This window comes from Hemitrygon akajei, chromosome 14 (assembly GCF_048418815.1).
Source record: "Hemitrygon akajei chromosome 14, sHemAka1.3, whole genome shotgun sequence".
Classification (NCBI taxonomy): Eukaryota; Metazoa; Chordata; class Chondrichthyes; order Myliobatiformes; family Dasyatidae; genus Hemitrygon; species Hemitrygon akajei.
Genome location: NC_133137.1, coordinates 61,151,492 through 61,295,670, shown reverse-complemented (window position 1 = coordinate 61,295,670; position 144,179 = coordinate 61,151,492). Strand labels below are relative to the sequence as shown.

Sequence of the window (144,179 nt, the reverse complement as noted above, 5' to 3'; positions counted from 1 at the left end):
GAGCAAAGCAGAAGTTGGGTATCTAATTACAACAAGTTACTCATTGTCTGACACCCAAAGCCTTTCCACACTTTGTAAGGCATGCCAGAAGTGTATTGAAATATTCTCCAGCTTTCAGGATGAGTGCAAGTCCAGCAACGTTCTGAAACGTGACCTCACTTTATTGGTACTCAACCCACCAGCCTTAATGTTCATTGCCCCATCATTAGAGCAGAGGGGTTGCAGCGTGTACTGGCCCTGCCAGGGGAATATCTCACTGCTCAATGTCACTGGGTCTAAATCCTGGATCTCTCCGACCAGCAACACCATGGAATCACCTTCACCAGAAGTACAGCAGCAAGATGTTTACATTTTACTTTGGAACCTCACTTTATTGTCAGGAGCAAATTGGGTTGCAGATTCAACACTGGCCTTCTTAGTGACACTTACATCCCCAAAAATAAACAAACTAAAACAAAATTACAACTTTATGACACAAATCATTCTCAGAGTAACATCCAATTTTAAGAAGGGAGTTGAGTGTCACAGGTCTAAAGTGTAACTTAGCTGAATCAATCACACCTGAACAATACAGAGGATACCAGTGCTCTCTGTTAAGAAATTATTGTCAGCATCTTCCAAAAGAAATACAATCACAAGCAAAGGAGGAATTCTAAAGGTTATGCTCTGATCCATCAGTAGTTGTGCTATTGCATTACCTGACAGCAAAGAAGCTATCAGAGAGTTGGTCTGTAGCACCTGCTGACTGGTTATCCACACACCAAAAAAGATAGGGACAAACGTACTGAGCAATGTAGAGTTTCACTGCATGCTACTTCCTGCCAAATATCTCTGACCTCTTATTAAATTTTGCAAGCATGTGGGGATCTTCTAATATCCAGGCATTCCTTTTTTTTTTCTTTCTTTCTTTTTTCTTTCAATAGGGATGTTAGGGGGGAGGGGTTAAGGGGAGGGGAGATGGGTAACACATATTTTCTTTTTCACACACTTTTATTCTGTAACTATTTGAAAACACAATAAAAAAAGTTTAAAAAAAAAAGATTGTTTTCTGTCATACTTCAGTACACTGGTATAAATGAGAACAAAATAATTGTTACTCTGGATCGGAGGTGTCATAAAAACATAAAGAATGCAATAACAAATAAAGCAAATAAATATAAAAGCAATCCTATAAAACATAATATACAATATATAATATAATATATAATATATATTATTAAATACATAGAATGTATGTAGATAAAGTGATGCCTCATCATGAAACCATTAAGTGAAGAAACCATGGAGCCCTTTCCATCAAAATTTCATTAATTTTAGAGACTTATCTTCTGACCTTCTCTCTCTCCCTCCCTCCCCCTCTCTCTCCCTTTCCCTCCTTTTCCCTTCTCTCCTCTCTCGTCCTCTTTCCCTCTTCCTTTCTCTCTTTCTCTCTTCTCTCAATTCCATGGTTTCTCTCCCAATGTTTGTTGTGTTATTTTTAGAACATTTAAATTTAATTTACAGTATATTGCCATGGATTAGGCCCTTAAGCTTCGAAGCTGGATTGCATAGTACAGTTTTATTTTTTATTCTTTGTCAGTGTCCTGCATTGATTGGAATTGAGATCAAAATTATCTGCTGCATTATAGCTTACCTCACAGCACAGCATCAACATGAATTATACAGTTTGGCACAGTTTCTGCTTTTTGTAGAAAGCAGAAATGACAGTAGAAACATCCTCTTATGATGTGATTATCTAGAGCTGATTTCCACAGCTATCTGTTCCCATTACCTTCTGAGTGTCTAGAGGGTCACTCCAGATGTTCTCTCCTTCTCTCTATTTCCTGTGTCACTGGCTACGGTGCAATATCAAAACCGCTTGGAACATCCTCCCTTCCAAACCATTCTTAAAGATTGATAGTCCATTCTGGCTTTTGGGGAAATATATTTTCACTTTGTTATAGCGTTTCCTTTGGCATTGGGAGCCGGTCCTAGACAGTCATTGTACTGGTTGAGCGATGCAGCCAATAAGTAGTGCAGTCTACAGACACAGGGATCTGGAGCAACAATCTGCTGAAGAAACTCCATGTGGTCAGACAGCATCTGTGGAAGGAAATGGCCAGTCAAAAATTCACTTCAGGACCCTTCAGCCGCACTGAAAGGCCGAGGGGAGAGTAATAGTGTGAATGGAAGGGGTGGAGCTAGAGCTGGCAACCAATAGGTGGGTGCGGGTGAGGAAGGGTGAAAGGCAGATTGAGGAGAGGACAGTAAAATCAGCAGCAGAAGCTGGGAGGTGATTGGCTGCAGATAATGGAATCTGTTTGGAGAGTTTGGTGGAGAAAAATTCAGATAAGGGAGCTCTCCGCTTTTAATACTAAATCAGCTTCCTTACGTCATTTGAAGGCTGTTAATGAATTCAAACTTAATTCAAAGACACACATAAGACCTAGGGATTCATCAATCATCTATTTGTGGCCACGCAGAGATAGAAATGGGAATCTGGGCAACATTACTGGATCTATTAAACAACAGTAGCTGCTGATTAATCAGACTTTCTCTCTGTACAGCTCCTATGCCTACTGCATGGGTATCTTGTGATATCCATTTCACTTATTCATGGTCCACCACAGACCATGTGAGGAACTTAATGATAACTTACACTGAAGTTTGTATCCAAAACCCATTATTTCTACCTGTGTTACCAAATGGGACAATAATCAAGGTTAAGTTTGTAGCCTTTTACCACATGCAGAGCTGCACACAATCAGCTGCAACACATAATTTATTTGATGTGGTATTTCAATGCAAAACCGTCTCCATCACTGTTTCAGCAATTCAGCTTTAACTTGCTTTGACTGTGTGGACCTTACATAGATAATTAAATGCATCAATACCACCCATGTAGAGCTGGCTTCTAATAGTTGGTGAAATCTCCAGAGGTACTTCATAAAATTCTGGCTATCATTTTTAGATCAAACTTCCTTGGACCGTAGAAGACTGAGAGGAGATTTGATAGAGGTATACAAAATTATGAGGGGTATGGATAGGGTAAATGCAAGCAGGCTTTTTCCACTGAGGTTGGGTGGGACTACAACCAGAGGTCAAGGGTTAAGGGTGAAAGGTGAAAAGTTTAGGGGGAAATGTCTTCACTCAGAGGATCACGAGAGTGTGGAATGAGCTGCCAGCACAAGTGGTGCATGCAAGATCAATTTCAACATTAAAGAGAAGTTTGGATAGGCACATGGATGGCAGCCGGTTAGAAGGCTATGGCACCATGCAGGCTGATGGGAGTAGTCAGTTTAAATGGTTCAGCATGGACAAGAGAGGCCAAAGGGTCTGTTTTGGTACTGTACTTTTCTATGACTCTAAATCTATAACAGAGAAGAGTTTAACAATGCCAGGCTCAGGAAGCAATCATGAAAAGAATCTAATTGTGTGTTAATTTTTTTACAATGCTAACGCATTCAACAATAGTTTTGAATGTAGGAAGGAGAAATAAAGTGTAAATATGGCCTACAGTGTCTGAACAGCTCAGTGTGCAGACCATTCTTTTTTGAGCAAGCCAAACAGATCAGCTAGTTGTTCATTTAAGTCCAGTAGTTCCAGACAGACTGCTGGCTGGCATAAAGAGAGAAATTGTAATGGAGGAGAAGGAAATGTGGACTTCTTTCTATGCTCACAACCTTTCCCACTTCAATATGGATGATACAATATGTTTCAGAGATCCCACTGCAGAAGCACCAAAGCATGATCTTAGGCTGTGTTTCCATAAAAGTCCAGGTCCAAACTATGTGGAATGAGTTGATGACGGAGTTAGTAGTTACCCTGCTCACCCATACTGGAATGTAAACAAAAAATTGAAGTGGGCTTTCAGACAGTTTTTCTAGTCCCCACTGGACACATTTCTATGGCACCCATCAAGCATAACACAGTTCCTGGAGCTTCAAATATTGTTCACAAACTACTGTGCATTTTCACATTCTTTCATGCACTGAACTTTTATCACATAACTTTGGTGTGGATGGAAGTATCAGCAAAGAAAATTGGCATCCAGTTATTTACAAAGCTTCAATCTGCCTCTTGCCTTGATCACTTTAACCACTGGCAGTAGGGTCTGAAGTAAAGATGCAATTCCCAAGGCCGCACACAGATGTAATGGAAGTAGACTTGCATATACTCTATATGCTCAACTCTAACTTGTAGGAATTCCCAATAATTTATTTTCACTACATTTTATTCTTTGCCCACTTTTATCAACTAATTGCACCCCCCCCCCCCCATTTTGCCACTGAGGGCAATTTACAGAGATCAATAACCCCAATAACCTGCCTGTCTTTGGGATGTGGGATGAAACTGGGGCACTCAGAAGAAACCGACCCTGGTCATAAGGTGAACATTGCAAACTCCACACAGTCAGCACCAGAGGTCAGGATCAAACCCAGGTCACTGAAGCTGTCAGACAGTAGCACTGCTCAGTGTGCCAGTTTGACTGGAATATGAAACTGAGAGAGATGGTTCTATTGCTGTCTAGAACTCAATGAATGAGTTATCCATTGTTAAGAATGATGGCCCTCATTCTCAGCTAGGCACAATCTGTGGACTCCAGAAGCTGTTTGAACAACCAGTAGTCACTGGTAAAGGTGCCCATTCAGGTCCATTCATACTAGCAGAGTATCCCAGAATTTTGGAAAATGGTGCTGGAGAAATAGTAATGGGAGACAAAGAAATGGTGGATGAACTGAATAAGCCTTCACTGTGGAAAACTCCAGCAGTAAGCTAGAGTGTAGCGGGCAGAAGATGGTGCCGTCGCCATTACTAAAGAGAAGGTGTTCGAGAAGCTGAAAGTCTAAAGGTAGATAAGTCACCTGGATCTGGTGGACTACAGCTCAGGGTTCTGAAAGAGGTAGCTGAAGACATTATGGAGGCGTTGGTAATGATCTTTCAAGTATCACTAGATTCTGGAATGGTTCCAAAAGACTTGGTAATTGCAAATTCCTCTCCACTCTTGAAGAAAAAGGAGAGACAAAAGACATGAAATTATATGCCACTAAGCTGGACTTCAGAGATTGGCAACGATCAGGCTGGCATTGGAGAGGATCTAGAGGAGATTCACGAAAATTATCCTGGGAATGAAAGGGTTAATGTGTGAGCAGCACTTGATATCTTTGGGATTGTACTCCATGGGGTTTAGAACAATGGTCGGGAATGTCAGTGACACCTAACAACTATTGAAAGGCCTAGACAGAGTGGATGAGCAGAGGATATGTAAAATAGTGGGGGTGTATAGGACCAGAGGCCAAAGCCTCAGAGTAGAATAACATCCCTTTAGGACAGAGATGAGGAGGATTTTTTTAGCCAGAGGATGCCAAATCTCTGGAAATCATTCCCAGAGATAGCTATAGAGGACAAGTAATTGGGTATACTTAAAGTGGAGGTTGGTAGGTTCTTAATTAGTAAGAATGTCAAATGTTACAGGGAGAATGGCATATATGACTATTGATATACATAGATAGATAGATAGATAGATACTTTATTCATCCCCATGGGGAAATTCAACATTTTTTCCAATGTCCCATACACTTGTTGTAGCAAAAACTCATTACATACAATACTTAACTCAGTAATAATATGATATGCATCTAAATCACTAACTCAAAAAGCATTAATAATAGCTTTAAAAAAAAGTTCTTAAGTCCTGGCAGTTGAATTGTAAAGCCTAATGGCATTGGGGAGTATTGACCTCTTCATCCTGTCTGAGGAGCATTGCATCGACAGTAACCTGTCACTGAAACTGCTTCTCTGTCTCTGGATGGTGCTATGTAGAGGATGTTCAGGGTTTTCCATAATTGACCGTAGCCTACTCAGCGCCCTTCGCTCAGCTACCGATGTTAAACTCTCCAGTACTTACATGTACAATATCTGAAATACATCTTATGGAAATGCTTGTTTGATGATGAACTTCAATAAAAAAATAAATTTCAAAAAAAAGAAAAATAAACCAGCCAAAATCAAATGGCAGAGCAGACCTTGGTGGGCCAGATAATCTAATTCTTTTCCTATGTCTTGCGGTCTAATAGTCTTAAATAACAAAAGCACAACAAGCAAAAGTGAGCTTTTCCCAAGGTCCCTTGAGACTTCTCCATAACATTCTTACTGCGGAGCCATTTGATCTGACTTGTGTTGATATGGGGGTGAGCTAACAGACAAAAGAGGTAGTGTGCATGTGGCTGGGAAAGCACCAGGTGTATTAAGAAAAATGGCAATCGGAAATGCCTGGTCCTCACTGGATTTCAGCCAGAAATTTTCTCCAGCACCATCTCTTCCGGTGAAGGTCAACACTGAACCAGATACCACCTAAAATGCGGGAGGCATGCATCCTAATTTCCAGGCCAAGTTTTGATCAAAATGTCAGGAGAATTCTGACTGTAAAAGGAGGCCAGTTAAATATTTTGAGAGAAGAGAACTTTATTTTAACAAAGATATGTTATATTGCTTATTATAATTCTCTCTTGGTCATTTTTTTTTGTTCTTAAAGCAAATTCAAAAACAAACCTGAAGGAGAGGAGCTAAAATTTAATAACAGTGTGTCAGTCTCAGAGACTTTGGGACAGAAAACTGTGGCTTCAGAATCCACATCAAGACTTAAATCTCTGAACTTCATTAGTATTCCAGTGTTGTACCAAAGGAATGCTGCACAGAATGAGATGCTACCTTTGAAATGAGTCATTAAACCAAAAGTCAATCTAAACTCTTAGCTGGATGTCAGTGTTCAGTGGGGCTATCTTATGGGGATTTCTGGTTTCCTGGCCTGTAATTAGCTTTCAGCTAACATCTACTGGTTGCTGCACGGCCTGATATGGAAACACCAATGCATTAGAATGGAAAAGCCTACAAAAAGTGTTGGATACAGCCCAGTCCATCATCAGAAAATCCTTCCCCACCACTGAGTAAATCTACAAGGAGCACTGCCCCAAGAAAGCAGCATCCAGCATCAAGTACCCTCACCTTCTAGGACATACTCTCTCCTTGCTTCTGCCATGAGGAAGGAGGTACAGGAGCCTCAGGTCCCACACCAACAGGTTGAGGAACAGTTATTGCCCATCAGCCATCAGGCTCCTGAACCAGAACGTGTTAGTTCACTCACCACAACTCTGATCTGATTTCACAACCTATGGATTGACTTTCAAGGACTCAGCAGCTCATGTTCTCAGGATTATTCATTTACTTTTTTTGTATCTGCACAGATTGTCTTCTTTTGCACATTGGCTGTTTGTCAGTCTTTGTAGTTTTTCATCGATTCTATTGTATTTCTTCGATCTACTGTGAATACCTGGAAGAAAATGAATCCCAGGGTAATAAATGGTGACATATACGTACTTTGACAATAAATTTACTTGATCTGAGATGCCACCTTTGTGATAAATTATTAAACCAAGAGTCTATATAAACTCTCAGATGGATGTTCAGTGGAGCTATGATGGGGAGTTCTGGTTTCCTAGCCAATACTTAACCCTCAGCTAACATCGACTTATTATTTTGCCATTTGTAGGTCTTTATTGCTCATTGGCTGTTGAGTATGTCACATTATAGGAGCAACAGCACTTAAGCAGTACCTCATTAATGTAAATCTCTTCAAGTTATGCCGAGAGCAGAAAAAATAAAAGTCTTTCTTCTTACACTGTCATATTAAAGCAGGGAAGTGTAGTTAATGTGCATTTGAATTGGGATTATCAACGCACTGCTGAGCTCCCAACATACAGTGTTGAAGGTAGTTATATCTCTGGCAAACAACTTATATTGCTTGTTCTTGAATTCCATGACAAATTGTGTTTGTTTGAATCTGTAAACATTGTCACGGATTGTTATAAAAATCTACATGAGAATGAAATAAACATTTCATGTTTTTTTCTCTGGAGAATATAGTGGACTATTTGGGAAGATTGGATGCTCATGTTGTTTTGATTACAGTCAGATAGCCTTTCGCCAAGATCCCAGTTAAATAGTTATTATCTGAGTCAAGCCAAACAAATAAAAGATTGGCTTGGAGTCCAAGACTTCAAGGAAGTGATCCCAAATGAATGAGCTTCTCATTCTTTCAATGTTCGGTTAAAGGTTAAGTAGGGTTTAAAACTTGCTTCATGAGGATCAATATATATATAGCAAAAAAATGTACAAAATACCACTGTAATAGAATGATTTTAGTCAGTAAGCTACTGATTATTATGGTGTAACTCCAAGAACATTCAGAATGCATTTAAATATAATTCACCTTTTCAGTGACAAATCAGTTAAAGTTAATTGTCCATCAGTTTAGGGAACAATTACAGATCCATTTCCAGATTAGGCACTCCTTTCAATCTTGTTTTATTTGTCTTTTCAATTTGTCTATTGAAAAGCAAGAGTAGTCAGATATTATCTGTGGTGGTTTGTAGCAGCTTTTGACTAATGTTACAGAGCACATTTCCCGCTTGCTAACACTAAGCCTCTGGTTATGTCAGCCTGCAATGACATATAACAATCAGTCCACCGGAAGGAAAAGGACCAAAATTGCTCTCATACAAGAGTGAAGTTAATTTAAACCTCACGCTAATGATAGGGAAGGTGGTTCTGAGGAGGAGATGAATAGACGAACATTAGTGTCTGGCAGCAGCCCATGTTATTCATGTAGGGCTGAAGGAAATACTCTGAAAATTGGGGACACTACGTTTTTTGCAGGTCCCTGCAGTGGGCACTTTAAGATTCATTGGAACTGCATGTAGACCTTGTTCTTCTGAACACAGACACATTTTCAAAATTCAAAGCACATTTATTATCAAAGTGTGTACTCTATATACAACCCCGAGATTTGTCTCCTTACAGGCAGCCACGAAACTGTGGTGAACTACATATACCTGTCTGGACTGCTCCTGTGGCTCCTCCCACAGACCCTGCTGACTGCTCCTGTGGCTCCTCCCACAGACCCTGCTGACTGCTCCTGTGGCTCCTCCCACAGACCCCTGTATAAAGGCGACTGAGGCCTGTTGCCCAGCCTCATTCCCCAGGATGTAATGTTGTTCATTCTTCCAGTCAATTAAAGCCGATACCTCGCTTCCTACGTCTCAGAGTGAGTTATTGATGGTGCATCAGAAACAAAGAAACCCAATAGAATCCATTAGAAAAGAAGACCACTAAATACCCAGTGTGCAGGGGGAAAAAGTCGTGCAGACAATAAAAGTAAGCAAATTGCATTCGGAACTGAAGTTCACGAAAGTGAGTCCACAGACATGAAGCTGGTATCCGATTCAGGAGCCCCGTAGTTGCAGGCCACAGCCTCAGTTCAGCGTAGAGACCTGACGGGGCAGTGAGCTGAACTGGCTCGTCTCTTGCTTCCAGGCCCGACACCCTGGCCTTTTCAGTCTGGCCCAGCGCTCATACCATCTAAACCTCTGGTCACTCCTTGCTCTCGGACCTAAGCCCTGCTGCTTCGATACTCTCTCAAGCCCGGGCTCCACTGCCTCACTTCAGCCCATATCTGACCTGGTGCTTAAATCGATCCAACCTCGGGTTTTTCTTGCTCTTAAGCTCAGACTTTACCTCGACTCTGCCTTGCCTCGCCTTGATTCCACTGGATTGAATCATCTCCATGTCCGCTCCAGCAATAGGCTTACTCCCAGTCAGTCAAAGAAAATGAGTTAATGAAAGGGGGCATCAAATAAACCTACCATCTCTTATCAGTACTTTACAAGTGCAAAATACTGATATTTGCTTCAGACAGTGAACAGTGGATGCCCCCTTTTTGTGTCTGTACAGGGCTATAGTTACTGGATTTAGCCTGAGACCTGGATACTGAGAGGTGACACCAAATTGTGTCACAACGCAATTATGCGTTATGACACAAAAATAACTCAATTACAATGGACATTTACAAAATGGAGAAGATAACAGCATCTGTTAATCATAAGCTGGAACAATTTGATTCATCCTGGGAAAAATGGTTTAACTACATAATGCCTCATAGGCCTGATTTTATTCTCACATATCAATGAATATGTTGTAAAAAAAGATCACTCCCTACTTGTACATAGTTTTTTCCTTTTGCTTGTTTTTTCTTTCCGCTCTTTTCTATAAGTGTATACATCAGATAAATACTTTGTGGAGATTCGTGATATATATGATTATATGACATATATGTACAATGTCTGAAATACATCTTATGGAAATATTTGTTTGATGCTGAATTTCAATAAAAAATAAATTACAAAATAAATAAATATGGACCTTAGTGTCAGTGAAGGAGATTGCAAAACTATTGGATTATCAGCTGATTGACTCATCTCTTTCAGGGCAGGACATCTGGGCTCTTCTGTGACTCCAGGCCTACAATGCAGCAACAGTTATGGACAGGGTATACTTGGCAACACAGCCAGAAATATCCCACTTCAGGCAAGGAAAGATAACCTGCTCAATTGCAGTATGGCAGAGAGTATATGTGTAGCGGTCCACCCCAGCTTAATAACACGTGATTTACAGTATGTACATATGAGCGCGTATTTGGGAGTAGTTGATAGACTTGCCGACTGCTCCAATGCTGCTTGCATCTTCTGCCATGCCAGAACTTGGTTTGTGGCAGCACTTCTGACTCTCACAGTACTTGGATTAACAGAAAGAAAACCTGCTGTAATAAAGGGAGGTCTTGTATGGGATTTCCCTGCTTTAGATGCCTTCGTGTTCACTTTAACCATGTAGAGCAGGGATAGTGTCATCCAATTCATTCACCCATGAGTTTTAAACAATGAACCTAATTAACTCTGTCTCTAATTACCTTCACCAGGCAAGGTTACCCTTTCCACTGTCGTCTTACGGTAGTGAAGCCCTTATTTATTAGAAACGTACAATCAGTCATGTTCAGAAAACCTTTAGGGGAAATTAATCTGATGGGAATAAAAGGTCTGTAATCAACATAAAAGTGACTGAATCGTGTTTTATTCTCATGACAATTCCAAATTCTAAGAAGATAATTGCAAGGTAAATGAGCTCCTGTAGGGTTCAGATGTTCTTCACATGACCCTTGTTAATTCCAAGTAGGAATAATGACATGAATATTAAATTGTACCTACAACCAATATTAATGCCTGTGCTTCACGATCACGTCGCCTGATCAATCTGCTCTAGCCTGGAAGTCTATGTGATGTGCCTGACACACCAGTAAAACAGCGGAGCATCTGCTGGAGTCCAGTGGGAACAATCCCAGCAGCAACGTAATTCTTCAGGGGTGGATCCCGTTGTGAGCCATGTGGAAGCTGCAACTGGGAAATACTGTATACTGTAACGGCTTTCATTCACACAGCGAACCACCGGGAGCATCACTCTCCTGATACAATGCTCTTATACTTCTTCAGCACAAAGATAACAATAAACAATTAATGAGTTTCAGTTGTAATATTCACCTACTTTAACATTGTGAATATAGTCGGATAGATTTACAGAATTACAAATTTTCACTGGTAGCACATCCTAACTAATAGAATCCCTTTAAGTATTTAATACTGGTCTCTGTCCCCAAAAGCCTCTGGATACAACCTACAGACGGCCAAAATAAACCCCTTTTGTAACATGGTTGAGGGATGGCTCTATGAATATACAAGCAGTAGTGGAAGGGTAAGTGATAAAACAGGACTGTGCATTAAGTGGCAGGTGTACACCTTTAACAGTGTGCTAACAAAATCTGAAATCTGAATTTGTTACGGATATATACCTATATAGCACCACTAAGCAGCATCATACCAGTGGAACACTGAGACAGCCTGGTGTGTGTGAAAATTGTTAGCATCAGTTTACATTTCACATTGTAGAAGTTTTAAATTCTAGTGGATATTTCTTCAAGATGTAAGAAGCCAATATTTTTGCATCTCAAGGGAAATCTATTTTTAAAGTGCTCTAACTTTATTATTTCAGGATCAGGTACATTGAAGAAAGAAACTTGCAGGACTCTGAAGACATGAAGACGCCCTGACACTCAGACTCCTACCTCTCTCCTCGAGTGAAGATGAACTGTTGCCTCTGCTGTTAGTGGGATTTTAAGGTGCTTCGGTGCCTTAAAAAGCAGCAGTGGCCCCACTTATAGCTCAGCACCATTCTGACCACGCAATCAGCAAGGGTGCTGCTCTCAGGTCAGGCAGCAGTCTGGTGTATCAGAGTCACAATCGGGTCTTCCTCCTCTCCAAGCAAAACCTCACAGTCACTCCTCTGTACAACATTATGGCCTTTTTCAAAGGGCCCACGGTTATTCTTGACCACATTTGCACTGAGATAGTTGGCAGGATGGCAAAATTGGCAATGGAGAGGTAGTAACGTGGGACAAAGAAATAGCAGATGAACTTAATAGGTATTTTGTAACAGCCTTCGCAGTGGAAGACACTAGCAGCATGCCAGAAATTCAAGAATGTCAGGGGGCAGAAATGAGTGTTGTTGCTACTACTTAGGAGAAGGTGCTAGGGAAGCTGAAAGGTCTGAAGGTAGATTAGTCACATCAACAGATGGACTACACCCCAGGGTTCTGAAAGAGTAGCTGAAGAGATTGTGGAGGCATTAGTAATGATCTTTTAAGAATCGTTAGATTCTGGAATGGTTCTGGAGCACTGTAAATTTGCAAATGTTACTTCACTCTTTAAGAATGGAGAGAGGCAAAAGAAAGGAAATTGTAGGCCAGTTAGACTGACCTCAGTGATTGGGAAAATGTCAGAATCCATTATAAAAGATAAGATTTCATAGTACTTGGAGGCACATGATTAATGAGCCAAAGTTAGCATGGTGTCCCTAAGGGGAAATCTTGCCCAACAAATCTGTTGGATTTTGCTAAGGGAATAACAGCCAGGAAAGACAAAGGAGAATCGGTGATTGTCGTTTACTTGGATATTTAGAAGGTGCCGCACATGGGGCTGCTTTACAAGGTAAGAGCCCATGGTATTACAGGAAAGACAGGCGTGGTTAGAAGACTGGATGACTGGCACAAGGCAAAGAGTTTCCTGGTTGTCTTCCGGTGACTAGCAGTGCTCTGCAGGGACCGCTTCTTCTCATTTTATATGTCATTGGAATTGATGGCTTTTTGACCAAGCTTGCAATCAATACAAAGATAGGTGAAGGGGCAGGTCATGTTGGGGAAGCAGGGAGTCTGCAGGACGACTTAGACAGATTGGGAGAATGCCAAAGAAATGGCGGCTGGAATATAGTGTAGGGAAGCAAAATTCAAAAATCAGAGGTCCAAAGGGGCTTGGGAGTTTTCAAGCAGGTTAATTCGTATAGGAAGACAAATACAATGTTAGCATTCATTTTGAGATGACTATATAAAAGCAAGGGTGGAATTCTGTGGCTTTATAAGGCATGGGTCAGACTGCACTGGGAGCTTTGTGAGCAGCTTTGGGACTTTTATTTAAGGAAAAATGTGTTGACATTGGAGATGGTCCAGGGGAGGCCACTAGAATGATTCTGGCAATGAAAGAGTTAATGTGTAATGAGCATTTGATGGCTCTGGGCCTCTGCTTGCTGGACTTTAGAAAAATGAGGGGGAATCTCATTGAAACCTATCTAATATTGAAAGGCCTAGATAAAGTGGATGTGGAGAGAATGTTTCTTATAGTGAGGGAGTCGAGGACCAGATGGCACAGCCTCAGAATAGAGGGACATCTATTTAGAACAGATGAGGAGAATAGTGAATCTGTGGAATTTATTGCCATGTCTTTATGTCTTCCATAGCCATCTAAGTCATTTGGGTAGATTTAAAGCAGAGGTTGCTTGGTTTTGATTAGTCAAGGCATCGAAGGTTACGGGGAGAAGGCAGGAGAGTGGGGATGAGAGGGATCATAAATTAGTTGAGATTGAATGGTGGTGCAGACTCAGTGAGCTGAATGGCCTAATGGTGCTCCTTTGTCTTTTGGTCTTATGGAAGCAACATTGGAAAGTCACAACTATTGTGAAGAACAGAGGTGGTATTGGGAGGGGGAGTTGCAAATGTTATTGCTGCTGATCTCACAGCTGTCTTCCACTGCTGTCTGCGTGGAGTTTTCCCGCAGCGGCCAGCGATTCCCTTCAGGTGCTCTGGTTTCCTTCCATGTCTCAAAGTTCAGAGTTACAGGGAAGTAGTTGCCACTAAGTTGCAGGAGGCAAGTAGCTGGGTGACTGTCAGGAGAAATGGAAATGTGGACAGGCAGTTAGCACAGAGCACCCCTGTGGCCATTCCTCTCAATAATAAGTATACCGTTTTGGATGCTGTTGTGGGGGATGACCTCCCAAGGGAATGCCACGGAGACTAGGTTACTGGCTCTGAGCCTGGGTCCATGGTGCAGAAGGGAAAGAGAGAGAAGAGGAGGGTGGTAGTGTTAGGAGACTCAATAGCCAAAGGAACAGACAGGAAGTTCTGTCAATGTTAACAGGACACCAGGGTCCCAGGTGCCAGGGTCAGGGACATCTTGGATCGCATTTACAGCATTTTGGAGAGGGAGGCAGAGCGGTCAGATGTCTTGGTACATATTGGTAGCAATGACATAGGAAGGAAAACCAAAGAGGTCCTGAAAAGAGAATTTAGAGAGCTAGGTAGAAATCTGAGAAGCAGGATCTCCAGGGTGGTAATTTCTGGATTGCTGCCTGTGCCACATGTCAGTGAGGGTAGAATCAGGATGATTTGGCAGATAAATGTGTGGCTGAGAAGCTGGTGCAGGGGGCAGGGCTGCAGGTGCTTGGATCATTGCAATCTCTTCCAGGGGAGGTATGACGTGTTCAAAAGTGACGGGTTGCACCGGAACCCGAGACGAGCCAATATTCACGTGGGCAGATTTGTTAAAGCTGTTGGGGAAGGTTTAAAATTATTTGGCAGGGGAATGGGAACTGGAGTGAAGGGATTCATGATAGGATGGATAGTAAAAAATCAAAGATAGTGTGTAGCCAGACTGTCAGGAAGGGTAGGCAGATGATAGGACAAAATTGCAGCCCGCAGCATGTGTATCAGTGCATTAGGGATGCAGAATCAAAAAGGGTAGCAAATAGAGTACTCAGAGTGTTATATCTCAATGCACAGAGTATCAGAAATAAGGTGGATGATCTTGTCACACTATTACAGATTGTCAAGTATGATGTCCTGGCCATCACTGAACCATGGCTGAAGGATGGTTGTAGTTGGGAGCAGAATGTCCAAGGTTACACATTATATCAGAGGCATAGGAAGGTACGTGAGGGGGGTGTGGCTCTACTGGTAAAGAATGGCATCAAATCAGTAGAAAGATGCAACATAGGATCGGAAATCTTTGTGGGTCGAGTTAAGAAACCACAAGGGTAAAAGGACCCTGATGGCAATTATATACAGGCCTCCCAACAGTAGCTGGGATCTGGACCACAGATTACCACAGGAAATAGAAAAGGTGTGTCAAAAAGGCAATGTTATGATAGTCATGGAGGATTTCAGCATGCAGGTCGATTGGGAAAATCAGGTTGGTAATGGAGCTCAAGAAAGTGAGTTTGTTGAATGCCTGCAGGATGGCTTTTTAGAGCAATTTGTCATTGAGCCTACTCGGGATCAACTATACTGGATTGGGTGTTATGGAATGAACTGGAGGCGATTACGGAGCTTAAGGTAAAAGAACACTTAGGAGGCAGTGATCACAATATGATTAAGTTCAACTTGAAGTTTGATAGGGAGGAAGTAAAGTGTGACATAGCAGTATTTCAGTGGAGTACAGGAAATTACAGCGGTACAAGATAGGAGTTGGCCAAAGTAAATTGGAAGGAGCTGCTGGCAGGGATGTCAGCAGAGCAGCAATGGTGTGGGTTTCTGGGAAAATGAGGAAGGTGCAGGATAGATGTATTCCAAAATCAAAGAAATACTCAAGTGGCAAGGAAGTGATTGACAAGAGTAGTCAAAGCTAATGTAAAAGCAAAAGAGAGGGCATACAAAAAAGCAAAAGTTAGTGGGAAGACAGAGGATTGGAAAGCTTTTAAAAACCTACAGAGAGCAACTAAAAAAATCATCAGGAAGGAAAAGGTGAAATATAAAAGCAAGCTACAAACAATATCAAAGCGGATAGTAAAAGCTTTTTCAAGTATATAAAAAAAAAGAGATGAGAGTGGATAGAGGACCACTAGAAAATGAAGACAAAGAAATAATAACGGGGACAAGGAGATGGCAGATGAACTTAATGAGTGGTAATGATGCCCTCACCCGCATCTCCTCCATTTCCCGCACTTCAGCCCTCACCCCATCCTCCCGTCACCACAACAGGGACCGAGTCCCCCTTGTCCTCACCTATCACCCCACCAGCCGGATCCAGCATATTATCCTCCGCAACTTCCGCCATCTTCAACAGGACCCCACCACTAAGGACATCTTTCACTCTCTACGCCTCTCTGCTTTTCGCAGGGATCGTTCCCTCTGCGACTGCCTGGTCCACACGTCCCTCCCCACAGATCTCCCACCTGGCATTTATCCCTGCAAGTGTAAGTGCTACACCTGTCCCTACACCTCATCTCTTACCACCATTCAGGGCCCCAAACAGTCCTTCCAGGTGAGGCAATACTTCACTTGTGAGTCTGTTGGGGTCATCTATTGCATCCGGTGCTCCCGGTGCGGCCTCCTCTACATCGGCGAGACCCGACGCAGATTGGGGGACCGCTTCGTCGAGCACCTACGCTCCATCCGCCACAACAGACAGGATCTCCCAGTTGCCACTCACTTCAACTCTCCCTTTCATTCCCATTCGGATATGTCCATACATGGCCTCCTCTACTGCCATGATGAGGCCAAACTGCGGTTGGAGGAACAACATCTCATATACCGTCTGGGTAGTCTCCAGCCCCTTGGTACGAACATCGAATTCTCCAACTTCCGGTAATTCCCTCCCTCTCCCTTGCCCACCTCTACTCTGTCTCCTCTTCTAGCTGCCTATCACCTCTCATGACTCTGCCTTCTTCTACTACCCATAGTGCTTTCCCCTTAGATTCCTTCTTCACCTCTCCTGCCTATTCCCTCCCTGCATCCCCTCCCCCACCCCTTGATCTTTCCTCTGATTGGTTTTCCACCCTCCCCCCATCTTCTTTATAGGGCCCCTGCCCCTCCTTCTTTAGTCCTGACGAAGGGTTTCGATCCGGAACATTGACTGCTTCTTTCAACGGATGCTGCCCGACCTGCTGAGTTCATCCAGCTTGTTTGTACGTCTTGAACTTAATGAGTATTTTGCATCAGTCTTCGTTGTAGAAGGCACTGGCAGTGTGCCAGATATTGAAGGGTATGAGGGAAGAGAAGTGAGTGCAGTTACTATCACAAGGGAGAAGATGCTTAAAAAACCACAAAGACCCAAGGGTACATAAGTCACCTGAGCCAGCTGAACTGTACACTAGGGTTCTGAAAGAGGTAGCGGTAGAGATTATGGAGGCATTAGTAATGATCTTTCAAAAATAATTGACTTCTGCCATGTGCCAAAAAACTGGAAAACTGCAAATGTCACTCCACTCTTTAAGAAAGGAGGAAGGCAGCAGAAAGGAAATTATAGACCAGTTAGCCTGACCTCAATGGTTGGGAAGCTGTTGGAGTCAATTGTTAAGGATGAGGTTATGGAGACTTGCTGACACAGAACAAGATAGGACAAAGTCAGCATGGTTTCCTTAAGGAAAAATCTTACCTGACAGACCTGTTGAAATTCTTTGAAGAGATTACAAGTAGGATAGATAAAGGGGATGTAGTGGATGTTGTATATTTGGACTTTCAGAAGGCCTTTAACAAGATGCCACACATGAAGCTGCTTACCAAGTTGAGAGCCCATGGTATTACAGGAATAGTTAGAGCACTGGCTGGTTTGTAGGAGGCAGTGAATGGGAATATTAGTATCCTCTTCTGGTCAGCTGCCAGTGACTAGTGGGGTTCCACAGGGGTCAGTGTTGGAACCGTTTCTTTTTATGCTGTATTTCAATGATTTAGATGATGGAATAGATGGCTTTGTTGTCGTTAGCAGATGATATGAGGATTGGTGGAGGAGCAGGTAGTGTTGAGGAAACAGGTAGGTTGCAGAAAGACTTAGACTATGAGAAAATGAACAAAAAAGTGGCAAATGAAATACAATGTTGGAAAATGCATGGTCATGCACCTTGGTAGAAGAAATAAATGTGAAGGCTATTTTCTAAATTGGGAGAAATCCAAAAATCTGAGCTAGAAAGGGACTTAAGAGTTCTTGTGCAGAACACCCAAAAGGTTAACTTGCAGCTAGAGATGGTGATGATGAAGGCAAATGCAATGTTAGCATTCATTTGAAGAAGTTTAGAAACAAGAGCAAAGAACTGATGCTGAGGCCTCACTTTGAGTATTTTGAACAGTTTTGGGATCCTCATCTTAGAAAAGAAACAGAGAAAGAAACTTCTACTGAAGGTAGTTATCCAGTGTTTTGGGTTGCTTGTGGTTGGACAAGCTCAAGTTCAACTGGTGTGAAGAGCACTTGATTGGCACTGATCTACCAGAGGTATGAAAGGAATCACTGACACAACACTCAAATGCCTGAAAGCAAGACCTGTTCCATACACCTTCAAACAAAAGGTAGAGGCTGAATTCAAAAGACTGGTTCTGAGTAAAGAATTGGAACCAGTGTGTGAAGTAAATCCTAAAAAAGGGATTGGTCTTTAAGGCTTTGAGAAACTTCAAAGTGACCATTAACCTGGTTCTTATGGCTGAACAATACCCTCTTCCCCTCATTGATGGACTTTTTTCAGGATTAGCCAGAGGGCAGACATTTAACAAGACTGACTTGTGTCAAGTGTTTGCTTTAGATGCATGTGGAGCCAGGGTCACAGGAACTGCTGACCATAGTCCCTCCCAAAGGAATGTTCAGGTTCTGAAGACTTCCCTTTGGCATCACCTCGGCTCCAGCACATTTGCAGTGAGCAATGGACCAGATCCTGTTCGGGTTGACATGTCTGCAAACGTATTTGGATGACCTACTAATTACTGGGAAAAATGAGCGTCACCACCTACGAAACCTGGACGCTAGACTACAAAAACTCAAGGAATGTGGGCTAAGGATCCAAAAGGACAAGTCTGAGAGTTTCCAACCTTCGACTGAATATTTGGGCCACATGATCGACAACTCAGGGCACAAGGCACCATCAAAGGTGAAGGCAATCATGGAGGCTCCATCACCACAGAATGTAAGTCAATTAAGATCATTTCTTAGGACTACTAGCATACTATGCAAAGTTTGTTCCTAACGTAGCCAGCATGCTGAAACCACTTTGTGAGCTTTTAAATAAATTAACACACAGGCAGTGGACAGATTGCTGTGAAGAGGCTTTCAAAATACCAAAACAGCTCTGTCTCAATCCGAATTTAACCCGACATTGCCCATGCAGTTGGCCTGCAATGCATCATCCTTTGGTGAGGGGCAATTATCTCATACGTCATGCCGTCGTGTGATGAGTGTCCAATCACTTTTGCATCAAGGATATTAAGCAAGGCACAAAGCCGCTATGCCCAGGTTGAGTGCGAAGCACTCGCAAATTGTTATTGGAGTTAAGAAATTCCATTGTAGTTGACACACACAGCAAATGGCCCAAGGTTGCCATCACGAATAGCACTATGGCTGAAAACTGCATTAAGGAGATAAGTTCCATCTTAGCCATTTTGGGTGTTTCCTCAACAGCTTGTAAGTGACAATGGCCCACAAGTCCTATTTGAAGAGTTCAACACATTATTGGAAGCAAACGGTATTCAGTATATCGAGTCAACACCTTATTATCCACCCACGAATGGCTTTTCTGAATGATTCATACAAAAAATGGAACAAACCCTCAAGACTTCAGTGGGAAGTGAATCCTTCAGCTAGTGATCTTAATACTTTGTTGCTGACTACAGCAACACACCTCATGCCACCACCAAAATGGCTCCAGCCACTGCACTGATGATAAGGAAACTTTGCATCTGACTTGACTCACTTACACCCCCAAACACAAAACAGATTGTGCTAAATTAACAGAAAACCCAAGCAGAGAGACATGCCAAACAGAAGTACAGAAGTTTCACAACAAGAGAAAGCACTTGCCCAGAATTACGTCTCTGGACTACAGTGGATACCTGTGATGTTGGTGTCACAAACTGGTCCTGTGTCGTATACATTGGAAACTAGTGACCACAATATCTGGCGATGGCATGTTGATCAGCTGCTGCACACTTCTGAGGCTACTGAAAACCAACACAAACTGACCAATCCAGTTCCAGTTTTAGAAATGAGACAGGATTCTGAAACAATGACTGCAGAACTCCATTAAGATCAAATGACAAAGCCAGTGTTCCCCAATCACTTGTGCTTCCTGAGGTTCCCCTATTGACAATGCAATATCCAGGCCAAGGTCTACACATACACCACCAAGAGATAAAATGACTTTGGCGTAATCCTTAGGCCATCAGTATCCTCACAAGAACAGACAGATTGAATCTTTAGTTTAGTGACCAATCCTCAGCACATGGGGCCAAATAATCCCCTGGGTTACGTATGGGAATAGAGACAGTCCACACTCTTTCCCTAGATTAGAAAAAAATGGTTTTCGTTGTTGGTTGAATCCAATGATAACCTCATTGATTGATAATACTTTTCTTTTTCAATCTTTTTATTGATATCAACATATTAAAAATAACAGATATTGATACATAATTATTGGGATTACATTGCTAATAGTTAACATATATGGGTATATACACAATAGGTACAATTGATTGATAATACTTCAGAAGCTGGTATGTGGTAAGGGGAGAGAAACCTGTAAAATAATGGTGATGGGATTTGTTATATATTCATGTATATTTTGACCCATGCAGGTTGCTGTCAAGTATCCCAATGTGTTATGTATTGAACATAATGTGAGAGGGCATTCTGGGTAGATGACTTACAAGTAAAATAAACAGCAGCACATTTATTCCTCACCTCCCCATCTTTCATGTGTGTTATTCTTGGCCACACAGTTTCCCAGTACCACAAACATAACAACTTGGACCTTCATTGTAAATGGAATGGGGTGAAGAGCTTTTCCTTATCCAATCCTATGCCCATTACATCTCAATACTTGAAAGCTATTGGCTTTTGGAAGGTCACACACATCTGTAGATAGTGTGATCACTCAAACTGAGTATGATGTTCTCCTAAGGGGTTGTCTATTGGTGGATCTTCAGGTGACTATTGAGGCCAATCTGGTATCCACATATTCTGGGTAAGAGTGGGCAAGAGTAATTATCTTTTTCCTCCTTCAATTCCCCTTCGTAGATCCAACACCATGGAGCTAGGTTCATCCAGATCTCACAATCCTATCCCCTTCACCACTTGCTGATCACCACGTGACTTAAACCAGGTGGTTAAAGAAGTGTAGATACGATATCTGGAAAGCCATCTCTTGGACAAAGTGGAGATTCCAGACTAGGCTGGAGTCAATGAGGGATACTCAACAGCTGTGGCAGGGTTTGAATGCCATAACCTCCTAAATTTTGCAACATAGAGGACAGCAGAGCCTCGCTTCCAGATGAGCTCAATGCCTTCCATGCTCGCTTTGACAACCAGAACAGGAAGGATCGCGCACACCCATGCCGCCTAATGGTCCTTTGGTCTCAGTAGCTGAAGATGACGTGCGGGATGCCTTCAAGAGAATGAGTTGAAGGTAAGCATCCAGTCTGGACAGAGTAGTTGACTGAGTACTGAAGGACCAGTGCCAACCAGCTGCTGGTGTATTCCCGGATATCTTCAACCTTTCCCTCGAGCCGTGTATGGTACCACCTGCTTCAATAAGGTTTTGATCATACCAGTACCCAAGAAGAGTGTGGTAATCTGTCTAAATGGCTATCGCCCAGTGACACTTACATCCACAGCGATGAAGTGTTTTGAGAGGCTGGTGTTGGAACATATCAGCTCCTGTCTGAGTGGTTTCTTGGATCTGCTCCAATTCGAGTACTGAAGCAACAGGACTACAGATGCTATCTCGTTGGCTCTTTGCATGAGCCTGGAACATCTGCACAGCAAAGATGCATACATCAGTGATGCACAATCAATAACTCTCCGAAACGTGAGGTGAGATATAGGCTTTTATTGGCTGGAAGAAAGAACAAGCAACAATTGACCACCACACTGCATCCTGGAGACTGAGGCCGGGGCGGTGTCCCCAATCGCCTTTATACCGGGGTCCGTGGGAGGAGCCACGGTCAGTGGGAGGAGCCACAGGAGTAGTCAGCAGGGGGGACGTGTCCAGACAGGTATATGTAGTTCACCACAATCAGAATGCTCTTTATTGATTACAGCTCAGCATTTAACAGCATCATCCCCTCAAAACTAATCAGTACACCCCAAGACCTGGGCCTCAATACCCCTTTGTACAATTGGATCGTGGATTTTCTCACTTATAGACCCCAGTCAGTTCAGATTGGCAAAAGCAGCTCCTCCACAATTTCCATCAGCTCATGAGCACCACAGGGATGTGTACTTAGCCCCCTGCTCTACTCCCTTTACACCTATGTCTGTGTGACAAAGTACAGCTCCAACACCATATACAAGTTTGCTGATGACACCACTGTTGTGATAAATCAGCATGCAGGAGGGAGATTGAAAACTTGGCTGAGTGGTTTAATAACAATAACCTCTCACTCAATGTCAAGAAGAACAAGTAACTGATTGGAGACTTCAGGAGAGGGAAACCAGAGGTCCATGAACCAGTAATCATCAGAGGATCAGAGGTGGAGAGGGTCATTAACTTTAAATTTCTAGCTTTCACTATCTCAAAGGACCTGTCCTGGACCCATCATATAAATATTATCGCAAATAAAACACGACAGAGACTCTACTTCATCAGGAGTCTGCAGAGGTTCAACGTGTCATCGAAAACTTGGGTAAACTTCTATTGACATGTGGTGGAAAGTGTGCTGACTGGCTGCATTACAGCCTGGCACGGGAAAACCAATGCCTTAGAGCAGAAAATCCTACAAAAAGTAGTGGATTCGGCCCAGTACAACACAGGTAAAATCTTCCCAACCATTGAGCACATCTACAAGAAACATTGCCATAGAAAAGCAACATCAATCATCAGAGATCCTCACCACCCAGGCCATGCTCTTTTCTCACTGCTGCCATCAGGTAGAAGGTACAGGTGCCTCAAGATTCACTCCACCAGGTTCAAGAACAGTTACTACCCCTCAACCATCAGGCTCTTAAACAAAAGGGGATAGCTACACTCATTTAAGGACTCTGTTATATTATTATTTCATGCTAGTTATTTATTGCTATTTATTTATATCTGCATTTGCATGGTTTGTTTACAGTTAACAGTTCCTAAAGTTTACAGTTACTGTTCTATAGATTTGCTAAGTATGCCCGCAGAAAAATACATGTTGTGACATGTGGTGGCATCCGTCGGTCTCGAGAGACCATGGAGCTGCGCCTGGAGTTTCCAGGGTGCAGGCCTGGGCAGGGTTGTATGGGAGACCGGCAGTTGCCCGAGCTGCAGGCCTTCCCCTCTCCACACCATCGATATTGTCCAAGGACACAAACACGCTGCCTCAGCTGAGGTTCGAACCAGTGACCTTCAGGTTACTAGTCTGATGCCTTGCCCACTAGGCCATGCGCCAAGACTGTGACATGTGTGTATTCTGAAAATAAATTTTATTTAGAAGTTTGAACTTTGAAATTTAGGGTGTACTCCCTTCATGGAGAATGCCTGTGCGTGACTGTGTTTAATGTAGGGAGGCTGATGCATGGGCAGCTACCACACAGTCCTTGACAGATCGAGATCAGGATCCAGTAGTATGGCAGGTAAGATGACAGGAACATTTCTCTGTTACAACCATCCTCCACCTTTACTGCCATTGTGATGTGTCATTACCTTCTGCCAGCTCCACCACTGAGGTCCCAGTTAGATTGTCCGTTGTCTGGAACCACCCCTTGACATTACTGCAACGGGTGACCCTACCAGGAACAAAGCACCAGACGGCTAAACTCCAGACAGCATTGCTCTAGGGATCTCAAGAGCTCACAAACCTCTCTAGTAAGACAAGGTGATGATACTTAAAGAAGGTCTGATTATAATGTCATGGGATGGGATATATTGTGACTATAACCCCACAATATACTTGGATGATTTTTGCAAAGGGTGTGACACCATGCTTGCCCTACACCCAGCATATAAACAGCCCTGGGAGATACTCAAAGTTCAAAATAAATTTATTATCAAATTACATGTATGTCACCATATACAACCCTGAGATTCATTTGCTTGCAGGCATACTCAATAAATAATTGAGTCAATAACTCTATATACTCAAGAACTATAGTAGAATCACTGAAAGACCACACATAACAGGACTGACAAATGACCAATGTGACAACAAACTATGCAAATACAAAAGGAAAATAAATAAATAGATAGATTAAATAAATATATATATATATATATATAGAGAGAGAGAGAGAGAGAGAGAGAGAGAGAGAGAGAGAGAGAGAGAGAGAACATGAGACAAAGAGTCCTTTAAAGTGAGTCTGTAGGTTGTGGAAACAGTTCAGTGATGGGGCAGGTGAAGTTGAGTGTAGCTATTCCCACTGGTCCAAGAGCCTGATGGCTGAGGGTAATAACTGTTTCCGATCCTGGTGGTGTGAGTCCAGAGGCTCCTGTACCACTTTTCAGTTGGCAGCAGCAAGAAGAGGCCGGACTGGGTGGTGAGGGTCCTTGATGATGGATGATGCTTTCCTGTGACAGAGCTCTGTGTAGATGTGTTCAATGATAGGGAGGACATTACCCATGATGGACTGGGCTGTATCCACTACATTTTGCAGGATTTTCCACTCAAGGCTATTGGTGTTTTCATTCCAGACACTGATGCAACCAGTTAATATACGCTCCACCATACATCTACAGAATTTTGTCAAAATTTTAGATGTTATGCTGAGTCTTAGAAACTCCTGAGGAAGTAGAGGTGCTACCATGCTTTCTTCATAATTTCACTTGCATGCGGGGCCCAGGAAAGGTCCTCTGAAATGATAGCACAGAGGAATTTAAAGTTGATAACACACTTTACATGTGATCCCCCGGCTCATGGACATCTGGTTTCCTCCTCCTGAAGTCAATAATCAGCTCCTTGTTTCTGCTGACATTGAATGAGAGGTTGTTGTTTGGAAACCACTCAGCCAGATTTTCAATCTCCCTCCTATATACTGATTTGTCACTACCTTTGATTTGGTCAATGGCAGTGGTGTCATCAGCAAACTTAAATGCGGCATTGGAGCTGTGCTTAGCCTCAAAGACATAAGTGTAAAGCGAGTACACATTAGAACACAAACTTACCCCTCCCATCCAGCCAATTGTCTTGCGTCCATTAATTTTTCCCACCAAGGTAATTTTGGTGGCACACTGAATCCAGCTTCCTGACGAATTCCTTACATGGCAAGGACACATGTGCTTTTCACATTGCCTGACCTCACTCAAAGCCTTGAAGTCACTGGGGATTAGCAAAAATAATTTATTGTGCTCAAAGTCAACTTAACTGACCAAATCAAAGAGTGAACAAGCTGCTTGGAATGATCTTTTGGCCAAATCTAAACCAGGCTGGTGTCTTTCTCACCTGTATAGATTATGATGGCACATTCTCCTGGAGGCCACCTTCAGTTCAGTGAAAAGTAAGCTTAAATTGATATTAGTTTAGACATCCAGCAAGAAATCTGGATACCTTTAGCCCTATAAAAAGGTTTGAAAGTTTGTGAAGGGAAAATTGAGTCAGATAGAGGGAAGTCTACTTTGGAATTGACCACTGTTTTCTCTACTGAACACGCCAAAGTTAGCTATCTGACAAAATATTGCCCAAATAACAAATTCATAAATTATCTATCCCCAATTGGTTGAGGCGATTATATTTTCCTTCATCCCCCTAATGCTAAAGGGAATAAGAAGCAACTTAATTGACCAATCCATGCATTCTTGGAATAAGTTGAGAAGCAAAAGAAAACAAAAGTGACGTAAGTAATGAGACCAAAGCAGTGAGCAATGCAAGTAGAAAAGGAAACTGGGATTAATCCTCATATCCTTCTCCAGCCTCCTCCGAACTGAGGCAATTAAATTGCCTAGAGACTTAAATAATGAATAAAAGATGGTGACAGATGATTACAGATACTTTGGTGTATAAAGGAAAGCAGATGCTGATTTTCTTGAAGCACGTTAAGGATGGCCACTAATGTTTGTTTCCTGGTTGTGTTCTTATTGCTGAAACACTAGCATCTATGCTAACGGTGATTAGGATACTGTTCATTATTCTGAGCTACTACATACTGTGTGTACATTATTGGATTTAAGAGGTTTGCTTTAGAGTAATAGTGCAGAGGATTCATCTGAATACTTCAATCCTTCTGTTGTATCATTCCAAAAATGTTACTAACTATCATGCAAAAAAAACTTTCTAAATCTCAGTCCCTGCTGTTAATTCAATGTCCTTTTCTGTTTCTTCTTTAAAGCCTCCCATTGCAGATGAACTCAAGTGTGGTCCCTAAATTCAGATGACATTATGAGTCAATCCTCATTCAAATACTGTTCCTCTCCCTATAATCCCCATTTTAGAATGTCCTAAATTTGGCACCTTTTACAAGCACAGAATCCTAACTTTTCATTCCTCTCCAAGATTGATAATTGTGCTATTAGCTTTGAAATCCTTTTCTGTGACCTGTTTGATTTTGTTTCTGGTTGCATTCCATCACTGAAACAGCCAACTATACTCATATTGTCGTTTTCTGCTATGAGGACTGAGGATAAAATCTCCTGTTATCACCCTGGACCAACCTGCAATTTCACAATCAGAATCAAAATCAAGTTTGTTATATAATTATAATGAATAAATAATAAAATCGTGGCATGGTAGCGTAGTGGTTAGCACAATGCTTTACAGTACCAGCAAGCTGGGTTCAATTCCCACTGCTCCTGTAAGGAGTTCGTAGATTCTCCCCATGGCTGTGTGAGCTTCCTCCAAGTGCTCTGGTTTCCTCCCATAGTCCAAAGACATACCGATTGGTAGGTTAATTGCTCATCGGGGAATTACAGGGCAGTGCAGCTCAAAAGGTTGGAAGGGCCTATTTGGCATTATTTCTCAATAAATAAATAAATCAAAATTAAGCATATTATCACTGATACATTGTGGAATACAGTACAAGTCATAAAAATGGCTATAAATTAAAATATAAAATAAACAATGCAGAAGAAGCAGAGTGAAGCAGTCAAGCACATCTTCTCCAATGACTTGCACCCAATGTCAGCCACTTTATTCCTAATGTCAGTCAATCGAGTCTGTGTCTAGCTGAGCAATCCCCCCTTTCATTTTGCAGCTGGTTTTAAACCTATATTTTAAAGTCCATTTGTCTCTTGACAATGGTCAATTCTTGAGTGTTAAAACCACAAAATTACCTTCATAATATTTATTGCCTGCTCACGGTAACATCTAGACTTTAAAGTTTTCCTGTTGTAGGGGTGGTTGCAGGTTCCAGCAACATACCTGAATTAGTTTTATGCTTCAGGACAATCTGTACCCAAATCGTATACTCTCTTGTTGGACCCTATCAAAATGGAAAATAATCTACCAATCACCACTTTTTAATATACCTAATGACTTGGCTCCAAAACCGTCTCTGACAACTAATTCTCCAAATTCATCATACTCTGACTCTGGTTAAAGAAATTCCTGCTCATTTCCAATCTAAATGGATATCCTTCTATTCTTAGACTCCCCCCAATATTTGAAATATCCTCTCCATGCCCGCTCTATCTATATGGTGGCATCCGTTAGTCTCACAAGACCATGGATCAGCGCCTGGAATGGTTTCCAGGGCGCGGGCCTGGGCAAGGTTTGTATGGAGGACCAGCAGTTGCCCATGCAGCAAGTCTCCCCGCTCCACGACACCGATGTTGTCCAAGGAAAGGGCAAGGGCCGATACAGCTTGGCACCAGTGTCATCGCAGGAGTTGCCAGAGTGAAGTTGAAGACAACGATGGACTGCCTTAGGGACTCCAGCTCCGGATTTGTCCTCAGGTTTTACTCCCGAAGCCTTTCCCATGATGGGTATGGCTGCAAGGCAGCAGAGGTTTGAAATCAGAATTTTCCCTCTCTTAGATGGACAGCCTTCCCAGGCTGATGAGCTCCACCTACCCAAACTCTATCTAGGCCTTTCAATATTTGATAGGTTTCAATGAAATCACCCACCCCACTGCCCCATACTTCTAAACTCTAGTAAGTACAGTTCCTATTGAGTCACTCTGGAATCACGGTGTCCAGACTCCAACAAACACAGCCCACCTTCCTTTGTGCAAAATATTCTTCCATCATGTTGCAGTACGGTGGAACTTTGATTAGGCTGCACTTGGATCGTTGCATGCAGTTCTTGTCACCCCATTGTGGAAGGAGGCTTTGGAGAGATTTACTAGAGTGCTGCTTGGAATAAAGGGTATGAGCTATAGGAGAGGTTGGACAAACTTGGATTGTTTTCCCTGGTGTGTCAGAAGCTTGGGGCAGACCAGTTAGTTTATAAAAATATGAAAGGCAGGTATAGAATATAGACAATAGACAATAGGTGCAGAAGTAGAACATTCGGCCCTTCGAGCCTGCACCGCCATTTTGAGATCATGGCTGATCATCTACTATCAATACCCGGTTCCTGCCTTGTCCCCATATCCCTTGATTCCCCTATCCATAAGATACCTATCTAGCTCCTTCTTGAAAGCATCCAGAGAATTGGCCTCCACTGCCTTCCGAGGCACTGCATTCCAGACCCCCACAACTCTCTGGGAGAAGAAGTTTTTTCCTTAACTCTGTCCTAAATGACCTACCCCTTATTCTCAAACCATGCCCTCTGGTACTGGATTCTCCCAGCATCTGGAACATATTTCCTGCCTCTATCTTGTCCAATCCCTTAATAATCTTATATGTTGCAATCAGATCCCCTCTCAATCTCCTTAATTCCAATGTGTACAAGCCCAGTCTCTCTAACCTCTCTGCGTAAGACAGTCCGGACATCCCAGGAATTAACCTCGTGAATCTACGCTGCACTTCCTCTACAGCCAGGATGTCTTTCCTTAACCCTGGAGACCAAAACTGTACACAATACTCCAGGTGTGGTCTCACCAGAGCCCTGTACAAATGCAAAAGGATTTCCTTGCTCTTGTACTCAATTCCCTTTGTAATAAAGGCCAACATTCCATTAGCCTTCTTCACTGCCTGCTGCACTTGCTCATTCACCTTCAGTGACTGATGACCAAGGACTCCTAGATCTCTTTGTATTTCTCCCTTACCTAACTCTACACCGTTCAGATAATAATTTGCCTTCCTGTTCTTACTCCCAAAGTGGATAACCTCAAACTTATTCACATTAAACATCATCTGCCAAGTATCTGCCCACTCACTCAGCCTATTAAAGTCACCCTGAATTCTCCTAACATCCTCATCACATGTCACACTGCCACCCAGCTTAGTATCATCAGCAAACTTGCTGATGTTATTCTCAATGCCTGAATCCCTATACACTGAAAATCTTTCGATAGGATTATCAAGCACCACAGAGAATAGCTTCAAGGTCAGAAAATTTAAAGGGATGTGTGGGGCAAGATATTTTATACAGAAAGAGGTAAGTTTATGGAATATGCTTTCAGGTGTGGTAGTGGAAACAGGTAAGATTATGGTGTCCAGGAGACTTTTAGAGGAATATACAGGGAATGAGGGATATTGCAGAAAGGATTAGTTCAATTTATCAGGGGGATGGGAACCAGGGTGACAGGGCAGAGGGTGGAGCAGTTGGTGTGAAAGTAGATGCAATGTGTAGAAAGTCCTTGAGGAAGGATAAGCAGTAAAAAGGCCATAAACACAATCAGTTAGATAGATTGAAATGTGTCTACCTTAATATGAGAAATATCAGGGACAAGGGTGATGAACATAGACCATGGAACTAATATGTAGCCATTGGAAGGGCAAGACTTGCTGCTGATGTTCTGGAATTTGAGATGTTTAAAAAGGCATAGGATGGGATGTAAGAGAAGTGGCACGGTGGCATTGCTACTCAGGGATCGTGTCACAGTTGCAGAAAGGGAGGACAACTTTATCGTCTACTGAGTCAGTTAGGGTGGAAGTCAGAAAGAGGAAAGGAGCAATCACTCTACTGGGAATATTCTATAGACATCACAATAGCAACAGGGACATTGAGGAGCAGATCAGCAGGCAGATTTTGGAAAGGTGCAAAAGTAACAAGATTGCTGTCATAAGTGACTTTCATTTCCCTAATATTGATTGCACTTTCTTAGAACAAATGGTTTAGATGGGGCTGTATTTGTTAGGTGTGTTCAGGAAAGACTCCTGATGCAATATGTAGATATACCGACTGGAAGAATGCCATACTGGATTTAGTACTAGGCCACGAACCTAGTTAGGTGACAGATCTCTCTCTGGGTGAGCATTTTGGAGACAGTGACCACAACTCCCAGAGCTTTACCATAGCTTTGAATAGGGATAGGAGCAGATGATATGGGAAAGTATTTAAACATGAGAAAATCTGCAGATGCTAGAGATTCAAGCAACACACACAAGATGCTGGTGGAACACAGCAGGCCAGGCAGCATCTATAGGAAGAAGTACAGTCGACGTTTCGGGCCGAGACCCTTCATCAGGATTAACTGAAAGAAGAGATAGTAAGCGATTTGAAAGTGGAAGGGGGAGGGTGAGACCTGAAATGATAGGAGAAGACAGGAGGGGGAGGGATGAAGCTAAGAACTGGGAAGTTTATTGGCAAAAGGGATACAAGGCTGGAGAAGGGGGGAGTATCATAGGACGGAACACCTTGGAAGAACGAAAAGATGGAGGGGAGCACCAGAGGAAGATGGAAAACAGGCAAGGAGTTATTGTGAGAGGGAAAGAGAGAGAGAAAAAAATTTTAAATATAAAATTAGGGTTGGGGTAGGAAGGGGAGGAGGGGCATTAACAGAAGTTAGAGAAATCAATGTTCATGCCATCAGGTTGGAGGCTACCCAACCTCTTACCCCTTCTCTATCTTTCAATTTTTTTTCATTCTCTTTTCCTCTCACAATAACTCCTTGCCTGTTCTCCATCTTCCACTATTGCTCCCCTCCCCCTTTCTTTCTTCCAAGACCTTCTATTCTATGATGCTCCCCTTCTCCAGCTGTGTATCCCTTTTGCCAATCAACTTCCCAGCTCTTAGCGTCTTCCCACCCCCTCCTGTCTTCTCTTATCATTTTAGATCTCCCCTCCCCCTCCCACTTTCAAATCTCTTACTATCTCTTCTTTCGGTTAATCCTGATGAAGGGTCTTGGCCCAAAACGTCGACTGTACTTCTTCCTATAGATGCTGCCTGGCCTGCTGCGTTCCACCAGCTTTTTGTGTGTGTTGGAAGGTATTTAAGTGGGATTGGAAAATTACGATGCTACTAGGCAGTAAATTGGGAACAGAATTTTACATGATTATTGTAGAAATTATTGCCACAGACAGCTGAAGTCATTGGGTACATTTAAAGCGGAGGTTGATAGGTTCTTGATTAGTCATGGTGTCAAAGGTTATGAGGAGAGGATAGAGAATGGGGGTGAAAGGGCTAAGAAATCAGCCATGAATGAATGGCAGAGCAGACTCGACAGGACAACTGGCCTAATTCTGCTCCTATATCTCATGGTCTTATGATCTTATGTATTCAGGAAATACACAACAGAAAAATGGAGGCCATTTAGGGAGCACTTGCATGGAGTTCTGGACAGGAATATCCCAAAGAGACAGGGAAAGGATGGTAGAGTGAAGGAACCACAGTTGAAGAGAGACATGGAACATCTAGTCAAGAGAAAGATAGAAGCATACTTTAGGATGAAGAAGCAAGGATTAGACAGGGGTTTGGAGAGTTATGAAGTAGGCAGGAAGGAGATTAAGAAGGGGCTTAGGAAAGATAGAAGGGGACATGAGAAGGCCTTGGCAACTAAGATTATGGAAAACCCCAAGGCATTCTATACATATGTGAAGAAGAAATGATTAGTGTGTGGGTAAGACCGATCAGGAATAAAAGAGGAAACTTGTGCCTAGAGTCAGAGGAGGTAAGGGAGGTCCACACTGAGTACTTTGCTTCACAACTGAGAGGCAGCTTGATGAATGTGAAGTCACCACAGAACATGCCAATATGTTGGATCACATCAGTGTTAAGGAAGAGGATCTGCTGGAACTTTTGAAAAACGTTGGGATAGATAAATTCCCAAGGGCAGATGGGGGTATCTCCAAAGTTCAAAATTCAAACTTAATTTATTATCAAATTCCATATATGTCACCATATACAACCCTGAAATTCATTTTCCTGCAGACACTTACAGTAAATACAAAGAAACAAAATAGAGTCAATGAAAGACTGTACCCAACAAGATGGACAAATAAGCAATGTGAAAAAGATAACAAATGCTGCAAGTACAAATAAAATAATAATAATAATAATAATAATAATAATAATAATAACAACAACAATTCTGTTTCTTCCCAGAAACAGAAGTGCTCTTTGTGGCAATATGGGTCCAGGTGGTTAACACAAAAAATTTCCAAAATTGCGCAATAAAAGACTGATAAAATCAAGATGATAAATGTAGAAAATGCCAAGAAAAAAACAGAAATAATCCAACACATTACAGGATCCTGTAGCAGTTTAACTCAATCTGATTACATACACAGGCACAATCAAGTGGCAAACATCATTCACCAAAATCTTGCTTTAAAATACAAACTCATAAAAGACATCATACCTTATTATAAGTACAAGCCTGATTCAGTTCTACAGTCAGAATCCCACCAATTATATTATGACCGATCTGTTATTACATCAGATAATAACCATCGGAATATATTAATGCAGGATAAAGAAGCCAGAACAACTTACTTAATAGATATAGCCATTCCAAACACACATAACTTACAGAAATCAATATGTGAAGAACACCAGAAATATGCTAAATCGAAAGAGGAAATTGAAAGACACTGTAACATGAACAAGGTATACATTGACCCGATTGTAATATCTACAAATGGCATCATCACAAAGGCACTACACAATAGCATTAAACAATTAGGTCTACACAGCAATATCCATGTAAATCTTCAGAAACCCACAATACTAAACACAATGAGAATAGACCAAAAGTTTCTAGCATTTGAGAAATGAGTGTGCTTGACTATGCCCATACCCCAGGTTTTACCAGCTTGAGTGGAGGAAAAATAAATTATTATAATAATAATTAATAAGTAAGCAATAAATATTAAGAATATGAGATAAAGAGTCCTTGAAAGAGAGTCCATACATAAGTTGTGGGAACAGTTCTGCGATGGGGCAAGTAAAGATGAGTGAAGTTACCCCCTCTGGTTCAAGAGCCTGATGGTTGAGGGGTAGTACCTGTTCCTGAACCTGGTGGTGTGGTCCTGTACCTCTGTCCTGAAGACAGCTGCAAGAAGAGAGCATGGCCTGGATGACGGGGATCCTTGACAATGGGTGCTGGTTTTCTGGGACAGCGCTCCACGTGGATACTGTGGTGAGAGACCTCGGCAAGGATGTTTAGGATTCAAGGGCTGGGTATCTGAGACTGGAATCGAGACGCAATACAAGACTGACAGGGTTAAAAAATATGCCCTGGATGAGAATCGAAATTAGAGCTGATGACTGAGCACTGAACCTCAGTTCAGATCGAATAAACTCTTCTCAGGCTTCACACCAGGTACAGGTGTCAATTATAGCCGATGTTTCAATGACAAACTCTGCCATCTTCAGCAGGGATGATACCTCCGCATGTCTAGTCTAGTGGTGTTTAAACTCCTGTAGTCCATCTCTCCTGATTGGTTAGTCCTCAACCAATCAGGTTTCTGCTCTCCCAATTTGTTTATATTCGAATTCCAGTTTTTACTTAGAGCGAGACCTTTGCCTTTGTCAAAATCCTTTTCCTCTAGTTTTAGTTGAATGGCTTCCTTTACCAGGCAGTCCCAAAAGCCATTAGCGTAGCAGAGTAGCTTTGTGCCGTCAAAGTTTGTCCTATAGCCACTGCAAATGCAGTGTTCTTTTACCACCGATTTCTCTGGGTAACCCGTACGGATACACCTCCTGTGCTCCTAGATGCGTCTTTCCACAGTGCGTCCTGTCTGGCCAGCATACACTGCTCCGCATTCACAGGGAATCTTGTAAATGCCAACCAACCTGAGTCCCAGGGCCTAAAGGACTGGTGCTTACAGGTTTTAATTTGGAAACGTAGAAAGTAGGATTGATCTTACAGGTCTTGGGGAGCTGCAAGGTATAAGCCTCTGGGTTTACTTTCTTGAGAACCTTGAAGTGTCCAATGAACTTGGATGCCAATTTCCTAGGCTCCAACCAGAGGGGCAAATCCTGAGTAGACCTGTTGCCTGGGCTGCAAAGTTGGGGCCTGTCCTCTCTTGCAGTAAGCCTTCATTTCAGCTTCAGCATAGAGGCCAACAAGATCTTCCTTGTCCTAGTCCATTTCTGCTTGCAGCATCGGATGAGATCTTTGGCCACAGGACACCATCCTCAGTCTCCTGCTCAAGGAAGAGTGGTGGGGAATAACTAAATTGACATTTGAGGAGGGACATCCCATGTGCAGAATGCTGTAAAGTTTTGTGGGAGACCTCTGTCTGCATCAAATGGTCCCACCACTCATCTAGCTTTTCGCCATCATCGCCACTGACAGTAGTTTGTCTTGCAGGCTTGCAGGCTTTTAAAATATGATCTACAATTACCATTATGATGGTCTTCCCCTTGAAAAATGGAAGACCTGTGATGAAGTTCATGGAGACGTGCGTCCACAGTCTGTCCAGAACAGATAGAGTGAAGGAGCCCTTGAGGTTGGGTGCAGGGCTCCTTGTTCTGAGATCACAGCTCGCAGGCCTGCACGTATTGTGAGATCTCTTTAGCCATTCCAGGCCACCAGCATCGTCTCTTAATGAACTCAAGGGTCCGATTGGGTAAGCAATCATTCTTGATGCTTGTCTCCAATGAAGTACCTTAGACCTGACAGAACTTGGGACCAACAGACGACCTGGATGACCTTTCTTGGGAATCTCCCTTTACTCCTGGGCCTTGAGAGCAAGTGTATTGATTCCCCAACAAATGGGCACTATCACCTTAACTTGGGGTAAAATAGTGCTAGGCTGCTCCACTCTTTCAGATTGTCAAACTAATGAGGCAAGGCATCCAGTTTTTGATTCTTTGACCCCAATTAATAGGTCAGAACAAAAGTAAAGTGGTTAAAGAAAAGTGACTGCCCAGCCTGTCTGGAATTCCTTTCAGTCTCCTGAACATACGCCAGCCTTTTCTGGTCTATCCATACAATAGAAGGATAGCCTCATGCAGAAGAGTGCAATTTATTGTCCGAAGACATCCATTGAGACAGCAATGCACCCACAATAGGACTTCAATCCAATGAAGTCTGATGCATCCACATCCATGATGAAGGGAAGGTCCAGGTTAGGTGAAGCCAGAATGGGAGCTGTCGTGAACGACTGTTTGAGTTCTGCAAAATCAGCCTCCGCTTTGGTAGTCCAACCAAAAGAGCCCATGATCTCTTAGAGTTGCTAGTAGAGCTGCCACTGAGCTGAAGATCCTAATGACCTTTCTGTAAAAGTTGTCAAATCCCAGGAATCATTGGACGTGTTTCACATTGGAAAGTTGTGGCCAACCTTTGACTGACTGGGTCTTAGTAGGGTCCATCTTGAGATTGCTATTGGAGATGATAAACCCAAAAATGAAACTGTGGTTATGTAAAATTTGTATTTCTCTAGCTTGACATAAATCTATGATTTAAAAGCTTTTTCAAGATATCTCTGATGTGAGCAAAGTGCTTCTCTATGGACCGGAAAAATTAATATGTCATCCAAGTACACAAAGGCATACTTAGAGAGAGCATCCCGGAGAGCATCGTTTATAAAGGCCTAGAAAGCTGTAGGTGCGTCAGCAAGCCAAAGGGTATCACCAGGTACACATGGTGCCCTGTCAGTGTGTTGAATGCAGCCTTCCACTCATCACCGTCCTTGATGCGGACTAGATTGGACACATTACACAAGTCCAGCTTTGGGAATACTCCTGCTCCTTGGAGAATATCCAAGGCAGTGTGAATGAGTGGGAGGGGTTACTGATTCTTGGCCTTTGTGCAATTCATCCCTCTATAATCAATGCATAGCCACAGGCTCCCGTCCTTTTCCTGTACGAGGAAGAAGCCTGTGCCAGCTAGTGAGGTGCAGGGCCGAATGAATCCCATGGCAAGAACCACCTCTATGTACTCCATCATGATGTTTTTCTGAGAAGGGCTGAGAGCGCGTATAATCAACCCTGTGCAGGACAAGTACCAGGCAGTAGATCTATAGCATAGTTGTAGGGTCAATGCAATGGAAGAGTCAAGGCCTGTCCCTTGCTGAACACCTCTTCCAAATCCTTGTAGATGGGAGGGATTTCAGCAGCTTGGGTGTTGCATCTACTCCTGAGGCCTCCCTCCAAGGATGACTCCTGAGGCTCCTTAGGTAGTGGGGTTGGTTCAGCAGACCTGACATCTCTTCCATAGGTTCACTAGAGTCTTGAGTCGAAACAAAATCCAATCCTCATCTGTATCTTCAGACAACAGCAACAAGGCACCATAAATAGTTTTTGTCCTCCTGGGATGAGGCTCCAAGGGTTTACATTTTGCAGCTGTTCCCTTAGATGGGACATTGCAACTGGTTCCCTTAGGCTTGCCTGGTAGGGGTCTTGGGCACCTTTTAGGCAAGCTTCTTGGCTTGCTCCTGAACTAGCAACCCATTCTCTCCAGTTCCACTGCACCCCCAACTAGACAGGGTTGGGACACATGGTTCCGTTGACTGGAGCCAGCTTGTCTGCCTGTGGAGGAAGGACTAGGTTTCCCATAGTCTTCAGGTTACCCCAAGCAAATGTTGGCCTCCTCGTTGACCACTGGTCTCAGGAGAGACTGGGGCTCGAAACACCAAACTGAAAACATTCCCTCTTGCAACGGCTTGACCTTCTCCCTTCCTTCCACTCCACTGAAGGGTTAGGCTTGGACAGCCGAGGATGCCCGAGGACCAGCAGTATGTGAGGAGAATCAATGACATGGAAACAAATGTCCTCCACACGTTCCCCTATCCCCACTCGCAAAACTGATGTCTGCTGTAGGATCTGGCCAAATGCAAGAGGAGAAGCATCCAGGGCAGTTGTGGGCATGGGCTGGCTCAACTCCTGAGCCAACAGGCAGTCTAGGACATTACCAGCTGCCACAGAGGCATTCACCCCTCACTCCAAGAGATCAGCGTGACACCAGCATAAGGAGAAATGGTGTAGTGGGTGCATCCGTCAAAGTCCTCCCAACACGGAACAATCCAAGCAGTTCTCCCAGCAGCTGCAGCTTTGAGCATTCAACCCCACAGTGATAGCAGCAACCCCGACGATAACGCCAGGACTGTTCATCGGCAGACAGTCTGCATTGGCTTGACAGGATCATGTGCAGGAAATGGGCCGGTCACTGTCCAAGGTCAGGAAGTGGAACTGTGATGTGTTGAGGTCAGGCACGAGCGCTGTTGTGCTTTCTTTGTAATAGCACTTGCATGCAGGATCAAGGACAGATCCCCTGAAATGGTAACACTGAGGAATTGCTGATCCTCTCCATCTCTGACTGCCTGATGAGGACCGGCTCACGGACCTCTGGTTTCCTCCTCCTGGAGTCAATCATCATCTCCTTGGTCTTGCTGACATTGAGAGACAGGTTATTATTGTGGCACCACTCAGCTAGATTTTCAGTCTTCATGTTATATGCTGATTCGTCACCACCTTTGTTTCAGTTAATGACTTTGGTGTCATCAGCAAACTTAAACATGATCTTACAGCTGTGCTTAGCCTCACAGTCATAAATATAAAGCCAGTGGAGCAGGGGGCCAAGCACACAGCATTGTGGAGGAGGTGTTGTTGTCAATCCAATTGACTGGGCTCTGTAAGCAAGGATGTATTGAGTGCTAGGTCTTGAAGCTTATTGATTAGTTTTGAGGAGGTGGTAGTATTGAATGTCAGGCTGTCGTCAATGAAGAGTATCTTGATGTATGATCTTCACTGTCCAGATGTTCCAGGGTTGAGTGAAGAGCCAATGAAATGGCATCTGCTATACACCTGTTGTGATGCTAGGCAAATTGGAGTGGATCCAAGTTGCTTCTCAGGCAAGAGTTGATGTGTTTCATCACCAACCTCTGAAAGCACTTCATCACAGTGAATGCAAGTGCTACTGGATGCTAATCGTTGAGGCAGATTACCATATCCTTGATCATGCCTCCTCTTATTTACCCCTTGATCATGCCTCCTCTTATTTACCTCTTGATCATGGCCCCACTAAGGAGCACCAGGCCATTGTCTCCTATACCAACCTTATCAGCTCTGGGGATCTCCCATCCACTGCCACCAACCTCATAGTACCCACACCTCGCACTTCCTGTTTCTACCTCCTACCCAAGATTCACAAACCCGCCTGTCCAGATAGACCTATTGTCTCAGCTTGCTCCTGCCCCACCGAACTCATTTCTGCATACCTTGAAACTGTCTTATCCCCCCTTGTTCAATCTCTTCCCACCTATGTTCGTGACACTTCTCACGCTTTGAATTTTTTCAATGTTTTTAAGTTCCCTGGCCCCCACCGCCTTATTTTCACCATGGACATCCAGTCCCTATATACCTCCATCCGCCACCCGAACAGTCTCAAAGCTCTTCGCTTCTTTTTGGATTCCAGACCTACCCAATTCCCCTCTACCACCACTCTCCTCCATCTAGCGGAATTAGTTCTTACTCTCAATAATTTCTCCTTTGGCTCCTCCCACTTCCTCCAAACCAAGCGTGTAACCATGGGCACCCGCATGGGTCCCAGTTATGCCTGCCTTTTTGTTGGCTTTGTGGAACAGTCCATGTTCCAACTCTATACGAGTATCCGTCCCTCTCTTTTCCTTCGTTACATCGACGACTGCATTGGCGCTGCCTCCTGCACGCATGCTGAGCTCGTTGACTTCATTAACTTTGCCTCCAACTTTCACCCTGCCCTCAAATTTACCTGGTCCATTTCTGACACCTCCCTCCCCTTTCTTGGTCTTTCTGTCTCCATCTCTGGAGACGGCTTATCTACTGATATCTACTATAAGCCTACAGAATCTCACAGCTACCTGGACTATTCCTCTTCCCACCCTGTCTCTTGCAAAAATGCTATCCCCTTCTCACAATTCCTCTGTCTCCGCCGCATCTGCTCTCAGGATGAGGCTTTTCATTCCAGGATGAAGGAGATGTCTTCCTTTTTTAAACAAAGGGGCTTCCCTTCTTCCAGCATCAACTCTTCTCTCAAACGCATCTCTCCCATTTCCCGCACATCTGCCCTCACCCCATCCGCCTGCCACCCCACGGGATAGGGTTCCCCTTGTCCTCACCTACCAGCCCACCAGCCTCTGGGTCCAACGTATAATCCTCCGTAACTTCCGCCACCTCCAATGGGATCCCACTACCAAGCACATCTTTCCCTCCCCCCACTTTCTGCTTTCTGCAGGGATCGCTCCCTACACGACTTCCTTGTCCACTCGTCCCCCCTATCCCTTCCCACCAATCTCCCTCCTGGCACTTATCCTTGTAAGCGGAACAAGTGCTACACCTGCCCTTACACTTCCTCCCTCACCACCATTCAGGGCCCCAGACAGTCCTTCCAGGTGAGGCGACACTTCACTTGTGAGTTGGCTGGTGTGGTATACTGCGTCCGGTGCTCCCGGTGTGGCCTTTTATATATTGGTGAGACCCGACGCAGACTGGGAGACCGTTTCACTGAAAACCTATGCTCGGTCTGCCAGAGAAAGCAGGATCTCCCAGTAGCCACACATTTTAATTCCACGTCCCATTCCCATTCTGATATGTCTATCCATGCCCTCCTCTACTGTCAAGATGAATCCACACTCAGGTTGTAGGAACATCACCTTATATACTGGCTAGGTAGCCTCCAACCTGAAGGCATGAACATTGACTTCTCTAGCTTCCGTTAATGCCCCTCCTCCCCTTCTTACCCCATCCTTGACATATTTAGTTGTTTGTTTTTTGTCTCTCTCTCTGCCCATCACCCTGCCTGTTCTCCATCTCCAGCTGGTGCTCCCTTTCTTTCTCCGGAGGCCTCCCATCCCATGATCCTTTCCCTTCTCGAGCTCTGTATCACTTTCACCAATCACCTTTCCAGCTCTTAGCTTCATCCCACCCCCTCCAGTCTTCTCCTATCATATGGCATTTCCCCCTCCCCCCACTACTTTCAAATCTCTTAGTATCTCTCCTTTCAGTTAGTCCTGATGAAGGATCTCGGCCCAAAACGTCGACAGTACTTCTCCCTATAGATGCTGCCTGGCCTGCTGTGTTCCACCAGCATTTTGTGTGTGTTGTTTTACCATATCCTTTGACACTGCTTGAAGCAGGTGGGTACCACAGGCTGCCAAAGGGAGAGGTTAAAGATATCAGCGAACACTCCAGCCAGTTGATGAAAGATTCAAAGAACATTTATTATCAAAGTTCGTGTGTATGCCTTATACAACCCTGAGATTCACTTTCCCATAGGCAGCCACGAAACAAAGAAAACCTTGGAGCCTGTTCAAAGAATAGTACCAACAACCACACCCCACCCCCACGTGTAAGAAAAAACAAATTGTACAAATGGCAAAGAAATGAGCAAAACAAAAAAAGCAGAATATAATACACAAAATCGAAAGAGTCCCAGGCATATTCAGTTCAGTTCAATTCAGCACCATGTTGATCGTCTGCTGGCTGCATCAATGAAAGTAGTAACAAAAAAAGGAGATCACGTCATAACGTGAACTACAGAATCCAATCACAAACCGTGTTGATTAAACCTTGCCCAAGACCCAGGACTCCAGCAGCATCGAACAAGAGGGAGAGAGAGACCATTTGAATGCAGAGGCCTCGTTCCCAGAGCAGCGAGCGAGAGGAAGAAAGAGACCATCACACGCAGACACCTTCCGCTGGCAACGGCGAGTGAGAGGCACTAAACACCCACTCGAATTCTGCTCTCACCTCAATGATTTCAATCTTCCTCAACACCTTAATCGGCAAGATCAGCGAGAAATGGGGTCGATCATAGGCTTGCACCTCACCTCCGGGCTTCTTGGCCTCCAGGCTGCATGCTTCACTCGAAACCTCACCAAATATCCTCGGAGACTGCAAAGCGCCAGATCACTCAATCAGCCTGAAAATACACCACTGAAGTGTAGCATAGGCTCCAACAGTAGCGGAGCCATATTTGAAAGTAAAAAGAACACTTAAAAGAAGTAGCTTTGTGAACTGTCTGGATGATATCGACCTTGGTCGCATTGTTCGCTGATGTCATCTTCTTCTAGATCAGTACAGCAGGTTACTATGGGAAGTGCAGGAAGAGATTGCTGCACCTTGGTGTCCTCATTAGCCACAGAAATAGTTCTTCTTCGGCTGTCCATCGATTTCGATGTTGACTGTGCTGAGAGTTTAGTCTCTGCAGGCACATTTGTGGGCCACAAGACCAGCACTGGATCGGCACTGTCTCCCACATCGGTTGCATCTGAAACTCTACTCCAACACACCTTGCACAGTAATGAGACAGACGGTGTCATGCCCCCACTATACAGTCTCTCTGGGCTTCCAAATCTGATGCTAAGTGGTACACAGGAGTGTAACAGACTTAGCAGATGAGGAAGCTGCCCCACAGTGACAACTAACTAGACTAGTGATGCCATCTGTTGACCAGCACTCCGGTTCGTCCACATGCCACCAAGGTGACTGTACCCTTTTGGATTCATCTGCCACAGGCACTATCGGGCGCCCTGCTGCCGGCATCCTCGTTGGGTGCAGCCTTTGCCTGAAGAGGCATAACCTACAAAGTAGCAAAGGCATGCTTACCTGCTTGACTTAGCTAGCCACGACCCTACTACTAGATCCAGTCTAGTAGTATACCGATGGAACATCACCTTCACGGCTAGGTTAGACCTGCCAGAGTACTTCGCTGATGTTCGGCCAGTGTCACTCCTATACCACAGTGAGGTGCCAAGATAGGATTTTGTAGGAGAAATAGAAACAGGAATAGTACTGGAAGATTGAAGGGTGGCAAATATTACTCCTTTGTTCTAGAAAGGGCATAGAGACCATCCTGGGAACTATAAACCAGTTAGTCTTAAATTAGTGGTGAGGAATCTATTGGAGAGGATTTGTAGAGACAGAATTTACAAGAGTAATGCCCTGGTTAAGATTTCTACGGCTAGATAGATAGATAGATAGATACTTTATTCATCCCCATGGGGAAATTCAACTTTTTTCCAATGTCCCATACACTTCTTGTAGCAAAACTAATTACATACAATACTTAACTCAGTAAAAAATATGATATGCATCTAAATCACTATCTCAAAAAGCATTAATAATAGCTTTTAAAAAGTTCTTAAGTCCTGGCGGTAGAATTGTAAAGCCTAATGGCATTGGGGAGTATTGACCTCTTCATCCTGTCTGAGGAGCATTGCATCGATAGTAACCTGTCGCTGAAACTGCTTCTCTGTCTCTGGATGGTGCTATGTAGAGGATGTTCAGAGTTATCCATAATTGACCGTAGCCTACTCAGCGCCCTTCGCTCAGCTACTGATGTTAAACTCTCCAGTACTTTGCCCACGACAGAGCCCGCCTTCCTTACCAGCTTATTAAGACGTGAGGCGTCCCTCTTCTTAATGCTTCCTCCCCAACACGCCACCACAAAGAAGAGGGCGTTCTCCACAACTGACCTATAGAACATCTTCAGCATCTCACTACAGACATTGAATGACGCCAATCTTCTTAGGAAGTACAGTCGACTCTGTGCCTTCCTGCACAAGGCATCTGTGTTGGCAGTCCAGTCTAGCTTCTCGTCTAACTGTACTCCCAGATACTTGTAGGTCTTAACCTGCTCCACACATTCTCCATTAATGATCACTGGCTCCATATGAGGCCTAGATCTCCTAAAGTCCACCACCATCTCCTTGGTCTTGGTGATATTGAGACGCAGGTAGTTTGAGTTGCACCATATCACAAAGTCCTGTATCAGTTTCCTATACTCCTCCTCCTGTCCATTCCTGACACACCCCACTATGGCCGTGTCATCAGCGAACTTCTGCACATGGCAGGACTCCGAGTTATATTGGAAGTCTGATGTGTACAGGGTGAACAGGACCGGAGAGAGTACGGTTCCCTGCGGCGCCCCTGTGCTGCTGACCACCGTGTCAGACCTACAGTCTCCCAACCGCACATACTGAGGTCTATCTGTCAAGTAGTCCACTATCCAATCCACCATGTGAGAGTCTACTCCCATCTCCGTTAGTTTGTGCCTTAAGATCTTGGGCTGGATGGTGTTAAAGGCACTAGAGAAGTCAAGGAATGTAATCCTCACAGCACAACTGACCCCCTCTAGGTGAGAGAGTGATTTGTGCAGCAAATACGTGATAGCATCCTCCACTCCCACCTTCTCCTTATACACAATCTGAAGAGGATCCTGGGCGTGCCTGGTTTGTGGCCTCAGATTCTGTATTATCAGCCGTTCCATGGTCTTCATCACGTGCGACGTCAAGGCAACAGGTCTGAAGTCATTCAACTCCTTTGGTTGTGGCTTCTTCGGTACCGGTATGCTGTGTGAGGTATTTTATTTTAACAATTTCTTTAAAAGCAGTGTGTCCTGCTGGCAAGAGTGTTTTGGTTTCAGCTAGAGACAAGGAAACACATTGACTAACTTAGAAATGTTGTGTTGGCCAATCAGGATGGTGGGATGGAGAGAAGTTTCTATAGAGAGCTGGGTGGAGAGAGATTACTGATGGATAGCAGTCGAGTTTGTGGTCTTTTGGTGGGAGATATGGAAAGGAGAGGATGTGGGAGAGGAGAAGAGAGGATCAGGAGAGGAGAGGAGAGGATCGGCGAGGACGCCTGGAAGATCCAATCCAAAGGAAGACCTGAATGCGAAGAGTGCTTCATGAGACAAAGGAGTCCAAGAAAGGAAGTTTTACCTGTGTTTGGTGATGAAAATAAGTATCGTGAGTAAAGCGATACACACAACCTCTACAGAAATGAGCTCCAATGTTTATGTGCACATTTAGACTGGCTTAACTGTAATGGATTTTTTTTCTTTACATTTTCCTATTAACCATTTGATAAAACTGAAATTGGCAAACATACTTTATAATTTTATACAGTTTACAATCTGCTATTTTTTTGGCAATTGATAACCGTGTATGGAGCATATTTACACAGCATTTGCTCAAATCGAGGTTCCTTTAATCGGAATTCACAACATTCCTGTTTGGTTGAATCCCGAGATGTACATTGTTTATGAACGGTGGCCTTCTCGCTGCTGAATCATGTGGCTGGAAGCAGAGTTAGCTAACGAGCCAAGTTTGTAAAGAGCTCCGGAGAGAGGGTTACAAAACCATTTGGAGAGGCAGAAGTCATAGCTCACAAGCCTGACTGAATTCTTTGAAGAAGTGACAAAACAAGTTGATGAAAGTAAGTAGAGCAGTGGATATGATGTACATGGAATTTAGTAAGACAAGATGTTCCCCTTGCTAGGTTCATTCAGAATGTCAGAACACTTGGGATCCCATGAAACTTTGCTGTATTGATTCAGAATTGTCTTGCCCACGGAAGGCAAAGGGTGGTTGTAGATGATGCATTTTCTGCCTGGAGGTCAGCGACTGTGGTGTCCTGTGGGGATTTGTTCTGGAACTCTTGCTCTTTATGATATTTATAAATGACTTGGATGAGGAAATGGAAGGTTGGGTTAGTAAGTTTGCAGATGACACAAAAGCTGGTGGTGTTGTGGATGGTGTGGAAAATTGTCATAGGTTACAATGGGACATTGATGGGATGCAGCGCTGGAACGAGAAGTTCAATCCTGAAAGGTATGAAGTGACACACACAAAATGAAGGAGGAATTTAGCAGTGATACACTTTGGAAGGTCCAATTTGAAGGCAGTCTACAAGGTGAATGGCAGGATTCTTAGCGGCGTGGAGAAACAGAGGAACCTCCATATCCACAGGTCGCTCAAAGTTGCCACACAAGTTGACGGAGTGGTTAAGGAAGTGTATGGTATATTGGCCTTCATTGGTTAGGGAACTGAGTTCAAGAGCGGCACCTCTATAAAACTCTGGTCAGACCACACTTGGAGTATTGTGTTCATTTCTGGTCACCACATTATTGGAAGGATGTGGAAGCTTTAAAGAGGGTGCAGGGGAGTTTTATGTTGCCTGGATTATGGATCTTGTCTTACACTGTCTTGTTTGGTTGTATTCATGAAGATTCCTATATGGCTGAATAACAATTAAATTTGAACTTGAACTGGCAAGGTTGGACAAGCTAGGGCTTTTCTCTTTGGAGCAAAAGAGGATTCAAAGTGGCTTGAAAGAGCTGTACAAAATGAAAAGGGACATAAATAGAGTGGACAAGCAGCGCCTTTTTACTTGACTAATAAAAAAGGGCATAATTTTAAGATAATTGAAGGAAATTATAGGGGGGATGTCAGGGGTAGGGATTGTACACAAGACTGGTAGGTGCTTGGAACGTCTGGTGGAGGTGGATACATTACTGTAATTTAAGAGACTCTTAGACAGGTACATAGATGAAGGACAAATGGAGGACTATGTGGGAGCAAAGCTTGGAGGAGATTAAAAGGTCAGCACAGCATCATGGGCCAAAGGGACTGCACTGTACTATATACACAAACCCACAGTGGAAAGTTGCTGAGTTTGATAGTGTCCAAGTGGGCAACCTTATTTACATATGAATAAAACATTATCAGTCCAGATTAGATTGCTATGTGCTCTAAAATAGCTTTTACTAAACATTGCCTCTAACCCATCTCCATCTCTAGCGAAAATAGTTTCCTCCCTGCTTTCCCACTAAGCACCAGTCCAAACCAGTACTTCTGCACATATCACGCTGAGACACCACCTATATTATACACATTTATATTATGGCATAGAAAACATTACAACATTGTTGGAAATGAAGAGATATGAATTTCTCCCATTTCATAATGCCACAATGTTAATATGTTTTTTGTTGTGGGAGTAGTGTTCAACTTGCATCAGATGTTTTCAGGAATGAAGGGAAAATAGAAATGTCAGGGGTATCTTCTGTTCATATATCCAGACCCAGATCTATCTCTGAGTCCCAGACTACCAATCAGAAGTACTTTTGGCATTGCACCAACAAAAAACTCAAATGCTGAATCTACTCGATTTAGTTTCCCTTGACAACTAAAAGCTTCTTCAAACTGGTGCCCAAGCCAAAACCAAACCCACTATTTCCAACACTTGAATGGAAACACAGCATGGCCATCTGAATCGAGGTAGAGGCAGTCTGTAACCTGAATTGCATTCAGAGAAGGTTGCAGCATTGGCTTGGAGCCAAGGAAAATTGTCAACAATTCATAAATGAGCTACATGAATAATAGAAGGCTGGAAGGAGTTACAACACTGCCATGTGATCAAAGTATTCTAATAAAACTGTAAATACAATCTCAACATTCAGTGTGTAAATATCCTGTAATGTGGCAAAGTGCCATTTGCTGCATGTCTTGGCAAGATTAAACTTGAGATGGAAGTTTCTTTTTTGAAATGACCTCCAGCAGGAAACAAAAGCACTTCTGTCACCACAGTGAAGTGTTAAGTATTAAACTACTCATTGCTTTAGATTTTTAAGTTAAATAAAGCCAACTCTTTAACCATAAGAAAGAATACATGGATAATATTGGCATCAAGAGGGGGAGGGGTAGAGAGGCTAGAAAATGCAGAGCCAACAGAGTTACCCATGGCGTCAGACAAGAGTGCACAGGAAAATAGTATTGCCCACAGTAATAGGGATTTCAGCCTTGGAGATTCCATGGGCAACTGTTATTAGGGCCTATAGTAGAGGTTTTGCTGGCTGCTCACTGTGCAGAATCTACTCTCTCCTTGGCATTACAGGGGCTGCAAAGAATAAACCCATCAGGACCATCACAGAGGATGCTTAGCGAACCTCCAGAGGGCGCTGGATCAAGAGGTACGACCTGTAGGCCAGTACTGCTGGGACACACGCCAGGGCCTGATCAACTGTGGCTGGGCCACCTGGGTGAGCGTGTCTGTCGCTAGAAGGCCCAACACACCCGATAGCCCCAGATTATATCACTGATGAGGTGTCCCAGTGTAACTGAGGATGTATCATTAGAATAGAGCAGAGTCATGGAAAAGGAATTGGCACTTCGATCAGGAGAGGGGTTTATTTTGCCTTTGCCATGGCCGTATGAAGGAAAGTAGCAGGACTGAATTGTTAGCCTTAGGAAAGGAAACAGAACCCAGTTTCAAAGCAGCAGCAATGCTTTCAAGAAAACACATGGCGGTGTGATTCCCTATTCCCTATTATATCATGCCTTTCCTCAAGATCTCTCAAAGCTTGACAGCCTTTTAAAGTTCGTTATAGAACAGGAAATCTCAGCAAGCAATTTGCACACAGCAAGGCTCAAGAGAAAGCAATGAAATAATTACACCTTAGTAACCTTCATACAGTGTGTAAAGATATAAAATTAAATTGCTATTAGATTGGCTTTGTATAAACTAATATGCTTCAGGTTCAAACCAAGTGAGATTTATAGGAGCATTAGAGGGGCTAAACTGAGCTATTCTTTAACCATTATCCATATAAATCTGTCTCTGTTTGTGTCAATAACAAGGCACTATAGAAGCTCTGTATGAAAATTGTTGGTCAGTGGTGTAGTGGCAGCCGCACTGGACTTGGAGGTGAGTGGGCCCAGGTTCAGATCCAGCCAGCTCCTTGCATGCTTTGTGTGGGGACCATCTGTGCTGGGTTGACCATCGAGCTAGCAACTTGATCTTGTTAAAAATAGATAAAAACAGCAAGGTTGCAGCCTGACACGCCACAAGGCGTGTAAAGGAACAACAAATGCATCTTGTAAATGTACGCCACACACACAAAATGCTGGAGGGACTCAACAGGCCAGACAGCGTCTATGGAAAAGAGCATGATTGACGTCTGGGGCCAAGACACTTCAGCAGGAACAACTCCTTATATTCTGTCTGGGTAGCCATCCAACCTGATTGCATGAACATCAATTTCTCTAACTTTTGGTAATGGCCTCCCACCCCTTTTCTCACTCTCACCTTTTCTCCTTGCCTGCTCAGCACCTTCCTCTGGTGCTCTTCCCCCCTTTTCTTTCTTCCATGGCCTTCTGTTCCTTCCTATTGGAACCCCCCCCCCCCCCCTTCTCCAGCCCTGTATCTCTTTCGCCAAATAACTTCCCAGCTCTTTACTTCATCCCTCCCCTTCCAGGTTCACCTAGCCCCTTGTGTTTCTCTCCCCCATCCCCATCTTTTAAATCTACTCCTCACCTTTTTTTCTCCAGATCTCCCGAAGGGTCTTGGCCCAAAAAGTCAACTGTACTTCTTTTCCATAGATGAGGCCTGACCTACTGAGTTTCTCCAGCACTTTGTGTATGTTGCAAGAGTTTCCATGCCAAGATTTAGATTTTCAGAAGGCCTTTGACAAGGTGCTGCAGACAAGGCTGCTTAACAAAATAAGAACCCATGGATTATGGGGAAGGTACTAGCATGGATAGAAGGTTGGCCAACTGCCAGGAGGCAAAGTGTGGGAATAAAGGGGACCTTTTCTGGTTGGCTGTCAGTGACTAGTGGTGTGCCGCAGGAATTGGTGTTGGGACCATTTCTTTTCACATTGTATGTCAATTATTTGGATGAAGGAATTGATGGTTTTGTAGCAAAGTTTGTGGACGATACAAGGATAGATGGAAGGGCAGGTAGTGCTGAGGAAGCAGAATGGTCCACAGAAGGACTTAGACAGATTTAGAGAATGGGCAAAGAAGTTACAGATGGAATACAATGTAGGGAAGTGCATGATCATGCACTGGCAGAAGGAATAAAGGTGTGGACTATTTTGTAAATGGGCTGAAATGCAGTGAAGTAAGGCACTGGTGGTTTCCTTCTATAATTTTCATCTTTGAACCTAAGAAATCAAACTCATCAGAAGAGAAGCTGCTTTGCCAAGAAACCTTTTCAGGATGAATATTAAGCAGGATGTGAGGGAAAGCTCTCCCACCTTATACAACCATAAGACTTAGGAGCAGAATTAGGCCATTTAGCCTACTGAGCCTGCTCCACCATTCCACCATGGCTGATTTATCATCCCTCTCAAATATCCTAGCTCTCAGGCCAGAGATTCTGCCCACTTACCTTTATTTGCTGTCGAGCCATATGCCCTGATGCTTCCTGTCACACCTTGTGGATCAAAGTCAAAGCCAAGTCAAAGTTGAGTTTAATGTCATGTGCACAAGTACATATTTGCACAGGTGCAATATAAAATTTACTTACAGTAACATAGTTTCCACATAGCATCAGAGACACAACATTCACACAAAAAGCATAAATTATACAATTTCATTACACTACACGAGACCTTTGTTCTCTAATCCTCTAAATTTCCATTACCTGTACATCTTACCTGTCACTCCTCTAATACTTCCTTCAAAATCTTACATACACGTTATACTTGATTGAGTTCCCTAAAGGGACAATTGTACTGCGGGCGATTTTCATAAATGAGTAAACGTGCTGGAAAGCTGATCAAACAGTCTGAGCACGAACTGTCACTTGCATTCAGGAGGGGTGGTCTTCCTGACAACCCCTGCTTTCTTAATGTGCCTTCACACAGAGGAGCAAAATGTCACACAGCATGTCTAATTATTATCTAGTAGTTCTTTAAGTGCTGTTTATGAAGAATCTGGAGGCACAGCAGCTTCTCCCTTTAGTAAGTCTGAAAAATTCTATCAACCCTGTTCACTCCACAAATTAGTCCACTCCCTACCCACCGAGTGTAAATGCAGATTTCCCATCCATGAAAACATTCCATTCTTTGGGCCGCACGCTGTACAGTTCATATGCTGCACTACTCAGTTGTATTTTCCTCATGTTTCCTCTGACTGGTTTGCTTTGCCAAAATTTTATGGGCCTAAACGTTTGGGAAGAGCCACTCCTTGCAGAATTTATTTTGCTGGCCGATAAATCCTAAATCAAACACTGTTTGCATGAGATTGGGGAGGGAAAATGGAATGACATAGAACCAAATGCTCAACTTGACCACATGAAACTTGTCAATTTTATCACCTTTGCCACCACCTTCCATTCTGCCCTCAAATTCAGCTGGACTGTTTCTGACACTTTTCTGCCTTTTGTGGAAATCTGTATCTCAGGCGATAAGCTAACCACCAATATCTCTCAAAAACCTACTGACTTACACAACTACCTCAACTACAGCTCCACTCACAATGACTTCTGCAAGGGCACCATCTCGTTTTCTCATTTTCTCCATTTGTGTCACCCCTGTTCTCAAGATGAGGACTTCCTAAATGCTCTCCTTCTTCCAGAAATTGGCTTCCCTTCTATAGTGGATGATGGAACTCTCACGTGTATTTCCTCCATCCCCAACATGTCTGCTCTCAACCTAACTCCCCTTGTTCTCACCTTTCACCACAGTAACCTCTGCATCCCTCATAATTCCAATTAGATCCCACTGCATTTTCCCCCATCACCCTCCCTCATTTTTGTGCTTCTCAGTGCCTTGTGCAGGGGCCACTCTCTCCATGATTCCCCGGTCCACTCATCCCTTCTGCTCCACCTCTCCCCATTCCTTGGCACTTCTCCTGTGGGAGATACTTGCCTCTTCACCTCGTCCCTCACCACCATCCAGAAACCTAAACAACCATTCCAAGAGAGGCAAATATTCTTGTACACCTCATGCAATATGGTCTACTGCTTTCAGAGCTCCCAGTCTGGCCTCTTCTACATCAGTGTAGACAAGGCAACCATTTTGTGGAGCACCTGCACTCTGTAATGGCCTCTTAAAACTTCTGGTTGCATGTCAGTTCACCTGCCCTTTCCCATGCCCACATCAACCTTCAGTACTTGCCCTTCTCTACTGCTAGCCAGTATTCGGTTGCAATGGAGGTGAACCCAAGTGCAGGACATAGGCATGGAGATTGAGTTAGGATGCTTACACGGGTGTAAACTCCGAATGGCAAACAGGAGGGATCTTGACCCAGAGCCTTTATATGGAGCCTTGACACGGGGCCTTCACTCAGAGACTTGACACGGAGCCTTGACTCAGAGAGATGGAGTCTCATAGGTAAACCTTGAAACTGGAGCTAAACTGGAGCAATGGGGAAATTAACAGTTGGGACCATGGCTCAATCAAAGGAAACTAGGGAATAAACGATCAGGACTGTGACAGTACCCCCCACCCCTCACCAACAGGAGCCTGCAGGTGAACCACCAGGCTTACCTGGATTGTCCCGATGGAAATCACGAATGAGGGAAGGGTCCAGGATGAAGGAACGGGGAACCCAGGAGCGTTCCTCCGGGCCGAATCCCTCCCAATCGACCAGGTACCGGAGGCCTCTGCCTCGGTGGTGCACATCCAGTATTCGCTGGACGGTGTACACTGGGCGGTCGTCAATGATCCGGGCAGGTGGAGGGGGTTCGGCAGGAGGGCACAAAGGGCTGATAGATACTGGTTTCAGTTGGGAAATGTGGAATGCTGGATGATTGTGCATGGATCCGGGCAGTTTGAGTCTGACCACCGAAGGGTTGATTATACTTTCAATCTTGAATGGTCCCAGGTTGCGAAGGGTGAGTTTCCTGGGTTCATTCTTGAGGGGAATGTCTTTAGAGGAGAGCAAAACCTTCTGACCAGACAGATAATCAGGTGCAGGAAGCCGATGGTGATTGGCAATCTTCCAGTTGCAGTCGGCTGAGCAGAGCAGGGCCGTGTGTCCGTCTCTCCAGATATTGCAGCACCGGCAGAGATGGGCCTGGACAGAAGTCACAGCAATGTCGTCTTCATGAGCGGAGAACAGAGGGGGTTGGGAACCGAGGGAGCATTCGAAGGGAGACATTCCAGTGGCGGTGCTGACCAGGGAGTTGTGGGCGTTCTCCACCCAAGTGAGATGGGTGTTCCAGGCAGACGGGTTGTTGGTGGTTATGCAGAGCAGTGCTGCTTCCAAGTCTTGGTTTGTTCATTCTGTTTGACCATTCGTCTGTGGATGAAAGCCGGACGACAGATTTACTGAGGCTCCAAAGAGCTTGACAAAGAGACTTCAAGACTTGAGAGATGAATTGGGGGCCCCGGTCAGAAACAATGTCAGAGGGAATCCCATGAAGGCCGAAGACGTGATGGACGAGAAGGTCGGCTGTTTCACGGGCCGTAGGGAGTTTGGGAAGGGCTATGAAGTGCACGGCTTTGGAGAAGTGGTCCACCACGGTGAGTATAGCAGTGTTCCCATGTGAAGGGGGTGGTCTCATAACGAAGTCCAGCGCGATGTGAGACCAAGGGCGGCTGGGGACAGGTAGAGGATGAAGCAACCCAGCAATTGGTTGGTGGGAGGCTCTTCCACGGGCACACACAGAACAGACAGAGACACAGGAATGGGTGTCAGCATCCATGGAGGGCCACCAGAAATGTCTCTTCAGAAGGGACAGAGTCCAATCAATTCTGGGATGGCAAGCAAAACGAGAAGTGTGCCCCCTTTGGAGAACCTGAGATCGAACAGAATCGGGCACAAAGAAGCGATTGGCGGGTCTGTTGCCTGGGCCTGGCTGAGTCCGTTGGGCCTCTTTGACTATGGACTCGATCTCCCAGGTGAGGGCAGCCAATACACAGGATGGTGGAAGGATGGTCTCGGGGTTGGGAAGGCCCTCCTTGGATACGTATTGAAGGCAGAGAGCATCGGGTTTCCTGTTCTTGGACCCCAGACAATAGGTGAGGGTGAACCTGAACCAGCCAAACAATAATGCCCGACGGGTTTGTCGGGAATTCAGGCGTTCGGCGGTTGGGATGTATGCGAGGTTCTTGTGATCAGTCCAGATGATAAACAGATGTTTCACTCCCTCAAGACAGTGCCTCCATTCCCCCAAAGCCAGTTTGATGGCCAGTATCTCCTGGGTCCCTACGTTGTCATTTCACTCAGCGGGGGACAGCCAGTGAGAAAAGAAGGCACGGGGATGAAGTTTTTGGTCAGGGCCTGAACGTTGGGAGAGGACCGCTCCCACCCCAGAGTCAGAGGCGTCGACCTCCACAGTGAATTGACAAGAGGAGTCTGGTTGGACCAGGATGAGAGCAGAGGTGAAACACCTCTTCAGCTCCAAGAATGCTGAGTCAGCTTCGTGGTCCCAATGAAAAGGAGTCGTAGGTAAAGTGAGTCGAGTAATCCCTGATGAAATGACGATAGAAGTTAGAAAACCCCAGAAATCGCTGGAGTTGCTTGCATGTCATGGGTTTTGGCCACTCTGCCACTGCCCGGATCTTTTCGGAATCCGCTCTCACTCGCCCGCTCTCAATGATGCGCCCTAAGAAGCTGACTGAGGGGACATGAAACTCACACTTCTCAGCTTTAACGAATAGTTTGTTCTCCCAAAGCCTCTATAGAACCTAACAGACATGGTGGGTGTGTTCCTGAAGACTGCTGGAGAAGATTAAGATGTCATCCAAATAAACAAACACAAAACAGTTAATAAAGTCTCTAAGGACATCGTTTATCAGGGCTTGAAAGACGGCGGGGGCATTGGTGAGGCCGAATGTCATGACCAGGTATTCGAAGTGATCAAGATGGGTGTTAAATGCTGTTTTCCACTCATCTTCCTCCTTTATTCTGACCAGATGGTAGGCACTTCGTAGGTCCAACTTGGAGAAGATGGTGGCTCCATGAAGTGGTTCAAAAGCAGAGTTGAGAAGGGGTAGTGGATACTTGTTCTTTATGGTTATGCTATTAAGGCCTCGGTAGTCAATGCAGGGGCGCAGTGAACCGTCTTTCTTCCCCACAAAGAAGAAACCTGCGCCAGCAGGGAAGGATGAGGGTCAGATAATGCCCACCATGAGAGATTCATTTAGGTAAGCCTCCATTGCTTCCCTTTCTGGTCGGGACTGGTTATAAAGCCGACTAGTGGGTAGGGGGGCTCTGGGGAGAAGGTCAATAGCACAATTGTAAGGTCGGTGTGGAGGCAGGGAAAGGGCCCGTTGTGTAAACACTTGTCCTAGGTCGTGATATTCTGCTGGAACTTTGGATAAGTCAGGGGTTTCAGAGGCAGATGAGGTTGCAGTGATTTTAACAGGGGAAAGGGCTGACTGTAGGAGAGTGGAGTGACAGAACGGACTCCAGCTGACTCTCTTCCCGGTGGACCAGTCAATGTGGGGATTATGGTGGCTTAACCAAGGGTACCCAAGAACTAGAGGAGCTTGAGGAGAGGAAATTAAGTTAAATTGTACCTGTTCCCGATAGTTCCCAGAGAGAATAAGAGACAGGGGTGGTGTGCAGTGTGTGACTTGGGCCAGAAGTCTACCATCTAGTGCCCGGGCTTTCAGAGGGGTACTCAACTGCTCCTGAGGAATTCCAGCCCAGGAAGCTATGCTTTCATCCAACAGGTTTCCCTCGGCGCCAGAGTCCACTAGAGCGGACAGAGGCAGGGACTGTTGGTTGTAACTTAAAATAGCTTGGATCTACATCCGGGTTCAGGGAACAGAAGGGAATGTTCTGTTCTGGGCTGGGGCTATTCTAGGAGCGGGAGGAGAAGAGAAGCTTGTGCTGGTGGGAGGCGGAAATGAGTGGCATGGAGTGGCCAAAGGTGGTGTACGACCAGTTCTCTCCCCACGGCGTTCTTGAAGACGATTGTCCAACCTGGTGGTTAGGGAGATCAATGAATCCAGGCTGTCAGTGTCATCCTTTGCCGCCAACTTATCTTTCACCATGTCACTGAGGCCATTCCAAAATACCCCTTGGAGTGCCTCATCATTCCAACCCGAGTCAGCCGCTAATGTCTGGAACTCCATGGAATATTCAGCAACACTGCGTGAGCCCTGATGGAGAGTGAGTAGACGCTTAGCGGCATCTTTACCGCGGACGGGGTGATCAAAGACCTTTCTCATTTCTGTGATAAAGGTGGGGTATGAAGAGCAGATTTCCGGCTGATTATCCCAGCCCGGCATTTCCCCGCAACAACCCCATGATATAAGCAGACTTTGACTTATCTGTGGAGTACGTGGATGACTGCTGATCGAATACCAAGGAGCATTGCAGAAGGAAGGCCTGGCACTTCCTAAATCCCCAGCGTAGTGTTCTGGTTTAGGTACGTGCGGCTCTTCTTGGCGGAGTGCTGCTGACATGTAGGGGGTTGCCACTACAGACTGTCTGGACAGGTTTGACAGAGTTCTAGGAGAGGACCGATCGGCTAAGATGAGTGGATACTCGGTCCACCTGGTCACTGATCTTCTTTACGTTAGCAGACAGGGAACAGAGGTTCTCTACAACATACCAGAGAAATTGATCATGCAGACCCAATAGGAAGCCCTGGCTGGCGAGGGCTTGTTGCAGGTATTCATGTCTGCTGGGTCCATTGTGGCCAGATCGTTCTGTTGCAATGGAACGTGGCAAATGAGGCGAACCCAAATGCAGGACACAGGCACGGAGACTGAGTTAGGATGCTTACTCAGGCGTAAGCGCCGAACAGCAAACAGGAGAGATCTTGACATGGAGCTCTGATATGCAGCCTTGACACAGAGCCTTGACACAGAGACTTGACACAGAGCCTTGACACAGAGCCTTGACACAGAGCCTTGACACAGAGCCTTGACACAGAGCCTTGACACAGAGACTTGACACAGAGACTTGACACAGAGCCTTGACACAGAGCCTTGACACAGAGACTTGACACAGAGCCTTGACACAGAGACTTGGCGTGGAGTCTTGACTCAGAGAGACGGAATCTCATAGGTAAACCTTGAAACTGGAGCTAAACTTAGAACAAACGGTTCTAAGCAGTCAGGAAATGTTAGTTATCACACAGGAAAAAGACCAACGATCTGGCAACTAGGGTTTGTAACACGGGTTTCTTATACTGCAGGTCCTGATGGAAACCAGGTGTGCCGTCATCAAAGAAAATTAGAAGCAATTGGGAAATTAACAGTCGGAACCATGCCACAATCAAAGAAAATTAGAGGAAACTAGGGAATAAACGATCAGGACCGTGACATGTTCCCTCTAATTTGTAATGACCAGTGCTGTGCTGTGCAATTTTTTGCCCAGTGACAACCTGTGCACATTGAATTATTAATTCAATAATTTCTTCAATAAAAACAGTATAAAAAAGCTGGTTCTAAAATCTGCAGACAAATCATCACAAATGCCACATTGTGAACAATGTCTGTGTCAGAAACTGGAAAAGGAAACATGATTGTGTATGATCATGAAATATACTTCTGCATTTATTTTTGTAATTTTTACATTGTTACAATGTCTGAGGCCTCTGTTGGTCAGGGTTAACTATGGATATTGCGTCCAAGCCGGGGCAGTACAATATGGAGAGCAAGTTGTTGCCCACGTAGCAAGTCCCCCCACCCCACGAATCCGACGCAAAGGAACAGTGGAGACTGATACAGTTTGGCTCCAGCAGGAGTTGCCAGTCAGAATTCAACTCAAGGTAGGATGGCCTTAGGGGCTCCAGCTCTGGATTTTTCCCTCGGGGTTTACTCCCAAAGCCTTCCCCATGAGAGGGTATAGCTGCAAGGCAGAGGAGGTTTGAGATCAGAGTTTTACTTCTCCTACATGAGCTGCCAAACACACTGACGAGCGCCATCTACCCGAAGTGACTGCTTTTATGGCCGCAGTAACCCACCTTTGCCCCTTCTCCTGTCAGTAGAAATGGTTCCACCAGGCTTAGTAGCTAAACCACACCTGAAGGCCAGGAGCTGGACTTGGTTGTTAGAGGCTATATTGAGGCACACGTCATTGGGAGAACTTAATTGGGTAGTGGTAGTTGTTGATAATAAACCTGATTCTGGTTTTCTAATTTCAGGTAATCCATACCCCCTTTACATAAGAACATAAGAAATAGGAGCAGGAGTTGGCCATCTGGCCCATCGAGCCTGCTCCACCATTCGATAAGATCATGGCTGATCTGGCCATGGACTCATCTCCACCTACCTGCCTTTTCCCCATAGCCTTTAATTCCCCGACGATGCAAAAATCTATCCAGCCTTGTCTTAAATATATTTACTGAGGTAGCCTCCACTGCTTCATTGGGCAGAGAATTCCAGATTCACCACTCTCTGGGAAAAGCAGTTTCTCCTCATCTCCATCCTAAAGCTACTCCCCCAAATCTTGAGGCTTTGTCCCCTCGTTTTAGTCCATTCCCACTTGCACCTCTATTTGTCCACATTTCTATACCTCCCCCCAACCTATTGCCAAAACTTCTCTTTGCACCTAGTTCTATCTGCCTATCAGTCACATGTGTGCTACATGGGTTTCCTTTCCCTTGATTTCCCCTTTCCTGTCTACTCCTCATCCCCCATTTGGTTCCCCTGTCCTCTTATCTGGTAGCACATATCAGCCCCAGCCTCTTTCTCAACATTCCCAATTCTCCCTCCCCCACACAGTGTCACCTGCCCATAGGCAGATCCCTCCCACACATCTGGTTCCACTTATCACCGACCAGCCTTTGTTTCACCCCTCCCTATCACTGGAAATCTTCCTTCTATTCAAAAAACGTACAGCGAAGTCCTTTACAGTGTTCAGTTCAATACTTATCTCTTAACCAACATACAAATGTTGTTGCTTGTGGGAGCTTGTTTTCTACCCAGCTTGACAAATTCTGTCCATCCCGTGTTATATTTTTTCTTAAAAGTGTTGCACTGGCTGTTAAAGAGAATTCCTGAAAATGTATATATTTTTTCCAAACAACGAAGCCTGAAAAACTCTTACCCTCATGGCTTTCTGCTTTAGAAACATACTTTGAATATTCCTATGTTCAAAGCTCAAATGGACAGCAAAAGGCTACCTGATTATCAAGAGATCTCCCAAGACAAAGACAGTGGATTATTTATAGAACTGACCAATAAATTGCTAATTATTTATACCTTTTGTGGAAACACAGAAAAGATTGGCTAATCATAAGCACAAAAGATTCTGCAGATGCTAGTCAGCATTTTCATTAACATCAATAACATTTTTTAAAAAGGATCTGGTGCTTTCCCGGTTTATATGACAATTATACTCTTCTTGGGCTTCCAGCCAGGTACAGGTATTGATTGCCCGGTGATATATATAACCCTATCGTCTGTCCCTCCTGATTGGTTAGTCCTCATCCAATCAAGTTTCCACTGTCCCACTTTGTTAACAACTGAATTTCAGTTCTTACTTAGAACGAGATCTTCATCTTTGTTAAAATTCTTTTCCTCTGGCATTTACAGGATTCCCTGTGAATGTAGAGCAAAGTATATCGGCCAGATGGGGATCACAGTGGATGCCCACATCAAGGAGCATAGGAGGTGTATCCATTTGGGTTGTCTGGAGAAATCAGTGGTAGCAGAACATTGCATTTACAATGGCCGTAGGATTGACTTTGACGGCACCAATCCACTGTACCCTGCCAATGGGTTTTGGGGCTGCCTGGTGAAGGAAGCCATTGAAATAAAACTAAAGGAAAATAATTTTAACAAAGATGAAGGTCTCGCTCGAAGTAAGAACTGGAATTTGATTGTAAACAAGCTGGGACAGCGGAAACTTGATTGGATGAGGACTAGCCAATCAAAAGGGACAATGGGGGTATATACTATATACCACCAGAGCAGACATGCCTAGGCATCATCCCCGATTTTAACATTGGTTGAAATCAAAACCTGTACTACGCAGAAAGCTCGAGAAGTGTTTATTTATCAATAAAATATTTTCTTACTTACTTAAAAATTTGTGTTATTAGATCATGAAATGGGTTATTTTCAATGCTGAGAAAACAAGCTTAGACATTGGATTGTGAAACTTTATTCACATAATTCTTATTTCCATCATTGCCAACCTAAATTGGGGCTGTAAAGTCCATGTCATGACCACTCTGGAACAGACTTGGCAGGACTAAGAACACATTGCTCTAATTTGCTTGTTTATTCATAACCTGGAATCATAGAGAGTCATAAAGCAATACAGTGTGGATACACCTAACAAATCCATTCTAATGATATAATGCCTCCAATTTCCCATGGTCATCCCATATCCTTCTAAAAGCTCTGCTCCTTTCCCTATCTATCCAATGTTTCTTAAATGATCATACCTGCCTCAACCAATTCTTCTGGTAATTTGTTCCATATAGTCACTTCCCTCTGCATGAAAAAGTTGCCCCTTGGGTCCCATTTACATCTTTCCCCTCACCCTAAATCTATTCCCCCTAGTTTAGGACTTCACTACTCTGAGGAAAAGGCTGTTACTCTCCACTTTATCGATGCTTCTCATTATTTTATACATTTTCATAAGGTCATCCCTCTTTCTCCTGCACTCCAAGGAAATCAAGCCTATCTTGATCAACCTCTGCCTATAACTCAGATCCTGGCAACATCTTTGTAGATTTTTTCTGCACTTTTTCCACTTTAGTCTTCTTTTCTATAACAGAGTGACCAAAACTATACACAGTACTCCATTTCAGTCTTTCTTGGACAATGTTCAAAACTTATACAACTGAAACATAATGTCCCAGCTCCAATACTCAATGCCCTGACTAATAAACACCAGCAAGCTGCACACATTTTTTTTAGAATCAAGTTATCACTGACATATATTGTGAAATGTGTTGTTTTGCAGCAGCAGCACATTGCAAGACATAAAAAAATTATTATGTTGCAATTACATAAAAAGTAAATAAGTACTACCAAAAGAGAGCAAAATAGTGAGATGTTATTCATGGATTACTCAGTAATCTGATGGCAGAGGGGAGGAGGTAGTTCCAAAAACAATGAGTGTGCAATCTCAAACTCCTGTTCCTCCTCCCTGATGATGGTAATAAGAAGAGGGCTTGACCAACCCATCTACTTGTGATGTTGCTTTCAATAACAATGCACTTGTACTCCAAGTTTCTCTGTTCCATTGTGTCTCCCTAGTGCCCTCACATTCAAGGTATAAGTCCTACGTCAGGTTGACCTTCATTTTAAAAAGGTTACTTCACGGATCACAGGAGAGTTGATGGACAACTTCAGAACTGACTGCAGGCTACTCAAACATTAACAGAGTAGACTACCACCAGCAGAGAATGTTTTTGTCCAGAATTTAGTCTGTAAGGCATTCAGTCCACAAAAGTCCCATGGTGACACTGCTGGTGGCTCTCCACTACTGGAAACATTATTGTGGCTATGTATGGACATGCACTGGGTGTGTCGAGGACGTTTGGGGGAAAGAAATCCATTAACAAAGAGTCCACTGCACAGAATCTACACACGTTCACCATGCAGCTTGCTAATGAAGAACATATTCTCACAGGTTAGACAACTCTGCTGTCTGACAGTGTATGATATGGAATATCCATTGCCAACACTCTTGTGTCCGATTGGTCTCTCTGTAGAGGTCAAAATAGCAGGGACTCTCAACTTTATGACAAGATCTTTCAAAGCTGCTGTGTCTCCCAAACTGCGACACCAGAGAAGTCTTCTAGGAACTGGGTTTATGGCAATATGGTTGCACCTACTAAAGCCATGTTCTGATGAAGAGGTTCCGACCTGTTTCCTCATTACCTGCTGGATGTTTTTTGTTTTTTCTGATTTCCTGGTGCATTTTGATTTGTTTATTAATGGGATTGCTCCAAAAGTATGGCCATGGAGGGAATCAGAAGTCAAGGTGAGCAGTCCCCAGGAGGGAAGCAGGGTAAGGGAGATGTGTCTCATTGTGGTACATGTGGAGAGGATAGCTGGGACAGAGATGCCCCAGGCACATTTGAGCCACATTGCTCATTGTCTTGATCCTCATGGCTCATAAGGAATAATGGTCAAAATGGCAAGAACATCTTCTCAAATGATTTCACTCCTGAGATTGGGTTGGTCATTCAAGAACCACCACCCTGCCCCCCCCCCACAATCCCATAACCACCCTCAATTAAAACTGGAATTATTTCCTTATGATGGGGAGACCATTCAGCCCATCGCATCTATGCCTGCTCCTAGAGCAATCCTATTTTTCCCATGTACCTGTAACCTATTAAGATTTAGAGTCATAGGAGATAAAACACAGAGATGTGGATTTCCAATCCATGTTCATCAAGCGCCCGTTTTTACACCAATTCTACCCTAACATGTTATACCTCCAATATTTACACCAATTCCTCCCTGATTCTGCTGTCACCCACCTGGTCTCCCGGGCACCTATAGTGACCAAAAATCTCATGGAACTAGAGCTGTGAGGGGAAAGCCACTCCTGACCCAGGACCTGAGGAATGAAACTGGGTCACAGGAACCCTGAGGCAGCAGCACTACCTGCAGTGCCCCGTCCCACATGTGGGTGGTCGGAGCAAACCACGAATTGGATTGAATTATATTGTGATCATTGGAGCTGCCTTATGCATAGTTCTCACGTCTTAACATAACAGGAGATGGTCATTCAGCTCCTTGCCAATTCTTGGTCAATCCATATGCTCAAAGTTACTAAATACACAAAGAAATGAAAACCAAATGTATCTGAAATAAAGAAACCTTACAAATGGCATACACCACAGCAAAGGCATATTTCATCTGATTGTCTGCAGCTGGATTTGTACCCAAAGTACCAAAGGAAATAGCTGAATGCTAACCTCTTACATTAGTCAGTTCACCAGAAGTTCACATCATGTGGAGAGCTTGTCCCATGCCAATATCCATTTTGTTAGATCTTCACACCTCAATCACAGAAAGTTACAGCTTGTGATTCAGTTCATGATTTTCTGTCAGCTCTTTACATGAGATGCCCCCTTAGCCCTATTGCTGTTTTTCCTTTGTGTGCATTTTCAATTTCCTTTTGAGCATTGGCATTAATGAACTAGCTTCATCACTTTCTCATACAATGCATTCCACATTACTGTGTAATTCTCACTAATGGTTCAGAATACGTTTAATATCACTGGCACATATGAGATTCATTGTCTTTGTGGCAGCAGTAAAATGCAATACATTAATAATAGAGAAAAAAATGCAAATTACAGAAAGTATATACATACATATATATGTATATATAATAGTTAAATTAAATAAGTAGCACAAAAAATAAAAATAGTGACACACACAAAATGCTGGCCTGGCAGCATATCTATGGAAAAAAGTACAGTCGGCGTTTCAGTCCGAGACTCCTTGCTGAAAGGCCTTGGTCCAAAATGTTGACTGTACTCTTTTTCCAGAGATGCTGCCTAGCCTGCTGAGTTCCTCCAGCATTTTATATGTGTGGCGTGGATTTCCAACATCGGCAGATCTTCTCTTGTTTATGAATAAAGTAGTGAAATAGTGCTCATGGGTTCAATGTTCATTCAGAAATCAGATAGCAGAGGGGGAAAGGTTGTTCCTGAATGATTATGTGTGTGCCTTCAGGCTCCTGTACTTCCTTCCTGATGGTGGCAAAGAGAACAGGACCTGCCCTAAGTGATGGTGCTTTTTTGAGGCATCATCTTGGAAAAAATGCACAGACCTACTGCCTGGCCCATGACCACTTAAAGCAGAGCTGGAGGATGTTGTTGAGAACCTCATCCACACAGTAATATAACAAAGACACAGGCCTCAAATAGTCCATGCTGACCACAGCATTCCTCCAGTTAGTTCCAGTTGCCCATGTTTGGCTCATAATCTTTTAAGCCCCTCCCTTCCATGTATCTATCCAAATGTCTCTTAAATGTTGTAATTGTACCCATCTCCATCACTTCCCCTGGCAGCTCATTCTGGGTACTAACCGCTGTTTGTCTAAAGAAGTTACCTCTTCGATCTTCTTTGAACCTCTTCCATCGTATCTGGTATCTGCACCCTCTTGTTGTGGACTTCCCAACCATGACCATCCACCTTATCCCTACTCCTTATGGTTAAGCCCATTGTTCCTACTGAGGCATAGGCTGATGACTGCAGCTTGCAGAATCCTCTATCCTGGGCTGGTCTTTCAAGTTGTCCCCAGGTTTAGCCCATTTTCAAAGATCCTTCCTCTCCCAGGGATAAGGTCTTTGGTGTTTCTGTTGGCATTTCTATAGCTCTGGGTTTTTACAGGATGAGGTTGATAGCCTCATCCCCATCCCTCCTCCTTTCGCAGCTGGGCTTGGGACTGTCCATTCCGTAATTCAAACCGCTCATGCTTTTGTAAATTTCTGTGAAGTCACCCCTCATCCTCCCGCTCTACAAAAGTTCCTGCGTTGCCAACTCCTTTCTATAACTGGTCCTGTAGTCCAGGGAGCATCTGTGTAAATCCCTTCTGCACCCTCTCTGGCTTCAAAACGTCTTTCCTACAATAGAGTGATTTGAAACTGTACATAGTACTCCAATTGCAACATCACCAATGACTTATAGAACTGCAACATAATGTTTCTACTTCTAAAATCAATGTCCTGTTTGAGGTCTGGTCTCTGGCACTGTGAGGCAACGGCTTTACCAGGTGCACCACTGTTGATACTTCAACATCATTGAACTTTATTAAAAGTGAACTTTCCATTTATGCAAAGTAAATAGGTATAAACTGCACCAAAGTATTCCACTTTAATGAAGCTTACAATGACCCTGGTTGATTATAACCAAATGAAGGAAGAAGTTTAGCCAGCCGGTGGCATAGTAGGATCCACACCATACTTCCAGGCAAGTGTGGCTTGGATTCGAATCTGGCTGGCTCCTTGCACGCTTTCCATCCATGCTGGATTGAGCATCGAGCGAGCAACTCGACCTCGTTAAAAAAAAGAGAAAAATACTAAAGAAAAGGCAAGGTTGCTGTCCAACGCAGCACAAGGCACCGAGAGGAACAACAAAACAACTTTCTCAAATTACAACAACTGCTTCACAAAGATTTGGTTCTGATCAAGCGATCAGATTGGTGGTTTTTTCATGTCGTTATCAGTGCACCATGGACAGAAATGGGTTTGTGGTTACTGAAGGTACATGTGCACTAGCATCTTGAGCTGGATTAAAATAAAGCTTTTACTCTCATTTGCAATCTTAACAGTGTTGCTAAGATATGTCATAGATAGGAATGTGAATACTATGTATAATTACCCTCAGACAGCATTGTATAACCAACCTGCAGAATCTAGTGCCCACCTCTTCTATCAGATCCATCATACCAGTCAAGTCGGGACATATCAGTACACTGAAATATGTGTACGCTTTTGCAGTTCATCAAACATTTGGAAGAATAGCAAATATTTCAAGATTTATTTTACATGACAAAGCAAGTTACAACAATAATCTGGCAGTAAATATATGAGGAGGCATCTTTTGTACATTTGTTCAGTATTTAAAACTTGGAATGCTCTGGAGAAGTCAGTCCGTTGTACATGAGGACAAATTTTAACCACGCAGAGGTGAATCAGTTCAATAACGTTTTACATACTTTTCCATTTAACACAGTGGCTGCTAATTTGTGATGTATTAATTTTCTAATCTGTGAGAGTTCACCATAATATTATCTTTCTATTTTATTTAATTCATCTGGACTTACTTTACTGAAATTATTTGGAACATTTAACTTTTAAAATAACAAATAAATTTACATCTCATGGGAAAATAAAACTGAAAATTTTACACAGAACATAAAATCCTTCTACGTGTTTTGAAGTTGCTTGCTACGTTAATAACTGATTAAATTATCTAATGAATATCATTGAAAGCTCGACAGACCACAACATCAACTAATGAAAAACACCATACCTATATTGATTGTACAAAGTGCTGTGTAAACAACCAACATGAGATAATCAAGCATGGACTTACTATTAATAACCACTGATTCCGTTTAAAAGGTCTGAAAACTTTTCCAAGCAAAGCACGAACTGCCTAATCAGCAGCATCTATTATAAACAGACAGCGGTACTGCAGGATCCCATTAACTAACATTGTTCTCAATAAAGAGATCCAATGTTATTTGAAGATTTGAAAACAGCTCACATATATTTACAATTTAAAAGTCTTTCCTCTGTTCATTTATTAACAGGCATTACATCAATGTACAATGAAGACTTTTCTTTTTCCCAGTTCTCTCCCTGCCCTGTGAGGTCCTGGCTAGAAGATGAGGCACCAATTCCTTGGGAGGAGATGGCCCTTCAGTTTTGCCCACCGTTAATAAAAGTGATGAGGAGCTAAGTGGTCAACTTGACTATCGTGGGTGGGGGGATGAATTGAAAGCAGTGCAAGCAGATGCAAACCAGTCATCAAATCGAGAAAACATTCACACACCTAGTAAGGGCTGCTACTGAGTAACCGGGAATGAGGACCAAAGAAATATTCTCACTCCCCTATCCCAGAGGCTGCTACCAACTACTCTCAGTTCAGGACATTGGGAATGGACTCTAGGCCAACCTGATCTGTAGACTTGCCATTAACATAACCAGCTGAGCTACTGTAGTAAAAGACAAGATCTTGATTGTTGATTAAGAGTGGTTGCTATTTGCAGACCACTATTCTGTGCATTACATTGCTTAAACTTTTAATTCTAATGGAACTGGAAACCTTTGTCAAACCCAAAATGAGAACACCCATCATAAGATATAAAAACCTGAAGTAATTTCTTTCCCCCTCACTTCATCCCATTTCATCTTTATTAGTAAACCTGTATACAGTAAGGGTTATTAGCCAGACACACACAATTCAATGTGGTATATAATATTATAGAACATCAATTTTTTTCTGTCAGATGAATGCTTGGCTTTGCCTATTTGACAGAATATGAGCTACTTGGAAAGCTAACACCCTTAACTGCTTATTTCCTATTTTATATGATATGATTCTAAGTATTCTTCCGTATTTAAACAGGTTTCTTTCCAGCACTAGCTTAACTACTAATCTTGGTCAGCATTTTGTTGATGGCCTGCTTGACGTGGGTTGTGGAGCTTCTCCGCCTCGTCTTGCCTTGAATCATCTTGCGGCGTCTCACTTCCCTGCACAGTTCATAGAAGGCTTCATTGATGTTACCTTCCCCGGTGCAAGCTGAGCACTCGTAGAAAGCACAGGCCATTTCCGTCGCCATCTTCTCCCCTTCTTCTGTGGTGACCTGTCTGGAATGGTCCAGGTCAGCTTTGTTGCCCACGAGAATCAGTGTCACATTTTTGGGCTTCTTGATTTCATCCAGAAAATTTTTTAATGAAATCACTTCTTCAAAACTGATTCGATCCGTGATGTCGTAAACCAAGACAAAGCCCTCTGCCCAGCGCATGTGACTTTCCCTCTGAATGGCATCTTCCTGAAAAATAATATGTCACATACTTTTCATGTTGGGAGACACTGAGATTATTACCATCTTCAGATATAGAAATAAAACAAAGCTATCATTTAATAATCAAATTCCACTCTAGAGACACATCACTTGGTTTAAGAATTGGTGACCAATTCCTGCTGATAATCAAAGCAAAATGTTATCTGATTATTCAGAGATCTGGATGGTTCGGCAATTGGTTCACTGGGAACTTGTTCCCATGTCCTATGAACCTGAGTAGGGCTATTGAGCAGCAAAACTAATCCGGAATCAAAACAATTGCTGCTAGCCTGGGACCACCATAGGGTTGTTATACTTGCATGATGCAGCCTCAGCTCCAACAAAATGATTGTTCCCAAGAGTTGAATCCTTTGTTCGATCCTTTATTAGCAGTAAGTGATATTGCGGTCAGCAAAGATATGACCTCCGTCGGTCCTAAGCCACAAACTGCCACAAAATAAGCAAGAATACGTAACTTATTCCCTTTGATTCTACCACACCCCCACTCATGTGACTAATTACCATAATAAACCCCATAACACGGAGTACAAAGCAGATAGATTACTGATACATAGCTCCTACAACTCTAATGTTTCTTATGGTCCCTTTAACCTAAATGGGTTTATTGGAATGATTATGCTACTGCATACTATGGGGCATTAATTATTGAATGATATCCAATAGTCCTTATAATCTGCCTACCAGTGCCACCCAAGACCTGTGCCTGCAGGATTTATGGAATTTTATTGTAATGTATCTCTGGAACTTCCTTCCAGAAAGTACATTAGCCAGTCAGTCAAGCCTGAAGGAGAATTTTCACAGGGGCTCGAATGACCGTGTTAATACTTGAAATTATAAATAACATGTACTGTGAAGTATGGTAATCTTGTATTAATGTGATGCTGTAATCACTTTGGAAAAGGGAAAAAAGGGGTAATTTTCCAGTAAGAATTTATCATAGACTCGGTTCAGTATAGGTTTGCAACTGCCTGGTAAAAAAATCACTTGAGCAGAGTTGACCTACATTAACCGAAATATGACTTCCATTTAAACCCAATGGCCAGGAAGCAACAATGAAAGAGACACGAGTTGAGAGGACAGCATTTAAATGTTCATTGTTCACTAAACTCTTACAGGAGCAAAAGGCATAATGTAGAAGAAGTTCCTGACCACGAACCTATCAAAACAGATCAGTTGAAAATATTTTGATGCTGTCCCATTTTTGAAGCAGGAACCTCCACTAAACCAAAGAGAAATTTCAGTCGCTAGTCCAAACAACAGAAACGTGACCAGATGAATGGTGAAGAGTCATTACAGGATCTCTGGAGAATGTATTACTCCAAGCAGAATCTGAATTGTAAGCCAAGTTTCTATATATAGCTTCACCGTTGATTTATTAGCTCTTATTTCTATGGGAGGCCAGCTGGTGGCGCAATGGCATCAGTGCCGGACTCCGGATCGAAGGTTCCCGAGTTCGAATCCAAGTCGGGCCTCCCCCAAGCACGCTTTCCATCTGTGCCGGGTTGAGCGCCGAGCTAGCCACTCGGCCTTGTAAAAAAAAACAAGGGTCAAGTCAAGAACGTTCATATCATGACCCAGTTAATCCGAAACGAGACCAATCCAAACACCACGCGCCAGACAAGAATGGCTGACTGACTGGTGCGACACGCTAAATAAATTTTCCATGGGTGATACTCATTCAGAGAAAACAAAAACCAAATCATATTATTCATTAAAACCTGCAAACCACTGCCAAATGATGGGGAGGGCATTAGTGAGCAAGACTGGCAAAATGCTGACTCATAAATTGAAACGGAAATCACTTTGGTAAGGTATCCTATATGGTATGCATCGCTATGTCCATCTCCAATTAAACAAAAAGCTTTTCGACTACAACAAATGTATTAATAAATACTTACAGGCAGAAACTTCCTCAAAGATTTTTGAATTACTGGCCCATTAGTGTCTTAGGAAATACATTAGATTGCATTTCTAATTCTAATTCTAGTACACCACCAGAATACTTTTCCAATCATGTTATGGGAAAGGGGGAATAAGAAGCTTTCATACCAAATGCAGTTAGCTAAGAGCACTGATGACAACTATGGAACAGGTAGGGCTTTCAACTCCTTGAGAATATTAAATTATAATTCAATTCAGCTTTGCTCTACAGTCTTTGATACTAAATCACCTGACAAAAATTTGGCAATTCCAGCCTTAGAAATTTCAACAGCACAGAATCCAAAGTATTTTTGAGACCGCCAAATCCATATTTTATAAATGATGTAGTTCTAATTTTCAGATTATGCTCCTTCCACATCCAATCAAAGAGAGGCTTGAAGCACAGTTCACATAGAAAGTGATGAACAATGCAAAGCATGTTACCCATCCTGCTGAGCATTCTCAGCACAAAAACCTATATTATGGAGACGGGAACATTAACAATTATGAGCTGCAAGCACAGCATTCATTACCTCTCCGTAAATGCCAAGGAGATACCTTCTTGAAATGCTGTGGTCGTCTGAAGAGGGATAACCTAGAATTTGGACACAGCAACAATTAAGTTCCTCCAAGAGGACCACAATCTTGTCATTGGGTTTGGAGGCTTGCGTGCCTCAATGACCTGGAGAGCTATGTTGGCCAGAGTCAGGGCTTTATACTTTGACCCTCGGTTGGGTCACCCATACCAAACAGGTCAAAGAGTAGAGGCCAGGCAAAGAGCAGTTCACGGGTCTTCCAGGTTCAAGGGTTCAGCTCAGGGCTAACAACAAAATTGTTATGTAAGTAGCAACGGAGAATCCTTCTACATCTGAGTGCGACAGTATTCCTGAGTGTCTATTCAGGATTTGAGTGACTGACAGTAGTGAAAACCAACAGGAAGCTACTGACATGATGAAGGAAGCCGTGAACACCGCCAGAGATGGAGGACCTTCATTGCCGCCCTAAACGCCAGTGGCGTAATGGGCAGTAAATAAGTAACAATTAGGTTGCTCCTTTTTAGACTGTACAACCTGTATAACTAAGATTTGAAGAGGAGTAGAATTCAAAACCAAATGGACAGTTTTGCTGGTCCCATAGACCAGCTGCTTAGAATTACTTACAGATGAGCAACAAAATTCTTTCTCCAGCACCTTGGCCAATGTGCATCCTTCAATGATGCTTAAAACTAGATAATCTAGTCATTATCTCATTGCTCGTTTGACTTCCCTAAGCACAGTGGCTACACTTCAAACACAAGCAGGCTGCAAAGTGCATTGGGGCATCGTAAAAAATGTGAAGCATGTTGTACAGAGGCAAAGCTTTCATTCTTCTGTCTTTCCTCGTGGTGCCATCCCCTACTGAGCACAGAGAATACAAATCAACTTCAAAAGAAAGAGATAAAAACAAACCAGCAGCTACAATTACTCATCTCCCCTTAAACTAAAAGAAAACTGCAGTGCCCTTCTCTGGAAAGCAAATAAAAGAGGCCTGGGGAGCTAAGAGAAACTACTCAAAACCGAGGCAAAAAACTATTAGGTCGATCACACTGGGCTTAGGTAGGCAAACAGAAGAGGCAGTTAAACTGGATGAAATCCTGCGGTGTGAGAGGCATGTCTGAACGATAAAGAATGTTCCTTGCACAGTCTAGTTCCTTGTTTGTGCTTTTTTAACAATCGCTATTAAAACGATATTTCTGTTGTAATAAGACAGAACTTGAATACTCTCCAAACTGGAAGCCTCTGTATGTATAGGAGTATAAGGATGTCAGCCAGCTCTAAAAATAACAAGGTTGAGAGTATTTCATTTCATTCAGAAAGCACGAGTGTAGCCTGCGTTTGTTCTTCAAGATAGCTGAGCCAAACCTGATTTTGAGAGCTGCGCTGGGATTTCAGCTAGCAGCAGCTTTATGTTAAACGTTCATGTTACACTTCACAGAGAAGAGAGGCTCAAAGCTCGATGGGAAGGTTGCTGAGGAAATTGACTTTTCACCAGCAGGCTGCCGAACATTCAGAAACACTGATTTCCGTGGATAGAGAGAAGCAGTGGGATTGATGGCTTTGCTCCCCAGAAGTTGGCATGGGCCTGCTGGGTCAAATGGCTTACTCCTGTGTCATGACAAATATAAGGTCAGGGATCTAGGAACACAGATACAAAATCCCCTAAAAGTGGCGTCACAGGTAGATAAGGTAGTAAAGAGAGCTTTTGGAACATTGGCCTTTATAAATCAATATATTGAGTATAAGAGTTGGAATGTTATGGTGAGGTTGTATAAGGCATTGGTGAAGCCGAATTTCGAGTACTGTGTACAGTTTTGGTCACCAAATTACAGGAAGGATACTAATAAGGTTGAGAGAGTGCAGAGAAGGTTTACAAGGATGTTGCCAGGACTTGAGAAACTGTGTTACAGAGAAAGGTTGAATAGGTTAGGACTTTATTCCCTGGAGCATAGAAGAATGAGGGGAGACTTGATAGAGGTATATAAAATTATGATGGGTATAGATAGAGTGAATGCAAGCAGGCTTTTTCCACCAAGGCTAGGGGAGAAAAAAAAACCAGAGGACAGAGTTAAGGGTGAAGGGGGAAAAGTTTAAAGGGAACATTGGGGGGGGCCTTCTTCACACAGAGAGTAGTGGGAGTGTGGAATGAGCTGCCAGATGAAGTTGTAAATGCGGGCTCACTTTTAACACTTAAGAAAAACTTGGACAGGTACATGGATGAGAGGTGTATGGAGGGATATGGGCCAGGTGCAGGTCAGTGGGACTAGGCAGAAAAACGGTTCGGCACAGCCAAGAAGGGCCAAAAGGCCTGTTTCTGTGCTGTAATGTTCTATGGAATGACAAGCAGTATGCTCTTTACAGTGCAAGCTGGTAGTAGCAAGTGACGTTGGCTTAAAACTCAGGCCACCACAGTCCTTTGCTGACAGGAGAAGGCACAGCCTCCGCTCAGTGGAAACCGAGGAGAGATCTGGTAAGAGTTTATATGATTAAGAGAGGCACAGAGAGAAGACAGCCGGTATCTTTTCCCCAAGGCTGAAACATCTGATGCTGGAGGGCGTGTATCTATGGTGAAAAAGGGAAAGTTCAAAGGAGATGTGCAGTCCAAGAGAGTGGTGGTTGCCTGGAATGTGTTCCCAGGGGTGGTAGAGGAGGCAAATATGATAGAGATATTTGAGAGGCACATGAAAGTGTAGCAAATGCAAGGATATAGGCTTCCATATATCCATGGTACCGTGGGTAGAATAGGGAGAAGGGTTAAGTACATTAGACACTTAATTAGCTTATCACAACATTATGGGCTAAAGGACATGTTTCTGTTCCCTATTATTCTATGTTCTATGGTACCATGGATCAATTCTTGCAGGGTAAGCCAATGTTCCCTCTAATTTGTAATGACCAGTGTAAGCAAAACTCTTGCACTGTGCAATTTTTTGCCCAGTGACAACAACATGCACACACTGAATCACTTCTTCAACAAAAACAGTATAAATAAGGCAGCTCTAAAATCTGCAGACAAATCATCGCAAACTCCACATTGTCAACACGGTCCGCATCAGAAACCAGAAAAGGAAATGTGACTGTGTGCAATCGTGAAATATAGCATGCAGTGAGGTAGAGGGTGACAACCTTTTGAACACAGTTTAAATTCATTTGTGCACTAGGAGCAAAAGATGAGTGTGCACACACACACACCTCAGAGCAAACACTGGTGTAAGCTTGTATCTTCACAGGCAAAATATTTGGATGGTTATTTGAAATTAACATTATTTTTGTGTGTGTGCGTTGAAACCAATGTAAAAGTTCTCCTTGTTCTTGAATGCCGAAGGACTGCAGCGTAACTGGAACTGGAAAACAAGTTTACAGACTTGTATACAGCATTACACAGAGCTGTAATTAAATTCCTAACCAAATCAGTATAATCAGGCTCCCAATTTCATCAAGCCAGTTCCCAGAAGACAAACATAAGAACTGAAAATGAGCTCTTTAGAATTGTTACTTCAATAACAGGACCTATCATATACTTCCAAAAGAAGGAAAAGCAAAGTTACTCACCAAAACATGGTGTGGACAGTAATTAAAACCTGGCAACACTTTGTACAGGAAATGCTGCCAAGATATCATAGTGCCGAGGTTGCAGTGCCCAATTATGACACCAGTTATTACTTACATCCAAAAACATGCATGGGAAATCACAATAGTTATTTAATAGCATCGAAGAGAAAATCATAAACACAAGGAAGTCTGCAAATGCTGGAAATCCAAAGCAACACACAAAGATTGCTGGAGGAAATCAGCAGGTCAGGCAGCATCTATGGAAATGAATAAACAGTTGACGTTTCGGGCCGAGACCCTTCTTCAGGACTGCAAAGGAAGGGGGATTTGCCAGATTAAAAAGGTGAGGAAGTGGGGAGGGGGGAGAGAAAATATCTAAGCATAAATCCAGCTTTACATTTCTGAACTTTCCAGCTTTTAAATGTTCATTCCTGAACCCGGTGAGCCCACTGCCAATATACCACACTACTTCTGACACATTCTTAAATGTTAAAGCAGGTAGTTTACTGTCTCATAATGGAAGATCAATATGTTAACTGAATTTGTCTTGAGGTTACTAAACACAAAATGCTTCTTTGTTCATCACACGTCTGGCTCTGTGTCAGTATGGACAGTAAATAAATAATGTGCACTTGATACAGGCTGATAGAGATCCCATTCTTTATAGGAATATCCTCACTTTCCAGGCAGGTTACTACTGAACGTTAATAATCATGGGATGAAAGGAAAAAGAGGAATTAGCTTATTATATAAGAGTGCACAGATTCTCAGCATGTAATTGTTAATTATGAGTACAATAGTATCCACAAGGCCTCTGATAATTCTCCTGAGCTCAAGTGTCTTTACAAAACAAAAACGAAAATCAATATTAAAATCTATATCTCAGTCCAGGCAATCCAGAAACTCTCAGTCATGCTTCAAAAACATCAATGATCTTCTTCCAGCCTCTGTCACTATTTCCATTCTTCCCTCTTCCACCTGCCTATCAAGTCTCTTCATCCGGATTCACCACTCAACTGCTATCACCCATTATTTGTCAGCTTTATACTATCACCCCACTACTTTCAGTCCAGATGAAGGGCCTCGTCCTGAAATGTCAACTGTCCATTTCCCTCTACAGATGCTGCCTGACCCAATGAATTCCTGCAACATTTTGGGTTTTTTTTCTTCCATTCCAAATGCAGCATCTACAATGTCTCGATTTCAGGGTTCCTCTGGTCAGCCTCTCACTTCACATTACATTGTCTTGAACTCATTTCAACTCTGTTTGGGGCTTCTCTTAACTCGCAATCCCAATCAACTTGTACTCATTAAAACTATGTTCCCTGGTCCACCAGTTCTCAACCTAGTGTTAAGATCCCTTCTTATTCATCCTAAACTTATCTCTAGCTTCCTCCATGTAAACACTTCAATTCAGTTCCTCCTCCCTCTTCTTTCCTACCAGCAGCAATCTTCATCCTTCAACACTCTAGACTCTGAAATTATCTCTCTAAATCTCTCTGCCTCCATTTCATTTTTAATACCTCTAAGACAGTGTGTGTGTGAGGCTCAGTTCAGCACAGAATTAAGAATATGTGCCAATGTTAAACAAATAACTAACAGAACATTACAAATAGCTTTGTATCTCCCATACCTTTTTCTGGTACATTTTCAAGCATGCATGCGGAAAGGATAAAGGACAAGACAAAGTCATCAAGATGGTAAACACAGTGGATTCTCGTTAATTGGGGCAGCTGCTTATTTGGGGCAACTCTTAAAGAAAGAAATCAAATCAAGAAAATAGCCAGATTTCTCTTCTGTTATTTTGGCACTATACCATTTAACTGGGACAGGAGACTGCTGCCAAACATCTTCTAACTAGCGTCAGTCACATGCATGTCATGTGGCCGGTAGACGCTGCACTGTGCTTAGAGTGAACAGTTTTTAAATAGCGTCACTTGCGTGTTTGTGTTCAAAAACAGTGATTTTTGTCACTAAACAGTAAGACACTTCAGTTTTGCTCACTGTAGTTTCAAAAGTTCATTTTTGAGAATGCCAGAAATGGCCAGGAGTGAAAATGAAACAACTTCACTACTTCAACAAGTTAGGACCTACAAGTAATTTGAAGTTATTAAGAGCCATCTTGAATGTTCCAACTAAAATGAAGATTTGGAGGATGCAATCCTTAAAAGCACCTTTTGAAGGCAGTCCATTATCTGCACTACTGTCTGCGCTGATTATGCTCATTTACAGTTAATCAAAAGAACACGTCAGCGTACACTGAATGAATTCCTCCATCGATAACTATTAGGAACTATACAGTTTTATAGTATTGTAGTAGCATTTAGTAGTGTTCTAACTTATTTTGTATTTCACTTAAATACATAATTTGTTACTCAGTTAGATGGCAGTTTATAATTTTTATCCTTTCTAACTATTTCCATAAAAATTAGCCAATTTCAACTAATTGGAGCAGCTGCTTAATTGGGCCAAAATGTACTGGACCCAATGTGTCCCAATTAACCAGAACAATTGATTAAAGATTATCTTGGAGCTCGGGCATTGCATCAACTCACCTGCCCGGCAGTATCTAAGATTTCCATGGATACTGCTTCATCATCAATGGTTGCTTGGTGGCGATAGGTTGACTCTGGAAATTTGAATACAATTAAAAAATCGATTAGTGCTGGGAGACACCCAGCTTCAGTTTGACAATAATGCATAGAAATTGATTTCAAAGGCAGACACCTGTCATTTCCCAAAAAAATCACTCAGAAACAAACTTTTAATCCAATCTGTTGAGATATTTGAAGAGTCTTCCAAACAGGTAATTTCAAAACTATTGCTTATAAAGTTGGGGTCAAATTGTGCAAAACTTTAATTTTTAATTTAGAAGGATTGGCTAAACTTGCACGGTTTCTCTCCAAATTCAAACCGCTTCTACTGAAACAGTGCTGACACACTCATTAAAATGTGGCAGCCTTGCGAATTGAAATCCTGCTACTATGTATAACTCTCCAAGCAGTTTGTTCTGCTTACGGGCACTTGCTCAAGCAGTTAACCAAAGAGCATCTGTCAGTGAAAGACACCCTTTGGACTGCGTGAAATTTGTTGGTCTGCCAGCATATCGAGATGTCCACAGAGGAATGCTGCCAACTGGAGAACGTGCTGAAGGCTGTAATAAAGCTAGGTGCCTAGCTCATTTTGATTTAAAAATAAGAAAAAAAAAGTTGCCCTGGAACTTGTGGAAAAACGGCAGTTGAAATCTCAGTGTTCCCAATGTTATCCCGAGCCCCACCTCCGCCCATATCTGACAGCAACCTCCGCATGTCTGCAGTTCACCATGCACATCAATTGGGAAATTTGCAGTCAATGCCTCCACTTATATTCCAGACTTCCTGAAGAATCCCATGCCAGGTTAGGGGGCAGCATAGGGTGGCTTCACATTGAGATTTGGATGCTGTGAGAGCTTTGGGTAAATGTTTTCCACATTTCCATATTTCCTTACCAAGAAAGAACTTATCAAGTCCCAAATTGCGGGCTGGTAGGTTAATTGACTACTGGATACTGCCCCTAGAGTGTAGGTCAGTGACAGCAGGGGAGAATAAAACAGGATTGCGTACAATTAGTATAAATAGATATTCACTGGTTAGATGGAAGAACCTGTTTCCATAATGCATCACTCCATGACACAGTGAGACTACCGACTCATTCAGCAATGCCCATTCCCACACTAATTTGCCCTGCCTCTTCTCCCCACACTCCTTCAAAACCAACATCCTTTTACCCAAGAAGCAATTTACAGTGGGCAATTGACTCATCAAAACATTTTTTCATGAACGTTATTGGTCTAAAATTTATATCATTTTCAAACAATTACCTTTAAATGCTCTGATAGACTCATGTCAGATAGTTTAAGGTGGGGTAGGGCGTCACGTTATTTAAAAGAACATAAGGCATAAGAGCAGAATTAGGCCATTCAGCCCATCAAGTCTGTTCCACCATTCCACCATAATTTATTATCCCTCTCAAACCCATTCAACTGTTTTCTTCACATAACCTTTGACACTCTTACTAATCAAAAACCTATCTACCTCCACTGTAAATATACCCAATGACCTGGCCTCCACAGCTGTCTGTTGCAATAAATTCCACAGATTCAACACCCTCTGGCTAAAGAAATTCCTCCTCATCTCTGTTCCAAACAGACATCCCTTTAAGTGTTAAGAAATATATAGAAGCCTTTTAATACATTTTAAATTGTTTTAGTAAGTTTTTCTCAGTATCTCAGTTCAAATGTATGAGTGTCATATAACTGATAGGGGCCATTTTGGAAAATCAGTCGCATCTAGGCTCTCCTAACTGGGACTTACACTGAGGAAAGGCTTTCCTTTCACCGGGTATGAGGGGTATTGGATAAGTCAGCGGGTGAGACATGGGCTAGGCAGGGGGTTCCCAGACTTTTTATGCCATGAACCTCTAGCAATAACTGATGGGTCTGTGGACCCCTAGTTGGGAACCACTGGGCTAAAGGGACAAGAGGAATTTGTGAAGGACAGAAGAATCAAGTGGGAGGACTCCAGTGTTTAAAACTAATTTAAGTTTCTTTTTTTTTAAAGCTTCTTTTAAGTTTCAGTAACATTCAGATTCTTGGAACAGAAGCCTGAAGACACATACTCAGTGGTTCAGGAACAGCTTATTCCCCTCTGCCATTCAATTTCTAAATGGACACTGAACCCATCAAGTCAAGTCACTTTATTTGTCATTTCAACCATAGCTGCTGGTACAGTACACAGTAAAAATGAAACAACGTTCCTCCAGGACCATGGTGCTACATCAAACAACACAAAACTACATTAGACTTCAGACCTTCATGGGACCACATAAAGTGCACAAAACAGTGCAAGACAGTACAATAATTAATAAACAAGACAATAGGCACAGTAAAGGGCAAATTACAATATAATAATAAATGATGTAAATGTAAATGAACTCTACCTCACCGCTGTTTTTAATTTTTGCACTGCTTATTTACTTTAATATTGTATATAAATAAATATGGTTCTTTTCTCTATTATTACATATTGCACTGTCCTATTTCAGCAAATTTCACGACCTATGCTGGTGATTTTAAACCTGATTCTGCTGCCCACCTTTCCTTGTAGCTGTTTAAACTGATAGCAGAATTGCATTGATCAGGGAACACTACCACTTTTCACACTGATGGCTGGCATTATTAATTTTGTCTTTAGATCCAAAGCTCAGCTACTTTATGAATTCAGCAGGGCAGCAGTCCAGTGTATGATCTCACTCAGAGAATTGTGCATGGAAGTCAGTATGTTACTTCATACTTTTAGTAAATCGTCAGCAATGCTTGAAGGGTACTGACCACACTCCCCACACACCAACCTGTAAGTCCCATCAAGTTGGGCTCCACAAAAGGCAGACGTGTAACCTTTTAACCCTTATGCATCGTCATCAACAAGTTGTGGAGTCAATACCAATGATTGAAGCCTGAATATCCATTGGAAATTCAGGAGTCTGCTAAAGCCTGGGTCTTCAAGATTTTGCAAGTCCATTGGGGAAGTCAAAGGCCAACGTCTGCGATCCATGAGTCTACTAGAGGCCAAAGGCGGACTGTCCTGGGGTTCCTTGAACAGGGTTGGTTTTGCTTGTAGTGTTCTGTGTTATTCTACCAACTCTTGTGGGCATGTTATATTGCTACTGGAATGTGTGGCAATACTTGCAGGATGATACCATCACATCTTTGGTTGGGTCGGTTGTTAACTCAAATGACACATTTCACCATATGTTTTGAGGTACATGCGATAAATACATTTAACTCTAAATCAGAACCTTAAACAAGGAGATAATTGGAAGGTTTCAAAGTTCCCAATGACTCCTACAAGTCCATGGTTGCACATGGTCACAGTATTCTGTGCATCCATGGGGAGGACATAGATTCTCCAAGAACACTTTCACAAACATCTGTTCTGGATAAGATGAGTTACAAAATTAGTGCATGATACAAAAGCATTAGGATTAGGGTTAGGGTTAAATTTATAGCAACCTTAGTTGGCTTGAAGTTAACTGAGGGTTACAAAGTTTGCTGCCAACTCAAAGAGCTTTAATTTTATGTATAAACTGTCTTGAGAAGGTAGTAAAACTGCTAATAAGTTACTCTATGAATAATATTAGGGTTTTTTTTCATTTGATGGATCATCCCCAGTGCATGTCTCATTGCTCTTGAGGAGGTGATAGAGAGGTATCTTTAATACCACCACAAAGGGATTCCCAAGTCTTGTGAAAAGTTCCATTATTTTAACTTAGCAACAACAGAAAAGGGCAGACACTTTCAAAGACAGCATTACGTGCGATGTAGAGGGGATGTTGGCTGTGCTGGTCTTCTTTTTAAGCCCGTCATCCCTGGTGGGCATAGGCTGCCAATAACAGCCTCTGATTCTATCCCTGTCCTGGACCGAAGGTTGATTAGCCCTGTGACTTCTGCTTCACTGCACAACCTTACATGACTCCTAGGCAAAGATGAGGTCTTTGGAGCTTCTGTTGGCATTTCTGCAGCACTGGATTTTTTCAGGACGGGGTTGCTAGCCCCATACCCAACCCCCCTCCTTTCACAGCCACGGCAGAGTTTGCACTGGTCTGGGTAGTAGAAGTTATTCATTTGGGGGGAGAAGAAGACATGTTAGTGGCTGCACTGCACCTTCTGGACTGTAAACTCTGCAGCCATGGTAACTCAGCGACGGAAGAGTGACTGCTTAGATGAGGTGATTATCAAGAGAGCCGTTTTGTCCAAGATGTTATTTGCATTAGCTGGGTGATGTGGAAGCTAAATATGTCGAGACAGTTGCCTAGATTTCTATCCCACTGATGGGTAGTTTAACAGTGATCTCCACCAAGCTACTGATGGTGAGACCGTGCTTCTCTGATGAGGACACCACTGCCAGAGCAACAATGACCTAATCAGAAATGGGACTTGCTCTGGACATTAAGCAGCCAGTATTACAGCTGACATCTGACAGGGATGCACACTACAGACCCACTCAATGGGTTTGCCTCCTTAGGTTAAAAAGTATTAGGGTCAGATATTAAATATCAGCAATACCAGTGACTTTCACATATTGTTAAAGATAAAGGTCAGCTTTATTTGTCTCATTACATTAAAACATACAGTGAAATGTGTTGTTTGTGTCAACCAAATTGGCAACACTTTCTTCCGACAATTGTTCAATGTGGAGAAGTGCAGCTTCACCAATCGACCAAAGTGATCAGGTAAAACGCCACGGGAAGCATCCATGTTTAGGTTGGAACTTTTCCCATGAGAATGGGGTTTTGAATCAATATTGAAGTCTCTACTTATTCAGGTTCTGAATGTTGCTAGTAAGGCCATTCTTTATTTCCTATCACTAAATACACCACAACTGGATGTCAATTTCAGGGGCATTTAAGAGACAAACACATCAGACTGAGTAACGATGGCAGATTAAGGACACCAAGGACACCTGTGAACCAGATGGAGTGTAAATCCAACAGTTCTGTTGTCTTCATTACTGGTTTTCCTTTTTAACTCCAGGTTAACTTTCACAGCTACCATACTGGATTGCCCAGCCAGTAAATTAATCACTGTGCCACACAGTGCCATTGGAACACAGGTCAATCCAAGGATGGTTTCGAGGAGACTGGGACGTTGCTTGAAAGATACGATTCCATGACTGAGTCAGGCCATTACTTTAAGTACAACTTCCAGTACAATTAAATACAGTCCTTCAGTTTAGACATAAGCCCTCAGACATTTAGGAAGACATTGTAGCATGTGTCCTTGTTACATTTTGTACTGGGGTTGAGGCCAGATAATCTGCACTGTTTATTGTGTTTTATACTTTTTATTTGCAGAGGTTTGCTGTTATTTCAAAGCCCACATCATTGCGGCTCTGTAGTCAGGTAGGGGCAGCAAATCCCAAGATTTTCCCAACAATATGGGAAAGAAAGCGTATGGTGTATTGGCCTTCATCAATTGTGGAATTGAATTTAGGAGCCGAGAGGTAATATTGCAGCTATACAGGACCCTGGTCAGACCCCACATGGAGTACTGTGCTCAGTTCTGGTTGCCTCACTACAGGAAGGATGTGGAAGCCATAGAAAGGGTGCAGAGGAGATTTACAAGGATCTTGCCTGGATTGGGGAGCATGCCTTATGAGAATAGGTTGAGTGAACTCGGCCTTTTCTCCTTGGAGTGAAGGAGGATGAGAGGTGACCTGATAGAGGTGTACAAGATGATGAGAGGCATTGATTGTGTGGATAGTCAGAGGCTTTTCCCCAGGGCAATTTTTTCCCCCAGGGGTTGTGTTGGCACGTGGCCTAGTGGATACGGCATCGGTCTAGTGATCTGAAGGTCACTGGTTTGAGCCTCAGCTGAGGCAGCGTGTTGTGTCCTTGAGCAAAGCACTTGACAACACATTGCTCTGTGACGATACCGGTACCAAGCTGCTTGGGTCCTTGTGCCCTTCCCTTGGACAACATCGGTGGCGTGGAGAGGGGAAGGCTTGCAGTATGGGCAACTACCAGTCTCCCATACAATCCTGCCCAGGCCTGTGCCCTGGAAACCTTCCAAGGCGCAAATCTATGGTCTCATGAGACTAACGGATGCCTATTATTTCCCAGAGCTGAGAAGGTTGCCACAAAAGGACACAGGTTTAAGGTGCTGGGGAGTAGGTACAGAGGAGATGTCAGGAGTAAGTTTTTTATTCAGAGTGGTGAGTGCGTGGAATGGGCTGCCAGCAATGGTGGTGGAAACAGATACGATAGATAGGGTCTTTTAAGAGGCTTTTAGACAGGTACATGGAGAGTAAAATAGAGGGCTATGGGTAAGCCTAGTAATTTATAAGGTAGGGACATGTTCGGCACAACTTTGTGGGCCAAAGGGCCTGTATTGTGCTGTAGGTTTTCTATGTTTCTATGTAGTATATCACATTCATAATGATCATTATTGATACAAATTATTTAATCCAGATTTATTGAATGAATTGAATTTAATTCTGCCAGCTAATATGATAGAATTTGTACTTATTTCTCCAGTCCATTAGCCCAGGTTTCTGGATTACTAATTGAGTAACTTAACCACTGAGTTTAATGTATTCAAATGATATGACACGGTAATCATGGAAATAATCATAATATAGGATGGGGTCCAAAAGAGGCAAATATCTTCTTCAAATAAACATGCTTCATGGATTCATTTTTTTAAAGGCAGTAATGTAGAAGCTACAAACATAATTGTACAAAGCTGAGAAGTTTAGGCCAGCACAGATGGTAGAATCACTGCCTCAGAGCTCCACTGACACAGGTTCAATCCCAACCTTTGGTGCTAACTGTGTGCAGTTCAAATGCTCTCTGTGTGACCATGTGAATTTCCTCCAGGTTTTCTTAAAGATATGCTGGCTGGTAAATTAATTAGTCACTACAAATTGCCCCCAAAGTGCAGGTGGGTGGTAGGATTTGGGGGGAGGTCAATAGTAATTTTAGGGGAATAAAATGGGATTAGGGCAATTGGGTTGCCAATGCTCAGTGCAGACTCAGTGGGCTCAACAGTCTGCTTCTGTGGCCTCTGATTCCAATGTGATAACTGACAAATGAAATGTTAATTTTTCATAGGATCATATTCATTTTCTGTTAATTACAGGGAAGGATCCGTGTCCTCATTGTGCTCGCAGTAAGTTAATCCAGAAAAAAAATTGTCGTGATCAGTCTGCCTTCACTCCAAACAGATGAGTCCTGAAGAAGGGCCTCAGCCCAAAACACCAACAGTTTATTCATTTCCATAGATGCTGCCCAACCTGCTGAGTTCCTCCAGCATTTTGTGTGTGTTGCTTTGGATTTCCAGAATCTGTAGACTTTCTTGAGATGACCTGCACCCCCTCCCTGATCTAATTTCAATGGATCACGCAGTAAGTTTAGTAAATCCACACTTCTGAAGAAGCTTGGTACAGGAGATGCATCAGATTAAGAGGCACTGAGGTCAGCATACCTCATCAAGGCTCTTGTCCATTGAGTTTAAGTGATAGAAGGTCACAGTGCCTCGAGTTCTGGGCTGGGAAAATAAATGCATAAATCTACCCATATACCACAGAAATAGCTACATTGGTGGCCTGTAGAGACTGAAGTATTGAAAGTTATTTGTATTAAAGCGGAACTAAATCAGGCTTGAAATATTTGACTGCCAGTACCCCATTCATCCACTGCATCGTCCATTCTCTCATACTAACCAGGCACTTGTGCCCTAACCTCATCATCTTGCCCCTCCTAATTTCGAAGATGTGCAGAGACCTCAACTGGGGAACTAACTGTAGCCCTGATCCAAAAAGGCCCTGATGATCCCTGACTGAAAGCAAGGCTGAGGTACAGCTTCACAGCCCAATGTTTTCAGAAGTCTCTGCAAGAACTTCCAAATCTCTGCAGAACACAGAAATTTTTAAACTATTAAAACTGTCTTAAGTGATCAAAATAAAACAACATTTACTGAAAGCACAAAACACTGGTTTAATTCCTTATCAAGTAATATGCAAAATTGTGTTGTCCTTTCTCCTTCCAATCTCCAGGTTAGGGATCCTTTTCTTTCTTTCTTTCTTACTATGACACAAGAGGAGGCTACTTAGCCAAAAAGGTCCGTGCTGGCTCCCAGAAGGGCAACCCCATTGGCCAATCCTATTCCACTTTTTTAAAATTTCCCTGTGAGTTATTCCCACACAACCCTATCAATATCCTTTGAATCTTATGCCACTTAACTACACAAAGTGGTAATTTAAAGTAGCCTATTAAGCTAACTGATAGACACCACATCCTACCTCACAATTCCCTCACTATCATCATTGTTAGGTTAACTTCAGAGGTACAAATTTTACATGAATATTAATTGGAAGAACTATGAAGCTAAAATTAACCTTCACATTTGGGAGCTGGATTCCTGATGAGATTTTAACTGCCTGCAAATGCCCAGATGAATTCAATCCAAGCAAAGACAAACGAGATCCCAAACCTCCTGGTCCCACAGAACTATCTCTCGGTAGAATTTTCATCGATACAGATATGGTACTGTTCAAAATTCTTGGGCACATATATATAGCCAGGGGGTCTAAGACTTTTGCACATTTGTCAATGCAGAAAGAATTATTTTGGTGACTGCACTTTATACAATGAGTGTATATTACTCTATGTAAAAACTGCTCCTTTCATCTGAGGGTTAACTAAACAGGAAATAAAAGCTTCAAACCTGTGTATGTAGACTTCATGAATTTAGATCTATGACGGTAATCAGAATGGTACCTATAAATGGGTTGCATAGTTTATTAAATGAAAATTCAACCTCGATTCATCTATGTATAGCTTAATTAGACGACTACAGAACACAGCCAAACATCTGAAAAACCAATCACCCTGTCAGAAAATTGATTTATGTATCAGCAAGGCAAACTGAAATTTAAATGGATTTAATAAAAAACAAGAGAAAATCTGCAGATGCTGGAAATCCAAGCAACACACACAAAATGCTGGATCAGGCCAGGCCAGGCAGCATCTATGGAAAAGAGTGAAGTCGACGTCTTGGTCCGAAATGTCGACTGTACTCTTTTCCAAAGATGCTGCCTGGCCTGCTGAACTCCTCCAGCATTTTGTATGTCTTGCTTGGATTTAATGAAAGCATTTTTTCTCTTCTGATTCAAAACCAAGAGTTAAAAATAAAGTAATTGTTGAGTTTCATCCAATTCACCAAAATGATCCTAACTAAGCAAGTCTAGTAACACAAGTGATTTGCTCGGTGGGCCAATAGCTCCTCTCTAGGGGTGTTCATTGCCTAAGTAATGTTAATAAAGCTACATCCCTCATTTTTTAATGCCTTTCAGGTTTCCAAGTTGTTTGGGAAAACTGGGAGCTGCAGTGAATTGAGAACGAGAGCAGAGAAGATAGATGGTTTTCCAGCTCTGCTCACAGGCAAGGAGGCAATTTCCTCAGATCCCCAAGCTGTCCTTCACACCAACCTCCAAACTCGCTAACGCCTTGCTCTCATCAGCCTCACTCTGCTCCAGCTTTCTAGCCTCCACGCTCTTCAGCCATTCTTTCTTTTTCCACCTCCATTTCAATCTTTAATTCCACCAATACTTCACTGTCCTTCTCCCCTCCCTGTTCCTGTTTTCTGATCTCCAGCCTCAGACCTTCCAACCTTCATAGAGAAGATAAAAATTCAATTCAGTAAATCCTTTGGGATACCCACATATTTGGGTCTGCTGGTACCTCAATCCCCGAACCACCACCTTTCTTCTCCGGTAATACTGAGGCCATTATAGTCTTTTGGGCAACTCTAACAAATGGAGACGAGATACGGCAGATATTGTAATCTGGAGCAGCAAACCAACTTGCTAGAGGGACTCAGCTGGTCAAGCATCCCTAGCTGATGGTGGTGGGGGAAGAGATCATTTACACTTCAGATCAAAGCCCTGAACTAGGCCTGAGAGTGAAGAACAGAGATGGTCCCTCAACAATAATAAATAAGATGCTTTCACTTTGTCTTCCTGGAATTACTTTAGCCAAGCAATAATCTCATGGTGTGATCAGATCATTAATAGTAAATAAATGACACTCACCCAGTGTTGGATCGTATTCCCAGATGAATCGCTTGGTTAGAAACCTGACCACAATAGCTGTAAAGAAAAGAAAATGAGGTAATGACTCATAAAAGCTGATCGTGTTACAACTAAGAAATCGTGCGATCTTTAATTTAGTGACCAGATAAGTGTGAATGAAAAGTACCACGTAACCCAAGTACCCGCGGCATTACATTCAATTGCCTTTTAACTGACTCAAGGAGTGTTGCTTCATGCCGATGACTTCCACATATCAATTACCCTTCCTTTGGAGACCGAACGGGTAACCCAGTGGTGCAGCCAGTAGCTGAGTTCTATCCTGACACTGGGTGCTGCCTGTGTTGAGTTTGCAGGCTCTCTCCTTGAATGTGTGGGTTTCCTCTGGGCACTCTGCTTCCCTCAAAGACATGTGTGATGTTAATGGGCAGTTTCCTCCAGTGAGCAGGCAAGTGATAGACTCTGGGGAGAACTGATAGGAATGTGGAGGAGGGGGAATAAAAACGGAATTAATTGAAGATGAGTGCATACAGATTTTTGATAGCTGGTATGGAATTGATGTTTCCATACTATGTGACTCTTTATCTCCTTATTATTCAAGATATGTTACTTGTCAAACATACCCCTAACCAGCTTATGCCTCCTTTAATCAGTTTCAGTGGCAGATCTGACCATTAACTTATTAAACTCATCAAGTATCAGCCATCACTTGGATGGAAGCAGGAATGAACCACTTTAAACGCCTCATACAGGAAGTACTAACCGGAGACAGTTGTCGAAAACTCTGGTAGATCATAGGTCTTTCCGATTTTTTTTAATACAGAGCAGTACACATCACTTACAGAGTAACAAAAATGAAATCCAACTTCTAAATGTACAAGAAAACCTATTAAGTTCTTTTAATTCATGACTTTCTAAAATAATTCTTGGATTATGTAGTTTGAAAAGGCAAGCTTCTTCCAGTGCAATAAAATTAGCAGAACATCATTTACAGTTAAACACAGCAGTTCATCACCCAGGTCCAGGTCAAAGAGCCTGTGGGTCAAATAAGGTAAATTTTTGTAAAGCTCATTACAACAGCCTTGTTCATTTACAACTTACTGTAGGTTGAGGTTTCTTTTTCCAAATAGTGTTCCTTGGTAATTCACTGACTTAAGTTTTTCCAAAGTAAGTTGCTACAAAGCAATCTACAGTTAAGTTGCACCAATTTATGAGTAAAGTGCAAAACAAATTAGCAGCAGTGCGTTCACTCACCTCTAATTAGATAATGTACTGCAACAACTGACAGGCATTGTTCTCATGGTTACGTAGCAACACAGCAAACTCCGAGCAAAACAAGGCTATTGGTCCATGTTGTCAATCCATCAAAGTGGTCATTAGTGTCCTCATCAGGATTTTTTATTTCCTTCTCGTGTCTACATGAGAGTTCCACCATGGTTGATCTGCTCCTCAAACCTATTTACTTGCATTTGCCTTGTAGTGCCTGGTAGTCTTGACTAAAAACCTATCAGCTGAATCCGTGGCAATTTGAAATGATGTGGCAACTTTTGAAGTATGACTCCTGAACTTCAACTTCCATTTGACATGCTTCTTGATTTTCCGACAGACCGCTGATTTGAAAATGATAATTCAGACTGGAATTTTCCTGGAATTACCCTCATGGTAAATTGAAAATTTAATTTAAATCTCAACACAAGTGACATGTACTGCAAACTCCTCTGCTCATCTAAACTCCTAATCTCTCAAAGAAATATTCCTCTTTGCCTGCCTAGTGCAAACTCATTCTTTCATCACCCTGAGCACACACCATCATTGTGCCGCTGTTGTAACCTATGCCTCCTTGCTCGATTGATCTGATAAGGAAAAGAATTAGGATGGAGTACTATGGGAGCACAGGCAGTGACAATTCTGAAGAGACCAACCATTACAGGAGTGGATGACCCCATATTGGAGATATGGGAACTATATTGGGATCAAGAAGAACCCCTGGCCAGCATTGACTCCTTTCCCTTGAGTGTCACCTCTTCGCTTCTTTAATTGCTCATGGAGGGTGAGGGAAACCGAGTGTGTGTGCACATAGCTATTCAGTTTTGTAAATTCAGGTGTTTGCTAACTGAGCCAATAAAGAGACTTGTCAGTAAATACAGACAAGTACCCAACTTCTCTGTGCCCAACTGATCATTATTACTGAGGGATGACCTTTGTAACAGCATTGACGAGCCAGGAACCCCCAAACAAACTACTATGCAAATGTTGCATGGATTAGGCATTTGTTAATTAATTTTGGGGATTCTTGCATGAAATGGACTAAATGAAATTCAAAATAAAGAATGAAATTCACGTGTAGTTTCAAATCTTCTGACAAAGCAGTTGGATTTATTTCATCTGTAAAGAAACCTCTTTATTAACTTTCCTATAATACAGGACCATTCTAATAGTCTTCTTCAATGTCCAATTCATAATCTTCGTTCATTGGAGTTACTTCAAAAAGGACTCAGATACTCAATTGAATCACACAAGTATAGACCCATGGCTCGTATAGATCAATATGAGTTTTAGAGTTATGGAATCATATATCACAAAACTGTCATGTCCACATTGATTATCTAGAATCTATATACCCTAATTTTGCAGAAATCCAATTCTATTCTCCCCTCAGATCCTACCAACCACTAGGGTCAATTTACAACAGCCAAACTATGATCCCACATAACATTGAGATGTCAGAGGAAATTGAGCATCCAATGGAAACCAAAGGGGTCTCAGGGAGAATGTGTAAACCTACACTGACATTACCCAGACCATGTGGAGACAGTTATAGGGATCATCTACTTCAATTTATAACCAGTGACACAGGATACAAAATTACGGAATTGTCCATTATCTGAAGGCTCTGAATGGCATGCCTCAAAAACACAAGAAATAGAAAAAGGAGGCTATTCAGTTCTTTAAATTCTCTCTGCCTATCATTGCTAATCTTTTACCTCTACAACACTTTACAGCACTGTCCTCATTTCTTTAGATTTCTGGATATTAAGATAAGCAAATCACCTCTGCTTCACATGAAGTTAAATGTGGACGTTCTACAGGTTCCCCATGCAGAGAATTCCTACGGGTTGACTACTCAAGTGACCAAATTTCTCTTCATCTCAGTCTTAAACAGTCCATCCATCTGCAGACACTGCCTCCTGGACCTGGACTCCTCATTCAGTAAGAACATCCTCCCTGCAAACTGCCCTTTAGCAGTATGTTTCAATGAGATCTCCACTTATTCTTCTAAACTTTACAACTTTTTGTTCAAGATTCGGATTTATTCATCACACATACATTGAAACATGCAGTGCGATGAGATATTTGTGTTAAAAACCAACAGACCCAAAGGTGTGCTGAGGGCCGCCCACAAGTGTCACCACACGTTCCAGCGCCAACGTAGCACACCCGTGCTGCTCGGCAGAACAACACAGAACACAACAAGCAACAACGAGCCCCGTTCCTTCCTCTAACACACCAACACTCACAGTCCTCCAACCCTAGGACGGGCTGTCTTCAGCCTCTAGCAGGCCCGGACTCACAGACACTGGGCCTTCGGCATCCCAAGCAGACTTGCAAACACTCATGCTCTGACCAGCGGGTCTCAACTTCCATACTTCCTATTTGACCCTGGGGCTTCGATCCTCTGCTCTGACCCCAGGACCCGCTGATCAATGTACACTAGGCCTCAAACTCCAATCTCACTGACTTGCAAATCCAGGGGCTCAACAGACCATGTTCCTCCTGACTCCTGAACCCAACGCCAACTTGCTGAACCTGGTGGGGGGGGGGGGGGGGGGGGGTACTGCCCTTTTCTGGTCTGCTGGCCTAACCTCTAATTCCTCCCACCCACATCCCAGTCTCTAAACCCTAACCTGACCCATAGCTCCCTTCTCTGTCCCCAAAAGCATCTTTATGAACCTTAAAAAAAACTTTTAAAAAAGAGAATAAATCAGCCATGATGGAATGGTGAAGCAGACAAGATGGGGCAAATGGCCTCATTCTCCTCCAAAGTCTTACAGTCTTGAGTCCCAACACAAACTACTCCTAATGCCGGATACAATCTTACCCCCACCACTTACATACAACAAAATATCAGTCCCAATCCAACCTACCTGATTCCCAACTTGCCCACCACCACTCAATCTAATACTGCTCGAGGTCCTAAGAATGATTCCAAACAATCCCTTCCCCCGACAGGGCACTCAGTGATGCTAATACACTTCAGGGATGCCTACTCTGAGGAAGTTTAAATCACTTCTTCAAACGGAGTTCAGTGAGACCCTCTCTCATTGCTCCCCCGCTGTGATCTCTGCTGCCCTACCCACCAGGCTTCGCCTATCACCTTCTAGCTATCCTCCTTCCCCTCACCCCACCTTTTTATTCTAGTGTCTCTTCCCCTTTCCTTTCCAGTCCGGAAGAAGGGTCACTGCCTGAAGCGTCAACTGCTTATTCATTTCCGTAGATGCTGCCTGACCAGCTGAGTTCCTCCAGCATTTTGTCTGTGCTGCACTGGGCTCCAAGAGTCTCACTTCCCCCAAAAGATCTATTCAAGCAAGTAGCTACTGTCGTACACCTACTGCCCCTCTACTCACCACCCACTTTGGCTCAACAGCACACCTAACATGCCTCTTAAGTCAACAATAATCGCTAGGCAAGAACTTACTGAAAATAAGGAATGGTTAAAAAGAACTATGATGTATTATTTTGATGAAAGGTCTTTGTTCTGGAATGCTAACCTCATTCTCTTTCCACAGATGTTGTTTGACATCAGTTTTTGCCATTAATTTATGAAAGATTTATTGTTTCAGTTCATCCAGGTCAATGTTCAAAGCTAGACTGACTCCAGTGAATTTGGTCTCATCTGTCAGAGGACTCGGTTGGGTTTGCCATGGGAACTACAGATGACCTGTTTTCAATGTAGAAATATCACCTCATAAGTCAGCCTGACACAGCCAACAGGTTGGATAATTATTGCAAATGCTGTAAGGAAAACTAGATCTGCATCTTGGACAAATAGCAAAGGGGAAGAAAATGTAATGATCCATTATGAGCAGTCTGACTAACAAGGAACACGATGAATGTCAACAGTACTGTCAATGACCTCTCTAGCATTCTGTTACAGCACAGCTAGGTAATCCATTAAGTTTGAGAAAAGCCATCCGCTCATTGAATTCCATATACTCACTTAACCAATCTAGTACCAAAAATCATTATGAAGGCACCTATATTTTGTGATGGTCCATGAATGGATCATTTCTAACTTGTAACACTTTTTAAGAATTTTTCTCAACTCAGTGGCTTCAAATTTGCTCCCACCAATTTGAATTTATACCCTCTACTAACATTGACATGATATTTTACTGTAATAGTCTGGAATCATTTACCTGTTCTACCAAATGTCTACTTCAAAGTAATATCCCCTCCTCCCAGCACCCCTATACACCCCTAAATTCCTTTGCACCCCTAACCAATCTTTCTGAGCTAAACAGCATTATCCCCCATTCACTGATATTCCTTTTGAAGGCAATAATGAAAAGTGCACCTGAGACAACATGTGCATTCCGGCTAAAGCATTATAAAGCATTACAATAATGGCTATATGCAAATAGATAAAACTCTGACTAAACCATAGGTAATACGTTACCAGTGTAAAATACGTCATAAAGCAATTCGACAATTTCCTACTTGGAAATGGCCCTTCAAAGAAGAGGTTTGTTACATTCATTAGTGAGACGTAGAGAGATCAAATCTGGTCATTGCTGTACAGTGCAAGAAACATGCAAAAACCCACTGCAACAATAGACTTTGTATTTTTTCATCGGCATTATATGGGTCAAATCTGAAAAGCCTCCAAGAAACATACAATAGAAAACCAAAAGATGCAGAAGACAAAAGGAACGCTAGGTAAGTGTAATTGGAATTGAGACAACAGCATTATCGTCAAGATTGTAGCCAAGAACTGTGTTGAATGAAGGTTACACGTACTAACAGTCACTACAGAAACATATAAGCAAAGCGATATAACTGATAACAACTATATTGAAACTAATTACACTCATCAAAGCTGTTTATACAGCGAGACTTACACAGCGTGGAATGCGTCGTTTAACCCAATTCGTTCAGGCCAACCAATCGCCCATCTGATCGAGTCTGCCAGCATTTGGTCCATATCCCTCTAGAAGTTTCCTATTCACGTGGCTGTCCAAATGTTTTTTGGATGTTGTAATCGCACTTGCCTCTATCACATCCATTGGCAACTCACTTCATACAACTTGCACGCTCTGTGTGAAAAACTTTCCCCGCAGGTTCCCTTCAAATTCTTTCCTGTTATACCTTTAATCTACGTCCGTGAGTTTTTAACTCCCTTACCTTGGGAAAAAGAATGTGACCATTCACCTTATTGATGCCCCTGATCATTTTATATACTTCTGTAAAGTCACCCCCTCAGCCTTTATGCCCCAAGGAATAAAGCCCCAGTGTCTCCTTATAACTCAAGCTCTCCAGTCCTGGTAACATCCGGTTGTGTGCCTGAACTGTATTAGTTGTCAAAACGCAATTGTCGCTATTTTCTATTGACCTCATCTTCCCTTATTAGCTTCATTACAACAATTGTGAATACTGATTACATTCATTAACACTCATGCAATTAGTGGGGAAGCACGTTGGCTTTGTACCAACACTCTGCCGTCCATGATAACCAGGATGTGAGATTGAATTGCCATCATTTGTCTTTGGCAGGGCAAATTAATTACCGTTTTCTTAAACCTACAAAGCAGCTGCTTACTTCAAGACAATTGGAAGAGGATTGTTTATAGCAGGAAATTTTTAAAAATATCAGATTCTATTTGCATAACAGAGCAGGGCATTCCAAAAGCATCACAAGGGGGTAAAATGGCACTTAGCACAACTGGTGTAAGTCCGAGGTGTGAAAAACCTATTTGTTGCCAGATACCAAAGATAAATATTGCAGGAACTCAGCAGGCTAGACAGCATCTATAAACAGTTGACATTTCAGGCCAAAACCCTTCATCAGGATTGGTGAAGTGTCTCGGCCCAAAATGTCGACTGTTTCTTTCTTTCCATTGATGCTGTCTGGCCTGCTGAGTTCCTCCAGCATTTTGAGTGTGTTGCTTTAAGATTTCCTGCATCTGCAGATTTTCTCCTGTAAGGAAGAACATTACAATCATCAATAAGTATGAGTCACCATCTCTTTATATAACCACCTTCATTCAGAAAAAAATACCTTGCAACAGCTCAAACAGAAACCTTTCAATACTGCTGCCTTCAAACAATGAACATTCCCCATTCAGAGGCAATGTAATAATATGTCAGCATGTCTTCCTGTGGGAGACAGGAGTATCTATCAACGAATTCTGAAATTGCTGGAAATCTTGAGCAACACACACAAAATGCTGGAGGAACTCAGCAAGTCCGGCAGCATCTATGGAGGGAAATAAGCAGTCAACGTTTCTGGCTGAGACTCTTCATCGGGACTGGAAAGGAAGAGAGAAGAAGCCAGAATATGGTGAGGGAAGGGGAAGGAGTACAAACTGGCAGGTGATAGGTGAGATGAGGTGGAGGGGTAGGTGTGTAGGTGGGAAGGGGGAATAAAGTGAGAAGCTGGTCGGTGATGCGTAGGAGAGGTAAAGGTCTGAAGAAGGAATCTAACAGGAGAAGGTTATAAACCATGGAAGAAAGGGAAAGAGGAGGGGAAACAGAGTGAACTGATAGGCCTTCTCCTTTAGTCCTTTACCTCTTCCACCTATCCCTCCCTTCACTCACACTCCTTCCCTCTCACCTTGTCTCATCTATCACTTGCCAGCTTGCACTTATTTCCCTCCCATTCTTATTCTGGCTTTTGCCCCCTTCCTTTCCAGTCCTGATGAAGTGTCTCGGCCTGAAAGTTCCACTATTTCTTCCCCCCATAGATGCTGCCTGATTTGTTGACTTCCCCCAGCATTCTTTGTGTGTGTTGGACAAGGCATCCTTGAACACTGCCGAATTTTCCTCATACTCTTTGATCACAGACAAATTTTCCTTAATCTGGTTCAGAAAGAGAGGCTGAGTCACTGATTTATTTAAGTTAGAGTCATTTGTGTTGCCATGTAGACAGTTTGCAATATTTGCTTCAGAACCATACATTTCACACCTTTTAATTTAATTTTTGGTGTTTTTTTCTTGCTGTATTAAGAACTCAGGAAGTGTTGCAATGCACAGTCAGAGACAGTCTACCAATTTACACTATTTAGGAAACATCTGGGACACTACTAGACCCAGAAGGACAGAAATTACAGCCAATCTTGGACCACCAGTGCAGGCCAAAACTTCCAAAGTCTTGGCAGGTGTTGCAAGAGACTCCAAATTTTTATATCACTTAACATTCTGCTTCCAAGAGTCAAGCCACAAATATGTGGCCTCAATTCTATATGGGCAGCACCTCTGCTGTTCTGGAGTCCAGTAATCAATCTCATCACAGTAGCAGGCATTATTATACACTGGGTCTGATGAGGCCTGATACTGGAGCCCAGCCCCAATGGGTTGGGTAGAGGCTTCATCCAGGATCCAACACACCTAGACCCAGATAACGTTTGATTGCCAACTAATTGTGACAGAATTAAACCATAAGAAATAAGGAATTTGGTCAGTATCTGTGTTAAAGGCACAACTGCTCTTGTAACTTGAGGAGGCATGGCAGCATAGTGGTTAGCTCGACGCTTTACACTACAGGAAACCAAGGTTCAATTCCTACTGCTGTCTGTAAGGAGTTTGTACGTTCTGCCCGCGAATGCATGGGGTTCCTTCGAGTACTCTGGTTTCCTCCCACAGTCCAAAGAGGTACCAGCAGGTAGGTTAACTGCTCATTGTAAATTGTCCTGCAATTAGACCAGGATTAAATGGGGGATTGCTGGGCAGCATGGCTCAAAGGGTTGGAAGGGCCCATTCTGCGCAGTATCTCAATAAATAAATTTTGCCCTTTGTGAATAAAGGTTTCACCCTCAAATCTCATTGCAGAATGTTGCCATTGTTTATCACTTCTTAAAGGAAATCATGTTTAATACAACATTTTTTCTCTCATTTTCAAAGGGCATCTATTTAGCTTGTCCTCTACAAGGTCACAATCACTATGAAAGATCAGGAATCTTCTTTCCATCCTTCCACATAATGCCCTAGTGATGCAAAGACAGAGAGAATCCACCCTGTAAAACAGGGGTTCCCAAACTTTTGAATGTCATGGACCAATATCATTAAGCAAGGGATCTGTGGACCCCTGCTCTTAGACTTGTACCCTCAGCCACTTCCAGATCTTCAGTTTAAACATTCAGACTTACTTTCCCAATTTATCCACTGCAAAATGACAAATATTTACAAGGACAAACTAAAAGTCCCAAATGAAATGCCACTGACAAGGTACTGGAAGCTGGGACTAAGATGTACTTCTAGTACATGGTGCTTGGGAAGGGTTAATTGGCTTATTATTATCCCATGTACCAAGATACAGCTTAAAGCTTTGTTTTGCACACCTTCCAAACAAATCATTCCGTACACAAGTACGCTGAGGTAGGAGAAAATGAAAAACACCAAGTAAGGATCACAGATCATCCTGATAAAAGCTGCAAATTCTGCCAGTGTGACTCAGTTTAACTTTCAATGTCAGGATGGTGGGTGCAGTTGTCATGTGGAAGAAATTATAACCCAACAGGATGTCTTATTTTCTTCCTTTGCAAGCACTCACAGATTACTTTAACCCCTCCAGTGATTCTACCTTTGATTTTCATGTGCACAGGCATCAACACAATTGGGTATGCTCACATTTCACATTGAAATGGGATCAACAAACATATAAACACATGAACGAGCAGTAGCAGTAGACCATTTGGCCCCTCACACCTGCTCTGCCTTTTCAGTACCATCACAGCAGGTCTGACTGCAATCTCCACTCTACAGTCCCACTTACCAGAACCAACATTTCACCAATAATCTATCTATGGCTCCCTTAAAAAATATTCAAAACTGCTTCCACTGGAGTTGCTAAGACTCGAGACCCACTGAGAGAAAATATCCTGCTTCACAATCGTCAATGGTGAGCAATTTGTTATTTTTAAAGAGTATCCTGTAGTCCTGGATTCCCCCTGAAAAGGGAGCATCTTCTCCACCTCCAGCTGTTTTCATACCCTTAAGGAGCTTATAAATTCCAATCAAGTCCCGTCTCACTCTTTAAAACTGCAGCAGATACAAGCCCAGCACGTTCAGAGCTTGGTTTTTTCCCCCACATGACAACGTGCCCATTTCCCTGCAGCCTCACTGCTTGGATAATCCTGGAGTGGTCCAAGTGGGGCACAGGTTCCATACTTAAAGTGCAACAGCAGTCCAATCAGACAATCAGCACATCCCTGTAGACTTGGCAAGTAATTCCTCCAACTGTTCCAACAACCTGAAGAAATCAATCTCTTGATAGCTGGGCCACAGAGATCTGAGTCACCTTGATCACAACAACCAGACCTCACCCACAGTCAAAGGGTTCCTTGTTCTTCTTCCTCCACCTTCTGACACATGTGTCCACATTGCCAGGGACTGACCTCTAGGCTTTGTAAATAGGCGTTCTTGGCTGGAGGATTCGTAGGTAAAGTATAGTGTTAAATATGCCACCAGTTCCTCAACTACCATTGCCAATTGCTTCCCAGGAAATCCCTGGCTTTGGAAGCCCACCATGGTCCAACAAATAATCAGAAAGAACCATACAGTACAAAGGGATGGTAACATTGCCAAGTATTTCACTGGAACCCAAAGCTCAGGAAAGTTTCCAATGCATTGCTCCAGGAACATTACTGAAATGTCATCCCTTTGCTGAGAATTATCTCCCTATTTCTCCAGTCTTGGGATCCTCAAACAGGGGAAGACTATACCTCAGAGCAACTTATTTATCCTCAGAGTTCTTTGTGCCTGCTTTCTCCTGTAAGGAATGAAAAAGGGACAAGGTTTATTACGTTGTGAAAACTAACACTGAAGCAGCTTGCGTCAGAAGGTGAAAAGAACATTAAAGTCTGTTTCATGTGGATGAGAAGACATTCAGCTTTGAGATAATTCAAACAGCAGACACACTTCTGCTTAGAAAGCATTGATGTAGTCAGGTTAATTTGTAAGGCAAAATGCTTTCTGAACATTTTCAAATGATGAGACTGTGAATTGAATACATTTGAAGTGTTGCAATGGCCATCTATCTTTGGAAAGTGCAGCTAATTTGTGTTATACTTGGCCACTCCAACAAGGCTGTCAGTACAAGGTTCCTTTGCTACCAATATCGAGCTCTTTACAAGTGTCTCTTTCATATGAGGGGAGATAGGGCACAGTCCTCCGCCTCTTCACACCTTTCAGAATTACTTCTACGCAACCCTGTGCCTCGTTACTTTGTTGTCATCTGATCATGTTGAGGAAATTGAAGGTAACACCAGGTATGGAACTTTCAAGACAGAAAGAGCATGTTGATAGCAAAGAAGAAGTCAATCATGTATAGATTAAAAGCATAATTATCCACCGGTCAGCTTTAATCTTCTAGCAAAATTTCATAAGGAAACAAAATAATCACTTTTTAAAAACTCGGGCTTCCTCCGAGTGCTCCGGTTCCCTCCCACAATCCAAAGACATACCAGCTGCTAGGTTAATCGGTCATTCTAAATTGTCCCGTGATTAGGCTAGGGTTAAATTAGGAGTTGCTGGGCGGCACAGCTTGAAGGGCTGGAAGGGTCTGTTCTGCTCTGTATCTCAATAAATAAATAAATGAGTCCTCTGCAGAAACTGGTCCCAGCTTATCCTGATGGTTGGGGCTCCAACATCCTGCCACCAGCGTAGGCAGCCCCAGATGGCCGCACAACCTGCAGCCTCTCCAATGGGAACCCAGCCAAAAGCATTTTCAATGCTTACTTACGAATGAAAAAGGTTTGCCCAAGAAAACCATCCCTAGAAGGCAGTAGCTCGATTCAGGTGTAGTGCTTCTGCCACTAAATCTGATCGAGACCCAATCCGTGACTAAGGCACATGCTGGCTTTTCTGTGTAATACAACACATACTGTGTTACCAGAGGTGTCACCTGTAAGTACACTGTTGAATCTTCTGTTACTCATGGAATCAGAGCCAGCCATCAGGGTCCCACTGCATTCTTCCAAGATCAGCAGGAGAGCCTTCCCAATATCTTGGCAAACATTAATTTTTCAAACTGTAATCAGCAAAGTGATCCAATTAACCAGCTCATTTCTGTCTGTGCATGCTTATTGTGTGTAAATAGGCCAACATAATTACTTCTTCACTAGTAACAGCACTTCAGAAGATATCTTATTGCTTTGGAAGAAAGGGTGGTGGGGTGGAGATACATCTCTACCAAAGGAGGTGTAAGGTGCTCCTTCCCTCCGCTAGCCTGAAGGTCACCCCTGGGCAAGGTGTAGCCTGGAACCTGCTTAGCCACCCCTCCCCCCACCACCGGCAAGGGTCACGTGAAGCCATGGCAGCAGGTGGTGGATGGCCGTATGAGCTGCTGGTCCACATCACAAGTCCTGGTTATGTGACCACTGATGCCACGTAGACAATCTCTGAAGAGTATTGATAATGACTAGGGTCACCCGTCTTGTAAAGACACTGCCCAGAAGGCAATGGCAAACCACTTCTGTAGAAAGATTTGACAAGAACATTCATGGTCACGGGACCCACGTCATATGACACAGCACATAATGATGATGGTGATGATGACAAGAAAGGTGATCATTTACATAACTTCATCAGAAAGTTTAAGTGAAATAATGTGCATGAATGGATAATAAAAACAGAAAATCGAGAAAAGGGTTAAACACCACCCTTCATAAAGAGAAATGGATGAGCTGGAAACTCCAGAGACAGAGATATGCTGAGATCAAACCCCACCTTAATGTCTTCCACAGCTGAAAAGAAGACAGAGCAGGTGTGCCAGGGACAGGGATTGATGCAGGTGCAGACACACCCAGCCCTGAGACACCAGGCAAGGTCATTTGATTCCGAACAACCGGTTTATCGATCATTACAGAATGTCTCCCTGGTGCTTCCCGCTCCTTTCTCTCTCCCTTCCCCTTTCCCCAACCATGATTCTCCTCTCCCTGCCCCTTCCCACTCTCAGTCCATAATAGAGACCCATATCAGAAACAGGTTTATCATCACTCACGTATGTCATGAAATTATTCTTTTTCTTTGTGGTAGTAGTACATTTCAATATATAAAGTTACTACAGTACTACAAACCTGAGTACCAACACCCCCCCCCCCCCCACCAAACCTTTACTGGACTTCAGTATCAAAATCAGAATCAAGTTTAGTATCATCTTATATGACATATGACATGCAATTTGTTGTTTTGCAATAGCAGGACAATGCAAATATATAAAATCATTAAGAAATACAAAATAAATAGCACAAACTAAAAATGAATAATAAGGTACTGTTCATGGAAGCATAGACCATTCAGAAACAAGAAGATGGTGAGGGTCCTTAATGAAGGATGCCACTTTATTGAGACAATGCCTCTTGACGATGTCCTCAGTGGTAGGAAGGTTGTGGCCATGATAGAGCTGGCTGAGAGTAGAACCCATTGCAGCCTCTAGCAATCCTATGCATTGGAGCCTTCATTCCAGGATATAATGCAACTAGTCAAAATGGTCTCCATTATACATCTATAGAAATCTGCAAGAGTCTTTAGAGACATACCAAATCTCCTCAAACTCCTAACAAAGTATAAACACTGCTGTGCCTTCTTTGCTTTTACATCAATGTGTTGAGCCCAACCAGAAAAATTATCTTCCTGTGTATTTGCTCCTCTTTGACCCATCATCATTACGTGCTGTGTAGTATGACATGGCCGATCATGGTCTCATGACCATAAAGGTTATTGGCAAATTTTTCTAACAAAGTGGTTTGCATTGCCTTCTTCTAGGTAGTGTCTTTACAAGACAGGTGACCCCAGCCATTATCAATACTCTTAAGAGATTGTCTACCTGGCACTAACGGTTGCATAACCAGGTGATATGCACCAACTGCTCATATGACCATCTACCACCTGCTCTCATGTCTTCACGTAACCCTGATCCGGGGGGGGGGGGGGGGGGGAGGGTGACCTGCAGGTTAGCGGCAGAAAGGAGTGCCTTACACCTCCTTTGCTAGACACATCTCCACCCTGCCACTACCTGACTAGAATACCTAAGTTCCTGAGTAGGACTGATGTCAGTGCAACTTAGTTAGAGCTCAGTTTCTGTCTATCAAAGAGCAGAGCTTCTGTCTAAACAGAGAATGTTTTAAATCAAGCAAGACGAGAATTTCTGTTCTAAATATCTAAACCAAAGCTGGGTAGAGTTTATACGAACCCAAGGCAAAACACAACCCATGTTATCCAAACATGTTAGACTCCAGGTAGAGTCAAAGCAAAGAGTCCCTTCAGCTGTCCCAGTTCTCAAATTTGTCATGTAGACAAGGAAGGATTAAAGTTGACAGCAGCTTTTCGATGAAATATCATTTGATTTGAGAGGGGAATTCTCCAAAGGTGAATTAAACAACAGGACTACTAGCTGCAGGGCAGAGTGGTGCAACAGGCGAGTTGAAGGCAGGATCAGAAAAAAGGAATAGGGTTACAAACTCAGCTTAGTATGACCAAAGAACAACAAAAGGAAATCAAATCAAGAAAATGTGCAACTTTCAGCTCCATATATGAAAGCCAACTGTTCATTCATCAACAATGGCTACAAGTTAAGAGGCGTAACCAACTATCACAGTTTCATGATCCTCATCATTGGTGCAAGACTATATCCTCAGTATATAGCTGATAATATAACATCACAGCAGGGACAAAATAAAATCAGCAAAGAATATTTATAGCATATAGAAACTACATTTTCACTCTGTGCAGATTGGTCGCAGGCTGGCAAAGAAATTTTCTCCAGCATTCTGCCTGTGATACTAAAGAAACAGGGGTAAGGAGAAATTTGTTTAGCCAGAGTGGTGAATCTGTGGATGGCTGTGGAAACCAAGTCATTGAGTATATTTAAAGCGGAGGTTCATAAGTTCCTGATTAGTAAGGGTGTCAAAGGTTATGGAAGGAAAGCAGGAGAACCAGGTTGAGAAGGAAAATAAATCAGTCATAATCAAATGGTGGAGCAGGATCAATAGGCTGAATGGACTGATTCTGCTCCTGTGTCTTATTGTCTTATCCTTGATCTTGCAAAACTGCTTAAGAAGATTTATGCAGCAACTCTTCATTGCCAATTGAAAATTTCTCTGGACATCCATATTCTTTCTGACCCATGCCTCTGCTCAGCAAGTTTTTTTTTATGAGTGCATAGCATTATTAAAACATTCCACTATGCAAATAACCACAAATCACAAAGTAAAACTGGGGAGTAACTAGAACTATTCATCCTGGCTTCTACAGACAGTGGTGAGCTCTGAGTACTAATCCTCTCCAAAGCTGTGTTGCTATTTCAAAAGCAGGTGCTGGATAACAGGCAGAATGGGCTTACGAAAATTTATCCATTATAAAAATCAGCTTCAAGTATATTGGAGAGTTGCATTAAATTCTAAAAATAATTGATTCCTTAAATCTCTCGGTGGTCAGCAGAGAAAAGAAGATTATCAATTCGACCCAGTTTCACCCTCTTGCTGCATCAGTGATTTGGCACGGAAGCAGGACAACAGGAAGTTTATTCCCAGGCAAAGCAAATATTTAGCTTTAATAATTACGTTTTCCATTGCTCTTTAAGAGATAGTTAGCATACTAGTTTAAAATAAATCACATCTCTTAACATCTTACCACATACTTATAAATGTCCCAAACCCACTGACAACACATGTGGCTCCTCACAGTGATGCTTAAATGAGCTACATTCATTTTCCATTTGGATTTTCTACTCTGGACATACACAGGAAGACCTAAGATTAAGAGACTGGTGGTGTGTTTTAATTAAATGTTATTTTCTCTCTGGAGCAGTGTTATGGTTACAGTTAGGATTCCTCTCCTACATTCACCAAGCTGAGTTTAGAAATACCACTTAACTTCTGAGTCAGTGTTTAAGAACATATTTAGAGTTCACTCAACTTTTAAAAAGTGCTTCCCCCCTTTTTTTAAAAAAAGAAAGTAACAGGGTAGCAGAGTTCTCAGAGATGAGATTCACAGATTCATCCCTGCAATTTCAATACACGACATTGCATCAAAGAACAAGTCAAGACTGAATAACCTATTTTATCTCCTTGGTCAGTGAAAGTGCATGGTGATTATAGATCACAAACTAAAAAGCAGAATGAGCAGAAGTGAAGAAGGTACCAGAACACTCTAAACCAGTATCGTGCGTCGCAATGGGTCTCAACCTGAAATATACACTCAGTGGCTGCTTCATTGGGTACACCTGCCCATCAATGCAAATACCTAACCAGCCAATCATATGGCAGCAGCTTGATGCAACCAGACAAAGTCAAGAAGTTCAGTTGTTGTTCAGACCAAACATCAGAATGGGGAAGAAATAAGATTTAAGTGACTTTGACCATGGTGCCAGACAGGGTGGTTCGAATAACTCAGAAACTGCTGATCTCCAGGGATACCAACTATTTGTGCTGCTATAAAAATAGTATTGCCAAGCAACTGAATTTATTATTTTTGTATGACCTGGAACAAATAAACCCTTACCATGTGGATCAACATTTTAAAGAGGCAGATTTATTCTCCCTCTTATTTCATTCTTAATCACAATGACGGGATTAACAACTGGCAGTTGATTAGTAACTCTTAGCCAAGTTCTTATGAGGTAAGTTTCATATAACTGAGTCTCTGCAGAGGGAGAGTATTTGGTCAATCTGACGTCACAATGTGGAGGGTCAGCCACATAGTCTGCCAGTCTTGATGTTTTTTTTTGGTTCTTCTGATTGTTTGTTGTTAACTTCCACTTCCAGCAATCTCACCATCAAATCTAAAAATTTACCCTTTAATAACTTCCCCTTTAATTCAATTTAGGTTTTTTTTTTGCTTTGCTCTGGTGGTGCTTCAGATCACTGAAGCCAATAACCAGTATAATACACGATAATGTGACAATCTGCCAATTGTTAATCGTTGGAGAAGTCTGCTTGTTGATAATCTACATCAATATTTTTAATGTAAGTACACTTCAGTTTCCAAAGATCTCTGAATAATAGCCCTTGAAACAAACATTCACAATATACTAATGAAAAGATCACAGTAAATCAAAGGTACCCAACTATTTTCATACCATGGACCCCTACCATTAACCGGCTAAATAATTTATGCTGAGATCATTTCACTGGCCAAGCATTAGACTTAAGTTAATGGAAGCCGAAACACAGAGGCAAAGTCCAACCCATAACCAATTTCAGTACAAGCTTCACACTGGTAGTGAAAGATAAATTCCTCCCCTCACAGTTATTGCAAATCTTAAATTATAAACACAGACACAGGTACATCACTCTAATGCAAGTGTTAGGAACCCAGAGTAAGACACACAAAATGCTAGAGGAACTCAGCAGGTCAGGCACAGACAGGATCTGCGGAAAAGAACAAAGAGACGCCGATTCAGGCTGAGACCCTTCATCGGGACAAAAAAAAAGGGGGAAGAAGCCAGAATAATAAGGTAGGGGGAGGAAAAGGAGTACGATCTAGAAGGTTATGGGTGAAGAATATGTACACGACGCTGGAAGAACTCAGCAGGTCAGGCAGCATCCGTGAGAAAATAGTAGCCAACGTTTCGGGCCGAGACCCTTCATCTCGGCCCAAAAGGTTGGCTACTCTTTTCTCACGGATGCTGCCTGACCTGCTGAGTTCTTCCAGCGTCATGTACGTATTCTTTGATCCACAGCATCTGCAGTTGTATTTTTGTGTTTTTAGGTTATGGGTGAAGGCAGGGGAGGGGGAAGGTAAGTGGGTGGGGGATTGGGGGTGAAGTGAAAAGCTGGGAACTGATAGGTGGAAAAGGTAAAGGGCTGAAGAAGGAGGATTCCGACAAGAGGGGAGAGCGGACCATGGGAGAAGCGGAAAGAGGAGGGGCACCAGAGGGAGGTGATAGGCAGATATGGAGAAGAGAAGAGGTGACGTGAGGGCAGCCAGAATGAGGGAAGGAGGGAAGAGGAAGAAATTACCAGAAGTTAGAGAAATTGATGTGTATATCACTTTAATCATTCAGTTTGTCCTGATGCTGATATGATGGATTTATAATATTGGTTAAACAGGTGTTAAAATTGTCCTCCTATTAGGAGTACAATAAAATGCATGCCACAGACTCTTTTTCAAAACAATCTTTTTTTAACATTTGTTAATCTTTAATGTATTTAGTAATTTGTCAAACAGAAGAGATACGTTAATTTCCACACATATCCAAGCATTTACACAAGTATTCATGGTCATTCGCTTCGAGGACTACAATGCTCAAAACTTGAGCAAATGTAGGGACTGAGCAGTTTCAGGTAGCACACCTGCGGGAGGAGTGCAGCAACACTTACCAGAGCTGCAGTACAGGAGGGAAGATGTCACACTAAATGCTACTCTTTTGCAGGCCTGTGAACATGTTAATGGGCCTCAAGGGTTCATTTAAGAGCTCACTGGGTGATTTACTTAATATTTTTAAGATATTAAGCAGAACGGATAGGATGGAAAGAGGGAATATATATTTAAAGGTGGCCCCCGCTTTTCGAACGTTTGCTTTACGACAGCTCGCTGTTATGAAAGAACCACATTAGTACCTGTTTTCGCTAACCAAAGAGTATTTTCGCTTTTACGAAAAAAAGTCGCCCGCTTTATACGTGTGTTTACCCCGAGAAAGACTACCATGACCATGAAGCCTTGTGAGGGCAGTTGTGTGTGCATGCGTGTACGTGCTGATTTTTTTCTCCAAATCGATTTTGTTTCACTGTCTTCCCGATTTTAATAAGTGAAACTACACCATACATACAATATTTCTACTTTATATAGGCTGTATATTTATCATATCATTCCTGCTTTTACTATATGTTAGTTTTATTTTAGGTTTTATGTGTTATTTGGTATGATTTGGTAGGTTATTTTTTGGGTCTGGGAATGCTCAAAAATTTTTCCCATTTAAATTAATGGTAATTGCTTCTTCACTTTATGATATTTCGGTTTATGAAAGGTTTCATAGGAACGCTCTACTTTTGGATAGCAGGGAAACCTGTATAGACAAGTACAGATTTATAGAGAAGATGGATAAGCAGGTTTTACATTCAAAACCTCATCTCACTCAGAAGCAAAAGCTCTGAAAAAGCAGCTCTTTATCCAGGTTGTGTAAATGTATTTGGTTTTTAACCTCACCATGACTTTGGGAGAATGAGATAAAAGTTACAGAAAAACATTATTTTCTATCTGTACCACAAGCATCCAGCATCGATGCAAGAGTGCATGGCGGCTGCCTTACAGCCCCATGTTGTTACTTTCTGTTTACTGAAATAAGATTCATTTGCACCATATTTCCATCTTCTCAAAGGAGTGCGCGATCCCAGTATCAGGTCCACCTCATTCATTAGGCCTTCAAGAAATGTTAAACTTGATTAAAGCTTTGCCTTTGTACACAGCAACTCTGGAAGGTTAATTGAAGAAAGGCACGTACTTACACAACACCATTTAAGCAATGTTCTGTTTTATAAATGTAGTCACTTTTATAAAGTAAAAATACAATGGACAATTTGCACACAACAATGGTCCCTCACACATGAATCTGCTAACGTGCAGCAGACAATCCATTTGTGTAACAACAGTGGCAGAGAATTCCCTCAGCATTACTCTACAGTATGTCTGTAGTTGAAACAATTAACTCAAAGGCAGGCAAGCCAAGAATTACCAAGGTGAGGCTTAACAAGCTCCAGTTTATCCAAAGGTTCTTGAGAATGACATCAGAACATCATTTATTTTTCTTATCGATTCTTGAAATATGTCCATAGCCTGGAAAGTAAGGAACAAAAAAATGGCACATCTAACATTTTAATTCAAGAATATTCTTTGCAGCATCTGCTAATTCCAATAGATTGGTACTGATGTAGATGTTGATCGGTTTCTACAGTTGTACAGCTGAAAGCATCCTAACTGGTTTCATCATGGTCTGATAATGGCAATTTGAGTGAAAGCACAGTATTAGACTTGGCCCAATACACCAAATGTACATCTCTCCCCACTATCGGTAGTAACAACAGGAGGCACTTGCTCAAGAAGGTAACATCCATCAAAGATCCTCACCATCCAGGCCATGCCATCTTCTTGAGGCTACTACTGGGCAGGATATACAGAAGCCTGGCGTCCCACACCACCAGGTTCAAAGCAGCTACTTCCCTTAAACCACTCAGTTCATGAACAACCAGTTAAACTCCAATCACTACACATTAGCAACCCTATGACTACTTTGATTACTTTGCACTTAAGTGGACTTTGTCTTTTTTTTTGTTCTGTGTTCTTATAATTTATGTTCAAATATTTTTTTCTTATGAATGCTCCTTATCTGACACTTCTTTATTTTAGAGATGTAGTGTGGAATAGGCCCTTCTGGTCTACCGAGCTGGGTCGTCTAGCAAACCCCTATTTAGCCCTAGCCTTATCACAGGACAATTTACGATGACTAATTAACCTACTAACCTATACTTCCAAGGACTGCGGGAAGAAACCCGAGCACTCGGAGAAAACCTACGCATTCCACGGGGAGGGCATACAAGCTCCTAAAGGAGGATGCTGGGATTGAGCTCCGAATTCTGACGCCTCGAGCTGTAACAGCGTCACGCTAATCGCTCTACGTGCCTGAGATTCTGCCGCAAGTTTAACATTCTACCAGTGCAGACACATACTCATGCATATAACAATAAACTCAACTTTGACTTTATAAAAAGGGAACACAATTCCTTCTCTACTTTATGATGACTCAATACCTGACATAGCATTGGTAAACTATCCACTTCTTACAAGCCTCTTTATACCTTGCTTCAGCAACGGAAGTACAATCCCTTAAGCCATTTACCACGCAATGAAATCTTCTCTAAGTATAGATTAAAAAGAAAATCATAGATTTAGCAAATATTGGTGATGAAATATGTAAGAGGAATTAGAGAGGAAACTTCTTCACTCTTAGGGTGCTGCGACTGTGGAACGAGCTGTCAGTGGAAGTGGTGGATCCAGGTTCAAATGCAACATTTATGAGAAATTTGAACAGGTACATGGATGGGAGGGTTGTAGAGGGCTAACGTTCAGGTGCAGGTAGATGGGGTCAGGCAGCAAAAAATGATTGGCACAGACTAAATGAGCCAAATGGCCTGTTTGCATGCTTTAGTGCTCTAGGGCTTTCAATCTGTACTTTAAACATTGTGGAGAATTCATGAATCTAATGTTACATTTTCACAAAAAGTCAGTTTTGGTTCAGAATTGTTTTAGTTTTTCACTGATTGTGGAAGTATGTAACTTGAATCAGGCTGAGAGCAGTGTCCTGCTAAATGAAATAACTTGGGTGGTGGGAAAAGCTTTAAACCATACAGTTGCTTGAGGAGGAGGGGAGAGAGGTCTGATGACAGGATATTGAGAAAGCATACAACAATACAACCAAAAGGGTGGTCAATGTCAATGAAAAAAGGGAAGGGTTTATAATGTTACGGATTCAGGCAACAATAAATATATGAGTTAGGCAGGGGTTTTTATAACAAATAACATGCTTATTAAACACTGAAAACAAACCCCCCCCCAAAAGTAAACAAAACACTAACGTAACCGGAAATCAGCTGCTGTGCGGCAGCTTAAACAGTTCTTAAAGCAATGAAGCTTAAACAGTTCTTAAAGCGATGTTGCAAAAGCAGTTCTTCAAAGTAGTATTGCCAAAAGTTCAAAATTCTCACAGTCCATTTAAGGGAGGGACTTTTTAAGACGATTTAAATTCTCTTTCACGTCGTGTTGCTTCGGTTCCCAAATCGAACTTTTCCCACGAAGAATTTACGTAACAAAACAAAACGGCTTAAAGGCACTGACCTTTCCTTCAAAACACCATTCTCAATCCTTTCTGGTATTTCCCAGGGATTAACACGAGAACAGTCAACGAAATCCTTCCGAATGAGGATCAAACAAGGTCGAACCTGTTTCACCGTCGAAATCGATTCTCCTCGATCTTTAACTCCCAAACTCCGATCTTCACTCTCCACTGATTCTCAACTAGCAGTATTGTAGAGAAACTGCTGGCAATGACCTTTTAAACTTTAGGCATTAGATAAAACTTCATCTTTCAACTAAACTGCGTCATAACATTAAATCACGCAGTGGCATGAAGTCAATATGGCAAATCCAGCCACGAACTGCCCCTCCTCACAGGGAGGGGTCCTCCTTTTATACCCTGTAAAAAAAACCTGTCACATGACCTCTACTGGCAGGAAAATGATGTCACTCCACCATCACAAGACCATTACCTCAAGTCCAGTATAGCTTCAACCCCAGTCACGCGTCATGGGTACGTAACAATAAACATACAGTACAGTGGAAAAATCTTGTGTGTGTGTGTGTGTGTGCGTGCGTGTGTGTGTGTGTGTGTGTGTGCGTGCATGTGTGCGTGTGTGTGTGTGTGAGCAAGAGAGAGAGGGAGAGAGAAAGACACACACACACACACACACACACACACACACACACACACACACACACACACACACACACACACACACACAGGGAACTGTCTGTGTTTTGCGTGTGGGGGTCTGGGGTTCAGGTCACTGTGGTGACGGCTCGGTAGGGGTCTTGGGCTGGACCCCTCACATTTACATTACATCACAGACATCTCCCGATGAGAGTGACGAGAACAATTAGAGTCATGGCGGCTTGGACATCATCAGTATTAACAAGGTCTGCACGAGTAGTTGGGGGACCAGGACCATCTGCCTAAAAATTGGCTATTGGAACAAACCATAAATGGACAAGACTGGATTACGTGGAATTAATGGAATGCCTCTTTAATAGCAACCCACATGAACGAGGATACATCAAGATCCTGTGGGGACTCTGGCAACAACACAGATCGCTGTCCACATTCACAGAAAAACAACTGGTTATCCAGCAATCAAACATTGGCAACAGAGGATTGCTTTCACATCTTGAAAGGGAAGATCACGATGCACCACAGCTACATCGCCGCAGATCCGAGCCAATCAGGAAACACAAGTTCAAACCCCACCTCCACAACTCACAGATGGCGGAAAAGTAATGACATCACCTTGTACACGGGAAATGCAAGTTCGATCGTCACCACAGGGAATATCGGTGCTGGCTGCTGCAGTCAGAGAGAAGATCATTGCTAAACTGGCGACTGTTAATCAACAAACTAGGCTCCCCAGACTTCGTGATGAAATTCCATCAGACAGCATGCTAGAAGCAGCCAATGAAGCACTACTCACCATTGCAACCTCCAACATGACTGAAACCTATAACCTGATATATTCACTGGCAGCTGCAGTCCTAGAAATGCTGGGCTGTAAAATGAAATACAAAGAAGAGTGCTGTTATAACCCCCACCACCAGAGATGGCAACTGGAAGCCAAGATGAAAGCCACAAGGGTGGAGGTCAGCAGACTAACTAACTGAGCTGCAGAAAGGTGGGAAGATCAAAGACTCATTTCTGCTACTGAAGAAGTATGGAGACATGCCCATAGCTGAAGCCCTAGAAACTGCCAAGCAATTGTTAACAGCTAGGGCTACCAGACTGCAGATATATATTAAAGATGCAGAGGCCTAATGAATAAATGCACTATGCAATATGGTAGAAAGAAGCATAACACCAGGGCCCAATCAATGGCTGACAGACGTACGATCAAGCCTCTGCAATCTCCCAGCGGAAGAACCAGTCAACATCACAGCAGCAGATGTCCAGCAATGAGTAGCAAGTGTGAAGATCTGGACATCACCAGGGCCTGACATGATCCACCCCTATTGGCTGAAGAAACTAACAGCATTACACATACACTGGGAGCTCAAATGAACCAGCTGCTTGAAGCAGGCTCCCACCCTGACTGACTAACTCGAGGAAAGACAGTACTCATAATGAAGGGTCCTCACAAAGGAGCTACAGCATCAAACTGCTGGTCTATAACCCACCTGTCAACAACATGGAAGCTTCTATCAGGCATCATAGCCACCAAGCTGAAGGAACACGTGTGTAAAGTCCTGAACCCTGCTCAGAGGGGGGTTGGTAATGGAACCAGAGGCTCCAAGTACCAACTGCTGACAGACAAAGCAGTCATGTGAGACTCCAAGACCAGGCAAACCAACCTAAGCACAGACTGGATTGACTACCAGAAAACACACGACTCAATGCCCCACACATGGATTCTGGAATGCTTGTCATTGTACAAAGTCAACAAGACCTTCATCAAGAACTCAATGGGCCTTTGGAGGACAATGCTAGAAGTTAACTGACAGCCAATAGCACAAGTGACCATCAGATGTGGAATATACCAGGGTGATGAACTATCCCCACTGCCGTTCTGCATGGGCTTGACCCCCCTCAGCCAGATCATCTCAGAGAGTGGGTACGGGTACAGGTTCGGGAGTGGAGTGACCAACAGTTGCTGGAATTATGTACACTTGTGCTTAGGATGTATTGAACACTCCCAAGTCCAATTGGGCCATTGAAGAGACCAGGCAGCACTCCAGCAATGTTCAGGCACAATTACTTATTTCAACAATCAGGAACTGTTGGACAAACTCAGCTGTCAGGGGATCTGAAGACTGCGACATAATGGTAGAGAGAGGTCATGGTCTTGACCACGATTGTTCTTGGCAATTTTTTCTACAGAGGTGGTTCGCCATTGCCTTCTCCTGGGCAGTGACTTTACAAGACGGGTGACCCCAACTATTATCAATACTCTTCAGAGATTATCTGCCTTGTGTCAGTGATTGCATAACCAGGACTTGTGATATGCACCACCTGCACCTATGGCTTCACGTGACCTTGATCGAGGGGATAAGAAGGTGCTCACTTTGCCCAAGGCAAAGGGAAGGAGCGCCTTACACCTCCTTTGGTAGAGACGTATCTTCACCCTGCATCTGACCCTAAGGACCATGCTACACTAATCATTGACTTATCGTTATCCAGTGAGTACAATAAGTACTTGATGTTCTGTGCCTAAGTGCGTGAATGAGTGACAGCAGATCTTGTCACCAAGCCAATTCACATTACATCATGCCTATTAACCTCACATGTTGGTAACAAGTTAGGAAATAAAATCAGTGGAAACTTATTCCAACACACGAATGTTTATCAAGTAACGAATAACTAAAAGCATACTTGCTTTATCCTGCAAACTGGTTACATGTGAGCCATTTATTGCTGCCTATAACATCCCCACACTCGACAGATCTTGGAGTTTCTGCTCCAGCTCTGAATGCAACTCCGACACAGGATTCCTCGAGACTTCAAACCAGCCAAGGTCCTGAACACAAAATCTCCAGGAAATCCCTGAAGCACATGGTTAAAGCATGCACTTTCTAAAGCACCACTAAAAGCAAACAATACATTTCTGTCAGAACGTAGCAAAAATATTGCCCTTGCTACAGAAAATGCAAATTCCAATTGGAAGGCTCACCCTTGCAGCTCCAAAGGGCATAAAAAAACAAGGCACAGGCAACTCTGTATGAGGATTTGTTCAAATCTGCCTGACAGACTATTTCATTAGGCTCCTAACATGTCTGTTTCCAATTGGCAAGCTTTTTGCATATTTTTTCAATTAGTTCTCTCCCTTTTCATTACACAAGCACACAGACTCACACACATATACTCTTCTCGAAGATCCTGAAATTGATAAAAGGGGTGCTGGCCTCTGAAGATTCCTATACTAACCATCCTTCAACCGTGGATGTGGAAATTTTATGCTGTTTTTTTTGCATCTGAACACCACCTGGCAAACTATACAATCCTATATCCCACTGCGCTGGCATACAGAAATTCCCAACACAGAACAAACCACTAACTCACCTAGGCCAATGCAAACACCAGTTCCTCACTAGCTGAATCAAAGTAATTCTTATACAAACAGATTGAGGGTTAATTATTTCATCATCATGACTGCAGTTTGTGCACAAATGCTGTTGGTATAATTCACTACTGTCACAAAGTGCTGAAGGTATTAACACTTCAGTGGTTACTGTGTGTACCATCATCAAATACGTGTTCCAGACACTCCATTGCCCAGCAGTGTAGCAGTTTGCGCAATGCTATTACAGGTCAGGGCGTTCCAGAGTTCAAAGTTCAATTCCGGTGCCGTTCTGTAAGGAGTCTCTGTACCTTCTCCCCATGGAATACATGGGTTTTCTCCGAGTCCTCCTGTTTGCTTTCAGTGTCCAAAACACACCGGTAGGTTAATTGGTCATTGTAAATTGTCCCGTGTTAGGTTAGGGTTAATCAGGTTCCTTCAGGAGTTGTTGGCTCAAAGGACTGTAAGATAGATGGATACTTATTGATCCCAAAGGAAATTAGTGTCACAGTAGCATTACAAGTGCACGGCTATAAATATTAGAAGTAAGAAAGAATAAAATATAAATTACCTCATTCTAACTGGAGGGGGTCATCACTTCCCTGGCTATAGGTTGACTCATTATAAGAGCCTAAGGGCCGAGGGTAAGAATGACCTCATATAGCGCTCTTTGGAGCAGCGCAGTTGTCTTAGTCTGTTACTAAAAGTGCTCCTCTGTTCTGCCAAGGTGCCATGTAGAGGCTGAGAAACATTGCCCAGAATTGCCAGGACTTTCCATACAGTCCTTTGTTCTACCACAGACTCCAGTACATCCAATAGGAAGGACCTACACCACACTGTGTGACTAAATAAATAAATTAGCAGCTGCCAAACCCACAACCTCACCCACCACGGCAGACAAGGGCAGCATGTCACCACCAGTACGTTCCCCTCCAGAAAGAAAATCAAACCAGCTTGGAAAAATATTGTCAGTCATTCATCGTCACGGGGTCCAAATGCTAGATGTCTCTACCCGACAACAGGAGGCCCGCAGCAATACGAGAAGCCAGCCCACCATCATCTCCTCAAGGACAATTAGGGGTAGGCGATAAATGCTGGTCTTCTCAGCGCTTTAGATCCCATAGACGGCATTGAGTATAGAATTCTCAGAAGCTTGCAAATATGAGTAGGTGAATTTGATACTAAAATTTATAATTTATACATAGAATATCAGACCAAAAGATTCAAAAAAATTATAAATCTGAAAACAGTCCAAAAAGCATAGAGACAAGAATGATACTGGAAAGACTTGTACTGGAGTTCCAAAGGCCAGGAGACAATTTGAACCAAGATCAAAATAGCTGTGATCTTAGGGGCACCTATTTATTCTGTCATCAATTTTGTTATCAAGGGAGACAATTTGTAAAGAGCCAGCTGTGAGAAACAGCAATGAAATACTGTTAAGTGAGTACAGGTACTACTTTTGGTGATTTTCATTTAAGGATGTATGATAAGTAAGACAATTAAGAATGTTCCTCACTTCCATTCAGATAGAGGTGTGAGATCTTTCACATTCACCTGGGAGGGCTGAGGGGAGCAATATTACACAGCATATCAAAATAACCATAGCAATATTAAAGTCGGCCTATATAATGTGCTCAGTTCTCTGGGGTGGGACTTGAATCCATCACCTTCTGACTGAGAGGCAAGAGTGCTGCCCACAGCCAAGAATGATTTATATCACCAAATCACTTTTAAAATTATGGCACATTTTGAGAGAACAAATAGGGAAACTGTTTCTTCTGGGAACTCCACAATGAAGGGCCATCAATTTAACATCATGAAAAACGAGAGAGAGGCTGGGAGCATTTTTTTAAACCAACAAAACAAAGTTAAAAGCCTGGGACCATGTCGCCAAAGGCAGTGATTCAAAAATAAATATTTGCCATTTTAAGAGAATGCTCTGCGAGTGTGGGAAGCAGATGAATGTTGAATAGAACAGGGTAGTGGGATTAATTTTGATTAGTGCAGCAAATCACAAGTATTGATTATAAAACTTTATACTTCCATGGTTCAGAAACAAAATATACAGTCCCAGTGAGAACTGTGGGAAAAGAAAAGCTTTTAGAAGTGTTTTTTTTACAGAAATTAAACTAATAGGAACAGCCAGTCATCCTTTGCCCATCATTCGTTCCTAATTACCTGAACATTACAGCTTGAGACCTAGTCAGGAATGGGCGAGTAGTTGGTAGATACTTTGAAGCTTCTTGCTTAGGATACTTTTGACATTTAGTTGGTAGAAAATTATGCCTTTTCATACTTAAGGAAAATTAATAAACAATCTGAACAAACAGCCATCGTAATTCTTCCACACTGACCATATGCACAGTGGTCAACAATTAAAGTTGCTGCTCGGAGGTTATGAAACCAGAGTTCTGTCCCACATTAGGTATGGCTGTGTCATATATGCACATTCTCAGTGTGATCCACTGAACTCTCCTGGGCAGTCACGATTCGGTCCGTGGATTCCGCATTCCGGTTATTCCTTTTTCCCTTGTTTCGCTGGGCATCTTAATTGAGGCAGCCAATCCTCATTTCAGGCTTGCAACACAAATAGTTCAGGGGTCCAGCTATTCCTTTGCTGGACCGTCCCCATCAGAAACCCACACCAAGAAGCTCGGCATCAAAAGCTCATTCCAGGAAGCTCGCTACCAGAAGCACGTGACCTCAGCCAGTGTGGTAAGTCTGGACCATTATCGGAGCTACTGAGTATCGTGGATTCTAGGTTGCCTCTGTGTCCTGTGTCCCAGAAGGGTCCCGGCCCTGTGTCCAAGGTTGAGTCCCGGTCAGGCCAAGCCCGAGTTCCAGGTCAAGAGCCAAGTCAAGACCCAGGTACTGAGTCCCTGCCTAGACCCGAGTTCCAAGTCATGTCTCAAGTTCTCAGTCAAGTCCAAGTCCCAAGTCCTAGTCCAGGTTTTTTGGTTTGTTATTCTACGTTCATGTCCAGGTTGATATTTTGTCCTCGCTCTTTGACTTCCCTAGTATTCTTAATAAACATAGTCCTGTTCATACGACTTCAGTGTCTGTGTTTTGCATTTAGGTCCGCTCCCAACGCCCCCTTGTGACACAGGCATTTCATTTTCTTCCCACTTCACAAAGACTACCTGGTTTTGTAGATTAATTAACTATTGTAAATTACCTCCTACAGTTAAGAGTGAGGAGTCAGAGGAATATAAAAGGGAATCTGTTACACTGGACAGCCTTTTTTTTTGAACAAGTTGCTTCCACAGAATTTTTCCTTTTTGGTTATGATAGACCTTGAGGCTGAACACAATTACAGTTTCAGACTACTTACATCATGTAAGAATTTAGAGAAACAAGAAATTAACTTTTAATGAATAGAATGTGCTTAATTGCATAATGATGCTGACACTGCAATAGTTCAACTAACCTAAACATGTTTTGTTGATGATTTTCAGTGTCTGGGGTTTCTCTCTCAAGTGTCCAACAATAGCCAGCCAGCACTGACGGACTTCAGTAATCCTGATACAGTTTCTCTATGACTGCAATGTTCTGGTGAAGCCTTTCACTGACAGCAGCAAGATTTGCAGGGAAGTAGTCTAAATGGGAATGCAAAAAATGAATCTTTAGTGACATGTTGTACATCACGGTTTTGTAAGCTTGAAGTACGTTGTGAACTAGCTGCACATAGTCTGGTGCGCTCTGGTTGCCAAGAAAATTTTCAGTAACATCCCTGAATGCCTTCCATGTGATCTTCTCCTGTCCCACTGGAAGATCCTCGAAATGCCTGTCCTTGATAACCCGTTTGATTTGTGGATCAATAAAAATGCCTTCCTTAATCTTAGCACCAGTTATTCTGGGAAACATCCGTCTCAGATATCAAAATCCTCTACGGAAATTTTTGAGCGTGGTGACAGCATATTCCATCCTTGTAGACTTGAACCCAGTAATTCTGCTTTTGTGGTTTGACAAACCCAGTCTCCGACCAGGTCATTTAACTCAGATTGAGTTATCAGATGAGGCTCACTCAACATAAAGGGTTCAAAATCTGTATCAGTATCAGTTTCATTTTCCATTCCTGGCTCGTGCATCGTGGCATCTCAGTCTGCCTCCTCTAGACTCGATATCTCTAGTAGCTTTGGTACTGAAATGTGGTACAGATCTCATGGCTGAAGGGAGATTTAATCGATTTTGTTTTGTTGTTCTTTCTGTTTTTAACAGAGAAGTCAGACATATTGGTCAGACAGAAGTAGCAGTCTGTCACATGATCCTTCTGCTCTTGCCGTATCATCAGGACTGACTTCCGAGTATCTCTGAGCCAAGCTCCAAGATCAACAGCGTGAGTTACACAAAAAATATGAGAAGCCCAGGCTTTGCCCTTGTCACCAGTAAGTAGAGCTCACTGGCTTTCTTAATAAGAGAAATCATGATCCATCTTTGAGATTTAAGCTTATGCTCGCCACAAATATAGGAGAAAGTATCGCGGCTGTTGCAACATTGACAAGGCATTTTGCTGTCACAAATACTCCTGAAAATATAATTACTTTATTATAATGAGCACACACAATATGCTATAGGTGCAGAGCTTGTGCATCAACGTGATTGCAATCTGATATACGTGTAAACGCAATGCATGGAACAGTGTGTGCGTGATACTTTTATAGCCTTTCTAAAACCTGTCCTGCCATGCAGCGTCAGCCCTGCCTAAACATGCCTGGACAAGATAGACAACCTTTCAGTTTACATTGTGGGCAACATTTTAATTGAATTGAAATAACAAATAGAGGCGATTTCACAAAAATGGTGCGTGATGGGGAAATTTCATGGTGATTTTCATAATCAGTGGCCCAAAATCCAGAAGGTACACCCAAAAGTATTCAGGAAGCAAAATCTTTGTTGTCCAGTGTTACCAGGGAAATAAGTGGGAGAAGGAGTTTGATGGGATTGCTCACTGTAGGTTTTAATGTACGTATGACAAATAAAGCTAATCCTTAAAAATCTTTAGATAATATATTTTAGTGATTCTGAATGACAAGTAACTATTGACCAGATCATGTTTGTTATTATTTGGAAACTCATTCTAAGAGCATGAGATTGTGCACTCATCTATTGAGTGGGACCTGAAACAATGAGCCCACTGACTCAAAGGCAAGATGCCACCTCTGCTGTCTTACATTACTGTGACAGCTACATAAAAAACTAGTAAGAGAAAGTCACTCAGCCCTTGCACTTGCTCTGCCCTCTGTAGCATTACAGCTGACCTTGTATCTCGGCACCATTTTTCTAAACTAATACTCATCCTTTAATTCCTTTAACCCAAAATTCTACTAAAATCTGCACTCAAGTTAGCCTGCACAGCCTATTTGAGCAAATATTCCAGTGATGCAATACCCTCTGGGTGAAGAAACATCTTTTAATCTGAATGGCCAATGGTTGTTTTGAGCCTTGTTCTCAATAACCGAGTCAGAAAATCATCATCACTGCCTCTTACCTTTTCAATCCCAGCAGAATTTCAGTCAGATCAAAGTTCAAAGATCAAGTTAAGTTTATTTTCAAAGTACATATGTGTTACCATATGCAGCCCTGAGATTCATTTTCTTGCAGGCATACTCAATTAAATTACTAAATACTAAATTAAACCCAAATTTAGCTGATCAATGTTTCCAATGTAATCAAGAAATTGGTACTTTTTTACACTCTACTTGGTCTTGTTTTAAAATTCAACCTTTTTGGACAAATTTAAGAATTTTATTGGAATAAATTTTTGGAACACAACTTCCACATAATCCAACATTATTTTTACTAGGCGATATTGAAAGGATAAAACCGATATCCAAACTGAATAAATATCAGAAAGAATTCATAAAAATTGCATTGGCAGTAGCCAAAAAGGCTATTGCAGTTACTTGGAAATCGGATTCATACTTAAGTATAGATCGTTGGAAGAATGAAATTTTTAGCTGCATTCCACTTATAATTTAAGAGATAAATATGAAATATTTCTGAAAATTTGGCACCCTTATTTACAAAAGATAGGATTAAATATATAGATGCTCCAAAGATAAAATTATTGGTTATCTGGGGAAAGAAATATATATACTAAAGCTATTATGAACTCCATGGAGCATGTGGGGATCTTCCGATATCCAGGCACTCTTTCTTTCTTTCTTTTTTCTTCTCTTTTTTTTCTTTTCTATAGGGATATGTTAGGGGGGAGCGGTTAAGGGGAGGGGGAAGAGTTGATAATTTTTTTTTATAATTTTTTTTCTTTCTGTAACCTATTTGAAAATTCAATAAAATAAATTTAAGAAAAAAAGAATATAAGATGAAGAGTCTTTAAAAGTGAATCCATGGGTCACAGGAACAGTGCAATGATGGGGCAAGTGATGTTATCCCCTCTGGTTCAAGAACCTAATGGTTCAGGGCAATGTTCCTTCTGATTCGTAATGACCAGTGTGTGCAAAGATCTTGTGCTGTGCAATTTTTTGCCCTCTGACAACAACACATGCAACTGAATTTTAAGTGGAAGCAAACCTGAAGCTATTCTAAGGATAATAAACTACCAATTCCAGTTTGTTGTTCACTGTTTAAAAGAAATAAAATAACACACATCAATATATCTTATTTTTCATACATTGTATAACAATACACACAGATAATACAAGTTTCTGAATTGTACTTGTGTATTTCTCTTAAATGTACATTCCTGACCTCATGAGCTTTCAGTGTATCAATTTCTACTGTTTCATTAAACCATTCCCCTTTAAAATGATATGCAGCCAAATCATCACAAACTCCATGTTGCCAACACCGTCTACATTAGAAACCATAAAAGGAAATGTGACTGTGAACAATCATGAAATATACTTAACATGCCAACCTTTTGTGCGCAGTTTAAATTCCTTTGTGCACCAGTCACAAAAGATGAGCGTACGTGCACACAGGCGCACACCTTAAAGGGAACATTTACAGGGTAATAACTGTTCCTGAACCTGGTGGTGTGGGTCCTGAGGTTCCTGTAGCTTCTTCCTGATGGCAGCAGCAAGAAGAGAGCATGACCTGGGTGGTGGAGGTCCTTGATGATGCGTGCTGCTTTCCTGCAACAGCACACCTTGGAGCTGTGCTCAGCGGTAGAAAGGGTTTTACCCATATGGACTGGGGCATATACACTACTTTTTATAGGCTTTCCCGTTCAAGAGCATTGGTGTTTCCATATCAGGCCATGAAGCAAGCAGTCAAGGTACTCTCCACCACACAGCTACAGAAATTCGTCAAAGTTTTAGATGACATGTTGAATCTTCGCAAATTTCTAAGAGGCACTGTTATGCTTTCTTCATAATGGCACTTACATGCTGGTTCTAGAGCAGTTCCTCTGAAATGATACACTAAGGAATTTAAAGTTGCTGACTCTCTCCACCTTTGATCCTCCGGTGAGGACTGGCTCCTGGACCTCAGGTTTCCTCCTCCTGAAGTCAATAATCAGCTCCTTGGTCTTGCTGACATTGAGTGAGAGGTTGTTATTGTAGCTAGATTTTCAGTCTCCCTCCTATATGCTGAGTCGCCACCACCTTTGATTTGGCCAACTACAGTGAACATCAGCAAACTTTAATACAGTCGGCCCTCCTTATCCGCGGGGGACTGGTTCCGGGACCCCTCGCAGATACCAAAATTCACGGATGCTCAAGTCCCTTATTCAACCTGGCTCCATGCGCTGGACCTTAGGACCCAGCGGAACCCCAGACCTTATTTAATCTGTCTCAGTGCGGTGGACATTAAGACCTGGCGGTAGAGATCTGAATCCGCAGTGTTTCTGTTCACGAAAATAATCATGAACACGATTGAAAATAAAGTGGAAATAATAAAGCGATCCAAAAGAGGTGAAGCGCCATCGGTCACTGGAAAAGCGTTAGGATACGTCGATCAACGATCGGAACAATTTAAAAAGGATAAAGTGAGAAAGGCTCTGCCCCAATGAAAGCTACATTTATTACTAAGCAACACAGTGGTTTAATTATTGGGTTTTGGGGTTTTGGGTTTTTGATCCTCCACATCAACCCGGCATGGTGGAGAGCGGACTAGGGAGCGATCTGTCCCGAGTCCTGAAAACTTCCATTCCCGAGCCCAGCGCTGAAACATACGTTCTTAAGTGTTTTATATGCATAGAAAGGTAAAATATACACTAAGGCAAACGTTTGACTAACTGACGCTAAATAATACCAGATGTACCTGTTCCGACTTACTTAGTAAGAGAACTTCCGATTTTTTCCGATCCCGATCCACAATAATCCACGCACATCCTCCCGTATACTTTAAATGATCTCTAGATTACTTATAATACCTAATACAATGTAAATGCTATGTAAAATAGGTGTTATACTGCATTGTTTAGGGAATAATGACAAGAACAAAAAGTCCGTACATGCTCGAACAAGTGCTGGAAGAGCACCTCCGGGTTTTCACGATTCGCGGCTGGTTGAATTCACGCGTGCGGAATTTGCGGATAAGGAGGGCCGACTGTATGGCATTGCAGATGTGCTTAGCCTAACAGTCACAAGTATAAAGTGAACAGAGCAGGGGGCTAAGCACACAGCTTTGTGGTGCTCCTGTGCTGATGGAGATTGTGGAGGAGATGCTGTTGCCAATCCATACAAGGAGGTATTGAGGCCAAGTTTGTGAAGCTTATTGATTAGTTTTGAAGGAATGATAGTATTGAATGCTGAGCCGTGGTCAATGAAGAGCATCCTAATGTTTGCAACTACACTGTCCAAATGTTCCAGGGTTGAAAGAAGAGCCAATCTGCTGTTGACATTTTGTGATGGTAGGCAAATTGGAGTGGATCCAAATTAGTTCTCAGGCAGGAGTTAATATGTTTCATCACCAGCCTCTCTAAACACTTCATCACAGAGGATGCAAATGCTACTGGGTGATAGTCATTGAGGCAGGTTACTAAGTTCTCCTTAGGGACTGGGATAATTGAAGCCTGCTTGAATCAAGTGGATACCTCAGACCGCCAAAGCAAGAGGTTAAAGATATTGGTGAACACTACAGCCAGCTGACCATTTGGGCCAGATGCTTTCCATGAATTTACCCTCTTGAAGACTGCTCACGTCAACCTCAGAGATCTCAGGGTCATCGTGGGGGTGTTGGAGCTCGCGGAGGTATCTCCATAAAAGGCATTGAGCTCATCTGGGAGCAAAGCCTTGTTATCACATATGTTGCTTGGAATAACTTTGTAGGAGGTGATAGCATTCAAGCCCTGCTATAACAGTTGAGCATCCTTTCATGACTAAAGTTGAGTCCAGAAATGCCACTTTGCACATGACATGGCCTTCTGGAGATTGTACCTGGACCTCTTGTATTCCACCTGGTCGCCAGACCTCAATGCCACTCATCTGGCTCTCAGCAGAATACAAGTATCATGGTTCACCCAGGCCTTTTGGTTGGGGAAAGATCTGAATACCTTTGTGGGGGCACATTCATCAATGATTGTTTTTACAATATCCGTGACAACCTTAGTGTACTTATTCAGATCTTCTGCCGAGTCCTCGAACAAGGCCTGGTACACCAACTCAAAGCAATCTTGCAGCCACTCCTCTGCCTCCAGCAACTACCTCTTTGTTGTCCTAATCCCTGGAGCCTTGCTCTTTAGCCTCTGCCTGTATGGAGGTAGGAAGAGGATAGCCAAGCGATTAGGTTTCCCGAAACGCAGTCTAGGCATGGAACGGTAGGAATTCGTAGTACAGCAGTGGTTTAGTGTGTTGCGATCCCTAGTGCTGCAGGTAATATGTTGACAATTGACTGCTCATTCTTCTAAATTCTGCAGAATATCAAGCCAGCCTGCTTAATCTCTTCCGTAGGCCACACTCCTCCATACCGTGAATCAAACTTTCTTTAATGTCCAAAAGAACTACTGATCCATGCCTTGAATATACTTAGCAACTAAGCCTATGCAGTTCCACGCGTAGGCAAGAGGGTACACTTTCACGTGAGTTGGAGGCAGGCTATTAATACTGGAGGGGCCCCCTGTAACTTCTTTCCCCTACAGTACAATTCTATTCAACTGATCATTATGTTTTAATTCTTGCTGCATATAATAATGTTATAAAGAGTCAACTGCCTTCATTCTTTTCCCTTATCTAATGTACATTAATTTTATTTTTCATTGATTGGTTGCTATTTCCTACCTCAATACACTCATCAGCGTTTTGCTCTTAACAATGTGCCATCAAAGTTTCAATTCAAAACCATTAAAATTGCATTAGAATCAAAATCATTGAAAAAATCCCCAGTATGCCTCACTTTATAAAGGATCTATTCAATGTATTTCCTCTTGAGATTCCGTCACTCTGTGGAAAGACTGAAATGCTTCACAAACTAGCAGCAAGCAAGGCCATCGTAACTCCTGCACAAATTAACTAGCAAAAGGTTTAGATCACATTGATAGCTGTGGTGTATTACTAGGAAGTGGTACTTCAAAAACCATTCTGCCCAGGGTGGGAATTCTATATCCATTCCCTGAAGCCAAGTGGTAAAGCGCCGTCAAATGGGAAAGGCTATGCGGATCTTCAATGCAGATGAGCAGGTGGAGTTTCAGGTATGAAATTTACCATTTGGAATAATTTCTAATGAACACAGTAAAGTAATTCTGCCATATCATCTTCCTAAATATCCACACCTATCCACTATTAGCAACACAAGATTAATTTAAGAAATGTTGGTTACATAAAATAATACAGCAGATGAGCAAGCCCTTTGGCTCACAAAGTTGTGCCAAACTAATTTAATACATAACTAAAGTAATCCCTTCTGCCTAACAATGTCCATATTCTTCCATTATTTACACAATCATGAGTTTATTCAAGACCCTCAAGTGCCTGTTTTGCATTAGCCTTGACTACCATCCCTGACACCACATACTAAGCATGTGTCACTCTCTGTATCAAAAAAAACTTGGTCCAAACATCCCTAAACTTACTCCCTCTGACCTTAAATGCATGCCCTCAAGTACTAGGCATACTGATTCTGGGAAAAAGATACCAGTTGCCCATTCTACCTATGCTTCCCATAAACTTATAAACTTCTATTAGTTCTCCTGTCAGCCTCTGCTGCTCCAGAGAAAACTACCCCAGTTTATCTAACCTCTCCTTTTAGGCACCACGGTAGGGTAGCATAGGTGCAAAGGAACTTAGGAGTCCTCATGCAAGACTCCCAGAAGGTTAATTCACAAGTTAAGTCTGTGGTAAAGAAGGCAAATGCAATGTTGGCATTTATTTCAAGGGGAATAGAATATAAAAACAAAGAGGTAATGCTGAAGCTTTATAAGACACTAGTCAGGCCTCACTTGGAGTATTGTCAACAGTCTGGGCCTCTTATCTCAGAAAGGATGTACGTATTGTTATTAGAGATAGCCCAGAGAAGATTCACAAGGATGATGCCAGGAATGAAGGGGTTAACATATGAAGAGTGTTTGGCTGCTTTGGGCCTGTACTCACTGGAATTTAGAATAATATGTGGGGATCTCACTAAAACCTACCAAATGTTGAAAGGACTAGATAAGGTGGGTGTGAAAAGGATGTTTCTTCTGGTGAGGGTATCCAAAACTAGAGGGCACAGCCTCAAAACTGAGGGGCAATCTTTTAGAACAGAAGTAAAGAGTAACTTTATTAGCCAAAGAGTGGAGAATCTGTGGAATGCTCTGCCACAGACTGCAGCTGAAGCCAAGTCCGTGGGTATATGTAAAGCGGAAGTTGATAGATTCCTGATTGGTCGGGGCATCAAGGTATTTGGTGAGAGGACAGGTGTATGGGGTTAAATGGGGCCCGGGATCAGCCGCAATGAAATAGTGCAGCGGACTCGATGGGTTGAATGGCCTATTTCTGCTCCTATGTCTTATGGTCTGATCGTAACGGTAAGCGAAACGCTATTACAGCTTGGGGCATTCCAGAGTTCACAGCTTCAATTCGAGTGTCATTCTTCATTAAGTCTCTGTCCGTCCCCCCCCATGGAATGCGTGGGTTTCCTCCCACAGTCCAAAGACGTACTGGGGAGGCTAACAGGGGGTTGGTTTGAGTTCAGGGATAATGGGGGTGCTTGGGACAACACGGTTTGAAGGTCTGGAGGGACGTACCCCGCACTGTAGTACTGAATAAAGCACAGGCTCTCTAATCCAGACAGCTTTCTGGTAAACCGCAACCAGTGGAAACCAGGTGACCCCCTTAATGACACTTGGCAGTCTTTGAACAAGGTACCAGGAGAAAACTAGTGATAACTGGGAGCAGAGAGTGAAGTCCGTTCTGTCTGTCTGACAGCACCGTGGTCAGTCCTCCGTACACTGTACAAATATGCACTACAAGGCAACACCCTACAGACACACAGCAAGAATCTGGAGGATCATCACCCAACTTCTCAAGACGTGTAGAAACAACTGCTTTCATCAGATAGATATTAATTTTTCTTATTGGGGGACACGAAGTGAAAGTGAGGATAATTTATAATGAGCTTTTTTTGTGGTTTTCGCATACTTTCCTCCCCCCCCGATAAAAATCAGCAAGTCAGGAACTTTTCAGCTGGTCATCTTCTTACCTGGATTAGAGTGTTCCAGGTACCTGGAGAGGTTGATTTCTCTGGAGACTAAAGGGAGAATTTTATTAAATGATGCGAGGCAGAAATAGAGCAGACAGAGTCCTTTACCGAGGGTGGTCCTTTCAAATACTAGGGGCCATAGGTTGAAGGTGAGAACGCAACAGTTTAAAGGAGATAAGCAGGGAATGATTTTTTTTTCACAAACCCAGAGAAGTAGGTGCCCAAAGCTTTAAAAGATGCTCTTCAAAGTAACCACTAACTCCTGCTTGCATGTATTCATATAATCTTCACTGAAGCACAGTGCTGGAAGTCTTTAATGCTTCACTATTCCAGTGTCACTGCTACTGCAGTGTGGTGCTGGGATCTGTGAATGATGCTATTCTTCCTACAGCTGCCAACTTGTCAAGTGTTTGCATTTTTATAGGGACCATTTCAGTGCATGCTGTAAAATTCAAACACGCTACATGATAAATGAATTGCAAAGAGAAGAGACTCTACAGATACTGGAAATCCAGAGTAATGCACACAAACTGCTGGAGGAACTCAGTGTGTCAGGTTGCATCTTTACGCAAATAGGTCACAACCTGATTTAACCTAAGCCAACCACCATCTTCAGAATTTTCTATTCCCTTGACTTTGCAGCTTGTTTACACAAGGGTTTGATTATTCATGCATTCATCTGCCATCCACTATCTCTGAAAACTTGATGATGCCAGATTCCTACTGCTGGGGCTGGGAAGCAGGACTATAGCCGCCTTATCTGAAGTTTGAAGTCCGGTCCTGGTTTTTGATCTGGTGTGGGAAGCTGAGATGTGAGTGAAGGTCAGTATGGAAGTCCCGACAGACACCTAGACACCTCCAGTCAACTGGAGAGTTATTTACTGCAGTCCATTTTCCTGCCTAATAGAAGAACTCAGAAAGATGGGCATGTTACGTCCAACTCCCAACTTTCAACCCATGTGTCAAAAATAAGTAATTCATCGTGTAATTGGGGCCAGGATATGGGACTTGATCTCAAGGACCCTAGATTAAAATACTTACCGCACTGACCGAAACGGAAGATTTCACTGCCGAAGAAAATAAACATCTTCAAAAAAAACACATAAATACCGTACACCTTTTCTCTCATAGGGAGCATCAAATCAAAGTGGGTATACATTTGTCAAATTTCATTGGATAAAGTGGCAGGTCGAAACTATGGAGAAAGCAACCACTTGGTGTAAGAATTTAACTTTCCAACACTTGCTCTCAGATCGCGCGTTAACGTTACATAACCTATAAAGTACACAGCGGTTTATAATTTATAAAGAGATTTTTCATTTGCTCATATCAAAAAGATCAGCGCGATTTCCAATCGGCAGTAGCTCAGTGACAACAATAAATACGCGTGCGATTCAATGAAATCTGCAAAGCCCCTGGAGAGGTGAGAAGACAAGCTGGTAATCCCTCTCGCCCACAGATGGTTGTCACTGATCTGACTTCACACAACCGGACCCGGCACTTTATGCCAACGCGGAGTGTAGTCTGTCAGTAACACTGCTCAAACATGCGTGGCCGGGAGCTACCGAGGAAGGAAATCCCGGAGAAATGATCAAAAATCCGCAGACATAAATATTAAAACAAATGGCCCCACCGTTGACATATTTACATTGTGACAGCGTATTTGCCTGTAACAGTGATTTACAACTAAGCGTCCACAAGAGAGAGCATGACACTGGGCGATAACTTGAAACAAACTGTCTTGGTTACAGATCGACTCCAGAGATCTGGCTTATTTTAGTTACCTGATTTGCCCACGCCTGCTCTCCCGAAGACGGCCAACTTCACCTCGGCACTCTTCGCCATGGTACAGCGACTGGTGAATTCAATCAATAAAGCAATTCGAGCCAAAGGCAAACTTCACCATCTCAGTCCCTGTGGAGAACGACCCCCTCAGTGTGGAAGGAAGGCTGCGGGTGGGAGGAGGGGAAAGGCGAAAGTTACTTTAAATTGACCATCTCATCAGCATCAGAAATCCTAACAAACCCGCAAAACAACTGACAGAATTCGCCCGGCTTGATCGCACTTGGTCACAGTAGCGTGGCACGTTCAAGCAGTGGGAATGTTTTGAAAATGCCCATCACTGTAAATGCTGTGGTGACTAACGGTATCACCGGCAGATTGCAATCGGGGGTCTTTTCAATTCAACCAGTGCACTGCAAAGCGATTGCAATTTGCAAGCTTTTTCGAGCATTGACACCGGCAGGGGAAGAGGAGGCGAGGCAGGGTATAACCGAGAGGGACGGGGGAAGGGGAGGGGGGGGGGGGTCCGCTCAACTCTGCATCCAGCAGTTCTTAACGCTGTATGTTTGGAAACGGGGATAGACTTGCTGCGAGACTCGAACCCCACTGTTGCATCCAGCCACAGCCCGGCCTCACTGGCGGAGTCGCCGTCTACGGATACTTTTTTTTTGCCCCTGCAAGCACGAGAAAACCCACCCACTGCCGCTATCGTCCGTAATAACTCCTGCAGCCCCCCGCGCGTCTCATCCGCTGCAACACTCCAGTTCGGGACACAATCCTGTGTGGACTAAAGCTGCAAAATTTAAAATAAGCTGCACTCTTGGATTGCAAACGGGGGGCGGGGGGGGGGGGGCAGTTGCCTGCCTTTCAGCCAGTTAGAGGAGATGCGTCCACCGGCTGGGGTGGGATGTGCCATTGACACCGAGTAGCACCGCCCACTGTAGATCGGTTGCAAAGTGGGGACTGGATTTGTGCAGAAACGTGTACAGGATTGACAATGGCCAAAGACATAAAATAGGGAGGAATTCTGACGATCGCACGAGTACAATTATCCTTATATTCTATTTACAAAATCAGAGCTGTGCTTTCAGTTGCTGAAATCTGTTGTTTTCTTTCAATTATCGCTGGAGACTTTTTTTTTGATATATAGCGACCTTGGCATTCTCACCTCTTGAGTCAGAAGTATGAATGTTAAAGTCACATTCCAAAGACGTGAAGACCTCTCACCTCTCAGCAGTTCTGAGCCATGTTCCCAGAGGTGGCCTTTATCAGAACTGCGAAATCTATTACTGCTTTTCAGACAGATCTGAAGAATCCAGCGGCTCGGCTCTGGCTAATACACCTACCTCAAACAGGATCAGTGGGGGGGGGGGGGGGGGGGGGAAAGGTGCCTGGCTATTATAGATTATAAATGTAAGCGAATTGGCTGGAATTTTCTAATAAGGATCTGCCTAATTTTATTAATGACAGAAAATCGATTATCTTTTAAGTGTTTATTTAAATAATGAAATAAGTCGTCCAGGTTTTGCGCGCGAAGATCAATGAAGATGCAGCGAGTTTATGGTTTATCACTTTCTCTTCTTGGGCATGGGGAGGATTCGCTTCCACTCTGGTTTTGTAAGTTCTAGGGATCACTGTATCACCACGGGCTCTTCCACCAACGGGGCAGGGAGGCTCCTTCCGCCACTTCTGCTCCCAGTACACAGCTTCGAAATTCTCGATACCATTCCAAATGTATTATGATATTACAGTGTTGACAATACACTGGGTTTTGTGGTTCTGCTGTACCACCACAGGAGTAATTTGAGGAAGCCTTTGCACTTGGCAAAAAGCCACGCTCAAAGCGAGTGCAAGTCGGAGTGTACCCTATATCCCACTCATGTTGTTTTCGACAGCAGCTTCCTGCTGCCACGGTTGAATTAGCCATCATATTACTGCTGTGATTTAAGTGCTTGACTGAATTGCTGGGTCAGAGGATTTTAGCCCAAGTAACAGATCAAACACATACTCACTTGATCTGATGTAACTGTACGTGACTGAGGGAGAGTCACGATGCTCAAGTTACTACTTCCTCTGTGGTGAAATATTACATGGAACCCTGGACACGTTCACTGAAGAACGAGAGGGATGATTCCCTCACCCTGTACCACCAAAATAATGTTTTTACCTCATCACTATTTATGGATATTGCTGTCCATAAAATGGCGGCTATATCTCCTTGCAATTGTGCAGAACATCGGTGAGGCTGCACTTGGAGTATTGTGTACAGTTTTGAATACCCTGTTATTAAAGAATGTCATTAAGCAGAAAAGGCTGCAAAGAAGATTTGAAAGAATGTTAAGAGAGCCTGCAGACTTTTGAAATCCGGAGCAACACACACACACAAAATGCTGGAGGAACTCAGCAGGTCAGGCAGCATCTACAGAAATGAATAAACAGTCGACGTTTCAGGTCAAACCTTTCATCAGGAAAGGAAAGGGGAAGATACTGTACCAGGATAAAAGGATGGGAGAGAGGGGAAGGAAGACAAACTAGAAGGTAATAAGTGAAGCCAGGTGGGTGTGGGAGGGATGATGAAGTAAGAAGCTGGGAGAAGATAGGTGGAAAAGGCAAAGGACTGAAGATGAAGGAATTTGATAGGAGAGGAGAGTGGACCATGGGAGAATGGGAAGGAGGAGGGACACTGGGGAGAGGTGATAAGCTGAGGAGGAGAAGAGGTAAGAGGCCAGAGTGGGGAAGTGAAGAAGAGAGAAGCAGGAAGGGAAACAATTACCAGGAATTTGGAGAAATCCAGCATTTTGTAGTTTGACAGGATGTTACCTTTTTGTAAAGGCCTACATAAAGTCTAAGCATACTTACAGTTTTATAAAAGTATGTGTAGTATATGTCACCATATACTACCTTGAGATTAATTTTCTTGCACACATTTACAGAAAAGTAAAGTACAACAGAAATTATGAAAAACTAAACTAAACATAAACTAAGATTCTCATTGCGCAAATGAAAAATATAACTCTGAGAACATGTGTTGTAGAGTCCTTGGAAGTCTTACGTGAGACGTAGATAGGAGACTAAGGGTGGAACTTTATAGAGGTGTATAAAATCGTGAGCAGTATAGAGGGGGTGAATCCACACAGATTTTTCCCCTAGGGAAAGGAATCAAAAACTAGAGGCATGGGTTTAATGTGAGAGGGGAAAGATTTAAAAGGGACCTGGGTGATAACTTCTTCACTCAGAAGGTGGTAGGTAATTGGAATGAGCTGCCAGAGGAGGTAGTTGAGGCAGGTATAATAAGACATTTGAACAGGTTTGGATAGAAAAGGATTAGAGAGATATTTGCCAAATTTGGGTAAATAGGGCAAGGCTTAGGTGAGCAGGGACACTTTGGGCCTGTTACATAAGACAATAAAGCATAATTAGACCATTTGTCCCATCAAGTCTGTTCTACCATTCCATCAGGGCTGATTTATTATCCCTCTCAATCTCATTCTCCTGCTTTCTCCCTGTAACCTTTGCTGTCCTTACTATTCAAAAAGCTATCAAACTTCGCTTGAACTCAATAACTGTCTGCAGCAATGAATTCCTCAGATCTACCACCATCTGGCAAGAGAAATTCCTCATCTCTGTTCTAAAAGTTATCCTTCCATTCTGAGGCGGTGCCCGCTGGTCTTCAATTATTGGAAACAGACACTCCATGTCCACTTCTCAAGGTCTTTCAATAATCAACAAGTTTCAATGAGATCCCCCTCATTGTTCTAAACTCCTGTGAGTACAGGTTCAGAGCCATCCTCATGTGTTAACCCTTTCATATCCAGGATTATTCTTGCTAACTGCCTCTGGACCCTCTCCTGTCTGTGCTGTATTACTCTATGAGACTCCGTAGTGTAAGGTCATGGATTTGGCTCAGTGCATCATGGGTAAAGCCCTCCCAACCATTGAGCACATCCACATGAAACACTGTCATAGAACAGCATCCATCATCAGAGATCCCCGCCACCTAGGACACGCTCTTTTCTCACAGCTGCCATTAGGTAGAAGGTACGAGAGCCTCAGGATTCACACCACTAGATTTAAAAACAGTTACTACCCTACAACAATCAGGCTCTTGAACAAAGGGGTTAAATATACTCACTTGTCCATCCATTGAGATGTTCCCACAACCAACGATCAAACTTTAAGGACTCTTTATCTTGTTATTTCATTTTCTCATTATTTATTGCTAATTATTTATATTTGCACTTGCACAATTTCTTGTCTTCTGCACACCCTAGTTTCATTGATCCTGTTACAGATTTGCTAAGTATGCCCACAGGAAAATGAATCTCAGCATTGTATATGCTGACATATATGTATTTTGATAATAACATTTACTTTGAATTTTGAACGTTGATAACAGTGACTGTATGTATTCCAAAAGGGTTTCGTTAACTGTGCATCAATAGACTCATCGGGAATGCAAATCTATCTATCTTTTACCTTTTCATTTTTTAACTTCGACGAGAAGTCAGCAGAAGCAGGACATTGCAGGAGGTGTATCCATTTGGGTTACCCAGAAAAACTGGCAGTAGAACATTACAGTAAAAACTGGAATTTGATTGTAACCAAGGTGGAGCAGTGGAAACCTGACTGGATGAAGACTAACCAGTCAGAAGGGATGGACCACCGGGGTATGTATACTACTGGACTAGGCATCATCCCTGATGAAGATGGCAGAGTTTGTTATTGAACTATCAGTTACAATCAATACCTGTATCTGGCTAGAAGCCCGGGAAAAGTTTATTCATTATATACGCTGTGAAAGCACTAGATCCTTTTTTACATTATCTTCATATTTTTCAGCAGGCACACATGCAATGGAGGTAACTGTAATGATAAGCTGGGTACACTTTGTAACTGGTTCAAAGTCTAACATAAAATAGAAAATGTTCACCAAATACCAACATTGTAGGGACAATGGAATATCTAGGATCAGCTAAAGCCACTTTCGTCCAGCAAAGCACAGATTGCTCATAACCTTTTCAACATAATAATCTTTTACTGTCTGCTGTGCAATACCATAATTTACTGTTTAATTCCATCTGTAGTTGGAGCTTCAGTTTCCACTGCTCCTTTATGACAACAGCAATGAAGGCCGTATAAACTGGGACATAAATTAACTGAAGCTGCCAGTTGTTCATTTTGTTAATTTTCTACTTCAATCCTAGTTGTCTGTTTGATCAAAAAGAGAGGGAAGGAAATACTAACGTGGCATATTTTCAGAAGTCTACTGTTGCCAATTAGGGCCTGGTAATATCTGATTAATAGGTTTTTAAGGAAAGATTAAGCTACCATGGCAATTAGCTCACCCACTCAGATGTAGCTAATTCAATGACCGAGCAAAATAAAACTCTGCTACTATATCTTATCAAACTGGATGTTGCTGCAGTTATGACTGGATCTGTGTTGCTATTGTGATAAAACAACGTACAAAGCTGAAGTGCAGCCTAATCTAACACCTCCAGGGTGAAAACATCGACCGCTATAGAGAAAGGACAATCGTCACTCACTGCGGATTCTATTGGAGAGTAAATGTTACTCCCTTTTGATCCTACTTTACAGTAAGCATCAATCCTGCCACATTTCATTTGGCAGATCACCACCAATCCTTGCAAATGTCACCGGATGCAAACATTACTCCCACTGAATTACACTGGAGGGTGTACCTTGGCAGGTGTAGTCAACATTTTCTCAAGTATAATGGTAATTTAGGGGATAGAGTCAGTAAAGAAATCAGAGGTACGACAACAGTCATGTGCAACTTTACATATGGAAAGAACAAACCAAGTTAATAATAGTATTGTGGGCTATACTGCTCAAACTGGAATGCAGTAACTGAGTATGTGTTGGAAGTTTGTCCTGTCACAACACTGACGAAATAGCTAGAGCAGCATTTGAATTTCTGAGGCATCGCAGACTACAGATCAAGTGCTGGTAAATGGTGGGAGGGTATTTAATAGTTGGCATGGATAGAATGGACTGAAAGTCCTGTTTCTGTGTCAAATTACTCAATAGCTCCATGACTGTGTAGAGTCTCCTTTCTGGAATTGGGCACGAGGAGCCAACATGGGCACAAACTCTCCTAGAACAGGCATTGTGTGACAAAGTGCAGTTAGTTCATAATCTTGCTATGATTGGCTACAAGAGCTTAAGAGTGACCATAATATGATAGGATTCATCTTTCAAGTAGAAAAAGTGAAGTACTTCAACCTGAAACTGGAGCCGTAAATCTAAGTGTGGGAGTCATGTCTCTGTTCTCTATCTGTGTTGTGCATTTATTATGGTAACTAGTTACATTAGTGGGGGCGTGGTAAAAGCAAAGGGAATAAGTTGCGGATCCTTGCTCATTTTGTGGTAGTTTGTGGCTTGGGACCAGCAGAGGTCATGTCTTTACTGACCAATTAATATCACTTCAAGGTTGATGTTTGCTAATTGCTAATAAAGGATCGAAATAAGGAGTTTGATTCTGTGGAACAATCAGTGGAGCTGAGGGTGCGTCATGCAAGTATAACAACCCCATGGCGTTTGCAGGCTAATGGCAATTGTTTTGCTGCGATACTAAGCAGAGGTAACTACAGAGACATGAAGACTGGACATCGTCTCTACAACAGAGGAAGGTGGATACACATTGGCTAAAGAGTGAATGCAGGAAATACTTGAGTTACGTTTTCTTTTCTGGTACCAAAATACAGAAAGAAAATCAACTCATCCATGGCTCGAAATAAACTATCTAAGGGTAGTAAGAGATCCAAAGAGAAGGAATACAAAGCTGGCAAAAAAAGGAACAAATGAAGAGATTAGGAGCCGTTCAGCACGAAGGACCAAGGGACTGATTAAGGAAGCAGGAACAGAGCATGAGAATGAACTTGTAAAGAACATGAAAACAAGCTGTAAAAGCTTCTCCGAGCATATAAGGAAAAGATTAGTAAAACAGGTGTATTGAAATTATAGTCAGAAATATGAGAATTTATGGTGAAGAATGCTGTAATGTTACATCTTACATCCTGAGGATCCTGTTTAGAATTGTAGGGAATTGGTTATTATAAAGGACACAGATAATATCTGCAAGGTTTAGATATAGTCAACATAGATTATGAAATATGTGTTTGGCAAACCTGCTGGAGATGTTTGAATGTACATTTGGTGGAACTGATAAAGGAGAACAAGTTGATTTGGTACACGTGGGTTTTCAAAAGGTCTTTGATAAAGAGAACATTGTTTGAAATTAAAGTACATGAGATTTATGATAATGTACTGTCATAGACTGAATATTGGATGAGACAGAAACAGAGAAGATGAATAAATAGGTCTTTAGATGGTGACCATTGGGGTACAGCGGGGATTAGACCACAGATATTCACAACATCGCCGAATTGGATGAGGGAACCGAGCATTATATTTTTAGGTTTGTCAAGGATATGAAATTGAGTACAAGTGTGAGTTATGAGGAGGGTGCAAAGAAGTTTCACGGCAATTACAACAATTCAAGTGAGTTGGATTGATAGAGTGGAACATGGATTAAAAACTGAACTGCATCACTGCATTAAATAATAATAGATTAGGAAGCATTGATGTATTGACGGAAACGTGTACACTGGTTGCTAAAACAACTGCAGATACAGCAAATTATGAAGGTAAATGGTATATTGGAATTAATTACAAGATATTTTAAAGAACGAGGATGTCATGCTGAAGTTATATAGAGTCTTGGTGATATTACACATGGAGTATTGTGTGTAATTTTGATCTTATCCGAGGTTCATCAGATGTATTCCTACGATGGTAGTACGAAGAGAGTTAATGCTCCATCAAGTACCACTGGAAGGTAAACATTAATCCCATCAGAACTCACTGAGAGGGTGGGGAGATATCACTGATATCCCACCACATATCACTGAAGGGAAGATACTAATTCCACCAAATACCACTTTGCAACAAATATTGATCTAAACAAGTGCCACCCAAGAGTAATTATCACTCCCACCGATACAGCCCAAGAGTGAAAGTAAGTCCCATTGAACACTCTGAAGAGTTAAGCAGAGTTCCACGAGCCGGTTGTCATCAGAGGATCAGCAACTTCAAATTCTTCTGTGTTATTATTTCAGAGGACCTCTCCTGAGCCCAGCAAGTAAATGCAATTAAAAAGAAAGCACGGCAGCATCTCTACTTCCTTAGGAGTTTGCAGAGAATCAGAATGACATCTAAAACTTTGACAAACTTCTGGAGATGTTCAGTAGGGAGTATAGTGACTGGCTGCATAACGGCCTGGTTTGGAAACACCAATGTTCTTGAATGAAAAGCCCTATAAAATGTAGTGGACACAGCCCAGTCCATCATGGGTAAAGCCCTCCCCACCATTGAGCACATGTACATGAAATGCTACCACATGAAAACAGCACAGCATCCATCATTAGGGGCACTCCCCACCCCCCACCATCCAGGACATGCTCTCTTCTTGCTGCTGCCATCAGGATGAAGGTACAGGAGTTTGAGGACTCACACCACCAGATTCAGGAACAGTTACCACCCCTCAATTATTAGACTCCTGAAACAAAGGGGATTACTTCACTTGCCCCACCAGTGAAATGTTCCCACCAGGAATAGGTTAAGTTTTAAGGATTCTTCATCTCATGTCCTCAGTATTTATTGCTTATTTTTTTATTATTATAATTTCTTTCTTTCTTTTTGTATTTGCACAGTTTCTGCACTGTGGTTGAATGCCCAGGTACAATGGTCTTTCGTTGATTCTGTAATGGTTATTATTCAGTAGATTTATTGAATATGCCCACAAGAAAATGAATCTCTGGGTTGTATTTGGTGACATATTTGTACTTTGATAATAAATTTACTTTGAACATCATTCCATCTAAATCCGAGCAAACTCCACTTTCAACAATCACCACTTGATATTAAATATATATGCCATTTTAAGTGCAAAATTCAATCCCATGAAGTATCACTGGAAAGTAATCATTACCCCACCAAATCCCTTTCAAAAAGAAACACCAATCTCAGTAAATACAGTTTGTAGCTCTTGAGGTAGATGTCAGTCCTCTTGTGATTTTTCTCAAGAATGAACAGCAATCTCAGCAAGTAAGTCTCAGGAATAAACATCAACCTATACAAGAAGCCCTGGGGATTAAGCAGAAATCCCACCAAACACCACTCGAAGACAAACATCAATGATAACAAACACCACTTGAAGAATCATCAATCTCAGTGAATACAACATGAGACTAAAGACCATGTCAGAATAAGTATAATTCTTACTATATACCACTCAAGGACAAAAATCATTCACATCAAATACTGCTAGAGGATAAAAGTTAATTTCAAGAACTATCATTCAAGAATAAAATTCAATCCCTCCAAATTCCATTGATGAGTAAGAATCAATCCCACTAAATACCACTGGAGGGAAAATATTGATTCCATTAATTATCATTCAGCTGTGAACAACCAACCCAGGAAATTTAAGAGGGAGCAAAGAAATGCACCCGATAGCTGTTGCTGGGTAGTGAACCGAGCCTTTTTCTCCCACTTGCTGCATCTGAAAACATTCCTTCCACTATTCCTGGCTTCCTGCTGCTGTATTGTTGGAGTGTAGCAAGAACAGAAAATGAAACTACAAAATATAACCTCTCTACCTTCACTCACTCCTAGAAATTGTCAATATTCAGCATGGAAGAAGGGGAAATAGCTGTTCTGTAGAGCAGCTGGACATCATTGTGAAATGGATGTTAGGTATACTGTTGGACAATATTTTTCCTTTCCTATAGTTATATCTGAGGTGGTTAGTCATCTGAGGAGGATAGCTATTCCATTAGTCATACCGGAGGAAGAATTTCATTAACTAAGATGTGGTGAATCTGTGGAATTCATTGTTGCAGATATCTGTGGAGGCTAAGTCTTAAAGTGGAGGGTGATAGATACTTGGTTAGTAAGGGCATTAATGGTACGGGGAGAAAGGGGTTGAGAGGGATAATAAATCAGCTATAACAGAATGACGGAACAGACTCAAAAGGTTGAGTGGCCTAATTCTGATCCTATGTCTTATGATCTTATGGTCTTATCATATTAAAGCAGACAAGATTACAGAATGAATTACACCTCCAAAGTTCAGAAGTGCATTTCATACACAGGGCAAGTCATGCATCTATGAAATTCCACACGCAGTCACATCAAGTCAAACTGCACAGATTATCTGCTGTGAAACCTCTCCAAATATAAATCAAAATTTTTCTGTGTTATTTAATAAATATCAATGAAGCTGAAAAGCTGAAAAAATCAGTTGGAGACACCTTGCATATCAATCTCACAAATTCCAGGGTTAATCGTCTCATTAGATTCAGGAGAAGAACCTCAATGCGGTTGCGTGACAAACCAGTAAACTGAGAGGCTCTTTCCAATAGTGAAAGAGATACATTACAATGCTAAAAACACTTCAGTATTTTTATCAGAGAGGACCCATGAAATCATTTAGCTTTATACACACTCAATTTCTGTGCTTCATACGTCCAATTTCAAAATAAAATTTATTCCCTTGATCTTTTAAGCCTTGATATACAGCATTTCAAAGTAAAGTAGATCATGCAGCCAAAGACTATATTAATTCCAGAGAGCAGATTACTGTGAGTATATTTTTAATCTTCAGCATATTCAGTTCTAGAATAACTAATTACCAAAAAGATGCATCTTCTAATTACAGGAAAAAGGTTTACTTTTGAACACTTATTTATCCAGAGGGAGCGAGGATGATGCTTTAAATATATGCAAACAATCACATTTGGAGTGGAAAAAGAGTTAAATGATATTGGATATGTGGAAGAATTCATAACTGATTTCACCACCTAAGTTAGTTATTTATATTCTTCACACAAATTCAATCCCATCACAAATGTGCTGTTCTTCGTGTCTTCTGTGCACATGCTATTGTTTTTACCTAGGAAGGTCTATCACATTCCACAAAAGAACTTTGTGGAGTACAGTAAGAAAATGTGTGAGACTAGATTGAGAGATAAATGCTTTCAGTCTGTAAATGAAATTAATTATGTTCATAATCTCACAGTGGAAGACGATCCCCTCTTTCCTGAGTGGTTTTATGATACATTCTGCAAATTTCTCCAGATGTACCATGGGAGCATTCTAGCTGGCTGCATTATCATCTGGTATGGGTGGGAGGGGGGCTACTGCACAGGGTTGAAGTAAACTGCAGAGAGTTGTAAACTTTGTTCAGCTCCACCAAGAGCACTAGCCTCTGTAGTATCCAGGACATCTTCAAGGAGCGATGCCTCCAAAGGCGGCATCCACCATTAAGGACCCCCATTACCCAGGTCATGCCTTGTTCTCATTGCTGCCATCAGGAAGGAAGTACTGAAGCTTGTTGGCATGAACTCAACAATTTAGGAACAGCTTCTTCTCTGCCATTTGGTTTCTGAATGGACCTTGAAGCCATGAACACTACATCATTACTTTTTTAATTTTTATTTTTGCACTAATTATTTAATTTAACTATCTAAGATATATTAATTAATTTAGTTCTGTCTAAATCTGGGCAGCAGAAAAAATCCAAGTAAAGACATTTATAATATAGATTAAATTTATATATTTATAAGCATTCCTACTTCCTCAAATGGATTTTTTTTGTAATGTCATTGTGGAGTGAAGATTTTAAGAAAGATTGTTGTTGTAGAATCATTGTAAAACTACAAAAGTTGAATCATTTTTTGAATGTACCACTGTTCCATTGAAACTTACTCCTAAAGCATATCTTGTCTTCTGTTCTCGCTCATTTGTGCATAGGCAAAGATGTATATCCAGCACAATTTCAAAGTAAGTATCCAGAGTTACATCATGGTTGCAACACAGCCAACCAAGAAAACATTATTGCCCAAGAACAGAAAAGCCCACAAAATGTAGTGGATGCAGCCCAGTCCATTGTAGATAAAGCCCTTCCCTCCATTGAGCACACCTGCAAGAAGCTCTGTTGCAAGAAAGGAGCATCCATCAACAAGAACCCCACCATCCAGGCCATGTCCTCTTCTCATTGCCTTCAGGAAGGACGTCCAGAAGCCTTAACTCCCACACCACCAGGTTCAGGAACAGTTATTACCCTTCAACCATCAGGCTCCTGAATCAGCATGGATAACTTCACTCAACACCACACTGATCGCACAAGCTATTGACTCATTTTCAAGGACTCTACAACTCATGTTCTCAATATTATTTATTTATTATTATTATTTGTTTCTTTTTGCTATTTCGCAGTCTGTCTTCTTTTTTACATTGATTTTTTTTGCCAATCTGTGTGAAATTTTTCGTCTCTTCTATTGCATTTCTTTGTTCTATTGTGTATTTCAGCAAGGAAATGAACCTCAGGGTTGCATATGGTGACATAGACAGACTTTGGTAATAAATGTACCTCAAAATTTGTATTTTGAGTGTCAACTACAAGTCAAAGTCGCTCTAAATTTAACTACATCATGTATGCTGCATGTTGCCTAGCCTCAGCAGTGTAATATATGACAATGTAATTCCTCAGCAACTACAATACCAACAAAACCACAAGGTATTTATAATATGATTATATGGAATTAAATATCCACATTAATTGTAATTAAATATGAAAACTTCATGCACTGTATTCTAGTTGTTGTATTTCACCATAAATAGGAATTTGTTCACTGAGGTTGAAAAGATTTAATGGAAAGAATATCACTAATTCCTAAAATCCCACTGGTTAGCATAGAAATATCTTTACCACAGAGTGGTTTCTGAATTGCAAGGTCTATAAAATAAATTTCGACATTACTGACAGAACAAATATCTGTCAAAGTACTTATCGTGGTTCTGGATGTTGATATGGGAGGTTATGGAAGGCATGCACAAGTTGGGCTGAATGTCCTATATCCATACTGGATGATACTTTGATTCTTTTGATTTTCACTCTTAACTTCCGCTACATTGCACATACTTCCACTTTTTCCCAGTCTTTTTTTCTCTATCAATGTCTGAATCCCAGTCTTACTCAATTTTGAGTTTACTTTTATTTTCTAACTCTACTGCCCAATACGCTGCTCACTTTTCAGGCAGCAATGAAGGTCTTCCTTCTCTGGCGGTGTTCGGGGCTTCCTTCATCGTGTCAGTAGCTCGGTTTTCACTTCTGTCAGTCATGCAAGCTCCAGGTGGTGACTCAGGAGTGCCATTGCACAGAGAGGTAGAAGGGTTCTTCATTACTGTTTCCATAATAATTTTGTGGTACCAGTCAGGGTCGTTAGCCCTGAGCTGTACCCCCAAACCTTGAGGACCAATGATCCATTCTTAGTATGACCTCTACACTTTGACTTCTTGGCATGGGTAGTCCTACCAAGAGCGAAAACGTAAAGCCCTGATGCCAGCTCCAGGTCATTGAGGCATGCAAGCCTCCAAATTGCAACAAGGCTGTTGTCCTTTCGGAGGTTAATTTTATCTTACCTATATGAAAATCGAAGTTCACTTACTTTCCATGCCCTTCACCACGATAAGGTTCTGGTCCTCTTGAAGTTTACTTTTATCTTACCTGTGTGAAAATCATATTTCCCTTACATTCTAAGCCCTTCACACTTGGTTCAGAAAGACCTTAAGTAACTCCTTTCTAAGAGACTGTGCTTCTCAAGAGCAAATAGAAAAAGCGGAGCTAACAGTAACTGAAAGATGGGAGTAAGGCAGCATCTGCCTTACCAAGCACAAGAGAAACAAACCTCAAACAATACAATAAACTCCCAGTCTTCCTACTTCTAATGTATGTATGAGAGACACAGAAGGAAAGGAAAATTAACTAGTCACTTAGACATTAATTCACAGGGTATTCTCCCACAGAGGACAGACTCCTTGCAATTCCACAATTCTTACCGACCCAATCAAAAAGAAAATGACTATGTAGGATAGGAAGATAATTCAACTTAACTTAGAATTTACCAAAATATAATTTAAAATATGCCATTGCTCACATTTTCTAATCCATAAACCAAAATTAGAACACTGACCTTTTATCAGGGCACAGGCTTAAAAAGATCAGAATAAGCCCCACACTACAAATCCATATCTGGCACTTTACATACATTAAATCCTCTTCACTAAAGGTTAGCACGTCTCTATATTAAATTAATTTTAATCTGTATCAAAATTTTTGGCCCATAACAAGCTAGCACAGGCATAAAACTGCACCCATTAGAGGACTATCAGACTGCACTCTCCGCACGATGTTTTGTTGTTTTGCCTCCTGACCCAGATCTCAAAACAACTGCCATTTCAATTAGCTCTTTGGCTTGTCTAAAGTGCTGATTGTTTTTTCAATTCCTCCCTAATTTTTCTTTTGCAAATCTATATTTGTAAAATTGAGCAGCCAAGTAAAACCATAAATATTCTTGTAAAGATAAAATTAGATTTTTCCATTTATTCCAAATTCCATGTACCCAAATTTTCTGGTGAGCTGCCCATCTCTTCTGCGCTCACTCAATGAATTGAATTTCATGTGGATAATATATTTCAGTACTAATCAGATATGGGAAAAAATGAAACATTGATATACCTGTAATCTTTAAAACACGGAGAGATATTTTTTAAAGTAGCTCTGTTGACAAAATAATTCTTTTTTGGGATGGACATTTCACTCTGATGGTGTAACTTTTACCCAGGCACAATTTTGTATCCAACAACTAAATTTGCACCTGTACATGTGATAGGATTTAAAATCCTATGTACAAGCAAAAGTGAAGATTATTGTGAGTTCCAGCAGAAGGTTTCTCAGTATGGTGTCTGTAGATAATTCAGTCTTTCTACTTTCTAAGGGCGAAAACAGAGGGAGAGTCATCAACAAAACATCTTTTATCGAAGACAGTCAGTTTCCAATAGCAGTGTCTGGTAAAAGTCATACCACAGGATACACCCAGTTTTTAAAGATAAATAACTCTCATATACAGTATGCTATCGTCTTTCTCTTAAAAAGGTAATATAATCATACAAATTATCAACTATTAATAATTGTAAAATTATACCACTGATTATTGTTTAATACAGACAATTATATAATCATTTACACTTTTACAGACATAGAAATCTAATCAAATGTACGTTTACTCTGCCTTTTAGTCCTCTCAATTACAAACTGTGACCCATACTTAAGACCTTCAAAGTATTCTCTCCAGCCATTATGGATCACTTCTCCAAGTAGGGTACATTTAAATCTGATATCACAACCTATACCATAGTTGTAATGTGAACATAATTGTCTCCATAATTAGTATATTGCATGTTTCCTAAATATCAACAATTAATGTTTAACTTGATGCAGCCTCACAGCACACCAAATACTGTGATAGCTACAATCAAATTGGATACATATTTTAATTGTATTTTAGGACCACCCATGTACCTCTGCTTTCACTATATCTCAGCTCCCAACCTTTTGATATTCTGTGGACTACTGACCTTTTCTCTGTCCTGCAGTGTTTTGAAGTCACAAAATCATTTCCTCTTATTTTCTTTACCTGGATTGTCCTCAATGCTTGCAAATTTTGCACAACTGTCTTCACTGCCTCTTGATGCATTCTGGTTACATTGTTACATTGCATTAAGCTGACACCAATAAGTCCAATGATAGGGCTAAGGATGGGACAGGTGATATACAAATTGATGCATTTGTATAATGAGACTGTGAGGATGGACAGGCAAAATTGCAGCCAGTGGGATGAATTGAAGTGTAAAATGGGGACAAATCAAAAAAGGTGAAGGAAACAAGTTTTGAAGGTGCTATATTTGAATGCTCACAGTATGCAACATAAGGTAGATGATCTTGTAGCACATTTAGAGATTAGCAGGTATGATGTTGTGGGCATCACTGAGTTGTAGCTGAACGAAGATCATAGTTGGAGTTTAACATCCAAGGATACACATCGTATAAAAGCACAGTCAGGTAGGCAGAGAGGGTGGGGTGGCTCTATTGGTAAAAAATGGAATCACACCCTTAGAAAGGGGTGACATAGAATCTGAAGAAGTAGAGTTCTTGTGGGTAGAGTTAAGAAGCTACCAGGGTAAAAAGACCATGAATGAAGTTATATACTGTACGGCCTCCAAACAGCAGCCAGGGTGTAGGATATAAATTTTAATTTAATGGGAGATAGAAAAGGAATGTAGTAAAGGCAATGTTACGATAATCATGGGGGGCGGGGGGGTCAATATGCTGCAAGAGACTGCTTGGTAAAATAAGAGTCAGTGGTATTACAAGAAAAATACTAGCGCAGATAGAAGATTGGATGACTGGCAGGAGGCAAAGTGTGGAAATAAAGTAGGCCTATTCTAGTTGGCTGCCAGTGATTAGTGGTGTTCCACTAAAGTTGGTATTGGGACTGCTTCTTCTCATATTATACGTCAACAATGTGGTTGATATAATCGACAGGATTTGTGGCTAAATTTGCAGGCAATGCAAAGATAGGTGGAGAGGCAGGTAGTGTTGAGGAAGCAGAGAGTCTGTAGAAAGAATAGACAGATTGGGAAAATGGGCAAAGAAGTGGCAGATGGAATATAGTTTAGGGAGTTGTATGGTCATGCACTTTGGTAGAAGCGTAGACTCTTTTCAGAATGGGGAGAAAGTTCAAAAGTCAGAAGTGCAAAGGAGCTAGAACAAAGATGAGGAGGAATTTCTTTACTCAGAGGGTGGAGAATCTGTGGAACTCATTGCCACAGATGGCTGTGGATCCAAGTCATTGAATATATTTAAAGTGGAGGTTGATAGGTTCTTGATTATTCAGGGAGTCAAGGGTTACAGAAAGAGGCAGGAGAATGGTGCTGAGTGGGATAATAAACCAGCCATGATGGAATGGCAGAGCAGACTCAATGGGCCGAATAGCCTAATTCTGCCCCTACATCTTATGGTCTCCTGGTGTTATGGTTCATGCCCACTGTAATATCTTTTGCAACATCTTTGTAGCTTTTAAATTGCCTCCTCATTGCAGTACATATCATTCTTAAAGCATCCAGCACAATCTGCACTTCATTCAGTCCATTCAGTAAGCCTGTGAATGGGCTCTTGCCAAAACTCCAGCAGTCCCATCTCCTGCAGCAGCTTCAGCTATGCTAGACATGAGTCATATTACTTTCCTTGACCTCAACCCTTGCCAAGCCATTCACTTTTCAGTAATCTCTGGATCTGTGCACCGACACCACTGTTATCCTGAAGCTCCAGTCAACCGTGCTGCCCAAATACATTACAGACTCTTCATCTGAACAGCTTGCTCTTAGGGACTGCAAATATTCCTATTTCTCTGAAAATGCTAATTCACTGTCTGAGTAGCACTTTGTACTCACCAGTTCATAATGTTCTTCACTGTGGGACACCTCTCACTGGTTTAAAGCACTGCCCACGTCTTATTTTGTTTCTCAACTTCAGTGGGGTCTCCACAGACCTTTCAGAGACAACCACCATTGTCATTATAAAGCTGTATTTGTTTCATTAGTTATCAAGCAGTGAACCAAACCACTGCCCTTCCTGTGTGAGCACAAATCCTTGGCTTCTAAAAAATGTTTTTAGTATTCTCTTTACATTTGGAAGGTGTATTCCTTGACAATGCATTAATTTTCATTAGATAGATAGATAGATAGATAGATAGATAGATAGATAGATAGATAGATAGATAGATACTTTATTCATCCCCATGGGGAAATTCAACTTTTTTCCAATGTCCCATACACTTGTTGTAGCAAAACTAATTACATACAATACTTAACTCAGTAAAAAATATGATATGCATCTAAATCACTATCTCAAAAAGCATTAATAATAGCTTTTAAAAAGTTCTTAAGTCCTGGCGGTAGAATTGTAAAGCCTAATGGCATTGGGGAGTATTGACCTCTTCATCCTGTCTGAGGAGCATTGCATCGATAGTAACCTGTCGCTGAAACTGCTTCTCTGTCTCTGGATGGTGCTATGTAGAGGATGTTCAGAGTTATCCATAATTGACCGTAGCCTACTCAGCGCCCTTCGCTCAGCTACCGATGTTAAACTCTCCAGTACTTTGCCCACGACAGAGCCCGCCTTCCTTACCAGCTTATTAAGACATGAGGCGTCCCTCTTCTTAATGCTTCCTCCCCAACACGCCACCACAAAGAAGAGGGCGCTCTCCACAACTGACCTATAGAACATCTTCAGCATCTCACTACAGACATTGAATGACGCCAACCTTCTAAGGAAGTACAGTCGACTCTGTGCCTTCCTGCACAAGGCATCTGTGTTGGCAGTCCAGTCTAGCTTCTCATCTAACTGTACTCCCAGATACTTGTAGGTCTTAACCTGCTCCACACATTCATTATTGACCCATTTCTCAGGATATCTTGTTCTCATTCCTACCATGTTGTTTTACCACAGTCCCAAGTTCCACTTTGCTCAAAATTATTCTCACCTCCTACTCTTGCATCTATTAATGCAATTGCTGGTTTACGAGGGGTGATTGATAAGTTCGTGGCCTAGGGTAGAAGGAGTCAATTTTAGAAAACCTAGCACATTTATTTTTCAACATTGTCCCCTCCTACATTTACACACTTAGTCCAGCAGTCATGGAGCATATGGATCCCTTCTTTGTAGAAGTCGGCATCTTGGACCTCCAGAAAGTGGTCCACAGCAGGGGTAATTGGTAATTTCGTGGCCTAAGGTAGAAGGAAATTAGTTATTAACTTCAAACTTTCTGCATAATCACTCAAAGAGTTGAACTGCACGCGCATGTAACAAGAGCTGTATAACTCATCTCCTTCTACCTTGGGCCACAAAATTATCAATCACC

At 42.4% G+C, this 144,179-nt stretch overlaps 1 protein-coding gene across 2 annotated transcripts; it reads right to left on the bottom strand.

Moving 5' to 3' along the window:
* Positions 1-64,236: 64,236 nt before the first annotated feature.
* rerg (RAS-like, estrogen-regulated, growth inhibitor) lies at positions 64,237-126,156 on the bottom strand. Of its 2 annotated transcripts, none has more exons than XM_073066203.1 (5): positions 126,028-126,156; positions 125,334-125,498; positions 84,947-85,003; positions 74,873-74,946; positions 64,237-66,276 (listed from the first exon to the last, which is right to left on the bottom strand). In XM_073066203.1, exons 2-5 carry the CDS (start codon positions 125,392-125,394, stop codon positions 65,869-65,871), a joined length of 600 nt encoding a protein of 199 aa, XP_072922304.1. In that variant the 5' UTR covers positions 125,395-125,498; positions 126,028-126,156; the 3' UTR covers positions 64,237-65,868. The 2 variants fall into 2 exon arrangements, with proteins under 2 accessions (XP_072922304.1, XP_072922305.1); XM_073066204.1 differs by lacking the exon at positions 126,028-126,156 and adding an exon at positions 125,867-125,940.
* Between the last annotated feature and the right edge of the window lie 18,023 nt (positions 126,157-144,179).

Excerpts from the sequence above, each read along its gene's own strand:
- rerg (XM_073066203.1), bottom strand. The coding sequence starts at position 125,394 with ATGGCGAAGAGTGCCGAGGTGAAGTTGGCCGTCTTCGGGAGAGCAGGC. Across the intron at positions 74,947-84,946 it reads GGAATACGATCCAACACTGG|AGTCAACCTATCGCCACCAA; the intron begins GTGAGTGTCATT and ends TCAAATTTCCAG. Across the intron at positions 66,277-74,872 it reads TCTTAGATACTGCCGGGCAG|GAAGATGCCATTCAGAGGGA; the intron begins GTGAGTTGATGC and ends ATTATTTTTCAG.